At 38.4% G+C, this 114,416-nt stretch overlaps 3 protein-coding genes and 1 long non-coding RNA gene across 6 annotated transcripts; 2 read left to right on the top strand and 2 right to left on the bottom strand.

The window, feature by feature from the left end:
- Nucleotides 1-19,359: 19,359 nt before the first annotated feature.
- ABHD17B (abhydrolase domain containing 17B, depalmitoylase) lies at nucleotides 19,360-37,898 on the bottom strand. Its single transcript, XM_064403753.1, has 4 exons — nucleotides 37,717-37,898; nucleotides 31,629-32,103; nucleotides 21,318-21,497; nucleotides 19,360-20,867 (listed from the first exon to the last, which is right to left on the bottom strand). The coding sequence occupies exons 2-4, from the start codon at nucleotides 32,093-32,095 to the stop codon at nucleotides 20,648-20,650; spliced, it is 867 nt and encodes a 288-aa protein (XP_064259823.1). The 5' UTR covers nucleotides 32,096-32,103; nucleotides 37,717-37,898; the 3' UTR covers nucleotides 19,360-20,647.
- A 90-nt stretch (nucleotides 37,899-37,988) lies between these two features.
- Nucleotides 37,989-56,817, top strand: CZH9orf85 (chromosome Z C9orf85 homolog). The gene is made up of 4 exons (XM_064403382.1): nucleotides 37,989-38,127; nucleotides 48,047-48,153; nucleotides 50,310-50,423; nucleotides 51,194-56,817. The coding sequence occupies exons 1-4, from the start codon at nucleotides 38,026-38,028 to the stop codon at nucleotides 51,369-51,371; spliced, it is 501 nt and encodes a 166-aa protein (XP_064259452.1). The 5' UTR covers nucleotides 37,989-38,025; the 3' UTR covers nucleotides 51,372-56,817.
- A 15,786-nt stretch (nucleotides 56,818-72,603) lies between these two features.
- LOC135290513 (uncharacterized) lies at nucleotides 72,604-77,374 on the bottom strand. Of its 3 annotated transcripts, XR_010353281.1 has the most exons (5): nucleotides 77,304-77,374; nucleotides 76,999-77,059; nucleotides 75,237-75,361; nucleotides 73,474-73,618; nucleotides 72,604-73,329 (listed from the first exon to the last, which is right to left on the bottom strand). It is a non-coding gene; the product is annotated as an uncharacterized LOC135290513 (long non-coding RNA). The 3 variants fall into 3 exon arrangements; XR_010353282.1 differs by lacking the exon at nucleotides 75,237-75,361 and having other exon boundaries at nucleotides 77,304-77,322; XR_010353280.1 differs by lacking the exons at nucleotides 75,237-75,361; nucleotides 77,304-77,374 and having other exon boundaries at nucleotides 76,999-77,213.
- An 11,455-nt stretch (nucleotides 77,375-88,829) lies between these two features.
- On the top strand, nucleotides 88,830-112,193 carry GDA (guanine deaminase). The gene is made up of 14 exons (XM_064405708.1): nucleotides 88,830-89,070; nucleotides 93,964-94,052; nucleotides 95,743-95,914; nucleotides 98,350-98,437; nucleotides 99,665-99,770; nucleotides 102,549-102,576; nucleotides 103,971-104,078; nucleotides 104,540-104,647; nucleotides 106,765-106,862; nucleotides 107,393-107,460; nucleotides 107,921-108,067; nucleotides 110,271-110,389; nucleotides 111,225-111,252; nucleotides 111,975-112,193. Exons 1-14 carry the CDS (start codon nucleotides 88,855-88,857, stop codon nucleotides 112,043-112,045), a joined length of 1,446 nt encoding a protein of 481 aa, XP_064261778.1. The 5' UTR covers nucleotides 88,830-88,854; the 3' UTR covers nucleotides 112,046-112,193.
- Nucleotides 112,194-114,416: the final 2,223 nt, after the last annotated feature.

Raw genomic sequence — 114,416 nt, 5'->3', positions numbered from 1 at the left:
CTTTGTATGTTCTCAAAATTTTTACAGTGGAGAAACTTGTCGGAATTTTAAGGTTCTGATGAAAAACTGTTGAAAACCAACAATAAAACCTGATATATTTTTAGTGGTTTTTAGATTTCCTTCTCAGTATCCAATGTTGATAGCGAATCAGCAAAATGCTTTAAAAAATTGTGTTAATGGAGTATTACAGGCTGCACTGAAGGGTGAAAGGAGAATTAATATATCAGGGTTTTAAAAGAATAGTTGAAAATAAATATAAGGAACAAATAAGAATGGGAGGGGGAAGCAGATATACATAGACCAAATACATGAAGAGGAGCACATAATTGAGACAAAAAGAAAAGAGAAGAAAACAAAATCACAAAGCCGATATGAGTACCAGAAAGCTGTATTTTGCCTTCTACGCTTCTAAAGTGCAGTTTGATGAAAGAAAAAATGCAACAAAACCATATTGCATCAATTTTAAATATAATGAGAAAGAATTAATTCATTCATATTAAGAAACACACATACTGCCAAATGAATTAATTCATTCATATTAAGAAACACACATACTACTTTCTTGTTGTGTTTAACATTATTAAAAACATTTGATTGTGATTGTCTTCCATATTTAAATTTTTTTCCTTGGGAAAGATTCTCACAGCAGGTGTCCAGCTTCCAAGTCACTTCAATATTTATTTTTATGTGAATTGGGTTGACATTTACAAGCTAAGTGCAACAGTAAATTTGCCTTGCATTTAAGGTAAATATAGATGGAAACTGATTGGCAAATGAGTGACCAGAAACGTAGCCATAAGGACTACTGGTTCTAGATTGCTTGTTTGGTCAATAAACATAAGCAATATGTAAGCAGATACACTCTTAGGGTAGTCAGATCCATAAGCATTGAATTTGGAGTGCTGTACTCATGAGAAGAGCCATAGTCTACAGACCTTTTAAGATCTATCAGAAATTTTTGATTATGAAGCATTCTGTAATCGATAAGGCAGACTAAAAATTGTTGAGTGCATAATTTCCTACAAATTGCCTGCTAGACTTTGGTTGAGCCTATTTGAAATATCTATGAGCATTTGGTTTTTATCTCACATGCCTGGCATAATTGCTTTTAAATTGTGCACATAAAATTTCTAGGTGATAAATTTAAGTCCTGAATTTTTTGTTTTGTTTTTATCTTAACAGAGAATTATTTTGGTAAAAACTCTGTGAATTTTACAAGAAGAGTAGAGCTTAAAGCACAGATTTCTGATTTGCATTCACATACTAGTAAGCCAGAAACAAGACAAAATTGAGTTCTTTTAAATTTTGAGAAGAGACAGAGTCTGGCTTCTACTGTAGAGAAATGCATTTAAGTGGTCTGTTACTTATTATGTATCTGATTTAAGAGAAATATAAATATTTTCACAAGGTGAAATGCTCAGGAATATTACTTATTTGAAAAGTATTTAAACATTTGGAAAATAATAAAGTTGTAATGCTTCTAAATTAGTGCCTAAACCAGATATGGAAAGCTGGTACCTAATTTTGTCCCAGAAGAAACATATGTAGGTAGGAACAATGTGTATTTGAAAACATTAAAGGCAAAGTGCAACATCAGGACCTTAAGATAGCATTATTTTCCATGGCATTAAAACCAACTTTAAAACAGAACTCTCCATCAAACACAGCAAGATACATTTTTTGCACATGATGATTTGCTAATGTAAATCTTCTTACAAAGCTTTGGGCATGTCTATTCACATTTACACCATAGTCCTCAAAATGTCATTCTTTTATAAAAACTTCTGTGAAATTCAGCAGAATTTGACACATGTTTAAGTAATATTGTAGAATAAGGCATTTATGCTTACCTTGTTTTGTAAAAAAGTAACAACATGGATATGTAAAATCACATGGGATTGTTTCCAGTAAATTTTCAGTTTTCTGCCAACAGAGTGTGTCACCAAATGACGGACAGAACCTTTTTCCTTTTTGGAAGAACAAATACAAATGTGAATCACAGTTACAGGAAAAGTTATCTATTGGATTCCCCGCACAGGAAATCATCCTGACCTTTTGGAGTTTTTTTACGAAAAAGCTCCAGGAACTGAAATGTCTAATATGAATGACAGCCAAATGTAAAAACAATAAGTATTTCTTTGCCCAAGAGAAATGAATACTTTGATTCTCTGAGATGCATTTGCAATGCTGCAGAACATGGTCCTTAAACATTTGGTTAGGTTGAGGTATTCAATATTCAATATCAATAGTATTCAATAATCCTAAAAATCATGCTACTTTTAAAAATCAATTCTTTAAACAAGAGATTGAAGTGAAAGCACCATGATCATGAACATTACTGGTTTTGCAGATCTGTTTCATTACAAAAACATAAATTAACATTAAAATAGGACTCTACACTAAAGCAGAGATTCATCTAGCAAAGTAGCTTCTTTCCAACAGCTGTTGACAAGACATTACAAGAATATATTTTTTAAAGATAAGTAAACATACATCAAAACTTGATAGACTACTTCCCCTTCTTCAAGTCATTTGCAGCTCTGTGTCACCATTGATATGCTGCTTCTTACCAGCTTCTATTAAAGAATCTGTTGCTTTCAGACCTATGTAAGTTCCTAACATCCATGATATCCTGTGACAAGGAGCTCCGTAGGAACTACACCACTTATCTTGTAACAAGAAATATCTCTTCCAGAGGTTCCACTTATCTCATACGATACCCCATAGTTCTTACATTGAAAGAAAGTTAGTCCCTATTCACCTTTTCCATCCTTTTCACACTCCATCAAGTTCTCTCATGCCCATTTCTTTTGATACACTAATAAATGTATTAACATTTATTGAAAAGTGTTTCATATTTCAGCATCTTTTTCTTTTGCCAATTTTGCTGCCCATTTATTTAAAGAAGACAGAAAGAGAATTGCAGTGTCCTCCAGAATATGGGTACCTTAGGTTAAAAAAAGTGCTTTCTTTTAATTGTATTTTCTCCCTTAATCATATCTAAAATCTTTTTGCTTTGTTGGTCATCATTGAATACTGGATTGATGTTTCCTTAGTAGTATTTCTGAACAGTAATCCCTTAGAGCCTGTAACTGTGTATATAAACTTCACTTTGGATTTCCCGACAACCTGTAAGTACCATATACTATCACACTCCTATCAGCAAGCTTTTAAGAAGGAGCTGCATTTCAGATTGTTCATGTTCTGTTCTGTGTCAATTGAAAAATAGGAGCCACTCAAAAATTATAACCTTTGCCATAAACCAGCCCTTTGAAAAAAAATAGGCCATCAGTTCCCTATTTTCTCCTCAAATACTGTCATTTGATTTTAGGTAAGCAATGAGGGGAAAAAAAGACAGGAAAAAATACCTATCAAAGTCGATAATGTGCTGAAGGCAAGACAACGTTCTCAGTACAAGCTTGCCATTCTTTTCACACATAAGGCTATGCAGTCAGGGAAGTTCTTTTCTGCTGACTCTAATTTTCCTTCAAGTTCTCTCACTACCAATCTTATGTTTCTCTCTTGCTTTTTGGTTCCACTCCCTTAGCCTATTCTATTTCCTTTTTTTTTTTTTTTTTTTTTTCCTGTAGGAGCATATTTACTAAGCCAGGCAGTTGTACATGTTGGACTGACATCAACATTTTATAGTTAAGCCTTTCCTCTGCAAAATTCTGTGGAGCAAGCTGCATGGAAAAGAGAGCACAGGAAAAAAAAAAAGAAAGAAAAAGATTACAGATAGAAACCTTCTTCATGTTTGTACAACAAACTCTGATAGGAAAGAGAACTTACACAATGATTTTTCAACTGAAACTTCAAGCTAAGCACAGTGAAGGTATAACATCTGTCCAAGAAATTTTCTCCATTCTGAATTAGACAGAGCACAGACCTTATAGAGATTAAAGGCTTAACTGAAGTCATCTCCTGGGAAAAAACAATGCCAGAGTTGGGGGAGGTTGTCTACAAGAAAAAAAAAATAACAACCAATCCTCTAGAGACTCAGAGGTAATGACTGCACAGAAAAGGTCTTGCTGGCTTTGTGTATGGTAGAAGCTGTCAAAATGACTTTTTTGGACAATATTCTCCATAAAGCCTGGTGTTTTCCACCATATATTTATACTTTTTACAGGCATAAGGAATCACCAGTGGTGCTGAGTTACACAGTGATTAGACCTTTTCATGGGTTCAGACTAAAATTCATATGAGGCCGAAACAATGCAGCAACTTTCATCAGCCCCTGCTGCAGGGGTGAGATTCATGCAGGCTTTGGACTAAACCTCCACCTATACATGGACCACATTCATGCTGGACAGGCTGGCCGGAACAAAAAGCTGTTTGAGACTGGGAAAATTTCTGTCTGCTCCTTGAAGCACTCAGCAACTGAACATAATCTCTTAGACATTGACATTCTGGCTAACCAAAAACACAAAGAGCGGGATACAGTAATTTCCCAAATTTATGGATGTCTTAGGTCAAATTTCTTGCTATGCAGGAAGGACTATTATATGGCTATAGATTGTTATTTTACTTCATTTGTTATGCAATTAACACTTTTTACATTACTGTTTTAAATCATACCCCCTTTGGGAGATAAAAATCAAATCATAAATGTAAATTATTGCACTGAGAGAAAAAGACCTGCAGAGGGAGCAGGCAGGAGGTTCTCCAGGTGCCAGAGCAGAGATTCCTCTGCAGCCTCTGGTGCAGCCCATGGTGAGGCAGTGGTGCCCCTGCAGCCATGGAGATCCACAGGAGAGCAGAGATCCAGCTGTAGCTCTGCCTGTAGCTCCTGAAGCCCCAGCCTGGAGCAGGGTAATGCCTGAAGGATGCTGTGATCCCATGGGAAGCCTGCACTGGAACAGACTTCTCTCAGTCAAGGAGTGATAGAGTGGCTGGGTTGACATTGGACATCCAGCCAAGGTCAAGCCACCAGAATCAGATATTAACTAAATCTTTGTGGTGTGTCATTTTAATAGAAAGACTTTAAAAGAGGCTTCTGCCTGTTTCTTTTGCTTTTTTGATAACAGCTTTGGTCATAAGTCTCTCACACGAAACCAGGGAAAGAAGACACTTTTTTTGAATCAGAGAAATATGACAATAAATCATAAATTTTCTGAAAGCCAGACTGTACAGAAATCACATCAATTTTTAAAACTTATTCCACCATGCAAAGTACTGACTCCATGTACAGATAATTAATTAAAATCAGATACAAATGGACACAAATATCTTTGCATGCTGTTATTTAGGACCTCTTCTCATAGAATATTTTTGAATTTGAAGCCATACTACTTGATCCATCTATCTTGTGTAGCAAATACTCAGGAATATGTTGCTATATACATATCTAAAGGATTATTCAGTAGTAATGACTCTACGTTTTTTTAAGTCCATAGCTTTATTTGGTCCTCAGAGTTTAAACTTTGATTTACTATTCATCTCTCATCCCCCCAAAAAGGAATCCTATTTTATCTGATATATTTATGATCCAGTGTCTAAGTTTCTTGCAAGATACTATACAAATATATTTAAAGAACCTTAATATCTGTCTTGGAATGCCTGCAGCTCTGCAATTAAGTTTCAAAATATGCATATCAACTTAAGAGCAGAGATTGCTGACTGGTGTTACAAAAGGCATGAGATGTGAATGGCTCCTGTATGTCTCATGGGTGCTAATCCTGAAACAGAGTAACCACATTTTAAAGGGAAATATTAGTCAACACTTTATTACTAATTGAAAAAAAAAAGTTAGTGTGGCTAACAACTCCTCACAACTACTGGTTAGTGCTATATTCCAATTCAAACCTAGAGTGGAACACATACTTCCTTGCTAATTGGAATGCTTGCCAGTCAAATGGAATTTCTTCCTCCCTTTTAAGGAATTTAATTTTTATCCTGGCATACATGCTGTCCTTTTCATCAACCATATTTTCAAATGTTCCCTCAATGAGGACAGCAGACAATTACAACCTTTCTCTTCCTTTTTTTTTGCGAATAAAATGCTGACCATCTCATGTGCAGTTGACAATACCCAAAACTTGACAGGAGGCTTGTTCTTTTCTTTGGGCTAGTCTTGAGCTAGAACTCAAGTTAGAGAAGTATTTAAGATCTGAATAGAACTGTCAGGTGATGCAGCTTTCTTGGATAGGAAATGGCTATGGAATAAGATAGCAATGAAAAAGATAATTCCTAGACTTTCCACAGTAACTAGAAGAAACAGAGCTTTCAGCACAAAGTTTTCTGTGCCTTAAGGATCTTCTGAACATTTAGATAACACTAGCAATGAAAAGGTTGCATCTTACTATGGACTGGGTAAATCTAAAGCAGCAGACTGCTACATTTGATGTCTGGCTGACACAAACATATTTAATCTTTATTTTTATTCTCCTCTGAAATACAAACAGGTTAAACTCAGATAGGAGCCAAAGCTGTGATCTCCCATGTTATATCCACCAAGGTACCCACTGGTTACAACCACATGAACCTGTCCTTGACAGCCTCAAGACCCCGCTTGCAGAATCTCAAATTGGTCCTGCAAGGAGCAGTACCATAAATCAATGTGGAAACTCAAGCTTATTTGGTGTTGTCAGCTCTCATGACCCTTTCATTATCTTGAAGTTAGGTAACATCTGCCTTACAGTCTCTGTACGCTCTTATTCTCTTTAGAATGCTATGGTTACATCAGAATCTAAGCTTTCTTTTAAAAATTAAGTACTTTAGCTTCTGTTTTGAAGTTGGAGTTTGGAAATGTAACTTTTGTGTGCATTGACAGTTCAAAACACAGGAGTTAATTAAAAGGACCAGCTTAGGTTAGTTTGTATTAGGGGAGAGAGATAAACTTAAGACTTTTTGTAGTCCAACATATGTTTTCAATATATGGGATTGGTATATTAAAGAGTTTACTGTCCCTTCTTTTCTGAAAAGCCTCATAAACATTCTCTGTAAAACAGGTCTTGTACAAAACTTTATAGAATGCATTCTATTTACAACTTAATCTAAAAACCAGGTCTGTAAGCATCTTTATCTTTCTAAAGTTTATCTGATTGATAATTATCTAGGTCACAATGCAGTAGGGTCTTCCTACTACTCTGCCAGTATTGTCTCACAAACAGTATGGTCATTAAATACTAGTTAAAGGATACCAGAGGCCCAACATGATACAGATTCTTTCATGTTTGAGTAAGCTTCAACCAGCACTCCAGCAGATGAAAAGAATGATGGATTTGTGTTTACAAAGTGAGTTGAAAACAAAGTACAGAGGAATTGCCTGACGCCACCATGAGGAAGCATACTGAAGGCGAGCAATCTTGTCAGTCCAAGTCAACGCAAACTGGTGTCTGTTTTGTAACCATTCCTGTCTTTTCTAATATTCCCAGCAGAAAGGTCAGGCATAGGGACATTGAACACATGTTTTTGGGATCTTTCCATTCTGGTCCTTAAGCCATTGACACGACCAGTCGACAGCACTGATGGATTCTAACAAGGAATCATATAAAGTCAGAAACCTCCCGCTGCAACACTAGAATCCATTTACATATTTAAATATAAGTATAAATTAGACTAAAGGGGTTAATATAATTTTCCAGGTTTTGTACTGGCATAAGTTCCTACATTTCTAGAGCATTTAAACCCAGCCTTTCAACTGAACTGCAGACTGCATTAGATAATCTGCTGGTAACAAAGATTTATTAGGCTATAATGTTAAATGTAATAATGTTTGCTAATTCAAATATATGTCAGCAGAGGGCACAAAGAAGGTCAGAAAGCATTCAAATGTTAACTAGCCTGAAAATACCTTTAAATAATCCACAGTTTTATCATAGTTTTGTTTCACTATCAGTGTTTGCCTTTTGTTACTGCTTCATATTGGTGCTTCTAGACATAAGAAATTGAATTATACAATCATTAAGCATAAAGGTTGTTAAACAAATATAAATAAATATTCTTTAAATACAAGCTTATGGTTATATTCTTACAGCTCTTACCTTCCAAAAACCTTTGTTATATGAATTTCCACAGGAAAGCACATGGGAAAACAGCAAAACAAAGCCCTTTTTTGTGGGTTTACCCTTTGCAAGAAAGCCCAGTATAATTTATTATCGAAGTTTTGAATGTCACACTTTCAACTGTGTTACGTCAAACACATTTGAAAATCAAGAGTCAACATATATAAATCAAGTTATGCCTGAAGAAGTGGGTCTGATCTTAGCTGTGCAACTGAAAACATGATTGCAGGTCTAATTCAAAGGATGTGCACAACTCAATTTGCTGTCGTACTTTGAGAAGAAACTTAGGAAAATATAAAAGACTAAATTGAATTCTTAATGTCTTCATCAAATAGCTGTAGGTCTACTTTGGCTGTAACTGGACTAGAATCTTCTAAAGTCATGGCTATGGCTTTCAGTAAGTTGTGCTTTTTTTTTTGGAAACCATAATTTTTTCCTTGTAGCTGGTAAATGGAAGACAATAGAACGTAGAAAATTCAGGTGTAATCAGGATGAATGACTATTTTTGTCAATGATTTTGACTGGTCCTAACCAGCTATTTCTGAATCCATTTCTGTGCAATACTATAAAACACTTATGAAGAGGTGAGGCAGCTCTGCATCTTGTGATAAGGAGGCCACCTCCTCATCTTCCTCACCAAGGCCCTCATAAATGTAAGCAATAGCTTTGGAGAGAGCTCATCACAAAGCTTTAGACTTTGCACTAGGTCTAGTCCAGTGCTCTCCAATGTATGTGTGTGGCAAGGAAATGTACAACCCTGGATATGTACCAGACAATACACTGGAGTGAAGAAATATGGGTGCTAGCATTAACAAATAAAATAAAATAAAATAAATAAAATAAAATAAAATAAAATAAAATAAAATAAAATAAAATAAAATAAAATAAAATAAAATAAAATAAATAAAACAAATTTTCAAAATACTGTTTATTTTCTTAATCTTTATCTCATATCATCTTAGTTCCTATTCTGGTAAATGTTTTAAAATATACATAATACCTTAACAGAATAGTGCATGTATACAATTTATAAATAAATACATATGCCTCTATTATGGGGTCATGCTCAAAAAGGTCTTACTGATGGAGGTGCATGATCAAAAACTTTTGGAGGTCACTTGTCTAGCCCTAGCACAGTAATAGTATCAGCAAGTAAATGCAGAGGATATGCCATTGTTAGACATAAATTCTTTTATCACAATAAACTGATTTCCCAAGGACATATGACAAAACAAAGGAATTGGAAAAGAGAAGTAATGTAGGGTGTTCCCCCTCCTCTTTTCCACTTCCTTTCATTTTTATATTTTCCTTCTTCCTCTTTATTTTTCATTATTTGGCACTTCTCCATCTACTAACTGCTTCACTCCCATTTGGATTAATTACATTTTTCTTTCAAAAAATGTTTTACTTTGAAAAGACAAAAGCTTTTTGTATTTTTCTTTTCATTTTTCCTTTTCCTGATTTTGCCTAGTTCAGCCAAAATCTCTTCCTTCTTCCAGCATCTCCCAGCATCTCCCAGCATCTCCCTTTTTCTGTCTCATTCTGCTGGTTCTGCTTTCCACTACCAAACCACAAACTCCTTTAATCTGATCTGCAGATCCTTCTTTAGGCCTTCACCAGGCCAAACATTTACCTTAATCTTTTTTCTTTTTCCCCAGTGGAACGTCCTTTTTTCCCCATCCTCACTTTCCTGTTATTTTCTTTTCCCACAACAAGATGGAAGAGAAATACTTAGGAACAGATACATGGTTTTGTTTCCTCTGACCTCCCGGCTACTTGGCAACCAGCCTCTCCTTATGAAAGCAGGAATAGCCGAACATTTGCTGCAGCAAGTCCCTTCTTGTCTGTGCTCCTCTGTACCACGGAAATGCAGATGTGGCATGCAGTCCATGGAGCCTGATCCACTTCTGGCTGCTGCTTGGAAGATTTCTGAGACCGGCTTGGGAAACACTGAGACTAAAACAGGGGCAGCGAGACAAGAGTGCAAGGGACAACAAAGAGCCTGCATGAAGAAATGGGTGTCTGAAGCTAAGGAACAATCTAAACTCAAGGGAAGACTGGCCACATGAGCAGGTGGCAATTGCTGCGATTCGAGTCACAGCAGAAAACATCACAATAAATAGTCTGGGAACCTGTGACTTAATGATCAAGAGCCTTTGAAGCCTGACATTACCAATTTAGCTGCTTCTCTGCTGTTGCACTTTTCAAAAAATCATTAACCTAGGGGTTTCAAGACCCACAATATCATAAGAAATTATCAGTCACAGTAAAGGGTAATCCAAAAAAAGTACTGTAGATAGCTATGACACTTAATGGATTTTTTTCCTCCCTAGAAATTTACTAGGGTTAAAAAAAGGATCAGTATAGGAATTTTCAATGTATATGCACTGTTTTTTTGTCAAAATATCACATCAAAGTATTATAGTACATATCAGAAAACTTTATTAACAAGTTAGAGATGACCACTTAAATTAGTTCTCGAAGTATTTTCTAGTACCTAGTTTCACTGCTTTAACTATACTAAAAAAATCTAAGTTTGGAGACATGGTTTCTTCTAATCACATATTTTTTAAAATAGTCTATGACAAAACCAGTATCTGTACCCAGATCCTATAAATTCAATTTCCTATTCCACACTAATTGTCTCAAAAAGTCAGTAGAAGTATCTGTAGAAATACTGCTCCATAAAATACAGCAATGGCTAGATTATATATTTGTACACTATATGTTTCTATAGATAATATATATCATATCTCTTTTTATCAAATTATTTGAATGCATGAGCACACATTTTCAATAAAGCAGTTTCTTAGTGTATCCTAAGTGTGTATTATATTTCAAACAAGGACAACTAAATGACTAATGAGAGGGAGCACTTCCTTTACCAAGAAAAAATTGTGAAATCTACTAGAGAATACTTGGGCAAGATGGCAGCAGAACTGTTCACCAAACCCTGCAAAAAGAAAAAAGGGAGGACATTCATTTAGGAATTAAAATTTAACAAGATGGATTTAAAAACAGAGAAAAGGAAGTACTTCTTTTAGAGTGATAAAATTGTTGGATTTGTAGCCAAGAAATAATAGTATAAAGAAGTTCAAAAAGGCAAAAAATAAATCATACACTAAAGATTTTAAAGGGTATAGGTTTGGATGCAATCTTTAACATTTGTAGTTCTCTAATTTAGGATGTCAGCGGAGTACAAGAAGACCTGACAACAGAGAATACGCAGTCTAAAAGCTCTTTCTAAATCACACCTCTGACTAGCAATGTTGCAGACAGAGCAGTGGGATAGATGGACAACTTGACATATTACAGCACTTTTTAAGACAACCTGCTACAAGAAAAGCATTTTCTGTGCATTAGTTGCTAATCTGTTTGCAGGTTCTAAGACATGTGAAAATGTGATACAATTAAAGGAAAGCATAAGTAATCATGTATTTATAGTGGGTCACATCGTTATTGCACAAAAATTGACATATAAGAAATTCATAAGTTTACATAAATAAAAACTTTACTGCAGACCCTATCTGTGCTCCACATGCACTCTACACAGTGCAGAAAGCTGCAACAACGTAAACTTAGATGTGGAAACATGTCCCCATGTTTCCTAAGCTCAATGCAGTGGATCAGCTCCCACCAACATAACAAATTGGTTCTTTAATTAGACATTTGTAACAGGAAAAACTCCTATGAACCGTCAAAGGGAAGCATGGAAAAGCACTGCAGCCACCTGAATGATTCACTAATAAAATAATCCAATTTTTGCCTATCATAAATGATCACATGATTGACTACAATGAAACTATACAATTATTCAATAGCTGTATGTGTATCAATCATGATACATGGAAATATGAATATTTCAAAATATTAATTATTAAACAAACATACCTTAGTGATTCCTGGTTACTTATAAAATCCAAATGTCTACTGAAGTCATACAGTACTAATTACAATTCAGAACAACTAATAGAATAAATAAATAAAAAATACAAATTACCATTAAATACACACATTCTTATCACCACATCCTCACATGCCACAGAGGCAATTTGACTCAAACAGCTGTTGAACACTGACAAAGCAATAATCAGATGTAATAATGCTTTGTTCACATGTGAACACTATTGTTCATATATGATTGTTTTTTAAAATAGCTACTCCCCACAGAATTAATCAAATTGTTAAAGCTGCAAAAGACCTTTAAGGTCAACAAGTCCAATCACTAACACAGCGCTGCTAGGTTTCCCACTAACCCATGTCCCCAAGTGCTGTGTGTCTACTTGTCTTTTAAATACCCCCCGGAAGGAGACTCGACCACCTCCCTGAGCAGACTCTTCCAATCACTGACAGCCTCTTTGGTGACAATATTTTTGCTAATATCCAATCCATACCGAACCTGGTGCAGCATGAGGCCATTTCCTCTTTTCCTATTATTTGCTGCCTGGAAGGAGAGACTGAACCATGTTAAAAACACCTGTTGTGCCAAATTCTGTGGAAAGCAAGCCTAAATGTCACAGATCAGACACATATGGGAAAACACAATGTGATTTTGTAATGCATGAACAATGCCTTGCATAAAATCCATTTTCTTACATTAGAAGGTGAAAATATGACAGGACAATAGTGCATTGCACCAGCAGTCTGAAAAAATTAATGTTTACCTTATCTGCATTAAATTTAATGTTTACCGTATCTGCATTATTCTGGAGTTGGCTCCAGGACTGCATATTCAGATTTGCCAGTCCTTGTGGTTTTATCATGCCTTGTGATATCATATGTCTCTTAAGAACTCTAGTTACTGACAAATGAATCACAACTTTTCCTTGAAACAGAACCCTCAAGATTTTGTGACTACAAAGAAACACATAATACATCCTACATACCATCCTCACTTGTAGATTACTCCAATTGTCATTGGTAACCAAAATGTTGTTGTGGTCCAGATCTATTTGTGCCCAAAATTGTTCCTGTCTCTTTGTGACCGTGCAGCTGGGAAGCTGCGGTGCAGAGTGCTATCAGGCCCTTTTTACGTCGTCTGTCACAATCAGCTCATCCCCTCTTGCCGTGTGGGTTTTGGCTCGTTGATTTCCTGATCTTTGCTCAGGCAGAGCTGTTTCATTTTTGGATTCTCATTCGGCTTTTTTCTCTCACGTTGGATAGTCTGCAGTTGGCAGCTTTGAGCTCCATGGAAGAGAATTCCCAACGTGTCGCCTGTACTGCCGCATAGAGTGGGGCGGCCTCGCTCTGGTCCAGCAATCTGGTCCAGATCCATCGGTCCCCGCTGCAGGAGAGAAGACTACAGAGTCACCCCAGCCCTGACACCCTGCCTTTATTGCTCCTGCCAAGAGAAAGGGGCAGTCCTTCCGCAAGTTTCCAGCCCTTGTTCCGCGGAGCACCAGCCGGAGCTCCAGCTGGAGATAAGCAGAGCGCAGGGGGGTGGTGGGGGAAGATTGGCACCACCTTTCCCTTTGTCCCTCGAACCCCGCACTCGGCTGTGGAGTGTCACCTTGGGGGGCTGTCCCCGGCATTTTGGGTCTCTCTGTTCTGTGGAGTCTGCGAAGTTTAGCAGTTTTGTATCTGATGGCTATTTGCTGTTATTTCCTGACTATTGCTGTACCCGTTGTTGGTAAACTTACCTTTTCACTTCTATTTGTATTCATCACTTAATTGGTGGAAAGGGATTGGTTGAACCTATAAAGGGAGGCAGCCCATTCCAGAATGTGCTCCTTCAAGTTGTTTTAAACCAAGACACAAATTCTTTTTGTTTTGGAGCCTTAAGTAACATAATGACAGGATATCTGTTACGCACCTGCTATGATGGGCAAACTACAACAGTGCTGGGCTCTACAAATACAGCAGAACAGGAACTCATACATTTTCTCAGGTCTGCATTTTTTTTCTACCCTCCCGTTCTGGCTCCAAACATGTGGTTTGTGTTCCACCACTTCAGAGGCCACAAAATCTCTGACAGGAAGAAACTTACACTAAATCTTGTTGCCAGCTAGAAATGATACTACAAAAAGAATTCTGATACAACCCAGAATTCTGATAAGTAAGGCATACATTCCTTTGCTTTTCTGTAGTGCACAATGATACAAATTGGCCAAACACAAAAGAAAGAAGAAAACTATATATTTAACTAGTACCATCTTGAGAAGCAGTGGTCTGAAAACTGAAATGCCTCATTGTACGAGTGTGCCCCCTAATGACAAGAGTGGCAAAGCTAGCCTTTGTCCCCAAAAAAAGGAAAGAAGCCCAGAAGTTTCTCTCAACGATTAGGTGAAAAGCCACCTCAGAGACTTCACCAAAAACTGGAGGTCACCTAATTGGATAGAAGCCAAAAAGTCCCGCCTGGCCCATCAGGTAGAAAAAAACAAAAGAACTAAAGTGCTTTTGTGAGGTGTTTATACCAGGAGCAGACCTCTGCACCTGGCTCAAGTTTTTCTGTTTGTTATTTTGCCTTTTATTAAACCTTTTTTTGTTTTCTAACACCGCAGCAGAAGCCATCCTGCTTATTTTATGCCCCCAAAAGGTAATAGCTAAGCTATCCTTAGGTGTGTTAGGTTTCCTTTTGAGGGCTTAGGAGAACTGGCCCAAGAAAAAGAAACCAAACACCTCATCAGCTCTTAGATTTTACTACCCAAATAATTTGTGAACATTTTTCTAATGAATCAAAGTGTTGCCATGAATGTAACAAAAGAGCACCATCCTGGGAGGCTGTTTTAAACCAGAGACCAGATATTTCTGTTCCTGTTTTGAAGAGTGTGCAGCATCTACCAAATGGACCTAGCAAACTTTTTTTAGGAAATATTTGGGGCAAAATCAGAATGCATCAAAAGTGCATCCAAATCAGTAATGCTCTTGCAAAGCTGCTTCTTGATTCTTATGCACACACACCTTGCTCTCCTTAGAATGACTTACATGAATGCACAACATTTACATTTAAAGTACACTTAGACCTTTAAAAGCAGATGGCCAATCAAGTGCCTTTGCAATACTTCAGGCACTGAATAAAGAGTTGCAGTGCCATTATGTGCCCTTGAGCTACTAGATGAGTTACTGATTGAATGACTTAAAATGCTGTTCTAGCTTACGATTTATTTGGATCTCTAGCACAGTTCAGTTTTAGAATTTTAGTCAATCCACCATTTACCTTACTCCAGAAAAACACTTCTGGCAAAAACTTTTGTGGCTTTGGAAAATTAAAAATGTTGACAGCCTGATTACATTTACAGTACATCCACCCAAAGCTCTAGGAGAGAAGGCACAGTTACCTACTTGAGGTGCACACAGCTTCTAGCCTAATATGAAGCTATATTGACTGTCTCATTAATGTCTCTCCCATGTCTTCTCTGCAGTGCTCAATGAAAGTTAGAAAGCTATTTGCCGACTTTTATTTTTAAAAATTGAAAATTAAACATTAAAATGACAACTATTTGTATGATGCCTCCTTTACCAACCACAAAACCTCTTCTAAGCAACAAGACCATTTCAAGGTTTCCTCATTATTTTGAAAGACGTTGTTAGACTGAGACACCCGACTAATGCCCCTGGGAAAAAGTTAATGCTGAGATAATTTTTTCATGGATAGCCCTTCCTCACTCAAAGAGTAATTTGTTCTTAAGATAATTTTTTTTACATTGTTTTCTTTCTTGAAACATTTTCCCCGGCATTTTACCAGAAGTTTGCAAAGATTTTACTCCCTTTCACAGAAAGAAGACACCTTAACTGAGAAGTAAATAAAAAAGGGAATGAGTTACAGTACAGAAATTATTATTATCATACAAGAAAATTTATTAGGGAATCATTGTTTCTTTTTATAGCTATTTTACCATTAATATGAAGTTCAATATGTCAAGAGCTCTAAGGCTACGTCATTTCAGTCTGGCGGTACTCAAGCTGAATGAGTTTTCACACTAACTTTTAACAATCAGAGTTATGTGAACTGTACAAGTGATGGTGAGTAAGTCTGACACAGTTACAAGCTCATGACAAACTTCCCCACAAACAATTTTTCATTTCTGTTTTACAAACACTAATCAGGTGAAGTAAAACAAATTTTATTACCCAAATTTATTGAAACAACCTAAAATAACTGTATCTCATAACTTAATAGTAGCTGTGAATGCAACATTTCCATCTTTGACAATGTTTAAGATGTCTTTCAAACACTTTTGCTCTTTTCAGGATAGCACGATTATAGTTTGCTTCTAGCTTTTCAACCTTCCTTTTGTAGTACACTATAGCAACCTGTGATCTTTGATGACACTGTCTGTGGTATAAAAGTTGGAATTAGTCTGACTCAGCAGCAGTGCATCAAACAATGATGATCTCATGACTAAGAGAAAAAGGGCTCTTTTGCTGCTTTCTGTTGCTTTAAAATAAAGCATCAAAAGTAGGGAACACCAAATGAAGATAATTCTTTTAAATAAACAGTCTCTATTTCTGAGCTGTTTGAAGTGACAGTGACAGATGCTGAAAGGAGCCCCTTGAGATCATCTACTTGTGTGCTCAGAGCAGGGTCAGCTACAGCAAGTTACCTAGGTCATCTGAAGCTGTGTTCAGCTGAATTCTGACGGTGTGTAAAGATGAGCACTACACAGTCAGTACCAATGTTCGATCTGCCTCACAAAAAAAAAAAATTAAAAAAAAAAGAAGTTGCTTTCTAATTTCAGATTACAGAGATTATATTTTCTAGTTTTTAGTGTGTCATCATAGACGCTTGCCCTCTCAGAGAGCAGAATGGGGAAATGTGCAGCTCTCCACTCCCTCCCTCAGATATTCACACATAATAGTTAATATCCTGCCAAACTTTTTCTTCCCCAGGATGAACAGCCCCAGCTCTCTCAGCTTCTCTGCCCATACTGGATACTCCAGTCCTTCAGTCATAGCTATGGCCCTGCACTGGACTTCCTCCAGTACATCCATATCTTCCTCATGCAAAAGACTGGAGTTAGACCCAGCATTTCACACACATCTGCACTCACAGTGCAGAGAAGAGGGGTATGATCACCTCTCATGATCTGCTGGCAAATTTCTGCCTATCAGGCCTGGAATGGTCTTGCTTGCCTTTGGTGTAAGGGTGCGTTGCTGGTTCATTTGCAGCCTGTAGCAGCACAGTTCCCAAATCCTTTTCTGCAAAGTGTTCAACAAATCACTCCCCTACTAACATACTATCTTCCTTATTTCTGACTTTAAGATATTAACAATGCCTAGAGTAGTGAGAAAAATTAGGACCTGTAGGACCTGGCATATTCCATATGAGTGGTATCTTGTTGTCCAATGTCACCCAATTAAAGGAGACCAAAAATAAACATGAAATATTAAAAAAAAAAAAAACACAAAAAAAAAAAAAAAAAAAAACAAAAAAAAAAAACAAAAAAAACCAATCAATAAGAGTATCTAACAGAACATACACTAGAATTCTTTAGTGCCAGAAGTGGACAGTAAAGAGAGGAGAGTTTTATGGAGTTATAAACATAAAAGCAAAACATGTCCCAAATAGATCCCACCTTTAGAAGGTAATCACATATTTGACATATATGAAGTTGTTTTGAAAGCTGATTTGCAAGGTTTCCAGAACTGAAAAAGACAGTTTACTGTCAAATACGTCTCTTAAAGAAAAAAAACCAACAAACCAGGAATGACACCATAGGCTTACAAACTGCTCTTTTCTTTTTCCCTAAAACACAGGCATTGTCTGCCTTTTCAATGAATGCTGAATCAACTTTATTTATCAGAAGACAATTGCATCTGTAACATTAAACAACAGCCCATTGTCAATTTCACCAAAACGATGGTATAAGGATAAGACAATCAGGATGTCAAATGTTTTCCTCATCGCTGTAACATCTCAGATTTGCCTTCTGTCACTAACAAGTTTGCTGCCATAATATGATCTGCACTACAGGCTAAGCTATGCCTAAAACCCATTTAAATTCTTTCATGTATACAACTCACATGAAAAAGTACAAGTATAAAACATAAATCAAAAAATAAATTATTGCCATTTTGTTTTGTATAAAACAAAATGGCAATAATTAACCATGCATAAATAGTACAAGAGACCAGAGTATCTACTCACCAGTGCAATCCAGCACAGCTGCACATACTGAAGACAAAACACTGTTAGTCAGACTTTTTGTTCTGCTTCAAAAAATGCAGAAACAAAAGCAGCAAAACTACTACAACACCTTTTCTGTCTTTTTCAATTACAGGGTGCCATAATATCCCCTGGCACAATCAGATAGTTCTTGATGACAGTTGATCATTTGCCTGCAAGGGGCAGGCAACCAAACTACAACCATTATATATCACTTAACATTGCACTTCTACACTATTTATTTCTGAATTCCTGAAGGTGAATCTCAAAACAGGCTCCATTCATGACAAAGAAAGCACTTAAACATTTAATGGCAATGATTTTCATTGGAGGTAGCTGGTGGCTACCTCCTTACTAAGGTAGTAAGAAAAGGAAATCAAACTATGTATTAAATGTGATGTTAATAAAGCTTAGTTACACACCTATATGCAAAAGCCTTGAACTAGGATGAAAATCCTTACCTTTAATGTTGCTGTTTCTGAATATACTCTGAATTTCAGAACTCACTGAAACATCCTTGATCAAAAAATCACACAGGAACCTAGTTACTTGAGAACAAATTTCTTTCTACTCAATTAACTCAACATATAGTAATTGCAGGGCACCCCGCATGAAGGAAATGATTAGCATCTGACTAGGCTTTGGAACACTGAACACTCACTTTATTAAAACTATACTATATTGCATTCCTATATTAAAGAGAGATACTATACTATATTATACTTACTACTAACTAACTAGAGAACCTGTGACTCGCTGCTCAAGAGTTCTGACAAACACACACGTGGATCTAATTGGTCAATCCTTGGGTAAACAATTTTCAAAATGCATTTTACATGGGCACAAACACAGGAGTTGCAAATGAGATAAGAATTGTTTTGATCATTCTTCTCTCTGCTTCTCTCTGTTCAGAGGGCATGTGAATACCACACTCAACAAAGCACACAAGACAATTCATTTTAATTTCAAAGAAGGAAACAGTAGAATTCATTACAGAAAAAAGGTTTACAAGCAACTTTGCAGCAGAAAGCCTGTGTCCTGAATGGCAAATTGTAGCAAGGTGAGGCATGGGGATAGGTGGGTGATCAGAACAGCAGCTGCTGATAAAGAAATGTGCTGGCAATTCAGAACAATGAGTTATAGCTTTTGATGTCAGATTTCCTTGAATAAATGGGGAGTTGCTAAGTATTTTGATACTGCAAGCAACTGCTGCTATTATTTTGAATAAAAAGAAAAAAGAAGAACTGCAAGTTTGCAGAATATTGTTTACTGGGAATCAACACATCTTAATCCAAGTTTTCACAATACTCAAAGCTACATAAAGTATACAATAGTCTCAATCACAAAAAACAAGCAGAACAATTAAACTACGTAAGGCCTTAAAAGCACAGTGTGTATTCTTGGAATATTATTTTGTTCCCAATTAGGTTACATATAATTAAGTTTAATTTTCATAGTTTTATTCATGTAAAATGCATTCAAGGGAAAGGCAACTTAAGTTTATTTCAATATGAGTTAATAGAAAAAGTCAATATTCTCTTGTCACTTCTCCCACCCCACACAGGCCCAATTAGTAAAATTTCCATACAAGACTCAAAAAAAAAAAGCTTGTACACTAAACATCCAAAATTAAGCCTGACCAGACAACTGCTAAGTTGTAAACTCCTTATTACAATGTTGGAAAAACTTCAAGGTTCTTCTTAATGACACACTGTGGCTCTAAAAAATCAGTGTTTAAAACTACATGGCTCAAAAAGTCTTCTAGGTTTTAAGTGTGGTTTCAAAGAGGTATTTTGTGGCCTCAGTAGCAATCACGTGAATGATACTTGCATTACAACAATGATAATTTATGGAATAATTTTGGCAAGATTAAGGCTCCTGAGAACATGAGCGGATACATGTTATTATCCTGAAAGCTAAGAGACAATATGAGTACAAAATAACTAAAGGAAAACTAAGCATAAAAGAAATACAAAATATGGGAAAATATATCTATTTTGCCCCCCACTCCCTGTAACAGGCATGAGTAATTTCCAGTGACTGTTTATTCTCATTACATACATTAGTATTTGTTCAGATTTCATGGCTATTACATTTTTACATAACAACAGTTTAGAAGTCAATTTTTTAATTACACCTGTGCAATAGAGTAAGTCACAGTACACTCTGAGATGTTTAAAAAATATTTATAAACTTGGTTTTGATATGCTAAAGCACTTGGCAACACTTTTACAGCATTTGGTTTCATATAATTAAATTTTCTTACAGTACTCTTTGTGATTTTTTTCTTTACATCTAAGAGAAAAAAACTCACACAAAGAAATATGAACTGCCAAGTCTGACTGCAGGATCATGTAATTCCAGTTTATAATGCTGACATTAAAACCTTCATTAATTATGTTGACAAATCATTACCTGTAGATTTAATGAAGGCAACCAAGATGATTTGAAAACACAACATTCAGGTTTTAAGTTATATATTTATCAAAGTGTGCAGTTCTGCAGTGAAATGAAAAAACATGTAAATACACAATTAAAGTTACAAGTTCACCAGTTCCTGTGACACAAACTGTTTTAATCTTTCAAGGTACTGTCCATAGAGTTCCACATCATTATGGCCCGCTCCTTCTACCCACAGTGGTTCTACAGGTCTCTGGCAACGCTCAAATAATGCCAGACCATGTGAAAAGTCAATTACTTCATCTTCAGTTCCATGGATTATTAAGACAGGAGATGTTATTTTAGAAATTTTGTCAATGCTGTAAAGAAAAAGATTATATCTATGAAAACAACAGCATAGTTCTGAAATATGACAGGAGTTTTCTTCAGTTAAGATCTACTTGTTTTTTTTTTTACAGAAACATATTGCAAACGACTTTGTTCACAGTTATCCAGACTAACAATTCACTGGATAGAACTACTTCTTAAAATTAGGGATTTACATCTTATGTATAGGAAAATAAATTACTTCTTTACAGATATCCACTAAAATAATTAGTGGCCCAAAGTGCCCAGAATGTTTACAAAGTTTTGTAAGCTTCTTCAAATCAAATGCTCCTTTTTGATGTTTTTACTAATTTTTCTCCAATTATTTTATTAAACCTTTGAAAAAAATTTCAGAGAATATGTCAGACTACTTGCTTCTCTAGTTGAAAACTTCTGTTATAGAGAAAATGCATGCTGGATAAAAAAAATATCCTACAACTTACTTTGGGAATGCATCAAAGCAGTATGTCTTCTTTGTGTCAGGAAAAGCTACTCGCATTCCTGAGGTCAGTGGAGAATGAAGAATCACAGCAGCACTTTCATACCTAGCAGCAAGATCCACAGATGGTACTGTTCCTATACTCTGGCCATATATAATCACATTTTCAGGGCGAATTCCATACCTAGAAAATTAGAAATGTTTAAAAAGTGGCATATAAAGTGAAACAGACACAACCTAGAGAGCAAGGCAAAAAAAAGCATGTCTGAAGATGAAAATTTTCAGAAGGGTATCAACTATGAAACAGGAGGTGGTAGAAGAACAAGCAAGTCTGTTCTATGACATTCCTGACTGAAACACACAATTATTTATTTACTCTCTATTTTCACTAATTTTTTCCCTATGCCTGAATGATATTGAAATAATGATTTAAATTTTCAAACATGGATTTGTGAATGCAATGTGCCTTGTTAAAAGTCTTTATTATTAACTCCAGCGGACCTACAACAGAAAACTGATTAGAGTCTTAATAGCTCTTTGGTTATCATCACATGAAGCATAATCAAGCCTGCAAAAATTTGGTCAGCTTTACTCTTCTGCTACCTCATAAAACCTGCAAGCTGGTAACATTGTTTATAAATTTAGTCAGACTTAAAGCAGGCCCATCCTGACAGTGATCAGTATAATGATATTGATCATTCCATGTAATAGCCAAGAAGATTGTTTTTATCAACTTGTTCTTATCTAATCCACAAGCAAGACAGCCCAACACGGAATACGGAATTGAAGTCAAAGCCTTCCTCCTAGTAAGATGTAATTAACAGAGGCAAACAAAAGAAACATCTAGTTAACACTCATACAAGTAATTTTAATATATTTTTCAGCATTAGTGTGAATACAAAAAGCAATTGCTACCCAAGTTACACAGGAAAAGCCTGTGAAGAGAATGGTAACGAGTCCAAGAACAGTGCCTGCAAAAGATGTGAGCTGCTGATCCACTGCCCTGTACCCCTAACCAGGCACTCTTAGCACAGGTCAGACTGCAGCAGCGTACCTAAACTTGGGAAAGGAAGTACCTTAAATAGGGAGGGATACCACATTGCATTAATACCAAACCCAAGAAAACCCCATACACAAAAAAACCCCAAAACTAACAATAACCACCCTTCCCAAAACCCCACAAAACACACCAAACAAACCCCTCCCCATCACATCTTAAAATAAAGTCCAAAGCCCCCAAACTAAACCAAAAAACCCAAACCAAATGTTCTCATGCATTATTAAAAACTTGTTCAACTTTTTAAGTAAGAGCACGTCACTGTGGAACAGCATGAGGTAGGTTTGACTTTGCCAAATTAACTCTAAAAGGAATGAAAATCAAGCGCATGAAAGTGCACCTGTTACCTCATCTACAATAAAGGCATGCATATTTTCTGTCAACATTATATTAACACCTATAGCCAAAAAGAAGTTATCAAATCACTATATTTTGCATTTCTCCAGTAAAGTCAGGGGAGCAGAAGTACAAAAGAAATTCACAAGGATCTTACAAACATCAGTAAATAAATGTATGGGTAACCAAACACTAAAATCAGTAAAATCTAAGAGACTAAAAATCAGGAACATTAGGAAAAAAAGTGTTTCATGTGTACCAAAACACTCAAATTACCACCCAACAAAACTCCCCCAAATCCACAAGTACTTCTTAATGAGCCAGAAAAAAATGTCCTCTAAGTTGCATCCATATATAATATACAGTTAATAAAATAACACATATCTAGGAAGATTTCAAGACTGTAGTATTACCTACATGTTACGTACGGTAGCAGAACTCATTAGGCATGCCAATAACTTGTTAAATTTGGTATAAACCCCACTATTTACATCTAACATTGTCTATTTAATATTCATCTGTTTATTTAAATTGGGTTCTGATAAAGTGAAATGTAAAAGGTTTTAAAGTATTAGCCTAACACAGCAATCTTGCTGCATCATGACTACTTAATCACTGTTTCCTAGAAGAGTTTCTAGTCATAATCACATCATGATCAAATTAGGACTTCTAAAACTCTAAGTCTTCATCATCAGCCTGGAACTACTAGCAGGCCCTTCATACCACAACAGTTCTCAAAGAAAAAGCAATTTAAAGCATTAACAAGATTTTCTGAAAATTCCAACACAAAATAAATTAAAGCTTTGAAACAAAAGACCAATCTAAGGTCTCCATTATCTCTGCATCTCTTCTGAAACACCTGAGAACATAGCACCTATCCTTTTACAATTCATCTCCCAATTCACATCACATTTGTCCACTGCAAAAGTACAGTACAACCTTCTCTCCTTCCAACATAATCTGAACAAAACTTGCATTAATACATTGCATCACTAGTATGGCATGTCATTTGCACAGCACATTATGATAGAACTTTTTTCAAATAATAAACCTGGCCAATTACTACACTTGCATTTCCTTGGATGTTGAGTTTTACAAGATACGGGCCATTACACAGGAATTTAAAGCACAACTTAAAAACTATATTTTAGAACATATATTCTCCTCTTTCTCATTCTTTCCTCTATTTTTTGATCAAATTCCTTCAGCCTGAAGACAGATAAATGATAGCTACAAGAAAATAAGCCAAGAAAAGCATTTACAATATCTGGATTAAAATCCTTACTCCATCACAGTCAAATACATTGCCTCACAGTGCCCACCAGAAAATACATGTTTTGCAATCTGTACACTAAAGAAGTCAATAACTCAAAGTGGTGGTTCAAAGTACACTTCTGAATATTCTGGCTTGAATAAGATGAAAACCTAAATAATCAACCCCTGCCTCTCAAATAACAAACTCCAAGCAGCTTGGAAAACAGATTACATCTGCTCATTCCAGTCTTCTCTTTTTCTTTAGTGGGTGGATCCTGCCTGGGTGCCAGGCACCCACCAAAGCAGCTCTCTCCCACTCTGCTCCATGGCTAGACAGGGGAGAGAAAATTTAATGAACGGCTCATGCGCTGAGATAAGGACTGGGAGAGATTGCTCATCAAATGCCATCATGAGCAAAACCAGCTAGAAGTAGAGGTATTAACTGAATTTATTACTAACAAAATCAGAGCAGGATAATGAGAAGTAAAACACACCTTAAAAACACCTTCCCCCCACCCTCTCCTTCCCAGTTCTACTGCCTACCCCAGCAGTGCAGGGAGACAGGGAATGGGGTTATGCTCAGTTCATCACATGTTGTTTCTCTTGCTGCTCAGGGGGAGGAGTCCTTCCCCAGCTCACCATGGCATCCCCCTCACAGGAGGCCGTTCTCCATGAACTTCTCTGATGTGAGTCTGTCCCACAGGCAGCAGTCCCCCTCAAACTGCTGCAGGGTGGGTCACTCTTCCATGGGGTACAGTCCTTCAAGGGCAGGCTGCTCCAGCGTGCACTGCTCTCTCCACAGGTCTCCCATGGGGTCACAGCCTCCCTTCCCTACTCTGGTGTGGGGCTCCTCTGGTGCCTGGAGCACCTCCTGCCCCTGCTTCCAACTGACCCTGGTGCCTGCAGTGCTGTTTCCATCACATGCTCTCCTTTCACTCTTTTCTGGCTGAAATTACAACTGCGCAATTTTTGTTTTTCTCTCTTCTTAAATATGGTAATGCCTCTGGGATAATATAATTTCTAATTGGCCAAGCCTTGGCCAGTGGCACAACCATCTCTGGAGCTGACAGAGACTGGCTCTCCCAGAAATGGAGGAAGCCTCTGGCAGCTTCTCACAGAAAGCACCCCTGTAGCCCTGTGCTACCAAAGCCTGGCCATGCAATCCCAATATAATAGGCTTCTGAAATAGAAAAAAGAAAGAACCCAACTGTCCCTCTGTTGCTATCTCTCAAAAGTATCACTTTACAATCTACAACAGAAAAATTATTTAAAAGGTAACTGTTTTTAAGTTTCCTACTCATAAAATTTGTTTACTTCTTTTGCAGACTCATAGACTGTTAAACTTCATGAAGTTTTGTGCCGAATTATCAGATGACCATACCTGGTCTCCCAAAGGAGGAGTGTCAGATCAAGAGAAAAAGTCACAGTAACATTGTTCTCTTAATCAGTACCTTATAAGTACAGGCAATTCTGAGGAAGTGGAATATGAAACTTACAGAGCCATATGCTTCAAGTAGTGCCTCTGGTTACAAGAGGTCAAAGACATGCTGTAAAGACTGTTGCTATCTTTGAAAGCTCATTACATTGATAATAGGACTAATGTAAACACTGTTGTCCACTCAACTTATCTTAGATAACCTGTGTCAGCATAGACAGACCTTCAGCATGGGGGTGAAGGTAATGAAGGGTGGTTTTAGGTTTGGGGATTATTTTTTTTAAGCCATAATCACCAAAAAGAACCTTGGAAGAAAACCTCAAAAATAGCTATGCACAGGTGTACCAATGTGCTGGTTTTGCAGAGAAAGCACTATTCCTCATGGACCAGATATTCTGGGCAGAATCTGGTACAAAACTTGATAGATATTTTCTGCAGTTTAAAGGCTGACTGCAACATCTTTCTCTTTCCCAGAGCAGCTGAGCCTTCAATTCCTTTCAACACCCAATTCATCCTTTATGTTCACACACATAAAGGCTACCTGCCTGGAAAGAGATGGAATCTAAAGAGCAGTTTTGACACAGAAGCTGTGTTCACATAAGCTTCTGACATCCTTACAGAGTGTCTAAGCACTCATGAATTCCTGCCTCATCACCACACTAAAGGCACAGGTTGATGTCACTACAAAGCTAAGCTACTGCTGAGCAGAAAAGAACCACTTTCCTATTTGCAGCTTCAGCAATGCATTACCCCTCATTTGGCTTTAACAGTTAATGAAAGGAACTAAATAAATCTTGTCTGGGAGTAGTGGAGCAATTGCCTTAGTGCTCCTTTGTGCTGCCTGTGCTCAGGGACAGGCAGGAAACAGCATGTCACTGTTTGGTGAGGAAGGAGCAAGCCAATAAGGTGTTGTAACTGTCCAAAACTGTTCCAGTGCTCAGAACCAGGGCCCAAGATAACATTAATGAAGCCAGTATTCTTTTTTGTGTCCCTACATATGCTGACCAGATACAGATGGTCACCTTAAAAGAAGCAATCCTAAACACTCTTTTCAGCTTCTGGAAGGAGAAGAACTGCTAAACAGTAATGAAATATTCTTTTTCATGTGATTTAGCAGAAACTCTTTCACCATTTCCTTGATATTTCTGTCTTTGTAGCAAGACCTTTTCTGCACTTTACTAAACACTTATCTTACTGGTGGTCCACCTTTTCTCTGCCCCTCCCTTCTCTTTTTTCTCTTCATGAATCATAGAACAGTTTAGGTTGAAATGTAATATAGTCCAAACCCTTGCCATAGGGAGGTAATATTTCACTGAATCAAGTTGCTCAAAGTGCTGTCTGACCCTTCCTTAAACAGTTTAATTAGATGTACATCACTTACACTGGATATTAACCTTATTTTAATCACTGGATATTTATCACACTACCATGGTGTGCAATAAGCAAACTACAAAATGCATACCTGGCAGAGGCAAGGCAGGTAGAGTTTTTTTGTTCCTTTAGTTTTCCTTTGTTTTTGGTTTTTAACTTCATTTACCTTTAAGAAACAAAAACTAGAAGAAATTACCAAGCTACAGTGTCAGGTTCTTAAAAAATACCTGCCATTTTGATCTGGACATACATAAAGGGGGGCAAAGTAATTTATATTTACTTCTGAATTATTGCTCTTAGTCTAGAAGACTTGATAGTTTTGCAATAATGAAATAAAGTATCAATAAGATCAAGCCTGGAACAGTACATTTTCCATAGTACCTCTTTAGGCTTACACTAGATGCTCTAGAGAAGCTACAGTTTGCAAAGCTATTGCAATACATACATTTAGAAACCTGGGCTAAACAGGTTTCTAAACACAGCCTAAACACACCACTTGGAGCACATGAAACAAGGGGGAACATACTGAGGGAATTTTCAATGCACATTTGGAATCTTTTGTCATCACAGACATAACACATGAGATTACAGCTGCATGTTGCAGAACATGTAGGGCACGAACCTTATCCACACCTGTAACTCTCAATATTTTAGGCCATGAATAAAATTCAGGAGCATACAGCTCTTCCTCAACTGATGTGCACATCCCCCTTCTTGTGCATACAATATTTTACAATGGAAGAAAAAAAAGGAACTATTTTTTTTATGAGAGGCAAACCTATTGTCCACATTGTATCAACAAACTGCATATTCTGTGCCTCTCTCATAGTTTGGCCTTTTCTAAACTTTAAAATGCTATCAATACAGTTGTTCTATTGTCAAGATTTCTTTTCCATAATAATTTAGCTACCTTTCCCTTTCAATTTAAATAAAACTCCAAAATACACAAAGTTCTAGTACCTCAACTTCTAGCTGAACTCCCCCACTTTTATTTCTGAAAGAAAAAAAAAAAAAAAAAAGTAGTTTGTGAATTGTCAAATGAACACTTTTGGCCAGCATCTGAAGAGACTCAGTATTATTCCTATACCTGGCTGTTTAATTTATGGACATTCTGTCCGCTTTGACATCATCCGATGGTGAGATTTACCCTTCAATTTTCCAATTATTATGCAGTCCATGACAAGCAACAATGAAGGGGCTGTTTTGCTTCCTACAGGTAAATCTGGTCATGAGGCAACTCTGGCACATCTTCAGAGGTTTCTGAATGAGTGCCACTTGCCCTGCATTTGCCTGGGGCTGGATAAACCTTTCCACCCTTGCTAGGGTGTCATCAAAGGCCTTCAGAGACCAGAACAGCAGAAAATAGGCGTATCCCAAAATTACTCCTGGCATTTCAACACTTGGTAGTTATGACAGCTGGAAAAAGAATGTCCTTACTTGCAGCTTTTATATAGTCCCATGCACATGAATATGCAACAATGTACAACTTTTCCAAAATTGATGAAGGCAGTGAATCACACCACCTTCTTTCATGGCCATCATCCACATAGGTAGTTACTGCTTCCTATTAACATCTTCAAAGGAGATAAATAATAGGGACACAATTCAGCATCTACATCTGCTGTTTACCTGTTCTGATAGGCTCCCAAACTAGTTTTATGTATTCACTTTCATGAATATTAATATTCACAGCAAAATCTCATCACCACACCCAGTACAAGTTCCAGATTATTTCACCCCAGGTGTCCAGTCCCCACTGGACAGCTGTGCTGATTTGAAGGTAAGTGGATTGCCTTCCCAAGACATAAAACTTAAGATTCGTATCTTAAGTTTTATCACTAGTATCTTAACTAAAGACTAGCAAGTTTTTACCACAAGCGGTTTTGTTGACTATAGAATTAAGTCTGCATAAGCACTTCAATTACCCCAGAAACACCTTTTAGTGCTGGGTTCTGAGATTTAATTTTTCAGAACAGGGAGTGCAGCGAGCTACGGCTGCGATCAATCTCTGAAGGTAACGTCTCCCTCCTTTTCTTCATCATGTCACAAACTGCGAGGCAGAGTTTAAAACTCTCGGATCCCTTTCTTATCTCATCAACAAGAACTTCCAAGGAGTTACAGCTATACTCACATTTATCCTGCAAACAATCCATTCAACCACTTTGTTTTTGCAGAATTAGTTATAAATGTTAAAGATGGTACCAATGAGAAACAGACTGAACAATCTATGCTATGAAAGGGAATCAAAGCTGCAGCAAATGCTCAAAGGCTCCAATCTGGTCCAGATATACATTGAGTATTTTAATACAGCTGAGCATTGTCTCAGGGCTCAAAAGAATACCACAGCTGGATAACCAAACTGGTCCAGTATATCCAGAGTTAAGTGCAGAACTTCCCCCTGATACATCCAGCATTCAGATACAAGGTTGAGACCAGGTCAGTCAATTGGAAAGCTGTTCTAAATACAGCTTTCTGTACAGATGTAACTGGTAATGCCAGCCTCTTTTTCAGCAATAGACCAAATTCAGTTCATATGTGTAAAATTCACAAGTTGGACAGACCAATGTAAACTTTATACACAACTACCTAATTTCTGCAGGAGATGAAATAATAATTAAAAAAAGGCAGACAAAAAGGGATTGAGGTGAGGTCATTCTTGAATCTTATATAAATAAAATATATTTATATCTTGAAGATATAAATATATTTTATAAGATATATTTAGAGGTCTCCCCAACAATGTCTGCTGACGAATGAGAACACCTATATGGGACATTACAGTCACAGAATAGTTTGGGTAAGGGACCTTTAAAGACCCTGTAATTCCACCATCCCTGCCACGGGCAGGGATATTTTCCACTAGACTAATCTGCTGAAAGTTCCGTTCAACCTGGCCTTGAACACTTCTTGGGAAGGGGAAGTTGCCCACATTTTCTCTGGACAGCCAGTTCTTCTCATGGCAACTTCTCCGGGCAACCTGTTCCAGAGCTTTAGCACCCTCACAGAAAATAATTTATTTCTTATATCTAATCTCAATCTACCCTCATTCAGTTTAAAGCCATTAGCCTGTGTCCTATAAATTATGAACAATCTTATTTGTTTAGAGAAAGTACACTTCATTGCTTAAGAATAGTGGTGAGAATTCAAATTGCAATCACATTTCCTTGCAGATTTTATATTCAGACATTCATTATGAGGAAGAAGAAACAATAATTACAAATTAGTTTATAAAACAGAGCCTGTAAAAGGACATGAAGTATTATGTTTCACCATCTAGTTCTCTTCCATTTCCTGTTACATTTAAATAGTTCACACTGTCTTCCAAATTGTTCACAAACCACATCACGTTTTTGGTAAATGTTACTGGGTATTTCACTGAGTAGCTAATGTCCAGATCACCTACCAGCTACAAACCATAGTCAACAGTGCACCTAAAGCAGCTCTTGGCTTATGGAACAGCCATATCTCAACTTTCCACTGTAATAAAAATAAACACCAAAATCCAATCTAGCAACCTAATATGCATGTCTTTTGAATAGCTGATGCCAAAAACCTGTCCCCTGTGGCTGAATGAAGTTTATGATAATACGCTTTTCCCCTATTTAATACATGGATAACATATGCTTCTTTGAAAAGAAATATCATACTGTTGTTGTAATGTAAAAGGAGTGCAAGACTAAATGTGCATTTAAAGCACTGAAGAGGGGTAATCTGCCCATTAATACTACATTGATGAAGTTCTCAACTCACTGTGACAATTACGAGGATCCAGGATTTAAAGCCCACACGGCCTTACGCTAAGTCATATTCCTGATACTATAATTATTAAACAGGATGCTCAAGTTGAAATGACTGAGCCATAACAACACTTCAGATTTTTATACCTTTTTGGTGTAAAATATACAAGTGTTCTGAGATTTTTCTGATGAGCAGTTATGATTGAATACTATTTTTAAAATAGTTTTTATAGTCTGGGTATTTGTAACATAAGAAGACTATTGAGCTAAATGGAAAAAAATTACGGCGAAAATTGTTCTCAGAGAAGCTGCACTTATTTGGTGCAGGATTCTCCAGGATTCTCACCTATATTAGTGAATGCATTCACAGTCTTTCATCTTGCTATTTTATGTCCCACAAAACCAGAGGCTTAGAACACAGAAATTGCTGAAATAACATCTTTCCTTAGCATTTTTTCTTGTCCATTTTATTCCACTTGGGTTAACACCACTGCTCCAAATTCCTCTTTTTTTGTTCCCACCATAACGTATTTACACAGATCCATTACAAACTCTCCCACACATTATATTTTGTGGTGACAGCTTTCTATATAAAGCAACAAGATGTTTTCTCCCTTTGGAAATGCTGTAGCTGCTCCTCAGAATTCTGAAACAAAGGTGATCTCAACACCATACAGAAATAAGAGTCTCACCAAGTTCTCCTGCACCAGCTTTTACTCTGCCCCTTCATACAAAAAAAAGTAGGTGATGCAAATTATCTCAAGAAACATCCTGCATCTTCTCACATTTACATCACAACAGTGGTTAATTACTGGGGTATCAATTATTATAGATTCATCCCAACTTTTTAATTTTTGCAGCTGAGAAGATTCCAAACTATGACAATAAGGAAGATCCTGTAATCGTTATTAAATTTAATTCCATTTCAATTTTTCTAGTCCATAAGTAATAGGCACTGATCCTGCTTAATTCTGACAATGCCTTCAGCACCAGGCACCACCAGTCAGCCTGGATATGAATCCACTAATTCTAAATCACAGCATTGCTGTTTCAACTACTGATGCATGTGAAATAAAACCATTTGACAAGAATGCTGTAAAAGGAAAATAGCAACTAATATCTTACCTTGTTCTAAGAGCCACCCAAGCAGCATCAATGTCAGCATAGAGATTCTTCTCTGTAGGCTTCCCAGAACTTGCACCATATCCAGAATAATCATAGGAGAATATGTTGCAATTAATCCGTGAACCCAGTCCTATATAAAAGCTGCTCATCTGACCCAAGTCAACAGCATTTCCATGTGAGAAGAGCAAAGTGTACTTGGCATTAGGCGAGCAACGCACGAACATACATGCAATCCTGTTGCCTTTACACGTTCTAGTCATGAAGCACTCAATGGCATCTTTTTCTCTAGAAGAATATTGCCAGTCTGCTCGCTCTGAGAGATGCAAAGTCCAGCGACTGCCACTCTCATCACACATCAGTGTGTATGTGGGATCAGGAGGTAAGAATGCCAGCTTAGAGGCAATTTTCCCTGGGCATGGTGGACAACAGAATAGGCAACACAGTTCACTAAAGGAAAGATTATTCATCTTCTAGTCTGAAATGGGAAGAGAAAATAGAATCAGTTTCCAGGTACAATGTGACATTAAAAAAATGCAACTTACAAAAGAAAAAGTGAACATAACATCTCTAGAAAATAATGCATAACTTCTGAACATTTAACAAAACAAAGAGTTAAATACATATACATATATTTCCATGTAATATTTAATTTTGTATTATTAATTGCTTCACAATAAGTATATTATCAAAGAGGAGTGATAACTCTAAAGCCCTGCCAGATATCAAAAGTAAAACATGATTACCCAGGGAAAGAACAAGCATGAATTTTGGAGTTTCTTCAGAGGAAATTAAATTCCTCATCTCAAGACATTAAGAAAAGTTTTCTTCCCATTGACAAATACATATGTGATAAAGAACAATTAAAACATGTTGTAGAGTTGCAGCATACTAAGGTTTGCAGCTAAAAATCACTACAGCATCTCCTAAATACCAAGAATGTGTATTGCAATCACGAGGTATGGGCTCCTGCAAGCACTATCAGAAGTATGAAGGGTGCACGAAGGTCAAAGCTTGGAAGACAAAACAAGATGATGCTTCTGGATTAGCAAACATTCTAGAGCTTTGGTACATGAAAATGTAGCCATAAACTTTTCTTCACTCCTCATACTTGCTGACACAAGTGTTTTGAAAACCTTTAAAGAAGTTCTTAGCTGTAAGAACAATACAGCTCTTAGCTCTATTGCCCACAGGAATTGGGATTGTATAAATGACACAATTAGGGGGTTTTTTGTGCTTTAAGAGAGACATCCCAAACTAAACCACAGATATTTGTTAAAACAATATAATCTATAGCACCAATTCAAAGCATTGGTTTTCACAGTGGTGGGGGGGAGAAAAAAAATCAACACACCTACACCTAAAGCAAGATAGGTAAAGATACAGCTGCCCTTAAAATAGCTATTGTGTCCTCTTAATTGAGAGCAGTGAGAAGGGAGTGGGGGAAAATCCATTGTTGCAGCAGTATTTTTTCTCAGAGATAAGAAGAGCAATGAAATTTAACTGGAAACCAGGACACCAAAGATAAGCATTTACTCTACTTTCCTTGTGTTAAGGCATCTGACACTTCATTCTAACTTAACTTTTTCATACCAAATCTATCTACAGGTCTCAAGTTCACCTCCCGATGGCTCCCTGTGAACATAAACATTTACAGTTTCACATACTGACTTTGACTCAAGCTACAAAACAAGCAGATTTCATTTGTCTACAGTACCATGCTGTTCCAGAAGTATTTGGGTCATCCAACAATAAAATCTTACTGCTAACTATGACACCTAACAATATTTAGATATTTCAAATTTTGTCCTTAAATTTGTACAGAAACATAACTTTCATGTGTAAATTTATTTTTACAAAAGCTTCAAGGACAGTGCTGCAAAAACACTTTAACATGTATCACAGAACAACTCTCTGTATTTTTGGATGTGTGAATGGTCTCTTCCTGGTGGTACAGTATGAAAGCATACTGCAAACAGTGTTACATGGAGCATGCTTTTAGAGCAGCAAAAACAGGCACAGTGAGACAGTCTGCCAAACATACGAGCATTCGTGGAAAACCACAAAAAAAGAAGCTGCCACAGCTAAGGTTTTTCACCCCATGTCTCTAGTTTTCTTCAAAACAGAGGGTAACCACACAAGCTTAGACATGGGAGATCAACACTTCCAATTTAGAGGATATGGCAGGAAGTACTGATCAGCTCCCATAAGAAGGTAGATAGGCTCTTAAAGAAGATCCTGGATAAAAGACCATATTCCTACCAGCTGAAGTAACAATAATATTGTGTTTCAGCACAATTAGTCACTCAAATTTGGAATAACTCATCCTGTCAGATGAGTTTACATGAACATTAAATTTCAGTTATATCCACAAGTCAGGATAAGTGGAAGGAGTCTATGGAGAAAATTTAACTATTAGCAAAAGGTTTAGATTGTCTTATGCAAAGTAAAAATCCTATTGTTTTGGGGGTGGCGGTGTGTATTTGTTCCTTCTTCACTTCTCTTGTAATTATGAGCATCAAAGAAGCAACTTCTTTCACCTCTACTTAATGAGTTAATTTTCACAGTCCAGTCTCAACATGCTTTTTCCCAAGTACTTATGACAGAGTACTCAAAATCACTTCTATTTCTATCAGAAACTATTAAATGGATCTGCTCCGAGTGAGTTTTCCTATCTTTACAGAAATGCTGAAGGTGAAGTTAGATATTATACCTTATTCTAAGGGGGTGATTATTATTTTTTTGTGAAAAATTTAAAAGAACTTGTACCTCCAAAAGTAAGATCTAAATAGTTTGTTTTGCCCAGGAACAGCACATTGCACTCTATATCAGCATATAATGAGAACTACAGAATTTCTTATTTCTTCCAAATCCACTTGTCAGAAAGAATTAGAACAGGAGTTTACATTACTTGTAAGTATAAACAGCCCTGCAACACTACAAATATGATCTCACTCAGAAAATATTTGCTATTTACCAAAGTAATTTCAGAAGACTGGAAACTGGCCTGCATGATTCACATACAGGGCAGTACTGCAGTAAACCACAGGGAATTAGCTGATGTGGTGGTACTGTCCCCCAAGACAGCTTAAATGTGCTAAAAATGGGCTGCCAGATATAGCAAATGACATGCTGAAGACAGCAGATGAAGTATTATTCCTCCCTTGTGCTAGACTAATGCAGGCTTTATGTATTGATCTTTTAATCCAATGGAAAATTTGCCTACTGAAAAAAAATTCTGATTCTAGAGTTATTCTCTAACTAAATAATGGCTAATAATAACTCTTTTCTTTAAAACAAACACATGCTACTTTCTTCACTCAGAAGACCCAAGACAACCAGCAGGTCACTAACTGAACCAATTCAATACAAAACACCTATTGAACTTCTACAGGAGAATAGCTCCAACTAAATGCAAACAATGTTTCTATTATACTGGAACTGGTTTGTCTTTTACTGTGACGGATTGTGTTCACATGAGAGTGTGAATAAGCTGGATGTGTGTCTATCTGGATTCTTAGCGAAGCTGAGGCAAAACCACCTCTGACTAGATTACTTTAAGCACATGGTTCCACAAGTACACATGAGTAACTTTAATGGGACTCATTTGACTAAGATATGTTGTGAATACCTGAGGTACAGTCTAACACCTTCTGAGTATGTATGATGTAAATCTTTGCGCTCATTACAGCACCATCAGATTCTGAGATCAACACATCCCAACAATACAACCATCTCACCTTCTACTTGACATTTCAGTAGTAATAAAAATGCCGGTGCTGTTCCACAAACACAATTCCTACAGCTGGTAAAACACGCTAACAACAAAAAGAATACAATAAAGAAACATACATCCCCTTTAAAATTATACTGCATTTTTCATAGTAATTAAGTATAAAAATTCTGTGGAAGAAATAGCAGAAAACTCTTCTATTGCAGCAGTAGAGGCTAAGAAACAAAACAGATCCAAACCATACTACTTACCCCTTCTGGGATAGCTTTTATAAGGAAAGCAAGAACATTTTATCAATTTTATCTCTTTAACTCTCATGAATAAAGACCTAACATATAAAATTACAAATGTAAAACTGCCCACAGGCAGTGATTTAAATTCATTCTGTGGCAATTAGCCTTTTCATAAAGGCTGACAGAAGGCGGAAAACGTCTATTTAATCTTAAAGAACACCTCAAGGATTTATCTTGTGCTTCCTAGGATAACACAAATGTAATTTTTTCACATAAGTAATTATTCCGGTCCCCCTATCTCTGTACATAATAACAAGACAGTGGAACCTATTATTCACATCTTTGAATACTTCACTATGTATTACTCTCAAAACCAGCCCAACCTTGCAAATACTTATCTAGAAATCTCATATCCACATTAAATATAAATTATTCTAATTGTTTATTTAAATTAAATTGTCTATTTCATGGGAACTATTCACAAGAACAAAGCCAAACGCATAAATACAGTTGCTGGTTTAAGTGTTGTTCAAATCATAACGGGCAAGATATTAAAATTGTTGGGGTTTTTTTTTTGGTTGCTATTTGTGTGTATTTTGTTTGTGGGTTTGTTGTTTGATTAGAGGTTTTTTTCATCTTTACTTTTCATTATCTACTGCTGAAACAAGAAATTCTAAAGCATTTTTCCTCTCACTTTCATTGAGCACAATACAATGAGAACTTGAGTTCAACCCACTACTGAAGTGCCAATAATTATTTCAACACCTGTGTAATATTAAAAACGGAACAGAATGATATGAACATCCTTTAACTAGCCCAACAGTTAAAGCAACAAAATGTTCAGAGAAAAAGAAATCATTAGTGTCTGATTAAGTACCGCAGAAAAGGATTAAGAGAATATTAAGAAAGAATATGCAGTAAGTCCAGAAAACAACACAAAGGAAGTACATTCAATTATGAAAAAGCTATATTAAGAAATACTGTGAAGTAAATATTTAAGATAGTTTTCAAAGGACAAAGTAGGCTACATGAAAACAGAGACGCCTGATGAAATCCAAACTTTTACTTTGGTTAATTTGATTCTAAACAAATAAACACCCCTTCTAGTCTTACAAATTCTAGCTATTTTAACTCTTATATAGCGACATTAGTTATCCTCTGCTGGTCACTGAATCACCGTCAAAATCTAACGGCATAGCTGAAAAAAGAAAGGAAACATTAACAGGAAAATTTAACTGAAAACTCCACACATTCTTTATCAACCGAAGAACAAACGAAACCTCTAAAGGTTCCCGATAGACAAATGCGGGATTAAGCCGATTACATAATGCCTTACATGCTCCAAGCAAGACTCTGCCCCGGCGCTGCCCGGCGTCCCAGCGCAGGCCGGCCGGCCACCGACACGGAGCTCCGCCCTAGCACCGCTCGGCGTTCAGGTGCTTCTACCCTGATTTCCGCAGCCATGAACTTTCCTAGTTAATTACTGACCAAATACTTTAAATTTTTATATAATACCTGGGAGTAATGTTGAGGCCAGCGTCACTCCCACCCTCAACAGCAGAAGCTAAAGGAATAAATTTAACCAGGCTGGCGGGAACTAAATTGCCTCCGCCGGTGTCCGCATCTGAAAAGGGTTTCGCCGAAGCCCTCAGCAGCGTCTCAAAGGCACTGTTTGGAGCCGCGAAAAGCCAGACTTTAACACGCGTGTCACAAGTCAGTGCGCCCGTTTCCAACAAAGGAGCCCAGGGCAAAACCACGGAGACGGGAGCACCGGACAGCTCGCCCACATCACCCGGGCACCGCGGGGCAGGCGACACTCCCAGAGACCGCCGAGCCCAGCGACACAGGGACGCGGCCAGGGGGCTGGCGGGGCCGGCAGCTCCCCGCCCGGTTCGTGCCGCAGACCGAAGCCTCTCTGAGGAAACGCGGCGGCTGCCGCGGGCCTTCCCGCTCGCCCCGGGGGCCGCCACACGCCTGCGCCAGGCGGCGCGGACGGGCCGCGGGTCCGAGCGGGGCAAGAGACACGGACGGACCCGCGAGGAGGAAACAACTCGCCCACACACCGCGGCAGCGGATCACCCGCACACGGTCCATCCCCGCGACGCCGGGGGAGGACGGCCCCTACCTGCACCTGGCGCTCGGGTCGGCGGGGTCTGGGGGCGCCAGCTGTGCTGAGTAAGGGCGCGGCGGGAGGCGGCCGTCAGCGCCCGGCCCCGGCCGGAGAACGCGCGGCCCTGGCAGCGCCGATCCCGCCCCGCGCAGCCTCCGGAGCAGCGCCCGCCCGGCCTCGCCTCGCCCGCAGACTGCACCGGCGCGGGGGCGGCCGGGGCGGGGCCGTACGGGCCGCAGCGCCAATGGGGGCGCAGCCGCGGCGGCACCGCCCAGGGCGGGCGGGCCCGCGGAGCGGTTCCGGGGCACGCGGCGCCGGCCCGGGATGAGCTCGGAGCGGGGGAACGTGTCGCGCACGCGGCCCCAGCGCCACCAGAACGCGCGCGCCTTCGAGAACGACAAGTACGACACCAGCGCCCGGCGCAAGGTAGGCGGGGGCCGGCTCGGGCACGCGGGGTTGTGCCGGCGTCAGAAGCCACCCCTCTGCAGGCCATGCAGCGCTTGGGGCCGGAGCGGTGGGAAGGGTTTCTTGCCGAAAGCGTGGGCAGGTCCCCCTGCGGCCTCTGAAGCCGTGCCCTGTCCCTGTGAGGTCTGGTGCCAGGTCCTGACAGGCTTCGGGATCGCAAACGAAGTCACCCGGCAGTGGATGCCGAGGGCTGTTTTAGGGATGGAGATATCTCTGGCCCGGTCCGCCCACACCAGGCACAGTGCTGCTAAGAGAGAATCGTAACAAGACATTCCAGACAGCTGTCACTGTAAGCAGATGTGTAGTGTGAAACTTGAATCATGCTTATGAGATGAAAGGACCTAGTTAAGCCAAAGAATTCTAAGAGGAAGACTGAAATAAAGTGCTTACATTTGTGCAGTGACTGCAGCAATTGAATGTTCAATGGCGTGTTATCCATATGACTTCTTGAAAGGTGACTATCACTGTCACACTATGACTTCTTTTCTTTAAATCTTCTCGAGGTTTGTGACTATGTGGTCATAACTCAGAAGTCTTGGTGTTTGGAGAGCTTCATTTGAACAATTTTGTCCCATCACATATAAATACCCAGCTTCAATTGGCACACTTTTGAGATAACTTTCATGTGTAATTTAATTTCTTTTTTTTTAAAGGGGGCTCTTTTGATTAGTTAGATAGAAAGGTGTGTTCAGCTGGTCTATCAGCACTTTTGCTACAAAAGTTATCATCTTCACTCTGTTGTTCCAGAAGCCTGTTTTGTCTTTTTTGGTTCTGAGCAGGGAAGGGGAAATATTCTACAATATATTCTTGAAACATGCTCTGTGTTTTTACTTTTGGTAACATAACATGCGGAAGGGGCTGAAGAACACGGGTGTGTCTGAGCAGTAACACCACCGAAGTGGGATGTTTCATCTTGCCAGCTCAACCGAGAAGGTGACTAAGACAAAACAGAGGATGAATAATCTGGGAGAATTTATCTGGTGCTATAGCTGTTATATCAATATCCCTTTAAATGAACCTGCCTGGGTTGTCAAAAAGAGCTGGGAGTAGGGGAACAAAGTAGTAAGTTAAAGCCTTGATGCCAAAGAGGGAGGTTTGGGTTTTTTGTGAGTTTGTTTTTGTTGGTTTTTGAGATGGTTTTTTTAGGACTGGTTCTGCAAGTTGAACAGGCTGCTTTCCTGGAATTCTAAGCAGTGACAGTATTATTTGTTGTATGAGTCACTGCATGACCTCTGATAGGAGAGTATTTTCTGACTGGGTACAAACATACACACACAAAAAAGTCATAGAGAGCTGATCTATCCAAAAAGTTTTCAAAAAAACGCTGAATTGTGGTATCTGCTTTGTAAATGAAATAATCATTTTAATACCCACATGACTGTTTTTCTGGTTTTCTTCCCTTTGAAAATAATTAATATCCTATAGAACTGGCTACACAATATCATGCACTCAAGATTTTTTTTTTTTTTTAATGTGGCCAAGGTTTTCTGTGGACATCAGCTTGTCTTCTTTTTCTTTCTATTTCAAGCCAATTATTTCTTTTCTCTCTGCTTGCTGGTTCATGGCTGAGTGTGTGGAAGTAGCATCCTGAAGAATATGCTTCCTATTCCAGGGTTAGACAATGTTTGGTAAGGGGAAAGGATGTGTTCCTTTTTCTTAGGGTATCCTGTCATGTACAAATTCAAGTCCTAAGGTACTGCCATGTTTTAGGAATTATATTCTTAGTTTGGTGTTCCAACTGAAACACTCCAAACCGTGCACCACTCAGTCACTCACCCCTCTCCCTACCTCTCTCCCTGTATAGCCATGGCCAAAAGATTTGAGGCACAAAAGGCAAAGATCACAGGTTCAGATAAGGACAATTTACTGGAAACAGCAAATGGAGTAAGAAAACACTCACAGCAATAGTGAGATGATTCATACACAAGTGTTCACTGTGTGGGACCCCTGGCAGTACCAGACCACACCATGCTTTGTGACCTGAACGGGACCCCTCCCCCATTCCTGGAAAATGATGTGAGGTGATATAGAATAACCTTAGTGTCCTAGCCTGGAAAAATTAACCCTGGCTTGGCCAGAACCAGGGCAGGGATACACAGGGGTCATTATAATGATGCTAGCCCCATTTTGCTGTTTTAAAGAAGTTAGACTAGCAAAGATTAAGTGGCGATTGATGTCATAGTTTATATATAGACTATGCTAAATGATGACAGTTTTGCATCTCTGTCTTTTAAAGTCCTGGATGATCAGATATGTCATGGGTGTTCAAGATATGATGAGGAAAAGAAAGAAATGGTAGGAATTCTCTCATAGGGAGTGATAAAGGAGTGGGGCATATGCCTTTCTACCTCTCATTAGCTCAGTAGATCAAGACAATGCTAAAAGCTCCTCAAAGAGAATGGATCTCGGTAAATCACTGTTAAACATATGGGGACGGGGTTTGTATTTGGCTGGTCTACTGTTGTACGCTGTCCAATGCAATGCTGCCTTGAAAGGCTGCAAAATGCTTATCAGCTTAAGATTTGGATCCTGCTGCAATTGTACACTGCATTAGCTATGTTGAATATTTACTACAATAGCTTCAGGTTGTACAGTGGGTGGAGTTGAGGTAGTTAATTATGGTGTTGTTGCTATTTCTCTCAGTGAAGCAGTGTCTGCAGAGGAAATTGATCTAATAGGATTTTGACTTTTCTCTGCTGTCAATCACTATCCAGTTGGTTTTTTTTTTGTTTTTTGAAATGTTTTGTGCTCTTTGTCTGACACTGACTGTGTCACTCATTTTCTAATCCTAAAGGCCACAGATGTGATTACTTGAGAGCATGCTAGAAGATCCATCTGTCTTTCCTCTAATGATCAGTCTTTACTACAGAATTACTACAGCATTGCTCTTGAGGCTTGTTGAGGTGAAACGTCCTTGCAACAAAGTACACTGCCTCTCTACTGTATTTGGGAAACAGCTACAGCAGTGCTGGAAAAGTTTGCATCTTAGGATGACCTGAAGAAGGAATAGCCAGGACAGGGTAAGACACTGTCTTGTCAGTTATTGAATCTTGGAATTTGTTTATTGGTGTTTGCATTATCTGGTATATTCCAGAATAGCTCTTTGCAGCACCGAGCTGAGAAATATACATTATGTTATATGAATATACATTTTATGTAAAGTATATTACATAAGTCATCATGAAAGCTGCAGTAGTTCTAGAAATGAAAGCAAATATCATTTAATGAGAACATTTAGAATTCCATTGTAGTAAGATGGTAAACCATAAAGTGATTTGTATTTGCACTCAAAGGACTGATTTGTTTCTCAATTTCTTTCATTAAGATGATAATTCATATTTCCCTAAATTTCAGGGGTTATTACCTCTGAACCTCAGATTTACCACAGTGTTAATGTCAGTTACTTTTTCTGCCAGGTGTGTGGATAAATCACTTGTTTTAGTGGAAACACTGGTTTAGACTGTGTGAAAGCACTAGGAAGTGAACAACTGAATGTAGAGCTTAAATGCTGAGTCAGTAATCATATTTTGAAGGACAGAAGTGAGATAGAGATAAACCAGTGGCCAACTGGAATTGTTAGATAACCATATTGCAGTTTTTTTAGATAACGTTCTTGCTGCAGTGTAGAGTAGCTTGGTAGGCTGAAGTCTACTCTCTAGCCACTCCTGTTACTTTGGGTTCAGAAATACATTCAGTCTTGGCTTGTAGCCTCTCATGTAGGGAGAATAGGAGCAAATATAATATCTGCTCTGGACTCTAACCCAGCTCTGGAGGTGGGGCAGAGAGTGAGAGAAAGAATGTATGGGTAGGTACAGGAGGTGTGTCTGGTGTGTCTGTGTTTATGTGTCTTTGTGTATCTTCCATTCTTTCTGGGGGAGATGATGAGAGTCCTTCCAGTGCTCTTTTAAATGCTATAGGCATATGTTACTTAAATTTTGAAATACACTTGATGAGAAAATATCTGTAGAAAAAGGAACTTCAAGTAATGCTGATACAATATGGGAGCAAGTGAAGCTCTGTGGTGGACAGTTTCAGCCTGTGTAATGTGTATTGGAACCCTGAAATCTGGCATCTGGTAGCTCAGTTTCACATTTGTCATTCTGCAGTGACCTACTTTAACTGCTTAGTAGTCATGCACTGGAGGTCCTGTGGAGTTCTGTTTTTTTGAGAAATTGAGTTGTTCAGAAATCCTACATTCACTCTTGTGCTGCATTCAACCTTGCTGATTGAAGCAGTGCCACCTGTGTTTCTGACAAAGAGGTTTATGGGTGGCATTAACATTACACTCAGTTGTAGCAGAATAGACCACTGATATGTGCTCAGTAGAAGGAATTTGCTTTCAGTAGAGGAAATCAAAATATCCATAGGTTCACACGTAATTAGAAGCTTACAAACAGATGGGGAAGCTTCTTTGAAGTCTTGTCATTATATCCTACCTGTGAGCTCTTTAATGCTGGTTTTAGCTAGGGATTATTTTGTGAGCCAAGTTAGTAGGTGTAGCACATTTGTTTACTTTAATACATTCTGAACTGCTTTTGGCAGGTTGTTAGGTGATTTAATATTAGGTTATGTCAGCAGAGGATGTTGATTCGTTAATGTACAACTGAATGTGCTTATAGTGTGCACATGGAATATTTTGTGGCATCATACCTTTAGGCTGCTTAGGTATGTCTGTATTGCATAACTGTAATTTCCCTGGAGAATACATAGACATACTGCAAGCACTGGATGAGTTGCACTTGTCCTTGGAGCAAAGTATGCTAAAAAGAGAGCTATTGACTAAAACAGGGAAATGAGCATAAAGAAAACCCCAGAGAAAATGCTGCAACAGAAGCATAATCTAACATGTTGGAGTAGTTTTCACACCAAGAAATTAATTTACACCAAGAAATTAATTTCAAGCACTATCACCTATTTGTGTGTGAGGCCCTGACTACCTGCATAAAAGCTGGGTAGAAAAGTTGGAAAAGAATAATGAGGTTTACTAGCCTTTTTCAGGGCTTTGTGTGGGCTGTTGGGTTTTTTAATACCCTCAAGGAAGAGCAAGCTATTAAATGGGCAAAAAGAAGAAAATATGAGTTTATGAAAGTTTAAACAATATACAAAATATATTAAAAAGTAAATATTAGTAGGAAAAGTAAGCACTACTATTTGATTTTAGTAGTGACTTCCCCATCCTGACCAGGAACTGAGAAACAAGAAAATTTGTCTTGAGGTTTATTATGAGAACTGCTGTCATGTGCTTTTTTAGCATTTTCAAAAATCTGAAAAAACAGACTATTCAAATCTTTCATTAGGAGCAGCTTTCTTTACTTCTTCAAGTCTGCATTGCTTTTGAAAGTGGTGTGGTATGGATTATTTTGGTCAGAGGTGATGCTGAATTAAGTGTAAAAAACCACAATAAATTAGCAATTTGTTTCAGTAATGGTAGCATTTAAATATCATGCCTTTTTTTTCTGAGCAAAATAAATCTAAAAGACAATACACAAGTTAAACTCTCTAACTGCTTTCTTTACATCAATCCATCATTCACTATTGACTTTCTAAACCAACTGCCTGGTAGGGTTGTATAGTCTTAGTGGCTCTTGTACTCAGATGTGCTGAGCCAGTGATTTAATTATAATGCCCCATACTTGAGGCATCAAAATTGAGTAAAAAATACAGGAAATTGCTGAAGAGGGGGAAGATGCTCTATGTGTGCCCCTTAGAAGGAGGACATTAGAACTTAAAGCTGTTGTCTTTCTTCCAGTTTGTGACCTTCTGAGCAGATGCAATGTGATTCCTTTATGAGTAGCTGTGTCAGATTTGTGGTCTTACCCTGTTGAAAAGTCCAGGCATCTTTATGCCTGGATCAGGATACTTAAAGTGATTTATGATGCACATAAATGTGATGATAGAATCATGTAATGGTTTGGGTTGAAAGGGACCTTAAAGATCATCTGGTTTCAAACCCCCTGTCATGAGCAGAGACACCTCCCTCTAGACCAGGTTGCTTAGAGCCCCATCCAGCCTGGCCTTGGAACACTGCCAAGGGTGAGGCATCCACGGCTTCAGTGGGGAAGCTGTTCCAGTGCCTCACCACTCACACAGTAAAGAATTTTTTCCTAAGGTCTGGTCAAAACCTACAATCTTTCACTTTGAAGCCATTCCCCCTTGGCCTGTGACTACATCCTTTTGTAAAACTCCCTCTCCAGCTATCTCATAGCCTTCTTCTGGTACTGGGAGGTGCTCTAAGGTCTTCCCAGAGCCTTCTTCAGGCTGAACAACTCCAACTCTCAGCCTGCCTTCATAGGAGAGGTGCTCTAGTCCTGTGGTCTACTTAGTGGCCCTCCTTTGGACTTGTTCTGACAAGTCCATGTCTTTCTTGTGTTGTCTCATCATCCAGATCTGAATGCTTATATGGTGTCTCACAAAAGCAATGTGAAGGGGCAGCATCCCCCCCGTGCACTGCTGGCCAGAGGTATGGGCTGCAAGGTGCCAACTCATACTGAACTTGTCATCACCAACACCCCCAAAGTCCTTTTCCTCAGAGTACCCTCTGTCCATTCTCCACCCACCTTGCATTTGTGTTTGGGATTGCCACAATCCAAGTGCAGGACCTTGCACTTGGCCTTGTTGAACATCATGAGATTTCTACAGGTTCACCTCTCAGACCTGCGTAGGTCCCTCTGCACAGCATTCTTTCCCTCCAGTGTGTTGATCACATCATAACAGCTTGGTGTCATTGGCAAACTTGCTGAGGGTACGCTCAATTCCGCTGTATAAATGCCTTCTCCATGAGGACATGGTCACCAGGTTTTCTGCGTCCTGTATCTCTCCTGAGAGGACCGGCATTTTCCAAAGTCTATCTTTGATTGCTGACATACCTAAAGAACCTTGTTTTTTTCTTACCCTTGACTTCCTTTGCCAGATTTATTTCTGCCCATACTTTAGCTTTCCTAACGATCTCCTTGGCTCTTTGACCAATTTCTGTGTCTTCCTCCCAGACTACTTTTCCCTGCTTACACTCTCTGTAACCTAGCTGTTTAAGTTTCTCCAGGAGCTCTTTGTCCACCCATGCAGGCATCTCAGTTTTCTTTCTTGATTTCCTCTGTAGGGATGCATTGCAATTGAACCTGAAGGAGACAGCTCTTCAATATCATCCAGCTCTTTTGGGCTGCTCTTCCCTCCATGGTTCTATCCATGGCACTCTACTAAGAAGATGGCTCTCAACTAAGAAGATCCTTGAATATGCCAGAGTCTGCTGTCTTGTAGTCCAGGGTAGTGTTCTTCTTCCCATGCTTTTCACTCCCCCAAGGTCCTTAAAATCCACTGCTTCATGGTTGCTGCAGCCCAGGCTGCCCTTGAGCTTCACATTCACTAGCTCCTCCTTGTTGGAGAGAGCAAGGTCCAGCACAGCACCTCTGCTTCTTGGCTCTGCTGTTGCTTGGAGAAGGCTGCTGTCATTAGTGTATGCTAGGAACCTCTTGGATTGCCTATGCATGCTGTACTGCCCCTTCATCTTTGGCATCTTCAGCTTTTGTGATGGCCAGTGTTTCAGTTTGATTGGAAAAAGAAAAAGAAGGGGAAAAAAAGCATCACTGTGTGATTGTGTATTCTGGAGCCAGATGATGAGAGTATTTGGGGTGAGGAAGAGCTTTTTAAAGCTCCATGAACAATAACTATGCATATTTCCTTGTTCCATAGCAAATATTAAGTAGAATTTGTAATAGGCTGCCTGTTTGATGAACTTTGGATTTGCTTCAGATGAGAGGTTTCTGAAGTAGTTTCTGTGTCATTCAGGCCATGCAGTCCTGAGCACAGGCATGCATTCCAGGAGATTTAGACTTTGCTGAGCCTGCCCCTGGATCGCTCTGTGGCACGGCTCCCAACCACAGCCCCAGCTGTGTTAAGGGAAAATACATCGTTTTCATCCAGGAAGCTAACTGCTTTTCTGGCAGGACAACCATCTCCCTTCAGTTTACGCTTCTGCAGTCTTCTGACTTTCACTGGATTCTGCCTTAGCCAAACTAAAAAAAGCTGGTAGCAATAAATGTATCCCTACCTGGAAAAACAAATTACAGTGTATCTTACTGCCCTCCTGTGTTGCCAATCAATGCAGGTCAGGGGAGTGGCGGGGAGCGCTGAGAAGTTCAGGCTAATTTGCAGGTTATGGGGAGCTTGTGGGCTATAGTGCTTGTAGCCTTACTTCATGCTGGTCAGGTGCTGAAACATGGCTTATCTTTGAACTGCATGAATTTTGAAAGACTGAACACAGTAGTTTGACTTGCAAGATACTGAATTGTGAGATATTAAATTGCTTTTAACAGATATCTACTGGGAACTTACTGATGATTTTCTTCTCTCAGAAATTTTGCACATTAAGCAATTGTTGGTATTTTTTGGAAAATATATCCGTAATGCATCAGAACCACAGCTTTCTGTATTCAATATTCAAGCAGTGAGCAAAACCTTGTTTGGTTGGCTTCTTAATATGCTAAGTCTGTATTTGATCATTTAGAAAATAATTTTCTTTTAACTGAAGCAGCCAGAAAGCACCACTTGTTCAGTTAACCACACCATAGGAAAACTCTTATTGAATGTGCAAGTTTAACAAAAAAGGAGACAATGGAACACAAGTCCCAGAGTACAGTTTCACTTGAAAGTAGCATCTCCTCTGCCATATAAATTTTTTTGAATAGAATAAGATACTGTGTTTTTAAGCTTGGCTTGTTTTTTTGGTCTTATGTGTTGAAGTAGAGCTTTGTGAAGTAGTAAGAAACTCTTGTGAGTCATAAAAGCAGGAAGTTACTTCAGAAGACACTGTATTCGTAGAATAATTTTTTTCAGTTTATTTGTGAAATAATAACATCAGTTGTAATCCAGATTAATGCAGCATCACTCCTTCTCGGTATATTAAGAAGTAGATGTGGTTTAAACCATTCTAATAATGCAATGTTGATATGGTAGCGATTTTTAAACTATCTTAAAAATACCTTTTTCATTATATGTAGTTTTTAACCATGAAATTTCTAGTTTTAAATTTCTGAATTAATATGAATAACCATATGATAGACAACATTAGTGCTGGCATTCTTAAACAGAGAAGAAATAAAATTAAATTGAGTCTGCAAGGACATTGCTTGTTATTTAAGGTAAGAGCATGGTTTGGTACCATTTCCCATCTCAGAATAACTTCTCCTATGCAAATACTACTAGCCAGTTGATGTTTTGTATTTCTGAGAAAGCTTAAAGACAAAATGTTGTGGGAGATATTAAGGTAAATTTTTCATTGTCTCAAAAATATACCATAGTTTCAATTACCACTTAAAAAAATTATCTTAGATGCAGAAAGCAAAAATGTTTTTCATAAAGGAAGGCTAGGATTAGAGGGAGATTGAATAATTTGACTGCAAGTAGTGTGTGGATTCTACTTTGTTGTTATCTGAGGAAAAATCCTGGAGACTATTTAAACTATGTAGTATAGTGATAGCTTGAGCAATAGTAAGTTAAATGCTAAGTCTTGTAAGTTGTCTTCTTTGGACAAAAGCTGTGTATTTCAGGGCTTATTTCTTTTTTAATACATTTTAAAAAATGTCTAGAGATGAAAAGAATTAAATACCTACAGTAATCAATTCTCAGCAATATAATAACAGAAAGAAGTACCACTATTAAGATAATAATAATAATCATTGTCATCATCATATTCTTTAACTTCAAAGTACCCTTTCCATTGAAGAAAATCTCTAGACAAATGTATATGAAAGGCTTAATGGGAATACCAAGCGACCATGTTTATAGTACTGTATCAATTATAAGATGGGTAAAAATGCTTTCTAAGCAAGATTATACTCTTTACAGCAGGGAGTCATCAATGTGTTTTTTTTTTTTACTTATTCAGAAAATAAATGCTAAGCTTCATGATGGAGTGTGTCAGCATTGCAAAGGTATCTTGGAGTGGCGAGTAAAATTCAGAAAGTACAAGCTACTGACAAAACCTAAAAAATGGTGAGTAAAGATATTTTTTGTTAGTTGTTGATCATGTAGTTTTTGGAGCTTTTGGAAAATATTCTGGCTTTGGAAACTCAGAAGAAGAAGCTGCTATTATGCAACATTTCAAAAATGTGGGGTCTGCAATGACAACATATAGGCAATGTTAATTTTCTAATTCATAAGTCTTTTGTCGTAAACTTCTGAAAAGAAGACAAAGAGGAAGAGCAACTACTTCCCTCTTTGCTGTTAAAACTGGTTGAACTGTGGACCTGTAGGTTTCCAAGACTGCCAGTGTCATCCTGAACAAAAAGTCCTACCTGAACCTATTGTAAGACGATTTTCTAAGGTCTTTTTTCACATGAAAACATTGTTTCACGTGAAACATTCTTTAGAGGGATCTGCACATCTCTTGACTTCTGTACTTTGCTAATATTTGCAATACATGCATTTCATTACCTCTTCTTAGCATGTTTTCTCCTTTTCTGTAAGAAACTATAATCCTAAGTAGTAAATGTTGGCATTGTTTGCATAGAGTTGTTTTTGTACAACTGTATGAAAAAGATGATAAATACTTTACCCTATCACAAACATATAAATTATTCTAGTTTTCTGAAGGAGATGCTCTCTGCTTCCTTCTTATTTGCTGAGTTGCAGAGGTCCTTACCTCCTGTGGTAGTAGACACAGTCAGTGTTTCAGCAATGAAACACAGAACTCGGAGAACAATACAGCCAGGTTTGTCACAGTAGCTTGTATTTTGGTATTAGTAACCAGTTTCACCCTTTCATGTAAAGAATAAATGATTAGATAGAAGGCTTGCTGAATAAGAAATAAGAATTCTGTGTTCTGTGTACCACAGATGAAGTTGGGGTTTTCCCTTTTTCTCAAATAATTATGTTATTTGTGCATCCTGTTTGTTTTTAGTTTTTGGGTTTTTTTTCCCAAAGGGAAGAAAGCAGGCAAAACCCCCATGTAAATCAGGGAAGCATTGGATGTAGAAAAAGTGACATTTTAGAACAGCAGCTTGTAACAGAATACATGATGTTTTCCCTCATATTTTCGAATGAGGAAGTTGTGCCTCAGAGCATTTTAGCTTTACAGGTGATGATTTCTATGCCAGCAGTATGATGGCTGTGTGAGCCATTGTTCTGAAAGGACAAGACTATGAAAATTTTCAACAGATGAAGCTTCTGGGTGAAGTAAAAGTGTAATAGACATTAAAAATGTGACAATTAAAAAAAATTGAATTCTTTATATTGCAAAAGATGGGGATGGAGGACTTCTCTGTATCTCAACTTATTTTTAGTTTTGTAACATCTTTAAAATTATTAGTGTTAGTACAACCACAAGTATTCCCTAATTCACTACTGAGTATTTAATTTATTACAAGTGAAACTATTTAAAAAAAATATAAATCTGTCTTGCATTGGTAGTGCCTCTGTTTAGTATGACATGTCTGGGAAGAACTTTTGAGGGCATTACAAATTACTGTCAAGAGATCAACGTTACATGGGGTATATTGTTCTGGTTATGTTCTCCAGATATACAAAGCTTTTGAAATGTCAGCTGAATGTTAAGACACAGAATTTTGGAAATTAGAAAATCCACAGGATATTATCATATTTTGAAAAAGAATAGCCCAAGCCCTTTACCTTATTAGGTTGGGTTTGTTGAGAATCCTGTTCCTTGCAGGCTTGTGTTCATACAAGACAAGGTCTAGCACTGACTCAGTTTATACTCTGAGAAGTTCAAGAGGAAGTAATTTCAGTGTTTCAACTGAAAGCTTTTTATTTGTAAAGTCCATGTACTTTTTTATGCCATATGCTGCTTTTATCATTAAACCGGAAGTAATGCAATTTTAAAGTAAAAACTACCTACTGAAATGAATGGAAATGGTTATTCTGTCAACTTAAATTTAAAATTCTTTATTTAATATTTCTTTTTAATTACTTGTTTTAGTAATTCTTTCTGAGGAAGGTAAGGGAAGGGGGTGAACAGCAATGATTTTGATAATGCTGCTTGATAAAACACTGAGCGTTTAGTTTGAAACCAGCCTAAAATGTGTTGTTCCTCTTTTGTGAGTGTTTATTCCTCCTTTGTATATTGTATTTGAATACAGACTGTTTAGTAATTGTCCAAATATTTTTCAATCATATTTTCTTTCTCTTCACAGTGTGAAATGTCTCCAGAAGACTGTAAAAGATCCTTATCATATTATTTGTCGACCATGTGCTGGTAAACTAGAAATTTGTGCTAAGTGTGGGAAACAAGAAGAAATAGTGATTCCGTAAGTAGCTCATAGAGTACATAGTTTCAGTCCTGATAATTCCCTTTTCTAATAAGCCTTGTTTGGAAACTGCCAAGAAGCTGTTGTAATTTATGCCATATTCTCAATTATCCCAACATGAATCAGTAGGAGTCATTTTCCTCACTTTCTTCAGATGCAGCTGGGGGTAAAATGCTTATTGATGTTAGTGAGGCTGAGACAACTAAAGTCCTACTTGGATAAGACATTTTAACACCAGTGGGTAAATTGTGCACTTCAAAATGGGTTTTGATGTAGAGCATCATAAAATATGCATAAGCCACTTTACTGTTTGCATTTTGTCTGCCACTTGATGATGTTACTAGTGAACCGAACAACTAATCAAGGACTGATACCGAGTGTAGTTACCACAGTACATTTAGCAGGCTTTTGGTTATTTACTGTTGTTCTCTATTGAGCATGATACATAAAACATTAATTTACTAGTTTGTGACAACAGTCCAGCAGTTGCTTACTTGGTAAAGCTGTTCAAATATTTACTTTTCTTTCTTTACAGTCTCTTCTGTACTAAATACTACTTTATGCGTACTTTACTGTGTTTTATATGCTTCCTATTTAGTGTGAAGTAACTTTAGGGACTTCTATTGCCCCTCTCCTCCTTCTTCCCACCTCCTGCCATCTTCCGTCCTATATTGGGGTGGTGGAATGCTGGGAGGATATTCTATCCTTCATCCCATTCTTGTTTAAATTACAGAAGTGGGTGGTGATAATATCCCTCTTGCTTTCTACAGGATTGATAAAGGACAAGACAGAACTGACAGTGAGACTTCTAAAACTGGCCAAGAGAGAAGTAAATTGAAGGATGAGCTGGATTTTGATACAAATTTCAGTAGTGCAGACAGTGATGAAGATTCTGATGTGCTTGAAGAACAATTCAAAAGTATGAATTTTGAAAAAACAGAGATCTAAAAGGTTGTGTTTATGCATGAGATTATATGCAATCAAATATGGTAAATCAGTGCTTGCCCTTAAACTGCTCCAAACCCTGATTATACATCTAAAGTCCTTGTATGTTAATTTTGGCATTGTGTACGAGGATGCACGTGGGCATTTGTATTAATACACAGTTTTGTGTATTAGGAACAGAAATTCTTTGAAAAGAATCAGAAATTCTATCTGTAAGCATAGTTATTTATTTCATACATATAACAACTTCCTGTTTTTATGGAATAAAATCTTTTTGTGTAATTGTTCGAAATTCAGTATTATGTGACTGTCGGAAGTATTATTGCTACCTGGAAATCTACCTGAAAGTCTAGAATAAACACAAACAGGGAGAGCTAAAGCAGCTATAATCATTTTCTGAAGGAAGAACTTGCAGCATTCTGTCAGTGAGTTTCCAAATGGGGTCTTACCCTTATGCCTGAGGGTTTTTATTCAGGTTGTTTTTCCCCACAAGAAAGAAACAAGTGTGTAAATGCCATCACTGGTTCATGAACAGTTAAACCTTATTTACCACGTATAAGTGTGCATTACAGATTTGTGACCTTGTTGCTACCAATGTTTTGTAAAGAAGAAACCTGCACACTTCAGAATTTCTCATCACACTTTCTTTTAATTTTCAGAATTCAGAGATTCATCTGGATCTCATGTAGTTTTCTCTGATATGAAAAGATTTGCACAGCAGAATGATCATATAGAGTTACGCCCTTCCCAGTTTCTATTCCAGTGTTGGTTAAGCTGTACAAAGAACTGAAGTTGCAGTAACTGTCTTTACAGGATTTAGGATGGTTTGATTTCTTTTTGCTGTCTTCTTGCTCTTTATATTTAATTAACAGTATATATATGCATTAACCTATGACAATATGCTATGCCACATCTGCTTTGATGCTTTGCCTGATTTGCAATAGTGAGCATGGAAAAAATTGATTCTCAAACTATATTTTTCAAATACTCTGTGAGGAAATGCAGCTCTGAGGTTGTTGCCCATCCGTGCCTTGAAGGAAATACTGAAACTTGATCCTTTGGGTGCTGATAGGCACCCAATGTCTGTCCTGTCAAGCTGGAAAACACCAAGAAGTGTTCAGTGGCAGAAAAGGAGGTTGTCAGGTATGTTCAGAAGTGTTGGATCTGAAGGTTATCTGGAGGTTTCACTGACAGATAAGTCCTCCCAACAGGACAGCAATGACATCTGACTTAGTGTCACATCTGTTGTCCTGCCAGTTGATGTCAACAAGGGGAGAGTAAACAAGGAATATCCCATGTATACACTGCAGATGACCAGATAGGAGGGTGCATAGAAGAAAGTTAATAAGTAATCTGGATTTAGCTTCAGAAGGGGTCTCTCTGAAGGGGGAACCTAAAGTGAATTTGGCTGTTGAAAGTGCCATACGTATGGGAAATGTTCTTCCACTTGGAAAAATTAATAATGGCCTTGTTCTTTGTTGAAAGGTGAGAGGACATCCTTGAATGATAGGAAAATATGTGATGGAACTGGCAGAAGCTGTATAACGAGAAAATAAGGGGAAGAATTCTCTTCTCATAGTGGTGACACAACCTGTCAGTATCAGGAGTGAGCAGAGTGACAGAGATAAACAATGTGTTGCAACACAGTGCAAAAATGTTGGTACAAAGGGAAAGTCCTGTGAAGCCTTCATGTCGCACTCCTGATGCTCTGTTCAGAGCTAGTACTATAGCTGATGAAACTGTGCTGTGGTTGAGCTCAGCTGCAGTGGTGGCTGGCTGGTGTTAGTCCAGCCTATCTGCAGACAGTTTTGGTTCTGGCAAGCCTTCTGTCTGAGGTTCAGCTGTGGCTGAAGGATATACTGCTGGAAATAATTTCTGCAACACCGTTTAACGTGGTGGTTGTGAGTCAGCTTACAAAATGGCAGGTTTGCAAGGGAAAAGGAGTTTGCATTTTACTGAAGATTAGGATATATTTGGAACTGCATTAAGCTATTATAACTCAAACTATAAGAGTTCTGAGTATCAGGGGTTTGGTTTTCTTGTCTCTTTTTGAGGAACTTATTGAACAGAGGATAATGCAGGAGTAGGACCTCTTTGAATGCTGATCTTCAGTACAATCATACAGAAATGAGAATATTTTTAAAAATGGAGATCAAAAGTCATCAAAGATTTTTGAGATCTTCAAGGTAGTCATACAGATGGAATGATTTTTAGTTTTAATTGAGATTTTGAAACCTTTCTGCCTATTCTTTTACAAATAATAATGAACTTGTGTCTATAAACTTAGGAAATTAAAAATACCACAATGCCTGCAGGGTGCTGAAATGCGGTTTAAACAGTATGACTGATCAGAGGTTTCAGGATTTGTCTGGACCTTGCAGTGCCTCACCAAATGCATTACTGAAGAAAAAAATGATAGATGTTAATTAGTCATCTGAAGAATACTTGATGCATCACTAGTGATGCAGTGGTGTTGCTGACAGCTGAGTTCCTGTTACCAGGTTGCCCTTAGGAGTGTCATTTACTATGACTCAACACTGAAGTAATTAATTAGGTAGTGGACTGCCATTATGGGTGAGGCAGGCATCCCAGATGATTCTTACTCCACAAGGGGAAATGCTCATCATAGCTGGAGCTGCCAGAACTCGACATGCTTGACTTGTACACATTTCTGGGAATCAAATTCCTATGCATAGGGATTTCTTGAGATAACCTGGATCCATTACAGTATGATGAGAGCCTGATGTGGACAGAGTGCTACCTCCTAGACTAATTCCTTAACAATCTTCCCTGTCAAAGTTCACAGGCATCTCTGAGACATCCTATCATCAAATGTTTTGTAGAATCAGGTAATGCAAAAAACATTGCTCCATGATTTACTTCCAGTTTTTCATGGGCTGCACTCTTCTGTTCTTGTCTTGCCTACTGACTATTCTGTATTCATCCAAAATACTGTAATAATACCAGCTTCTGAAGGTTTATAAAACTATTGGTTAATTAAGAAAAGTACAGCTTGCTTTCTCCCTGTAATGGGCATGTACTTGGATGTTGAGATGGAAATCACAACATTAGCAAGGAAAATAGGAGAAAATATAGCAGGTCATCAAGTGTGAGCCACCTTGTAAACCTCTAGCTCTATAATTAAGTATGTTTTCTTTGTTTAGGTGTTCTCATAAGTAAATGTATGCTGGTAGAAAATGCAAAAGTAAGTGCTTATTGGAAGCATCAGCCTGACTGTCAGAGTTAATGAGGAAAGCTTTGTAAGTGACAGGGAGAGATGCTTTTCTTTATCAGATGTTTAGGGAGCTGTTCATGCAAACTGCCACTTAATTTTCCTGCCTACCTTTCATCTGAAACCTAATACAATTCAAAACTCTTGGTGAAAAAGAAGGTATGAACTCTGCATACATTCTCATCACATATAGTGAGTTTGTTTCAAAGTTTAGGAATCCTACTTTACAATTGAAGTGTGATCTTTCTGTGGCTTGATAACACATTCGCAGACAAGTTACCTGTAACAGACTAGAAATAAAACATTTGGTTTATTTCAAGTAGCAGACTTTTCTTCTGGAGCCCCTAAAAATAGTTAAGATGAAATCACATTAAAATTATCTTTTTTTTTTTTTCTGAAGTCAATAAGAAAACATCTATTTGTAATAATAGGGGTAATACTCATAATGCAGTCATCAATAATAAATTTGAGGATATAAAAACAGGAGCCAAAGGCATTAAGATTTTACCTGAAAAATCTCTCCTTGCATTTGCCCCTGACATAACTTCAGAAACCCACACTGAAGGGATCAGCTGTATTCTTATAAATGCTTTGAAAATGGCACCAAATAGTTTAATAATTTCCTTTTAAACTGCAACAGAGAATACCATGTTTTTATACAAAAACAAAACAAAAAAGGTTTATGCCTGTTACCAAATGGCAGCACTCACCTGAAATCTCTCTTTTAAGGATATCTTGCATTTTTGGGCCTCAGGATTGTAATATCTCTTCTTTTTGCACTTGACTCGCAGTTTCCTTAATTTTATGTGAGCAAGTATGACACCATGTGTCAAAACTATGAGAAGTATCCACAGTTTAATTATTATGAAACGTATCAGCAGTGAAACTATTATTGAATAATATGTAGTGGCAAAGCTACATGTGTAACAGCTAGATTTTTTTTTCCCTATAGACTCTCCTGACATGTTTCTTTTAGGGTTATTTCTTTTCCTTTTTCCCACAGCTGCTGCACTGTGGAAGTTTCTGGCTGCGTGAGAGCTCTGCAGCTTCTGACTGTTGGCAACAATGTATTACTCTGGTTATTCCCAGTAGAAGGAATGGAATTGATGCTAGAACTGTAAAACAAGCTGCTCTGCTTTGTGGATCCACCTTGGAGATGGGCTTTGTGGTCTTTATCAGACACAGGGGAAGATGGTAGATCACCTTCTCAGAAAGAGCAACTCTGTACCACCCACATTCCCAAACCTTGCTGTGCAAACCCAATACAAAATGCACTTGTGAGGTGAACGTGAAGTGAAATAAAGCCATGGGTCTTGAGGGCGGGGAGGGGGGGAAGATGAAAAGGTACAATATTTTTTATAGTATTGGAGAAACTCAGAATAATCCCAAACCTTCCATATCCAAGGAAAAATAAGCCCTGTAAAACCAGACAACTTCTATTCTTTTAAGCAACAGTAGATTTACTATTACCTACATGACAAAGATTTTAAAAATCCCTCTGGAAATGGCTAATATGTCATTCTCCAAAGAAAATAACTTTTCAGTAGCAGCTTAGTCTTACTGACAGTAAGTTAGTGATGAAACCTCCAGAATGGAGCAAAGTTGTACCTGCATTATTTAGAGAAAAGTCATAATACAATCTTTATGTTATAAAACTAATCTTATCCTTTAAAAAGATCACAAGGAATTTGTCTAGAAAATACCTAGAAAGACTCAAGCTGTATTGGTATAATCTTCATATTTTAGAAAATTGTTGCCTTAAGGTTAAGTCATCCCAAAACTATGCAGTGACCAGAATCTCAGAGCTATGGTTTTCACTGTGTTTCAGCAGGAAGTTTTCCTTTATTTCCGGGTTTTGTACTATCTTGAGCTGCATGTGGGTATTAGTAATTCTGACTTTATGAACTCTCCCTTCAAGAAAGAATTGCATTTTGGATCACCACATCTAACTAGTTGCTTCTTTCTCATCCTCACCTCATGACTGCACCTAAGGTCTACGGAGACCAAGTACAGGTACTGGCTGTCTATGTTACTTCAAAAAAATCACATTAGCAGCTGACTGGTTGTGATCACACACACACCCCCCCCCCAAAATAACCAAAACAAAACAAAAAAAACTCACCAAAAACACTCCCCCCAAATGAAATGAAACCCAAACACAAAACAAACAAACAAAAAAACCCCACAAAAATATTACAAACAAAACAATAACAACAATCCCCCCCTCCCGTAGCATTTTACCAGGATGCTCAGAATGAGTCCTGTTGGGCATTCTTTTCCCTTGCCACTAACATGTGCCATTAATGAGAACAGTGTGTGGTTCTAAAGGAAGAGTAATGCATATGGTTTAGTCTCTAAATGGAGAGAAGGGCCTCTCTCAAATATCTGACACTGTCAAAGAGGGTTGTCCAGCCAAGTTTGTCCAAAATGCCGTTTAGAGGCAGAGGGTTGTGGGGGAAGGTTGGAAGAAGGGGAAGAGGGTCTGGCAGGAAACAACTTGTATGGAAGTACAGAAATTCACACAGCTGTACCTGCCTCTCTTCATCTCTGCAGCCTTCAGCTGTCACTGTGTGCATGGAAGTCAGTCCAAATAATAAACCTAGAGCTTTATCGTAATTAGCCTGACAACAAGTTGGTGTTTATTGTCTCCCAGCATGTCAGCTGAGGTTCCAAGGAATTAAATACCTTGTTGCTGTTTGAGATAGCTTTACTTTTGTTGAAATAAAGCAATTTAAAGGAGATATTACAACGGACAGTAATTACTGTTCAATATTTCTTCTGGGGTGTAAATGGAAATGATTTGACAAAGACTGATTCAGATAAGAATCCCACTCATAGAACTGAAGTTAGGCCTTCACAGTGAAAAAACACAGTTATCACTACTTTATTTTTGTAATTTTATAAACATTTTAGTAGGACTTTGGGTTTTTTATTTGGGGATTTTTGAGGGGTTTGGGGGTGGTTCTGGTTTTCTTAACATTAAAGCATTTTACCATTAGTGACTCTGTTGAGTAGATCTTTTCTTCACAGAGCTACTGCTTAAGTAGCTCTGAGTTTTGTTAGTCTGCTACTGGGGAATGTGTTGTGGCTCAAACTGAGCCAGCAGCCAAGCCCCAGGTAGCTGCTTACTCACTGCTCCACCCACAGGACCAGGGAGAGAATCAGAAGGGCAAACGCTAGAGAGCTCTCTCATGGGTTGAGATACAAGCAATTTGATAGGAAAACAAAACTCACGCACACAAACAAAGCCAAGTAAAGAATTAATTGACTGCTCCCCACATGCAGGTAGGTGTGCAGCCATCTCCAGGAGAGCAGGGCCTCATGACACAAGATGGTGACTTGGGAGGACAAACATCAGCACTCAAAATGTCCCCCCTTCTTCCCCCCACTTGCTTCTTCCCCCCTCCACATACTGAGGATGATGATCTGGAATATCCCTTTTGTCAGTTTGGGGTCACCTGTTCTGGCTCTGTTTCTTCCCAGTCTCCCATTTACCCCTACCCTACCTGGCAGCATGAAGAGTAGAAAAGGCCTTGGAACTGTATAGCCTGTGCTCAGAAATAACAACCTTCTCTGTATAATGAACCCTCTGTTCAGCACAAGCCCAAAACACAGCCCCATGACAGCCAGTGTAAAGAAAGTTAACTCTACCCCAGCTGAAACCAGGACAGAATGTTGTGCTCCTTCTTGAAGGTAAATGATGTTAGAAGGGAGCTTGATTTACTGACCTTGAATAAATTATACTGGTAGTTAAATATGTCTTCTCTAATTAATTTGACATCAAGATAGCCTCGTGGGCTTCATGTTTGACACACTTTAATGAAGAATTGGGTTCGAGTTTTTTTCCTTTATATTTAGAGGACTGCTTTGCTGTCTCATTGTTGAAAAGGTTCCCAAATCTGTGTGACAGTTATTGCTCCAGAGTATAATGCATACATAAATCATCAACAGTAGACGCACAAAGTCACTGAGACTCCTTTTAACGTTTTTTTTTGCCCCTTAGTAAGTGGGGAAGGAAGAAAGGGGACCTGACAAAACCTTGTGTTTGCAAATTGGAACATTTGTTTGTCAGTGCCAAAGTACAAGCCTTCGTGTTGCTGCTTTTACCGACGTCCTCATGTTTCGCTCTCGAAAAAGCTATCTTTCAACACCAGGTGTCACTGTAACAAAGTGAAAAAGTTTGCTTGCAAGTTAGCTTCAAGCTGCTCGGTGATACACCGGGCTGGGTACCTCTGGGGGCTTTGTTTTCATTGCTCAGACCTGGCTGGCCAGCTTTTATCTCACAGGGAAGCGGCTCCCCTTGGTCTGTGCACTGAGCTGCGACCCAGACCATCTACTCTTCCAGCAAGCTTCTGAGGGAAGAGGTCAGGATCAAGGACAGACACCTGAGCTGGAAATTCTGCTTTTAATGTGAAGTTTGTTTGTAGGGAAAGCTTAAAAGGCTGTACTTCCCAGCCTGGCTAACCCACCTGCAGCTGCAGTAGCACAAGTAGGCAAGTGCTGAGTTCCCAAAAGTCAGAGCTACCGACCGCATACTGTAAGTTGGCCTCTTGTAATGTGAATATTTAATTAATTAGAACATATACATGCAAATAAAAATAAAACCCACACCAACCAAACAAACAAATGAACACTGCACAAACACAATAAATTACACAAATCAAAGGATTACACATAGTTAGATTAAGCTCAGCTCATTAATTTCCCCAGAAATCTTGGAGAACCTGGTGTACAGTTGTTGAGAAAGAAACCTGAAAATGAAAACATACTGCCAGCACATCACATTTAACCAAGAACTCTCATTTTCCACAACAGCTTCAGAGGAGCAACCCTGAGTTGCTAGTTGAGAGGACATGGAGGTGTGAGTCAGGACCAACACATTTTTTAGTTTTCTCTTTAGTTTTGGGGGGGAAAAAAAAGAAGAAAAAAAAAAAAGAAGTATACATAGAAAAGAGTTAGTCTTTTGTGTCTTTTGTTAATTCCTGTTGTGAATTCTTTTTCAAAAATCACCTGTTCATTTACTATGGTGGGCCAGCCACAACTGAGGCCCAAATACTCACACAGCTGTTTCCTACAGCTTAACAGAGATAGCAAATTGAGACCCAACCCTAACCCCAATCCTATCCCTGAAGGTAAAATATAAAGTAAACAATTGGTGTTTGGGCAGTGCAAATCAAAAAGAGAAATTCACTTTTCACTTCCAGGAACTGTTTAGTTGCTACCAGAAGAGCAGGGCTTTGCCAGGAGTAACATTTGTGGGCTGCTGTGGTGAAAGTCAGCTCCATGTCAGCCAGACCCAATACATTCATGAACTGAATGTTCTTTCAGAATTGTTTCAGTGTTAAAGCAAACTCAGCTCTGAGCACCAAAAATATAAATTATTGCAAAACTTTCAGTGCAGACTTTTGCTGACACACACTGAACAAATTTATAAGAAACTATATCAGCATATACCTGAGGATCCATATGTACCAATCTAATTGTTTGCCTCTCACTAAAAGGAAGTCACAGTGTTCACTATGGGGTATAATGCATGATAAGCAGTTCCTTCCTTGAAATAAAGATTTAAACCTGTATTTTAAAAATAATTAATGTATTCTTCATTAGTCAGCAACTGGAAGACTCAATAAAACATAAAAAAATAGTAAGGTGATAAATATTTAGGATACAGTTATTTAGAATCATTTGAGTTTGAGAACAGCAGCAGCTTTTGAGTTTGTGGTTGGTCTTTTTCTCTTTTGGAAGTTCCTCAGTCCTTCACTTCATGACTCTGTGTGTGTGTGTGTTCTGGAGAACATTGAGTTTGAGTGGTCATGAGAGGGACATAGTACAATCATAAGTGCTTAGGAATAGAGACCTGAAAACTATTTATGGGCCACTCCTCCTTAGAGGTTTTCAGAGCTCCTTCTTGTTTCTTCCACAATTAATTTCAGACTTTGATTTGTGGTCTCTAGCAGATAATTATATGCATGAGAGCCTTCAAATCCATGCCAGCATGTTGTTTTATTTAGTATTAAAGGTCTGTATTACTATAGAGCAGCTTTACAGAACAGCGCTGCACCAGTTTTCTTTCTGAGGTACTAAAGGACTTTCTGAGACATATCAAATTGTTCATTTATGTCAGGTGTCCTGTTTTTTTGGCTGGATTAATGTTTGTTTTCTTCCTAGCAGTTGGTACAGTGCAGTGGTTTGGATTTATGTTTTTGAAAGAAAGAAGAGTTTAAAGGGTTTAACACCAGCAACTAAGCTCCAAACAGCCACTGGCTGATTCTGCTCTTCACACTTTTCCTCTTTCCTCCTCACTTTCTTGTGGGATAAGGGAGAAAATCAGAGTAAAAAAGAAAAAGTGTGGGTAGAGATAAAGACAGTGCAATATGTACAGCAAAAGGTAGAGAAAGGTAAAGCAAGACGCACACACACAAGCAAAGAAAACCAAGGAATTTACTGCTTCCCATGGGCAGACAGGTGTTTATCCCTCTCCAGCAGACCAAGACCCCCTCACAAGTGATGGTGGGTTGGAAGACAAGTACCATTACTCCAAATGTCCCTTACTTCCTCTTTCTGCCTCTGCTTCATACACTTAGCATCACGTCCTATGGTGTGGAATATCTCTTTGGTCAGCTGGGCTCAGCTCTCTTGGCAGTGTCCTTTCCCCGGCCTCCTCTCTGGTTGTGTGGGGTGAGAAACAGAAAAGACCCTAGTCCTGTGTAAGCATTGCGTCAAATCTAGACTGTATAAAAATCAGTATGAATCTCAGTACTAAATCTAATGATGTCTGGATCAGACATTTTCAAATCTCTACTGTGCTAAAGGTGACTTTGAACATGAAGCCTTCTGCATTGCAGGCACGCAGATCAAATCTTGCTCCTGCTGAGAAGACCTTGTGGTTCACATGGAATCTCACTATAATGAGATGATTCACAAGCACATCCACAAGTGATTGTTTATCCAAATTGGTCACACAGAAGCTGTTTTGAAAAGCTGTTATAGCAGTGTTTATTTCTGATGTGAATTTCTCTTGCTGGAAAGGCCATGGTACCTAAGGAGGTCTTAAGTCTCAAATAAGGTAGATTTTGGGGTAAAACTTTTTTCAGCCCAACAAATAGGTGTAATTCCTGTTCATCCCAAAAGTGAATTTTCTGACCCAAATCTTGGGAACTAAAGGACTCATCTTCCAATGGCCTAAAACAGGTGGACACAGAGGAGTTGGATAAGACAGCTACCAGCAATTCTCCTGTTCTTCTAGACTTTTCTCAGGTAGAGCTAAAAATTTCAAACATCTCTTCTCTGCTAACTTGACTGGTTTTTTACCCCCAGGGTATTTTGTGCATTGAAAACAAAATAGATGAAATTTAACAGCATCTGTTGAATCTTCCTAAATTCCCCCATAATTTTTGTTGCAAACTTAAATGATTTCTATGGTAACAGCAGAAGAGTGTTTCTAAATTTGTAACATCACATTGTGGGTGGGCATCAGTGCTTTTCTCTGCTGAAAGATATTTGCAATTGAACCATTATAGGTAAAGTCTAAGATTTGCTTAAAACAAATGATGCATTTTTATTGTTTTACTTTTTAGGGCTGATACAATAGGTAAGAAGTTCACTTTTGTTCACAATTCAGCTAATGAATCACTTACCTTGGCTACAGTAAATGTAGTGGCTGGATTAGCTGCACCAGCACTGTTCAGGTGCCAAGAACTCTTCCTTTACATAATGTTAATCATAAAAGTGTCAAAATCAAATGTCTGGTCACAGTCATAACTGATGGATTCACCATGGTTTACAATGTGAACATTTATAATTAAAGACCAAATCAACAGCATGAAATGGAAACAAAAATTGAAAGCTACAGCTTTCACAATACTGTTCTCATTTAGTAACAGTACTAATATTGAATTAAATTAGGTAAAATTAATATTTGTTATCACAGAAAAAATCTAGGAGTTCTTGACACCTAATATATGTAGGCATATCCCTCGTGCTTTTTAAAGTGGATAAGGTAGTGACTAGGTCTCTACTAAAAGTTGAAAGTAGTTTTTTTTCTGAGGAATATTTGAATTTGATCCATAGTGTTTCCTGAATTGCAAATGGCTCTGCAGTAAAAGGTACAGGCCATCATGTAAGTAAATTGTACGTGGAAGTAAAGTGCATGGATATGGAACAAGATATGTTTGGTAAAGAGATGTAATATAATGTTTTAAGAGTTGGAGGTTACATTGGAAAATATCCTTTTGAAAGCTCTTTCTGGTGTACATAAAGTAACATCAAAACATAGAATAATTTGGATTGGAAGGATCTTAAAAATCATGTAGTTACAACCCCTCTAGCATGGGCAGGGACAACTTCCTCTCCCAGAACTACCAGCTCTTTTCACTGCTAATTAGTAATGAGTGGATGAGAGTTTGAGCAAATGGACAAGAAGAGAGAAATCTTGTCCTTTCTTTAGATAGTAGATAGAAACTAATAAGCAGAAATACTGTTTTCAATAACATTTTCCTAATCATATTTTTCAGACACTGCCTTCCTTACTAGCAATTTATTTCCTGATGCAAAAACAGCTACAGGGTCAAACATATCAATGCAGAAGACCTAGAAAATATTCCATGTACCACAAAACACTTGCTTTAAGAGCTGAAAAAGTTCTCGTGGTCTTTTGCTGGCAAAAAACTGGAGTCTTAATTCACCTTCTGAAAATATCAAATCTGGTTTTGTGCCATCAAATAAAACCCAACAAACCCACTTTGACTCTGACTTGGTCACTTCATTTTTTACAATTGCTGTTTGCAGAGTGCAGGAATTAATCACTCTGATTAATATCTATGGTATTTCACATCAAATGCAGGCCTGTTTCTTTGAACAGTTTTTACTGAAGTGGGTCCAACTCAGAACACAATGTAGTTTCAGTAAGGCAGGTCAGTTTAAAGATATAAATTATACATTCCCTCCCTGTTTCTAGCTTAGAAACAAGTAACCATGGTGACTGGAAAAACTTAACTTCTGCACATATTCTGAGATTGTCACCATTCACAGCTTTATTCCCTCCTTAACCCCCCAAAAAGAATTACCTTGCCAAAATAACTCCATTACTTCATAAAGTGATGCCAACAGAAAAGCTTCTTGCCATTCAGCCTAAATCCAAACTGCTGTTATTGTATCACACAGCAGGTTATCTCTAATCTCATATGTGCAAGGCATTTCTGATGACAAACTAGGAAAAAAAAAAGCTGACCAAACAAGTCCAAAGGACATTCTCCATGAGAGATAAGACTTTCAAAAACACCCCTGTGCCTGGCAAGCCTGGTCTGTGCTGACTCCTTGACACAGGAAATGTACGCTGTGCCCTGTGCAGCTCATGCAGCTGGCACAGGGTCAGCCAACGCTTGGCAGGTTTGTACCCAACCTGAGAAGCATCTCCAGGATCACCACTGTGATGGGAAGTCCAGCTTGGAAAAGCCAGGAGGGAGTCAATGCCCAGAGGGAGACAGAATGGGGGCTGCTGGTGGTGAAAGGAGTCCCTTGCCCCCAGCTGTACCACTGCCACCACCAACCACCCTGAGCAGGCCCTGCCCAGCAAGGGTCACCCTCTCCCTTCATTTGGGACTGCACAGTGGGGTTTCTTGACCAGTGAGCTATCTTCCTGGCACTAACAACTAATCCCCCAAAAGTTGTTCTTCTGTAGGCCTGATATTTACAGCATGTACATCAATGTGGATTGTGCATGGTCATGCCACAAAAAATCATCCGCATCTTTCACCCCATTATAAATACATAAAGACAAGTATATCTCATCAGTATTACCTTAAAATGCATATGCCCATAAATTATCCTTACCATAAAGGGATGTCTGCTAGTGAGGTGCTCTGCTTGCACTCAGATATATTGCTTCATGGGGCTCTGTCTGACAAAACTGGAGCAGCAACAGTTCCACCTGATTAACTCTAGGATCATTATGGTGGCTGAGACCAGCTTTCGAGAAAGTATTTTCCTTTATTTTTCCCTGCTTCTATATACTGTGTACTTTTTGGAAGTGTAAGGAAGGCACTTTGGCATGTGTTTATACTCAACATCATACATTCTTAGTTCTTCAGTTTCAGTTGGTTAATCTGAAAATATGTCTTATCTTATAAAGCCTTCTCAAAAAGAAGAAGCTCGAGTATCAAGACAGACAGGGCACCATTTTCCAAAATCACTTTGCAAAGAAGCCTCCAGATCTTTAACTACTTTTGCTATATAACCAGTCTGAAAAAATGAGAAAAAAACTTGAAGCAAGGTTGTAACTGTTTCATTACAGCTCTTTTTAGAAAGAACAAAAGTTCACTCAACTATACTTCATGGAGCAAAGTCTCAGCTGAGGAGAAAACTTGCCTTTAAGTGTCTGCTGAACCATGACTGCAAAATGGAAATTGAGGGTGCTTATTCCTGTAATCCAGATCAAGTTTTAAAACTGAGAGTGTTCACCTCTGCAGGACCGTGACTGTATTAACACCAGAGCTGGACATAGTACCAGATTAGTATGTTTTGATGGAAAGTAAGAAACAGAAGAATGCTGCTGCTAGCTATAAGGTCTTTTCCTGAAGACACAGTAAATCACACCCACAGTATTACAGGGATTCTCTGGACTGTTGATAAAAATTGTATTTTGTTCTAGTAATAGGAACATATTAAATTTTCCTTCCTTCATTGCTGGCAAATATAAACTGAATTTTGTAGCAGAAAGAAGTAGGAGTGAGAAAAGATGGAGGGGAGCTCAGTGTAATTTTGAGGGATCCGAGGAGGCTGTTGGGGTCCAGTCAGGATAAAGAAGATTTCTTTCTTCCCATTATGTGTTGTGGTAGAGCTGGTTTGGGGGGATAGGCTGATGACCATCTCTCCTTGTCTACACCCAAAACTGGTGTAGAGTAAAACTGGAGATGCATGATCATCCCCTTGTAAAGATAAGGAATATAAACTGAAGTTTCATTCTTTTTGGAGTCAAACCCTACCAGCCCCAGGCTAGGATTATCTCTGGAGATACTTGCCGATGCCTGGTGGTTCAGTTCTTGACTTTGGCTAAGCTGTTCCCTGACACGGTCATCACTGATCTTTCCCAGAAGCTGAATTACCAGGTGAGACAGCCATGCATCTTAAAATCCAATTATTTTTTGGTTTATAGTACAAGCTTCTTTGGAGATTATGTTGTTTTAATCCTTGCAGTTCACAAATGCAATGCAGTACATGACATACATACCCTTTAGCATTTCTGTAGTATGATATTCAACTCAAACAATATTTGGAATTAAAAAAAGCCAACTAAAAGTACTCATAATTTTAAACCCTCTAGCCGATAAGTTCCAGTTATTTTGTGTGGAAACTAAAGACTGATATCTTCCTCTTTCATTTAAACAAAGATGAAATAATTTTTGAGATGTATGATAAGACCTTTTTCTAAGAAGTAGAAACCTTTTTTTTTTCGGCCATACTCCCTGATCTACAATCAAAAGAAGTGCACTCCAAAATTTTAAATAATTATGTTGGTCTTTGAATTAATGATGTTATGGTTTTCTCTACCAAAAGTGCATGGATGAATTTGATTAATGAAAAGAGATTTAAAGAGATGAGTCAGGGAACAAAGTAGATGAACTCAGAAAACCTGTGCTATATTCTGAGGTCATGTTTCACATTTCTGTTTCTGCCCAAAGGTTTCACCAAACTCTTCTGAAATGGGGGTGTGGGGGATTCTTTGGGGAAGTATTTGCTGAAAGAGATGATTTCTGTTCTTTCTCTTTCTGTGGAATCTCTTGACCATCAAATCAGACAGCTGTATCTTTTCTGAGGTTTGATCTGGGTTAGCTTGAAATTCTTTTAAGCTACAGTGTTACTGAGCCAAACCTGTGCATTGCTTAATATGCTTTATTAAATGAAATTTAAATTATTGCCTCTCTTACCTCTTACCTTCTCTTACCTACCTCAGGCATCACACCTGTTAGAGACTTTGTTCTGTGAGTGTGGCAGCCACACATATCTGACTGATGTCAGAAGCTACAGATTTTGTAAGGTTTGTTTGGTACGGTTGCATAAAAATAGTACGACTAGGACAGTGATATCCAGTGTGCAACTGTTAGAAGGAATCAGACAGCAGTCACCTAACAGGTAACACCCCTCTACAAAATCAGTAACACGTGTCTGGAATGACCATATTAAGCTGGTTTTGACCTACAAAAGGAGGAAATAATAGTTTGGGCCAAGCATGCCAAATTTGTTTCTCATTTATCTCAGTGGTCCTGAGCCTAGCCATCCTGACCTCAGAGAACTAAAGCCAGTCAACCCTGTGAAATCAAGAGCCAGCAAGGTGTATCATACATGTGGTATGATATACATAAGGCCTGACTAATGATTAATTTTTAGTTCCTAGGGGAAAAAAAAAAAAAAAAAAAAAAAAAAAAAAAAAAAAAAAAAAAAAAAAAAAAGCATTTGCCAAGTCTTTGAGTATAAGTAAAAACAGCCTGGAAGTTTTGAGGTTAGCTGCTCCCATCACAGCAATCCCCAGATGCCAAACAAAAACAGCTGCAACACCACCAAAAGACACCACTGTTTATGTCTTCACAATGGTCTTTATGCTTTAATAGATTGGAGCACTAGAGCCACAAGACAGACATTACTGCAGGGAACACCTGAGGAGCAGACTTTTCTCACAGATAATGTCTTTTACAAGCACACATTACCTGCCCTGATAAATCTGTTTTACGGAGTTATACATGCTAATATTCAAATCCTTCACACCCCTGAGAGAATGTACATACTATTGTGAGAAGAGTAGTTACATTATTATCACAATTTAACCTTACAGATGGTTTTCAAAAACAGTAGTTTCAAAAACTAGTTTCAAAACTGGTTTTAGCAGAACAGGTAAGCTATTAATGAAGTCTAATTGTACTGTTTTCTGATTAATTACACTGTATCTATATCTCAGCCTTATAAGGTAAACTACCTGATTTGGTAGGACAAGCTTTTTCTGACTGTGCTTCAAAAACTAGAAAATATTAAAATCTACTTTATGACTGACAGAAGGCTGCTGATGTCTGGTGATTTTTCCCTCTCACCACTGTTGATCACCTTGGCCTGGACCACACCACTGTCATCATAGCACAGCCTTCAGCAAAGACTCCAGGCCCTGCTGCACCCCTGCTGCAGACAGCACCCTGTCCCTCTGAGATGGCTTCATTCCCTACAGCCTGGCAGCTGTTGCAGCATTATACTCAAAATCCTGCTTATGCAATAGAGGAATCATAATTTACATACAAGTAAATAGAAATATATTGATAGGATGATGTTGGATATGAGGGAGGGTAACCTGGCTGTGAGATCTGATATGCCACTGATTGCGTGGGTTGATCTGACTGATCTGGTTAGCTTAGGCAGGTGTTCCCTTTCTTCCTTGACATTTCATGTGTGTTTCTCTTAATGATGTGTGCTTGGTTAATGAGTAGAGCCTCCCCAACAGACATGGTATTGCTCATTGGTCAGAGGTAGCTGTGCTCCCCTGCTAGAAGGCACAAGTAAGCTCAAGGTCCATTTGTAGATAAATGTAGGGTAATCATGCATCCAGTAATGAAAACACATTCACATGAGAAGCTGCATGTGCCAGTCTGCCAGTGGCTTTTAAGAAAAATTTTAAATTTCTTAGGGCAATGAAGCATGGGAAGGATCTAGAGAGTAAGTCATATAAGGAGTGGCTGAGGAAGCTGAGGTTATTTAGTCTGGAGAAAAGGATGTTCAGAGGGACCTTATCACTCTACAGCTACATAAAATGAGGTTGTAGCCTGTGGGGTTGGTCTCTTCTCCCAGGCACTGAACAACAGAGCAAGAGGAAATAGCCTCAGGCTGAGCCAGGGGAGGCTCAGGCTGAACAACAGGAAGAATTTTTCTTACTAAAAGGGTTGTCAAGCTCTGAACAGGCTGCTCAGTGAAAGTGTTCAAGAAATGACTGGACATGACACTTATTGCTATGGTCTAGTTGACATGGTGGTGCTCAGTCAAAGGATGGGCTCAGTGATCTTGGAGGTCTTTTCTAATCTTAATGATTCTATGACTCTCTGATCTAGATTTAATTATTACAGAACATGAACTAATAGAATTTCAGTCAAATCCCTTCTATATGGAAAAGTCTTGGTAATAATAAAATTAAAAGGGAAACACACCCATTCTGTAGTTTTTGTTCCCCTTTTCCTAGAGCTCATCTTCCCACTTCTCCCCTGCATCTTGAAGTCAACAGATTTGGGCCCCTAGAGAGGGAAGTGTCCGAAGCTGTCAGCCTCATGAATCATTCAGGAGGAAAAAGATACAGATTTCACTGGTTTCTTCTTTCTCTCTCCAGGAGCCACTTGAGGCCACTTGTGCACATTTTTTTTACATCTTCCTTTTTCTTCAGTGGTATATAGCATAATACTACATCCAAATTTACTATGTATGGTGCTCTATACATATGGCATATTTATTTGTTCTCTTTGTTATCTTTAAAATCAGTTCTGGCCAGCTCTGGGTCTGCATTTCTTTAACTGATCACAGAAGAGTGGTTTATAGATGCAAAGCCTCTCTCCAGTGCCAGCCTTGTTCCCCACTTTCTATCATCCCATGCCTGTACTCCTCTGCATCATATTGTGCATCGCTCTGCTTTTCAAACCTTTGCTATTGTACCAGACCTGTGTTTCTCTGCCTTATGCCTTTGTGTCAGAGGTATAACTATCCCATTCTGCATAGAATGGCTGCTCATTACTGTTACTTGTAAAAAAAAAAAAAAAGTGGTTTGTGCTATACACAATTAAAACAGATTCATCACCAGCTCTTTCTCAATTAAAGGAGTTGCTTTCACATCTGAGACAATGAAAAGAAAGCTACTGGTCAACAAAAATTCAGCCAGAACAAGACTACTGATCTTCCTACCCAAGGTCTTGCAAATTCAATAAAAAGAGTAAATGTGACAGATCTGAGCCCCTGTTAGCTGCTCTGAGCCACTGTGAAAATGGGGAAAGATAACATTACTGCCACTTCTACCCTAAAAAGCCAACTGCCAAGTGCTTTAGGAGCATGCTTATTCCTGAAATTTTTGACAGTAAGGAGAGAGGGAGTTGTCACTCCTCAAAGGTATTTCATTGAGAAAGGTTTTATAAAGAGATATGAAGCTGTTAGAGAGTGTCCAAAGGAAGACCACGAAGATCGAAGGGCCTTGGGCCGAAGCCTTGTGAGGAGTGGCCTTGAGAGGAGGAGACTGAGGGGAGACTTCATCACAGTCTTCAACACCTTCACGAGGGGAAGCAGAGGGGCAAACACTGATCTCTTCTCTGCAGTGACCAGTGACAGGACTCAAGAGAATGGGCTGAAGTTGTGTCAGCAGCAGTTTAGGCTGGATGTTAGGAAAATTTTCTTCACACAGAGGATGGCTGGACACTGGAACAGGCTCTCTGGGGAAGTGGTCACAGCTCCAAGCCTGACACAGTTGAAGGAGCATTTGGCCAGTACTCTGAGACACCTGGTGTGGCTCTTCGGAATTGTGCTGTACAGATCCAAGAACTGGACTCAGTGATCCTTGTGTGTCCTTTCCAACGCAGCATAGTTTGTGATTCTGTCACCTAGATGAAGTCATCTGTCACCTAATGCACCCTCAGCAAGTTTGCTGATGATACCAAACTGGGGAGAGTGGCTGATCCATCTGAGGGCTGACCTTCAGCAGGACCTTCGTAGGCTGAAGATTTGGGCACAGGGAATCCCAATGAGGTTAAAAAAGGGCAAGTGTAGGGTGCTGCACCTGGTGAGGAATAATCCCAAGTAGCAGCACAGGTCAGAGGGTGACTGGCTGGAGAGCAGCTCTGCAGAGAAGACCACAGAGCCTTTGTGGATGACAAACCTGTTGAACATTTCTTCCATATATGGGAAGGTGATCACAGAAAGTGATCAACACTTTGGTTCTCATGTGCCTTTGCAAAGTTTCCACAATTTCCTTAATGGTCTTGTCTGGCACTAAACTGAGACTGACTGGTCTTTAATTCCCCGGGTATTTTTTACTCTTTTAAAAAATGTATATTATATTTCCTTTTTTCCAGTCATCAGGGACTTCACCTGGCTGCAATCATTTTTCAAAAATTATGGATAGCAGCTTAGCAATTTCATCTGCCAGCTCCCTCAGGACCTATGGAGGAATCTCATTGGGTTCCATGGACTTGTATACACTCAGGTTCCTTAGGTGGTCTTGAAACTGATCCTCTCCTATGGTGGACACTGCAATTTTATTCTCCCGATTTTTAAATTTTCTTCTTCTGGACTTGGGAGGTGTGGCTGGAGAACATAATCAGAGAACAGACTTGGACTTCAAGCACAAAAACGCTGTCCTTTTCAGAGAATTTGTATGTGGGATCTCATAGGAGGTATCTCTGAAGTGGAAAGAATTCCAGCAAAGCTTGTTGGCCGTCAGAGACAACATTCTCCAAGTAAAAAAAATGGTCCATCCTCATGGAAAAAAGGAGACATATCAGGAGGCCAGCTTGATGAAGCAAGGAAGTTGTGACATATCTTCAACAAAAAAAATGCAAATATAGGTGGGGGACAGGGGCAGGATGTAGAGAAGGAATAAATAAGAATGGCCAAGGCATGTAGAGGCAGAATGAGGGAAGCCCAAATTCCAATGGCTTGCAAGAAGTGTCAGGGGCAATGGATGTTTTTACTACTACATTAGGCACAGGAGGCTGACCATTGTCATATGGGGTAGGTGATTCAGTGACAGCAGGCATGGATAAGGCAGGTCTTTATCACCCTGCTTGCTGTCACCAGCAAAGTCTGCCAGGCCTCTGCACTCAGTGAGGGAGAAGAAGAGCTACCAGCCTAGTTTAATGGTCAAGTCAGGGATCATGCAGGAGCACTTAACACCCACAAATGTCCTGAGACCTGTCCTGCTGCACCCCAGGGTGCTGAGGGACGTAGCTGATGTCCTTGGACAACCAGTTTCCATCAGCTTTCCAAAGCTGTAGATATGAGGGAGAGCCCCAACAACTGGAGAAAACAAAGTGCCAGAGCTACCTTCAAAAATGGGCAGAAGCCACTTTGATATGCCTGTTGGCTGGCCATCACTTTGGGGTAAAATCAAGGAGGGAGACATCCTGGAGCCCACATCTGGGCATCTGAGAGAGAAGACAGTGATGGGGAGTAGTCAACAAGAATTTATTAAGGGTATTTGTTGCTGCTGGAGAAAGATTCTCTGCAGTAAGACTCTTAATCCAAAGAATTTACATTTGCAGAAATAAATGAGCATGAATAAACATTCATCTGAAGTAAACACAAATTGAGCTATGTGATGTTTACTTCAGTTGTGAAATGCTTACTTTTTTAGAGGTTGGTTGTTTGGAAAGTGGGAGCCAGTGCCAAATTCTTGTAACTCCCAAGACTTGATGGAAGATTACCCGACATTGTATTTATTCAACAGAAAAATGATTATATTTTTGCTGCATTTTTATCCTTTTATGTGGTAGCTCTATTATGTGGGATGTTGAAATATGTACATAATGAACAAATTCTTAGTGATATAATCTGCAGAACGTTTCTTCTGCTGCTGTCTATCCATCACTATGTTTTCCTGAATACAATGAATGATCATTCTATGGAATAGTCAATATATACCATCCTAGTAGCAGCACTAGCCTCTCTCATTTCTAAATAGTTTCAGAAAATAAAATGAAAACTGCTTTCTCTTATTTCTCCTATTGCACAAGAGCTGAAAATACATGATTCAATAAAACACATTTTTTTGTTAAGAGAAAGATCCAAAAGGAATGACCTGCGATAATATTTTAGATTCCTGAATATGCGTTCCTCCTTTAGTGTTCACTGAGTCTTCAGGATGACTGAATGGAAATATGAAGCTTGTTTTCCAACTAGTGGGAGTCAGCTCAGCTCCATTAAGGATCAATCTATGAGGCAAGGTGGCTTCAGAGTGTCAGGCTCAGTATAAATGCAACACTTAGAATCTTGAAGGGGAAATTCAGTTTAGCCATGAAATTTATATATGTTATGAGCTGATATGAGACATGAGAGAAGGACTTCCCCATTATTAAGAACAGAAATAAAATTTAATCACACTTCCCAAATAGTTAGCTCATAAATAAAAAAAACCCCACACTGAAAATTATGCTAATCTGAAGCAGAATAGTATGGAAACCTACATGATACATTCAGTAATTCTACAGAGCTTCCCTAATGCAGAAAGCAGCAATTAATCTTTCAAGCCCTGTCTTTCAAATATAAAAATAAACAATTTCTCAAGTATCTGCCTGTAGAAGTAATGTTAGAAATAATGAAGAAACAGTTTTATTCAGGGTCCCAAGACAGAAAGAAGGGAATTATACAAAAGAAAAATTCCCTTCATTTTCATTAAGAACAATGGACTAACTTCTTTCCAGAATAAAGTCATCACCTTGTTTATTGGGTCCTTCTTTAATATGCTGTTCACAGTACTTGTCACAAATCGTACAAATGCAGTCTTAGTCTTCTCTTACTACTGCAGCTGCAGTGATGTATAATTTGAGTTCATAGCAGATGCAAGTCTTATTGCAGCCTCCTCTTATGGAACTTCCAGTGGAAAATAAGGAAATTAGTTTGATGTGCTGTTGTTTAGGAATGGCATTCTCCAGTACTGCGCTCCCACTAAAACCAGGCGCTGCTCGTTCCCTCCTCCCCCTCTCCGGTGCTGTGTGCTGGAGAGGGGAGCTGGGGGCACAAAAGGCAAAGACCATGGGTTGGGATAAGAACAATTTACTGGAAATAGCAATGAGATAAGAAAATGAATACAAACAGCCACAATATTAATGACAGAATGTACAAAGGACAGTGATTCACATGTAAAATGCTCACCTACAACCATGACCAGGAGGGAGCCCTTCTCCCTGAAAGAGATTCCCTTCCCCCACTCCTGGCAATGAATTGAGGTAGTATAGAATAACTTCTGGGTTCTGGCCATACCCCTCCTGGCTACTGCAAAAAATGAACCCTGTCCTGGCTGGAACAAGAATAGACATGAAATAAGTTAATTAATTTTTATTTTCTCCCTTCCTTTCTTGTCCTTCTGTTACTGAATTCCCAGATTCTTCATCCAAAGTATTCCAGCCACAGTCTGTGGTAACTGGGGCCTTTGAAATGGCTTAGAGAACAGGAATACAACCTGAAGCTAGATCTTGACATCGTAGAAATAGCTGCGGCCATTATAATTATGAAAGAACAACTTACTATCTGAAAGAACAACCTGAGAGAACAACTACTTGTAGAGGCTACTTCATATTAAGAGACAGGCTGACCTCAGTTTTGTCTCCTCATACTGCCCTTGAGATCTCTTCTTGAGATAAAATTAAGCTTCCAATTTTTCAAATATAAATCTCACAAGCCCTTTAAGAAAATACTTTAGGGGTAGGAGCTTCAGGGCTAGTATAATAAGCTGTTTCACATCCTCCACATTGAAACCGCCTCTCTGAAATTTTTTATACCTCAGTTAGAGATCTGTTCAGCAGAAAGCTATGAAAAAGCTCTTTTTTGGCAAGTACTGTGGTACTGTGCAAGCAAGTACTTGATGGAGATTGGACAGTCACAACAAAAAGAGCTGCTGCTAAGTGGAACATATAAATTCAGAAGCTTAAGTCAGAAAAAAGGGAGAAAAGCAGGCCCAGAAGCACTGATTAGCTTGCACATACAAGCCTATCTGTACCCCTTGTGAAATAGATATTGTATTAACAGGCACACTTTCACTGCAAAGGCATATAATATGTAACCAGTCTTAAAAAAATCCTCAAGACTATCTTTAATCAGGTGCATCTGAGCATGATTTAAGAGAATGAGTTATGAACATAGTGGGTGGTTGCATGTGGGAAGTGAATGAAGTTATTTGGCAGTGAGGAGTTAACAAATTCTGGTGGGTATTGCTATTTTTGTTTAAGGCACACTGAGTTGCTGTTAGTATTAATACAATCTTCAACTTTTCAGTTGCTTAGTCTTTAACCATTATAGGGTAATAGAAAAGGTATCTTCTCAGTCCCAAAGCTAGTTCAATTAAGTTGCCTGGAAAATGAGCTACAGTCTGATTTTTCTGATCAACTCCTTCACTGTACAAATTTGTCCCACAATATAAACATTCCTTCTCCCTAGAGGAAGAAATGGGTCCCTATCACTAATAAAATAAAATTTTAATGTACACAAAATCTTGTATTTCTGCTGTACTATACCGCCAAAAATATAGAGAAGTACAAACTCCAGTTTAGTTTTGTGGTGTAAAATGCAATTGCTCACTTTTCTTTTTGCAGTTTGGTTGTGTCAAAATAACCTGACCTTTTCAGTTCAAACTAACTGCTCACCTGAGGAGTGAAAGATGCAAATGCTTTCTCTGCAGATCAGCCTTCCTTATATTATAGATACATATTATAATATTGGCTTTTTGCAAGTGTTAAAATGGATTTTATATGTGTAGTGTTAAAATAACTTTGTTATAAAGGTATAATTTTTATTTCTGTTGTTAATTAAGCTTAGACATAGTAGTGGAATAGTTATGCTTGTGTTAAAATGTCTGCTTGGATGAGATAAGATCCAATGAACATAGGATGAGGACACCTGCTACAGATATTCCAACTCACCATCTGAAGTCAGTGTGGACCAAGGCCTGAACTGGAAAGGATAAGGAGAAGGAGCCAAAACCACAGCCAAGAAACATGCGTGCTCTTAAAAGGTGGGCCCAAGGAGGGGCCATGTAAAATAGTTCCTGGAAAATGTGAACTAGTTTATGGAAATGCATGAGGGTCTATGAATATGAAAAGAGCTGATGTAAGGAAAAAGGTATTTAAAGGTATCCACAAAGATAACAGTGTGGTCTTGGCTGAGTACCAAGAGGCACCTGGCCTTTTTAACCTTTGCTCTATGGTTCTTGTCTCCTATTGTCCTTTATTAAACTTCTAAATTTTCACATGAGAGTGAACCTGTTTTTCACACTTATAATTTGATATCATTTTTTTATATATAAATTTTGTGATTTCATAGATGAGGTGAAATCAGGAAGTCTAACAGCAACAATTTCAAAATCATTGTCCATTATTTCAGTTCAGCCAGTTCAAAATTCCTAAAAATACATGGGATTTAAGTTTTGCAACAGCAGAACATACTTTGAGGTCAGTGCTTGAGGGGCCACTCATAGCAAGAAATCAGCTGGGGTAACTGAGAGGCCCAAGACATTTTGCAGTCAGAAGCTTGCTCGGATACTTTACATTTCTGCTTGATTCCCCTGATGTGACACAACAGACCTGGCATCACTGGAACATTGCTTAAAATCATCTAGGTTTTGCTACCACACAGCTCTGGAATAGCCCAGGCACATCCAGTTTTGTTAGTTTCCCAGTGTCCCCTGGCCACCTGCTGTGCTGTGCAAATGCCTCTGGAGTAATCATGTGTTTCCTAGAAACCAGGAGTTGTCACACATCTCTTGTACCCAGACCACCATCTAACTGATCATGATCCTGGTTGAGGTTGTGCCTGGGCTTGGCAATCCCCTCTGCACAGGGGATGGCCTTCCCTCTTGGTTGTCATTACTGCAGTAGTGGATACCAATTACATGACAGTTTCAAAATCTGTCTGGGTTTGTCATGGAATTTATCTACCCAGAACCTTCACTGAAGAACGGCACACATACATGATCTCTAATATTGCAGGCCTGGGAGGTCTGTAGTTTCTGCAAATACAGCTCATTAACTAACACTTACACTTTTCAGGAGGTAATGTTTTACCTAAATCTCTTGGGGAAAAATAGCATTTTAAAAGAAAAAAAATAGAGTGAAGAATTTTCTATAACATCCATTTTTGAGAATAGAATTAGAAATCAGTGTTGATACTATGGGAATTACAGAACTTATCCTGGGTATGTAAGCCCTTCCCTTCCCTTCCCTTCCCTTCCCTTCCCTTCCCTTCCCTTCCCTTCCCTTCCCTTCCCTTCCCTTCCCTTCCCTTCCCTTCCCTTCCCTTCCCTTCCCTTCCCTTCCCTTCCCTTCCCTTCCCTTCCCTTCCCTTCCCTTCCCTTCCCTTCCCTTCCCTTCCCTTCCCTTCCCTTCCCTTCCCTTCCCTTCCCTTCCCTTCCCTTCCCTTCCCTTCCCTTCCCTTCCCTTCCCTTCCCTTCCCTTCCCTTCCCTTCCCTTCCCTTCCCTTCCCTTCCCTTCCCTTCCCTTCCCTTCCCTTCCCTTCCCTTCCCTTCCCTTCCCTTCCCTTTCTCTCAGCCCAGCAGCTGTTTCTGCCTGTATTTGCCTTGGAAGCTATAGGGTTGGCACACAGCAAAACTCGTGTAGAATCACAGAGTAGAAGTTCTCTTCCTCAAATGACACTTCCAGAGCAGAGTATTTTTCGGCTGTTACTTACCTGGTTGTCCAGACATCCATTTCTTTCTTACTTGACAGAGCAATGGAATAAAACTCTTCCCCTAGACAGTGAAGGACGCACTGAGAAACTGGGTAGTAGGTGGTAGGCCCCAGCTGTTTTTCTGTAGCTCTGTGTGGAGGACTGAGAAAAAGGAGCCTATTCGATTTGCATAAATTAACTGCCTTTTACAAAGACTTAGTCGTGGTTTTTTTGGTTTTTTTCCTCTCCCTGTTGTATCTAATAGAAAAAAAACCCCCAAATTACAGTGTTTTAACACTGATAGTGTGTGAATGAGTGTGACTTACCAGGGACCAAGATTCTCAAAGCAGACAATCCACTTTGCCTGCTCTGTCTTCCTGTCATGGTGTACTATTTAAAGCATCATACTTGCATATCAAAAGAGCCTGTGAGTCACGACAGAACTTCTGAATCACAAAAATCCGTGCTTGTGCCACGGATGAAAAAAATAGCTTCACTGTGAATGCTACCAGGCAGCAGATAGTTGAATACCTGTGTGTATGTGAGTAGATGTTTGAAGCAGAACTTCTGCATTCCCAGGAAGCAGCCTTGATTGTTGCAAGGGTCGCAGGATGGACCCGTAAATACCAATAGTACCTGGTTTAAATACAGATGGCATGTCCTGCATTCTCCAGTTCTGGAAGGGTTGTAAGAAACCACTTAAGAGGCTAGTGACATATTCTGCTTCTGCACACAGACTATTTGGGTTAGGAAAGGTGGAGCCTGGAAAAGAGTACGTAAAAAAAAAGACAACTCCCTGGAAGTGAAGAGAGACTCTGGAGATCAGAGGGCTGAGTGAAGATGGGTACCAGGAGATGCCCAGAATTCCTAGCCAGTAACACACAAAAGAGGTGCCTGCCAGAGGTGACACAGCCAGAGCCTGTGTGACATTCTGCCTGACAACACAGGGTCAGCAGTGACCTCCCTGCTGCAGACTGAAGTTGACAATTGGGAACCTAATGCTGAGAGAAGTGAGGGTGTAAGTGCATAGCACAGTCCCCAGATCCTTGATGAGCTGTCATTCAATATGCCTTATCTGGGAAACCTTGATTACTTGCTTCATATTTTTAATTTAATGATTTTTAAAGAATTTCAGAGCCAACATTTACTAATGTGTGCCAACTGATGCACACAGATGCTTTGGATTAGAGATACCACAGCTCTTTCCCACAAGCATTAAAAGAAATGATGAAAGAAAAAAAGCACAGGAAGTATTTACCAGATGATTTTGAGTGCTTTTATCTCTTAGATAAGATTTTTCTGCTATAGTAGAGTAATAAAATTCTAAAAAACTTAAAATTTAAAAAAAAACTTCACACTGAGTATTTAGCTAATCTGTTTTATCAGAAATAACACAAGATGGAGTACCATACACAAGCTGTTTGTGACCATCCCACTAACTCATATGAGAATGACAGACCTCTAGCCACACTATTCATGTGGAAGTATATTACGGTATCTCCACTAGAACTGTGGAGATACTGATGCTGTGCTCCACATTCTTCTTACTACCTATTAAAAAAAATTACAAATTCTCACTGTTGCACTCTGCAAAATACACAGATAGGAAGAGTAGCAAATAATAGAATCCACTTCTGTCATTTGGACATCTTGACTGCTTTGTCTCAAGCAAATTGTGCATACATAGAAAGAAACAAATATAAGGTGTATACTCATGAGTGACTAATGTACATTGTACTTATTCTGCATCTAACTGAGACATAAGATTTATTTGTGGTCTATAAGGCAATATGGCCTGTCAGTGCAACAGTACAAGGAAAATGGCAAACATGCTGGTTTTAGCTGCATAAATAGGGACATTACATAACCTCTGCATTTGGCTTTACCGTGGCTTTACTTGTTTCTAGCATATGGCATTCAATTCTCAACGTCCATGACAGACACTGAAATCAGACAGAATCAGAAAAAGACATAAAGACTGTTTAAGCTGGGAAAATAGGCTGTATCAAAAACACAAACCATTTAGCTTGTCAAACACAGAGTGAAGGGATCTGCTTGATACTAGTGAAAAAACAACTTTCATAAAGAGTTTTCCTACTCAATATAAAAATATTTTTTGTTTCGGAATACAATGTGAACAAATTTAAATTATAAATAAAGTGTCTTTTTTTTTTTTTTTGGCTAGGAGAGTAGTTATCAGTGAAAATAATTTGGCACATCTTATTGAAGACCATAATGAACTCTCTAATAGTGGCAAATTATTAATCAAGGTATTCCTAGACATATCTAAATAAACATACTAAACCTCAGGTGTTGCTAGTGGCACACATTACATAAATCACCAGACTAGAGGATCACAGTTTTCTCTTATTTATACAAAATTTAGCTACATATATGAATGAAGGGAACAGCGCAGTTTAAGTCCCTTGCATTTAGTGTCTCAGCTTAAAACTTGAATGGAAAAGGACATCTCTTCATGCCACAAAGATGAAAAACTGAAAAGCACACTTAATCGGAAAATTAACTGGAAGTTTTAAGAAAGTCTGCAGAAAACTTGTGTAAACCATAACAATCCTTGAATACTGCAAGTCAGCAAAACATGTTTGAGAACAAATTCGAATGTGATGGTGTTCATCCATTCACTTGGGCTGAGGCCAACTACATGAGGTTCAACAAGGTCAAGTGCTGGGTCCCGCCCCATGTCAGAACAGTCCCCCGCAGTGCTATAGGCTGGGACAGAGTGGCTGGAAAGCTGGTGGTTTTGGGGATGCTGTTTGACAGCAGATGAATATAAGCCAGCTGTGCCCGGGGCCAGAAAGACAGTGGCATCCTGGTGTGAATCAGCAACTGCGTGGCCAGCAGGCCCAGGGCAGTGACTGTCCCCCAGTATTCAGCACTGGTGAGGCCACACCTGAAGTTCACTGTCCAGCTCTGGTCTCCTTACTACAAGAAAGACTTTGAGGTGCTGGACCGTGTCCAGAGAAGGGCAATGGAGCTGGGAAAGGGTCTGGAGCACAGGTTTGATGAGGGGTGCCTGAGGGAGCTGGGAATGTGTCGTCTGGGGAGGCTCAAGGAAAGACCTTTTCACCCCCTACAACTGCCTGAAAGGAGAGTGCAGCAACATGGGGCTGGGTTCATCTCCCAGGCTTACAGCAACAGCACAAGAGGACAGAGCCTCAAGCTGCACCATGGAAATTTCATGTTGGACATCAGGAAGAATTTCTTCATGGAAAGGATTGTTAAACATTGGAACAGACTGCCCAGGGAGATGGTGGAATCATCATCCCCAGAGGTGCTCAAGAAACAACTGGATGTGGCACTCAGTGCTGCGGTCTAGTGGTGAGCAGTCAAAGGTTGGGCTCAATGATCTTAGATGCATTTTCCAGCCTAAAAGATTCAGTGTGTGATATGCAGGAGAAAGACCACAGCATAAAGAGGAGTCACATAAAAACAGAACTGAAAAAGTGCTGTTAGTTACAATCTAGTCAATAAATTGAAGTGAGGAAGTAAAGAACGCCAAGCATGATCAAACAACTCTTGGCTAAAAAGGACAAGTGGTCCAATGCTTGTTAACATTAATTCATGACCTCTGCAACATTTCTTTGTGTCTTGGTGTTCTGCTTAGTTGTGGTGTGTTGTCTATCTATATGTTCATAATGCTCCAGTCAGTAAAGTTTGTCCAGAGCTTTTGCAAATGCATTTCCAGCAGAACAATTTTGCCTTGGCATTACCTTTGGGAGTAGCTCTGTGATTATTTTGTGAATTATGTCAGAATTCTCTTCTGGAAGTGTCAACAAGAGCATGGGTATGTGACTCAGTATGTCTTGAGATTCAAGAAGAGCACTCCATAAAATTGTGAACACTGTTATTACCTTTGGAAAACAAAAATGCATGTCTTCACAAGGAAGATACTTAGAATCACAAAATGATTTAGGGTTTCTTGACATTTAAAGTCTACTAGACCAAACAATCTACCACAGGCAGGGACACCTTCCACTAGTTCAGGTTACTCAAAACTCCGTCCAACCTGGTCTTGAACGCCTCCAGAGATGGAGCATACACAGCTTGTCTGAGAATCTGTTCCCAGTGTCTCATCACCATTACAGTACAAAATTTATTTCTTATGGCCAATGTCAATTGACAATCTTTCAGTTTTAAATTGCTACCCCTTGTGCTATCACTAAGGGCTCAGGTAAAAGTGTTTCCTATAAGTTTCGTATATAAGATCAATGTAAGAAAAATATATGTTGAAAAAACACAATAAAATCTTTACTGGAGTATTTTCTTCTCCAGGCTAAACAATTTCAACTCTCTCTTCACAGAAGGGGTGCTTTAGGCCACGTATCATTTTCATCCCTTCCTTTAACAAGTCCTTGTCTTTTCTGTGCTGGGAACCCAAAAGCTGGATGCAGTACTGCAGGTGGAGTCTCACAAGAGCAGAGCAAAGGGACAGAATCTTCCCCCTTACCCTGCTGGCCACACTACTTTTTGTTCAGCTCAGCATGCAACTGACTTTTAGGGCTGAAATGGCATGCAGCAGATTCATGTCTAACTTTTCATATACCAATATGCCCAAGTCATGCAGGGCTGCTCTCAATTCACAGGCTCTGCTGATGCTGGTGACTGCTCCAATCAACTGAGTACTGTTGAGCTTCATGAAGTTCACATTCAGCTTCATGAAGTCCTCAAGCCTGTCAAGGTCCCTCTCAATAGCATCCTGTCCTTTCAGCACATCAGCTCACATCACTCACCTTAGTGTCATCTGCAAGCTTGCTGAGAATGCACTCAATCCACTGTTTTGGTCATTAATAAAGACACAACTTTACTAGTGCCAATACAGATCCCTGAGGGACACCCCTTGTTAGGGATCTCCTTTGGATACTGAGGCATTAATAGCAAATCCTTGGATACAGTCATCCAGCCAGTTTCTTATCCATCTAGTAGTCCATGAATGAAGCACACCTCTAATTTATCAACAAGGGTGTTGTGTGAGACAGTGGCCTCAATGGATTAAGGCTCTCACCTTACCTACTGCCATGATTCAGTGTTGATCTGCTGGAGGGTAGGAAGGCCCCTCAGAAAGATCTGGATAGGCTGAGACCAATAGCATGAGGTGCGACAAGGCCAGGTACCGGATCTCACACTTCAATCACAACAATCCTATGCAGCCTACAGGCTGGGGACAGGCTGGCTGGGAAGTTGCCCAGGGAAAAATCCCTGGGGGTAATGGTCAACAGCCAGCTGAGTGTGCGGTGTGAACAGGACTAGGGAAGTGATTTCCTCCTGTGCTTGATACAGATGAAGCTGTGTCTCAAATCCTGTGTTCAGTTCTGAGCCACTCAATGAAGGAAGGATATGAGGCATTGGAGCAAGTCCAGAGAAGGACAATGTAGTGGGTGAAGGTTATGGAGCATAAGTCCTATGAGAGGCAGCTGAGAGAGCTGGGGGTATTTAGTCTGGATGAAAGGAGGCTGAGGGGAGACCTTATCATTCTCCACAACTACCTGGAAGGAGGCTGCAGCAGGATGGGGGTCGGCCTCTTCTCCCAGGCAAACAGCAACAGGACCAGAAGACACAGTCTTGAGCTGCACCAGGGAAAGTTTAGATTGGACATTAGGAAGAATTTCTTCACAGAAAGAGTGATTGGGCATTGGAATGAACTGTCCAGGGAGGTGGTGGAGTCACCATTCCTAGAGGTACTTAAGGAAGGGGTGGGCGTGGCACTCAGCGCTATGGTCTGTTCGACACAGTAGTGTTTGGTCACAGGTTGGACTCTGATATTTTCCAACATAACTGATTCTGTGATTCTGTGATAGAAACTTGATTTGATGCTGTCTGTTGTGGCTCTAGAATTGCATATCCAAGTTGTGCTTACCAGCAAATGATTTGACACTAGCTGATAATCATCAAAGGCACCACGTGTCCGTACCTAATGTGTCCATATCTAATACCACATATCTTACGTGTCCATGTGTCTACACCTAATACATGATTCCTACATCAATAAATGTACAGATTGCACGTGAAACTGGATTTCTGTAGCAACATCTCAGATTTCCTAGTATTTACTAAGAGAAAATTGTGCAAGTATAAAAGGAAAACCACTGGAAGATCTTGCAAACAGATTTCAGATGGAAAATTTTTTTGTGGTTTCATGTATGCAGTCATCATCAGCTCACTTCAACCAAGATGAAAATCACGGCAAGCACACAACTGGTGCTCTCAAGCAGACACTTCATTACTTGAATGTAGATACAAAACAAAACTACAAGCAAAAAAACAAACACAACTCGGAAAAGGAATTTAAATTTGCAGCTCAATCTGCTCAAACTGCCAGCATAAACACATCTATTGGATGTCCAGATGACACTTACTTGTACTACGTTCAGCTTATATGATTGAGTGCTGAAGAGTCAGCAACATAGAAAAAACAGTGGTTTTATGAAAAAGACACTATCAAAAATCCTCTGAAATACTAAGCAAAATATAGACAAAAACAAGGACTGAGGAAATGAATACAGAGAAAATTCAAGTATATCCAAATCTGCAATTTTCCAGCTGTAGGCAATCATGTTTTTTCATGTTCATGTGGTCTTTACAGACCACTGACCAGTAGCCATAATGCTTCAGACTAGGTAAACAGCATCCCATGAAGCCCTGTTAGGAAAGGGTGATGTTGGGAAGTGTTAGTGAGAGAGTGAGCGTTATGATCAGCCTTTAAGTGATGAAAACTCCACTTTTTCCCACTTGCCACATTTATTTGCCTTTTGGAGAAGTGGGCTTTTATCAACTTTTCAGATTGACCTTGCATGAATATGTGCCTCTACAAAATGTTGCTTCTTTTCTCTCATTTTTCCTGCTTCCTTCTGTTCTCTGTCCTTCTTTAAGAAGAACTATTGGGAAGTTCAAAATATTGTATACCTCAAATTAGAGACCACCACTTTCAGATGGCTTCAAAATCCTGTTTTGGATGCAAAGCAGGAAGTTTCTGTCAAAAAAGTCATTGAAATAAATTCCTTTTCAATTTCAGAACTGGTAATCCATAAAATTATGTAACTGCGAATAAGTAAGTTGGTTAGTTCAGTGTAAATGCATCACTATTACAAATGGAATTCAAAAAGTGTTTGGTTATTTTTTAGATTCTTATAGTTTATATATTTATGTTTTACTAGCTTCTGTAATGAAGTGATGGACTAATAATACTGTGATGTTATTTCTATATTTCCAATAGACTTCCTTCAACCTGATCACAAAACTTTTCATTATGATTTTGCTACTTTACTGAACACTGGCACACTTGAAGAGATCCTTCAAACAGCTTAGGAGTGCAACTGCTGGTCAATACATTGCAAACATTAAGTGATTTTACAGGAGTAGGTTTAGATACACAGACTATTAATCATATGTGTGAATTAGATTATTCATCATGGTTCAGAGTTCACAAATCACTCAAAAAGAAAATTAATTCCAGCATCAGTGAAATTTGGTCTTTGGTAAAGTAGGAAAAGTGATCATGTATGGACAGCAATATAGCAGAAATAAATTGTAACATCTCACTTTAATTCCTTATGACAATTTATTTGTGACTATATGTCTAAAATATTTTATCTTTTGTTAGCAATGCAAAGTTAGATAAATCACCACTGATAGTATGTTGGAGATTATTATTTGGTTTTATTGGTTTTAAGCATGAAAATGAGACTAACAACAAAGTCTTTGAGCAGTTACCTACAGTGGTCTATGACATTGCCATGACCAGAGAGAAGTCGATCCCATTTATAATGTGTGTTGGCTCCACCATACAATGTAATTCCATGGATAAAATTTCTCAGAGAAAGTTCTCAGGCAGTAACAGCAAGTCATGTCCATATTTTTTCCCATAAACTTCTGCTAAGAGCAGCAGACGCACAAATTCAATTGTATTCTCTTTTAACATGATCAGAGATAAAGTCCACCAAGCACATTGATTTTTTTTTCTTTTTTTCTTGTGGAAAATACAATTAATTTGTCAACAAAATCTTTTGACATATCTCACCTATTCATGTCTGTACTTCTTATGAGAAATGAATTTTACTGATATTTGTGTAGCATTTGCTGTCTCTCCTTAAGAATTTTTCTGGCTTAGTTAATACAATTCCTGTTATGAAAAAGCCTTGGCAGTAAAACAGAAAAAAAATCATGAGCGTAAGAATTAACATCAGCCAATCTGTGCTTCATTTAATTATGTATCTGTGAGCAAGCAGAATGTGCCATTTCAAAGTTCTAATGATGAGATATTTTATGACAGTACTACGCCAGTACTGGCCTCTTTAGGAGATAGGGAGCATCAGAAAGTAGCTCCAGCATCCCCTGGCAGTGTCTGAGCCTTGCCTTCCCAAAGCTTTGTAGACTTGTGTATCAAAGGCTGAAAACTACAGCTGGGACCTGCAGAGTGAATACTCATGGAAGCAAATGACAGAGGTTGTTTTTATTGTAATTTCTTCATATTCTTTTGGAGTGTGGTAATTTTCACTTTTACATGGAGTTGGAAAAGTTAACTAATGTAACATATTCTGATTATATAAATTTTTGTGAGAAAATAAGGTGTATGTAGTAGCCTGTGCTGGATTAAAACCTAGCTCCCAACCTAATTTCTCACTTGAGAGTAGGCATTTATCATGCTCCACTCCTTTGGGTTTTTTGGTTTGGTTGATTTTTTTGTTTGTTTGTTTGGTGTTTTTTTTTGTTTTTGTTTTTTTTGTTTGTTTGTTTGTTTGTTTTTTTGTTTGTTTGTTTTTGTTTTTTTTTTTTTAATAATCCCAAGGATTGAGTAGCTGCATAATCAGCTCTTCCTTATCCAGAAAAAAAAAATATTGGCAAAGAAATCAAGTGTATTTTTTTTTCTCTCCTCTTACCTAGTTGCTATGTTACAAATTATGGACAAGGTCCATTTTGATCATAAATGCTATAATAACATTCATTGCCAGATCAGAGTAGTAATTCTCGCATCCTGGCACTCTGGCTGCACAGGCACTGACCTCAACAGGCTCATGGTGGAGGAGTTTCTTGTTGGTGGCAAGTACCCCATCAACTACTTTTTGAAAGCAGTGAGAAGAAGCAGGTTTCTTTTTCTTATATATCTCAGAAGTTACAGGATCAGCTTAGGTGCTCTGAGACTTTGAATCGACTAATTGAATTCTTCCTTGGCAGTGTGACAAGTGAAGAAAAGATCAGAAAGTGGAAGTGTTAAGGAGAATGAAGGCGCTCTTATTCTGTTAAAATCTGTCCTTGTGGTCTTAGAAATACATTGATGATTATTCTTCTAATCCTGAATATGTTTGGCTTCAGTACTCACCTAAAGATTAATTTAAATAATTGTCTAGAAGCCAATAATTTAGAAGACATAGAAAGTCTGATAAGCCACTGAATAATGAGACAGACTTATTTTTTTAAACAGTATTAGATCAAAGTACACACTTTTAATTATTAATTGCATTAACATATATATGACAATATTAAGTTTTACTAAAAGAACACTCATTGCATGATTTATAAGAAGCTAAATGTCTCTCTCCAGACCATCAACTATTTCAGGGAAGGAAAAAAAAAAGAAAAGCTACTCCTTAAATTAATTATAATGTAACAGTCACAACAGAGCATTATACTTCTATTCCAGATGGTGAACTGCCTAGCCCAGTTTATCCCAGAAAAAAACTAAACATACTTCAGTCTCACAACAGTTTGGAACAATGGCTCAGTTTTTCATAGTTGGCCATGGTCTCACCTTGACTCATGTAAGCATCTAGGGCATGCATATGTAACTGGCTGCAAATTAAAATTAAAAAAAAATCTGGGAGGAGGGAAGGGTGTTAACCATTCTTCCACCAGCAGTTTTCCACAGCTCCCATGCTTCCATGTGACAGCTGGGAAAAGCAGAGACGCCTCTTTTTGGAAGGTCTTTTGACAAGGAAATTGTACAGCTTCAGAGTGTTTGGAACACACTAACACACTAAAGCCAAAAAAAAAAAAAAAACCAAAACCAACTCCCAAAAAATAAGTAGTGCTTGTTATTGACATTTCTCCGTAAAAGTGCTAATGAAACAGACAGTCCATATTTTTGGTTTCTTCTCTTGCATAAATACTACCTGGATTGCATCTCACTCAAATCACTGCACTTCTTTTTTTTAAGGATATTGGAGGCAATCCCTGAGATTTTTAATGGAAAACTAGTGTCAAAGCAGACAGAGATTCTCAGGAGCAGCCTCCTTCCCCACCACACAACCAAAAGGTTCCTCAGAAACACTGAGCTCTGCTGAATGTTACTTTGAACAACAGAGTAAATGAGTTTGGTAGAAGCAGCTCCCCTGGTTTACTTCTCCAGTATGCTGTCCTATGACAGCTGTGGGCTTCACTTAATGCAAATCAGGCTAATACAGCTTTTGGTACAAAATCTTGAGCTCTCGTACTGCCTGCTGCCGCCAGGGCAAAGGCAGGTTGTGTGGAGCAGCAGCTGTTGCTGGGAAAACTGTTTTCACTCCTCTCTTCACAGGAGGAGCAAGTGAATTTACTGCTGCTTGGTCCCTTCACCATATTTCTTATTTCCATTCACCTGATTAGTCAATAGCAAAACCAGCCTTTCTCCCACTCTTTATCCTTTCTGCTGCAAAAGACAATTTTCCTTGCCTGGAGTAATAGCTTGGAAAACAGCTCATTTCAGCTGCAGCATTGACGATCACAACTGTAACACCCTGAGAAAACACTTTGTAAGAGGGGTTTTTTGCAAGTCCTAATTGAGAACTCTTTATTGCCTGACTTAGCTGATCACAAAATCCACATATGAACATCCCAACATTTTTTTAACTTTATTCTCAGTAACACAACATATTCTTATGCAAAAAAGGCAAGACAGAGGCTGATGACTTGCCCATAGCCGACTAAAATTAAATTTATTCTGCACTTTCCTGCTGTGTTTCTCTTTCCTCCCACCATTAGTCTGGAGAGTCTGTAGGAAACATAATCTGCCAAGCATTTGTATAGTGTCAGCACAATGGGGATTGCAAAGGTCTTTAATGATAAACCATGTAATGACAAACTGCAATCCAGCCTTGAGAACGGTAGTGTCAGTGCCCTTGGTGCCAATCTCATTTCTCACTTGATAAGTTGATGAATAAAGGTCACTTCAAACATTAATTCAGAGGACATTCATGGTTTTATCCTTGATGCACATAATTCTGCCTTTGTGAAGCCATAGTCCAGTACTCTCAGAAGTGATCCTCTTAGGATGTGTTCATTATGTACTTTGACTTAGGTTGTTGGAGCAGAATGTTGTTCCGGGGACACATTTCTCTGAGTCAACAAAATTAATTTTTCTCTGCCTTTCATCCTTCTGAGGTTGTTTTCTCTTTTTCTATAGTGAATGAGGCTGCCTACTTCTGGAAATTCTAGTACCTCAGCTGGCATCTATTCTCTACTGTTACATTCTTCTAATGTCTGATACAGAGGCTGAGGACTGACGAGACAGTCCGACATTTGAGGGTCTAAAAGGTTTTTTCCAACCTACAAATCCTATTGCAAATTAAACTTATGCAAATGCTTACAATCCGCAGGTTGGTTGCAAAACTGAGTTGTCAGACACTACCAGCCACATTGTCGAATCTCTCACCGCTCCCCAGCGAGAAACTGGGACCCCAAAACCCACCGGGCACGTCTCCTTTCGTTCGCGGCTCTTGCACGGGGAGAACACATCGCTGGGATGGGGCACCAGCGGCGGAAGGCCGGGGCTGGGGGCACGCCGCGCTCCGCCGGACACCCGCGGGAAGGCGAAGGGTGCGGAGCGGCCTCCCGCCCTCCTTGCGCCGCAACCACTCCCCGTAAAGAAAGTCACCAGGGGGTGGGGAAATGGTAACAGCTCCAGGAAGCCGCCGGCGGCACCGAGAGACACCGAGGGAAGGCAGCCCGCGGGGTGGCAGCTGCCAGCCCGCACCCGCCGCCATGAGCTCCCCGCAGCGGCCGCCGCTCGCTCACGTCTTCAAGGGGACCTTCGTGCACTCCAGCGCCTCCGCCCCCATGGAGATCCTGCACGGACACCTTCTGGGGGTGGACGATAACGGGACAGTGAGTGGGGGGCTCGGGCGGGGTGTGGCGGGCGCCGGCGCGGTGCGGGCGGCGGGAGATGCCCGGAGTGACCCTTGCGGCCCCGAGTCCGGGTGGCCAGGGGCAGGGCCGGCTCCGCCGCTCTGTGCAGGGAAAGCGGAGCATTTTCGCGCTCCTGTCTGTCGGGGCAGGCGCCGCGGAGAAGGAATTTCGCACTTGCGGGAGCTGGAGTTAACCGGGATGGAGCGTCCCTTCGGCACGAGCCTGCAGCTGGCATAAATCTGCTTTTGGGCTGTGCCGGGTGTTCCCGGAACAGCAGCGTTCCTAGACCTGGCTTTCTTTCAGATTCTCTGTTTTCTTTCAGTTTCACAAGCTGGATTTTGATTCTCAGGATGTCTAAACAGTGATGGTGAAATTAGCTGTCTACCCACTGCACAGCCATCTAAACGAGGCTTTTTTTGTCTTCTTGTCGCAAAAATCCTCCCCATGGCGTATACCCATAAAGAGTTAGAAAGATCATTATGTGGGGCATTTCAGTAGTATGAACCAAGCTTAAAACAAGCGTTGCACTTGCTGATAATGTAGGAGAGAGTCTGGCAGGGAGGCAGTGTCATTTCCTTAGCCCTTATCACACTTGAAAATCAGTTTCATAGTGCAGGTTGTGCAAGTAAACTGGTGATTTCTTGTAAACTCAATAACATATGGTCACCCTGTATTAAATCTAAAAAAGTAGCTTTCTTTCTTGTGGCTAAATAACAGGCTTCAGTGTGTCAGGCTTCAGTAACATTTGAAATATGTGCAAAACACAGTTTGAGCCCTAACAGTGCATTTTCTCTATTCACATTTGACCATGAGGGCCTGTTTCAAGACAGCCCTTTTGTAGCTGTTGAGGAGTCTGGTGCAAGGTGTCTAGAAGTCTGTGAGGAACTGTATTTTGACGAACAAGAGGGGAGTAAAAACTTGCATAGTTATGTATTGGCTGGTCTTAAACAATAGATCTAAATGAAAAAGGTTTGGCTGGTTAACTCGGGTGCACAAGGCAGAAATCTATACTCTATCGCACTCTCTTTAATGTCAGTTCTGGAAAAGTGTCTCTACACAGCATCCATATGAAATCAAGATTTTTTAGTGATTTTCTTGAAAAAGAAATATCTTAGTAAGCAACACCTAGGGATCTGTGCTCTCAGTTACTCTCTCCTTTTCCTAGGGAACAAGGATTAATAGTATACTATTTTTCTTGCATAAATTGGCAGAATTTTTTTTTAAATCCATTGCAACACTATCTTCCTAAAACAAAATTCCCACCAGAATACAGTGACAAGCACTTTTATTTTATTCTCTTTTTATTACAAATTCTTGACATTTTAATATATGCTCTCTTTTCTCTCTATTACTCATAATGTAGCCTCATGCAGAACAACCACTGGAATCACAGAAGAGGTGGCTTTTCAAGAAAGACATAGTGGTTATAAAATTACTTACCTTTATTTTTCAAATTTACACCAAAACTGCTTCTGTTTTCCTCCCAAATATGTAGATTTAACTAAACAGGTGTCCTTCTTTTGCCTCATGTTGCTGACTCCACCATGGAAAAATTTTGCATGGTCTCTGACACTGTGTGTCAGAGCTTGTATGAACAACTGGGTTCTGTTTTACAGTGAGTCCCTGCATTTTACATCCAAGGGATATAAAATGTCATCTCTCTGCTTTGCCCAAGATGAAAACAAAGTTTTATGAAGAAAAACATTGCTTTTGGATATAAACCCTGAATTTATCATCAAGTTAGCAAAGTAAGGACCATGTTTAACTGAGTGGTTTGCAGAGCAGTGTAGTGTCTTCCTTGAGGAACGGCAAAGAGAAAGACCAGTATTCCTCAGGGTAAACAAAACAGACATAGGTGCAAAATATTAATTGTTATTGAAATGTTGGTGTGATTGTCCTAGGTGAGTAGAATATTAAGGAAATAGAAAAAAATATTAAGCTAAAAGCCCTTGTGGAAGTCATGAAAAGAACAAGAGTTGTGGAATAAGGATTTTGAGCATCAGGTTTGATTTAAGCCAGTTGTGACAGCAAGTGGACATCTGTCAGCTGTACAAGGAGGAAGGTGCCATCTATCTGGAGTTCATTGCTCCCCTTTTTCAGCAGGTGGGCAGTTCCTTTAGCCGCTGGGTGTTGCAAATGTTCTTGTCTCTCATTTAGCCTTGCATTCCAGTTTTGGGAACTAGGCAAACAACAGGCATCATTTAACTGTGGGAACAGGGAGGGAGGAGAGCATGTGGGAGGGGAAAGGAATAGACCCCTTCTCATGTTCCCCTCTGAATGTCATGGATCCAAGCAAACCATGTTCCTTCCGCCAGTATAATTACCTTTCCATTTTCTTGTTAGTAAAATACTTGCTCTGTGGTGCATGAAGGCACTCAGGATTTGCTACATCAGGGTTGATGCGTGGTTTAGTTGACCAGCTATGCTTTAATGTAAGAGCTTTGGCCATCACTTGGTATACAAAAGGCCTGAGTTAGTCACAAGTGTTGGGAGAACTTTACCCCTGATCTTTGGATTCTTTAGCCCCATTACGTGAGTAACACGTGAGAACTTACAGAAGTGTTTGGACAATGGGGTTAGCTGCCACTAATTTTGTGTTTTGTGATACACCTTTCCCAGAGTGCCAGTTATTTTCCTTGGCTTTCTTCTTTAAAGCTGAAGTTCTTAGTCTTGTGCACTTCTCTTGACTCTGTAGTGACTCTGGTGTAGAATTTCTTCTTGCTTCTACAGTGTTGAGGTGCAGAACTAATTAAAAGAACTGTGCATCCAGTTGGTTACCTTGAATGCACAAGCAAATACTAGAGCAAATATCCAGGCATAGGATCTCAAAGAGTTTAAAGCATTCAGCATTAGAAATGCATCCTAAAGCAATGGGGAACAACTCTTGGCTGACAAAGGAATTCCATTGGGAAGTCTGTTTGAAAAAAGTATAGATGTCTTGTTGATTTACCCATAGTCTAATTCAACCATAATAAACCAGGTGTCAGGTTTAGAATTGATTTAATGTATCCAGCTTCCTTGAAACATATTTTCTTCATTTTTCCATGATTTAGGTATTTTATTTTTCTGCACCCTAAGAGTACATTACAGCCACTGCTTTTCCATGGCAACGCCTGTTTTCAGAATTTGTCATCTGGTGTTTCATGTTTTTCTCTCTCTCTTTTTTTCCCCTCCCTCTTCACCCTTCTCCTCACCAGAAGCTCTTACATTGCTCATTCTGTATCCATTTTGACTTCAATATCTGAATGACATTTTCTTTATTGCACATCAGATATTTCTGGTCTGTATTCCAAACCTTCTGCAGTTAAATTAAGTTGGATGTATTCCTCTTTGCATGGAGGACAATACTGCTTCTTGTTAACTATTAATGGAACACTACAAACTTACAATTTTTGCTAGTGTGGTATTTATTTATATGGCATTATTTTAATATTTTTTTCTGACTTAAAAGGTAAAATATCTGCTCTTTAAACAATATAAATCATGCCATCCATGACTAATTTAAAAGACAAGACAGCCAATAACTTATTGTGTACATTTTAGGAGTGTTTACAGTTTAGCAGCTTTGCTTATTTTTATCTATGGAAAAAACAGAAAATAGTGTATTTCTATGCAAAAGAAGCACACAGATAAAGAATGGCCTTCAAATAAGTGGGAACAATGCTTTTTTCAGTCCTCTTGCTCTTCCTCCTAAGTTTCTTCCTATTGCCGTTTTACAAGTACTAAGTTTTGCCTTCTTCAATGTAGTTTTGTTTTTCTTTTTAACTGTTGCCCTAGAAGCTGCTGTCATGAGGGTGATACAGACCCTCAGTGTGGATATCATCCCAGGAGCAGAAGGATACTGATAACAGGAAGACTATTCCCTTGAGCTTAAGGGAATGAGCTCTTATAACCAAAGGATTAGAAGACTGTGAATTGGTTTCTGGCAGATGCTGTGGTTAGGGGCAGGAATTTCTGTAAGTTCAGATAGGCAGTCTTTGGCCAGGGAAGACTTCCAAGTCCTCTAAATTGTCAAGTATTGAGGATACTTGGATCCCGTATGGAGCCTGTAGTGGGCATTACAGTTCCTAGGCTCCACAGTCTCTGTTTCCTGAGGAGCTGTCATGCCTATTAGTGATAGACCAGAGAATCAAAGAGTTGAGAATTCAGCACCTAAGAGTCATCTCATAGATTAAAATACCACAGAAGTTAAAAATAAATAGGAAATGTGTTAAAATTCTGACTAGGCAACAGCAACTCATCATCAGTAGAGTATATGTTCTCTAGGAGTCAAATGGGGTTGAGTTTGGCTCAGATCAACAGATTGTAGGGGTTTTTTTTTAAATAAACAAAGAACTCAGCATCCTTTTAGCCCATTCTGTAAAAAGAAAATATTATCCACATTTTCCCCTTCAATTTATTTTCTCATCTTAGGCACTGAAAAAATTAAAAAAGACCAACACAAGCAGAAAATTAGAAAATACTTAGCTTGATGTCAGTCAGTCATAGGCACAGCAGGTAATTTGAGCCCGCTGGTTGTGAATACTGTACCTGCATTCCTGTAAGACTGTTGTACAACTCTTCACAAGTGGCCATAGCATGATATTACCTTGTGGGACACTCAGGTCTGTGCTGTTCTGCCTGTGTATTACCTGAGAAGAAATTAATTGTTTTATTACAAGTTACAAGGTGGATGCAGTTATTCACTGGATTATGAGAAGGTATTTCAAAATCATGCTTGATAGTCAGAAAGAACATGTGTCTCAATGCAAACCTAACACCTCTGTAGTAAGTGTGTAAAATTGGTTTTAAGATATAACTTGTTTTGCCTTCACATAAAGCCGATGTGGGATGCACATTTAAGGTACTTAACTATGTTTTCTTTTTTTTTAGATTGTGTTTGTGGAACAAGCTGATCAGCTAGAGCAACTGGCTAAGACGTGGGGGTTCAAAACATCTGACATAAGACAACTGAGTAAACAGTATGTGTTTTGTTAAGATTAGCTACAGGAAATGCAGTTTGTTCTTTGAGTGAGGTAAAGCGAGTCTTTGGAATACCTTTTGACAGCGACACATTAAACCCGTATGATGCCCATATATTTAATGGCCAAAATTCCATTTTAGTGCACTAAGAGCTTTTTACCCAAAGGTGCCTGGATGCAACTCGGAGGATGGACAGTCCGTATTCTTTTAGCATTCCTTGGTTTGGGATTGCAGACATGGCTGAATTGTGCTGGCTGATGTATGCTGCACAGAACAAAATGCCATATTTAATTTTCAAGCATAATCTCTTCCGTGCTCGCAGAAGTGAGTGCCATTCTATCTTGAGCTTACATTTTATATCCATTTTGTTTAGCAGTGGGCTGTGCCTAACATGAAAGTCTAGATGTAGTAAATGTAGGTAACTCTGACACTGCAGACATGAAACTCATTTGCTTGGACTTTGACACATTGCATAATAAAAATTAATACAAGATGAAGATTTAAACCCTTTAAATGCAGAGCTTTTGATTTCTCACTATACTGCAGCTGGAGCATTTATTTTTTCTTCATCCAGTGAAATCCTCCAACTTTTATGGTGAAGTGAAAAAGTTTTGGACTGTGTGAAAAGTTTTGGATTATGCTTTGCATGTAGTAGCACTGTAAATGAATTGTGGCTTATAATTGAGAGCTACAACTACCCTCTAGTAATCAAATGTTGAAAAACTTCTATGCTTTGCTGAAAGGCTAATCATTCAGTATATATGAATAATCAGATTTTTTCTTCAATTGAAATAGCCTGAGTAAAATGGAAGGTGCTGAGAATGTGAATCAGATTGAGGAAGACTTTTCAGCATTTTTGCCTGTAAGAAAACAGAAAAAAAGAGGAGCTAAAAAGAGAAAAAATTCAGTTCATTCATAGTCAGGGAGTAGAAAAGAGGAGTGAGAGAAATGTTATGCAGTAAGGAGTTTCAGCACAAAACAAAATAGCCATAGCAACTTCCTAGTAATATTGATATATTAATTCCTCTTATTGCATGAACATTGCATGACAACATATAGTTTTACAGTTACATTGTAAATTGTCTTTCCCATCAAGATATTGAGCAGTGCTTTTTTAACCAGTGTCTGTGTCTGCATTTTTAGACAGAGAGTCTGCTCTTCCATTAAGCCTTGAAATTCATTGACTTTATATATCTCTATAGGCATATAAATAACATAGAAAGAAAACTGGCATATAGAAAGTCACATTTTGTAAATTTAATGGTCAGGAAGCTAGAGGCATTCCATATATATTCAAACTGGGAAACAAGACTGCGTACAAATCTCTTTTTCAGGTGGATTCTATAGTGGAGTAATTTTAGTTATTGTGAGTTCAGTTCCCCTTTGTTTGCTGGCATTTAGGGTGGGTCAATATTAGAGACCATTAGATTAATCATACTCTTAAGCTGTTTTTCTCACAGTTAGTATTTTGCTGTGGAAATGATATTACTCAACTGCTTCATACCAAAATATGGGTATGGGTAGAGGTACAGCAGGAGTTAATAGGCTGATGCTGGAAGAGACAGATTAATCTGTACTTGCCACTTATTCTGGTGAATTTTAATCAAGTACACTGTTTAAAACAAAGCTAATTACTATGGAGAATTTTAAGGCATTTTGTATTATTACAATTTTATTTTCTTTCCTTAGTGAATTCTTCATGCCGGGATTGGTTGATACACATATTCATGCTCCTCAGTATTCATTTACTGGTACAAGAGTAGACCTGCCTCTTTTGCAGTGGTTGACTGCATACACATTCCCAACAGAAGCCAAATACCAGGACAGTGGTTTTGCAGAAGAAGTGTACACCAGAGTTGTTGTAAGTCCTGCAAATGATGTTTACCTACTTGGTGACATTCATTTTTGTGTAATATTGGCATGTTCTCAGAAGGTCAGCAGAAAGAGTAGAGAATGTTTTACTGTCATGGAAACCAGATAAAGCCAAGATAGCCACTGTTCCAATTGCTAGTCAAGACTGTCTGTTCCTAGTTACAGCCTTGTTCTCGTGTTGCTGGCAGTAGAGTTCATTTAATCACAAGGTTAAAAATGAACTGTTTATCACTTTTTCTGAATATAATGACAATTACTAATCTACAAAACTAACCTGCTCTCAGAATTTGTACAGCCAGCAGGTGTAGACCACCTCAATGTAGCAATAACCAAGCATAGTAAAAAAAAATAAAATCAGGGGATGTTTCATTTCTTGCACAAACATCCTCTGTTATGACATCTGCAAAAACCACATGAAAGAGAAGATACTTCTGATAGATGACAAATCTGGGGTGTTCTGGAGGAGTAAAGGAAGACATTGCTGCTGCAGAGGTCTTTATAGTGAGAATGTCTTTCACTGCAGGGGCTTTAGAAGGAGTCTCTCCATGGTACTGTGGGCCAAACAAAGACTGTGTTGGAGCTAGACTGGTTCTGAGTGTCATAAAGTTTTTAAGATCCACTGAATGAACAACAGGCACCTAGGTCATATTGCAGAGTAATAGTTCTGGCCTGTAACTGAAATTTATCCTTTAATATGTGGACTGAAATATCTTCAACAGATAAAATTATTTGGCCAGCATAACTTGTCTATTACCCTGGCAGCATCTGTTGTCGATATAATAACATAACAAATCTAAAATAAATAGTTATGCAGTTTCCTGCCACACAAATTTTAAAAGAAATTACTTTCTGCCATCTGCCATGATAAAAGCATGCAGGAGTAGCCTGGTCATAAGCTCCAGTGACAAGCACACATGCCTTCAAGTGCTTAAAACGTAGAGGTGACATCACCTCTGAGCTGTGTGCCCAACACACTGTTGCAGTGCAGGCTGAGTGACCCCAGCACATCTAGAGAGCTCACCCTGCAAGGTGAGTGTGCAGTATCATCTGCAAAAGAGCTGCCAGAGAGAGGTGGAAGTTAGGCTCTCCCCATGTGAATCAAATAGAACAGGGTCAGGAAAATGTCTTCACCCGCAGAAGATACAGAATACCAGTCACTCTGCAGTGTTTGATGGGGCCAATTATAACCTTCATCTGTTAGAAACAGAGCTAAACTTTCATGGAGCAGATGTTTTTTTCATAAGTATCATTGTGCTTATGAAGTTGTAATGAAAAAGCAGTGGATTTTTTCAAATCAAAGTTCTGTTTCCAACAAACACCTTCTATACTCAGCAAAAGAAACAATTTAGGTGAAATTTTCCTGCTTTTAGCTGGAACCTTCTCTTTGTGTTGAAGTTTTGGAAACAGAATGTCTTTAGATTTACTTTAACAAAGCTGTTAGAATACCAGAAGTAAAGAATTCTGAATTTTAAAAGCTAGAAAAGAAAAAGGCAACTTGTCTTAGTAATGGCATTACTATTTTGAGACTTTTTTTGGAACTTCTAAAGATTCTCATTTGAGTGTTGTAAGGAATAGACAGAGCTTGGCTTCATGTTTGTCAAATAATTAACTCTAGACTTCCTCCAAACATTGTGTGGGACATCCCACTTTTATCTAATTAAAAAAAAATTAAGAAAATTCTCAAATTACTTGGCAGCCAGAATCCAAAATATAGTTTAGGCCTGTATGTTGGATAAGTGGTCAACATAGTTTACATCACTCCCAAGGACAAGAGAAGATACAAATTTCATCATGAATTAATGTAACTAAAATACCTGGTAATTTACTATTATGTTCCCCAAAAGTAATATGGAGATTTCCTTTCAAATGGTATATTAGATAAATAATTAGCTCATAGTCTGAGTGGTTTTGCTCAGTTTGCTTTTACAGTTAAGTTTGATACTTGGTATTTGGGAACAACAAAGGTTTTTGATACATGAAAACCTGACATGTTTTTCCAGCTAGATCGGGTTGCTAAAAGAAAACCACCATGTTCCCCAAAATCCTTGCTTTGCTAACACTAGTAAACAGTGCTTCACCATGAAAATTGGAGACCCTTTCATAACTAGGAAACGGCAAAAAGTACTAGTTGTTTGTACTTCTAAATATAAGTTGGAGTATTTCCTGTTTGGGGAAAGGAATAGAGACTGGTTTCTATGGGTTTAGCCACTGAAAAATTTTGTGAGGAGTTCTTTGTATTTATTAACCCTCAGACTTAAAAAAAGCTTTATGAAATTAAAAATCTATATTTTTACCTTCCCACTTCACTGCAAAATTTCACAATAACTAAATGTTCTTGCAGTTTGAAATGAGACTTCCTGTTCTGAATTTTGACAGCTTTACTGGTTTTTTTCTCAGACAGTTGAAACTGATTTCTTTTTTTAGAGACGAACTCTAAAGAATGGCACGACTACAGCTTGCTACTTTGCAACAATTCACACAGACAGTTCCCTTCTTCTTGCTGAAATTATAGGTAAGTCTAACAGTGAGTTTTGAAGGATTGTGTGGATTGCATTAGTTGAAGGAAACAATGTTTAGGAGTTTAGATTAGCTACGGATCTGTCTCCTAATTAGTTTTTTATTCATTGAACCTGTCACACTGCGTCCCCAAACCCCACCTGTTACCCATTTTCACTTAAATACCTCTATCCAATGATTGTTATTCCTTCTCATTCCCAAATCAGCTGCTGGCTGAGCTTGAATTAGGTCTGTTGGACTTGTTCTTCAGCTGCAGCTCTCTGCTTTTTCTAACTTTTTGTTATTTGAGGTTTTAAAGAACTGAATGTCAGGAGGCCCAGTCAGTGCATTAATTTCCTGATACACTGAGGTCTCAATCAATATCAAAAATCTTCACACACCCTCTGAAATCAGCGAAGTGGAAGCTGCATCAGAATTTTATTCTTTCCTTCTGTTCATAGTTGCAAATGCTTGCTGTTTGAAAATGTTGTTGTTCTTGCAGGATTTCTCAAGGCTCAGACAGCTCAAAAAGCAGAGAAATTTAATAAGAATTTCAAATTTCATCGAAAATTAGCTATTCTGATTTATTAGGAAAATTTTAAAGCCATTACATTAAACAACTTAAATAGTAAATGTGGACTAAGAGATCTGATTTTAAAACACATTTGACAGCCTAGAATTGGATATTATATATGTGTTTTACACAAGTTCTGATTTATTCATCTAGCATGGGTAAATCTCAAGAAAGAGTCTAGAATAGATCTGGAAATTTCTCCCTCTAACTGCATGTGGGAGGCCTGTTAGCAATCTTTGCCTGGTAGCATAAAGAGAGATGGTTTGCTAAGATCTTTATGCCTTCTCTCATCTTCAGGTAGTCTTCTACTACAGCTACTGTACTTTGATGCTTGTGTTTCTCATCCTTTGTGTCATAGCTGTCTTCATAGACTACCATTAAGAATTCTGGTTGTGGTTCAATTATAGTAATCTAGTTATTATTTATAAAATTGAGTATTAATGTGGAAGACAGCTCCTATTTGATATTGTTTGTTTCCTTATTTCGTCTTTTCTTTTTATCCTTAAAAGTCACATGAATGATCCTAACTTGAGACAAGACAGGAGCATAAATTCTGGTCATCCTAAATGGAAGTGGGTGGGGTGGACTTTGTTTATTTCCCTACAAGCTTTGGTAATGGTTTCTGAAAATCAGTGATTCTGAGATTTATATTCTGATGCATCTCAACAGATAAATTTGGTCAACGAGCATTTGTTGGAAAAGTCTGCATGGATGTGAATGACAGTGTTCCAGAATACAAAGAGATTACTGCTGACTCTATCCAAGAGACAGAAAGGTAAAATGATAAAATTTGTGGCATAACCTTTTAAAATAAGATTTTTCATACATCTGAGAAGTGAATGTGAATCTGTCCAAGAGCTACAGGTGTGAATTTATTAGCATCAGGGTTTTTCTTCCAATAGTACTGTCCCCTACTGTCCTGGCAATAACCCTGCACTGCCCAAGTAGCATCTCTTTGGCTTTTCTAAAGAGAGGGAGAAACTACATATCTAGGATTTGAGAAGATATGTCTGTTTTCTACTGCCTCTTTTCCCTTTCACAGCTGTGTATGTCAGGCCATGGGACCTGACATACAGTGGTGAGGTGGCAGCCAGTTCCTTCATCCCTGTTAACTTCTAAGCTATTTCCTTCCACCATTTAGGTTAAGGCTTTATTCAAGTTGTAGAACTCAGCTTTCATGTACCCCATTTTAAACATCTCTTCTCCATCACAGCACCAGCCAAACTACTCCAACATGCAGCTGAGAGAATGAAGGAGAATCAAATGAAGGCAACGTTTGTAGCGGAGCAGAGCCAACACTGGATTATAGGAGTTTACTATGATGTTTCTCATGTCTTTCACACCCATGCTCAGAAAACAGTTAAGAACACATACAGCTCTTCTCATGGGACTATCTATTTACTTATATAAAAGTGTCAGATGTCATGCTGAAAGAGAAAACCCCTAAGAGTAATATAAATATATTTTGACACTTATATGCGGTTGCTCTCTTGTTTTTACAAATGATGCTAAAGGCGTGACAGCAAAAGTTAGAAATGGTCATGTATTTCTAATAGTGTTTATATTTAAAGAAATTTTCAAAACATTCACTCTTTTAACATTTGTTTCCCTCTATGTAAATCCCCAGCTTCCATAATACAGTGCAAGTCCTGCCAAATAGGTCTGAAAGAAGCAGAACTTCTTTAAAAGAAGTTTCAAAAGCTTCAGAAGGATTTAAAGAGCTTTCTTTTAAATGTCTATCTTGTGCCTCCAACTTATTCCCTTTTGATTGTGTAATAAGAAACATTTCTCAACTTTGGGTGACAGGTTGCCACAAGTACTCCATAGCTGTGTAGGGAATAGGGCTGTGTGCTTCTTGTCATGGATCTGGAGTACTTATCCGAATCACAGCAGTTCAATTGCAGAAGAATGAAAGAGCTGTTTCATTAAGAGAGCAACATGTTAGTTGGGTTTTTGTTGCTTGTTTTTTTAAGAATCTAAGAAATGTTATCTGTCACACTGTCAGATAATGGACTACACTCATTTCAGTTACTTAGAGTTAACATTCAGAAATATTTATATTTTGTGCATGGAAATAAGATACAATTCCAACTACTTCATATATTAAATTTAAATTAATCAAGAATTTGAACCTATGATTCTTTGTCAAAGAGGATTTAATAAAAAGTTAGGGAATGGAACTCTAGATTAGATATGCTACTATTAGTTATAGTCAGCTGCAAAGATGAGAACCTATGTTGAAGTCTGTTCTGCTACAGAAGACAGTGATTTGAAGCTGAGCTTCTTTCCTTATGGAGAAGTACATAACCCAACAAATTACAGTCTATATTTGCAAAACATATTTAATCACATTTCATCAGTTTTGAAACAGCTCACACTGTTCAAGGAATGTGAGAAAGAATAAAAACAGTCACATTGAAATTTTGACTTGTCAACTGGGCATTAGATTTCTGTTAAAGCTTCTGCTCAAGTGCGTATTTTATTGATCAAGTTCTGATCATAAAGCTTCTGATCAAGTGTGATCAGGTTAATTGGTAAGAGGAGAAACAGGCAGGTGATAGCTAATTTGCTTGGCATTTTCGCTCTCAAGTTAGACGGGGTGGGCTCAAACTCCTTTGGTCATTGCAAAAGTCAAACTCAAATTTCTCATTTCCATCTGGTGATCTAGCGCAAGGTTCATTTTCTTTTTCCTCTGGACACATTTGAAAAACTTGATACAACATGTGTTGTGATTAAAATTACACAATTTTCGTACTACAAATTGTGACATAAAAATTCACAGAGATCCTGTCCAGAAAGCATCTCAAACTGTCTTTCACATGTCATTTACATACACTGAACAAATGGGCTTTCGAAGATTTTCCTGCTTCCAAAGTAGGAGGAAGTTTAGTAGGAGGGAGTTTAGTTATCATCTGCATTATCTGTAGTGACTGCTTGGGGTTTTTTGTAGAGGTCTGAGGTAGCATTTTAGTTAACAGAGTAAGTAAATCTTTATTTTCCGGAAGGTAGATAGTCTATACACTAACACTAATATAAGCATTTCCAAAAATCAGGGGTTCTTTAAGTGAACAAGGACATATGAATCTACTGTAGATATAAAGTTTTGCTGCATCTTTTAAAATTTGGATTTGAAAAGGTTTAAACACTGCAATTTGAATTCACGGGCAAACAAATTTAAGTTTGGTATGTTTTTTCTTTCTTCAATATTGCAGCTCTAGATTATAATTATGTTTTCAATTCATTTAATGTAGGATGTGTTTGGTTTTCAGAGAGAGATCGGAATAATTGCTGCTTGTCTAATGCTGAGTATTGCTATGAAACAATAGTCATCATGTTTGGAGTCAAATTTAAAACTAGCATAATTTGGTGTCACTGTGCTGACTTCATTGTGTTCCTTTTTTTATTTCTTCTGAAGGTCTGGCTCAACATTTTGTATAAAAATTGATCTGTCTGAAATGTTTAACAGGGTATCCAAGTATATATTTTTTATATTTTTCATGATTTATTACATAGAGGGCAGATTTATAGCAACTTTATTTCTACCCTTTTTCAGGTTTGTTAGAGAACTACTGGAAAAGAAAGTAAGTAGTGTTCTTTATTGAATTCACTTCTGTATTCAGAAGATGCTGTGTGAACACATGAAATAATTAATCCTGCTATCCGAATCTGTTGTCTTAGTGACAAATCAATAAATATACATATTTCTGTGTAATTTACAGATATCGTCACTCTGAAAAATGTTCTAGTCATGTTGGGAAATGTACTTATAACAGTATAAAATCAGTTTTCTCTTCTCAGAGCAGAGCAATGTTATCTGTGTTTCTCTACTGAGTTTGAAAAACCTGACTTCCTAGAAAGGATGATTTTCTTGTTAAGAAAGGTGGAATTCAATTTATCACTCTGTAGTATAGAAGTAGACAGACTAATTGAAGGAATTGTCACCAGCAGAAATCATCATTTTTTTCAGTAAAGTTACTAATTCACTATAAAATTAGTGTTTTGGGTCAGTGCATGTCTTAAAGTGTGTTTCTAAAGACATTCATGCTTACACTCCTATGGTAAAGATAGAAGTTTACACTCCAACATTATATACAATAGTACTTATCAGCCTTTGCTTTTCAGTGGCTTCTTTTCATATCCCATCTCAAATTATTCAAGAGCAGTTGCCTGGAGTTTAGTGCCTAAACTGATTATATCACTAGAGTAATGCCTAAACTATGTATCACTAGGGTAAATTGGCTAATTTGCAAAGACCTATGCTCCTTTTTTCTGGGAGATAATACAAGGAACTGCAGTCCAAGTTATCACTTACTGGCTTGTGCTAAACTCTTGCCTCTGACTGGTGACAAAATTGTAATCCTGCTAACTATTTCTTTAGGAAAATTTTAATCTAGAGATGCAAGGTGTAAACCTCTGTAGTTCTTAGTGTCTTCTCCACTATTTCCTACTGTATGGCATGTCTGATTATACCACCATTCTTCTTATCTAAGGAGTTTAGGGGTATGTTGCTGTTATGCGTAAAGATTGGACACGAAAATGGCTTTGGTTTTGTAGAAGCTTGCAATTTTGCATCATTATATCTTCAATAGTCACAGAAGCGTGACTGAAAAAAATCTGGTCATTCAACTGACTTATATCTCATCATGCATTTAGACTGTCAGCAAATATGAAAAAATATCCAGTGCTGCTGAAGACTGGTGAAATTTCAGCAGCTTGATGAAAGTTCTAATAAAAACAAATTCTTTAATAAAGTTTATTAAAATTGTTGTAAGAAACCCCCACTTTCATTCTCTGTTTCTGTAATGAGATGTCTAATGAAAGCAAGGAAATGACTATACAGCTTAATTTGAGTTGGCAAGAATGCAGTAAGCAGTAAGCAATGTAGAAGACAAAATGTAATTGCCAAGTAAATGCTAGTCTTATGGTTACTGAAATGTATAGGTAGAATACAAACCTCATCTCCTATTATTTTCAGTATCCCAGAGTACAGCCTATCATAACCCCCCGCTTTGGCCCCTCTTGCACAGAGGACTTGCTGAATGCCCTTGGGGATTTAGCACAAACCCACGATCTCCACGTGCAGGTAAGCTCTGAGAGCTCTGTGTGCCGTTTAAGTGGTGTGGACAGACAGCATGCTGACCACCTGAAGAACCTTTGGGAGGAGATACTTATCTGCTGCCCTGAGCTCAGCATCCACTCTGTTGTATGCTTGTTCTCTCTTTCACCTCGCAACAACACTGTGTATTATTTTAACATCTTCCTGAAACAAAGTGGGGACATTGTGTCATCACATTGCTGGGATGGACATGTGTACTGTCTCATATCACTTTATTCCTTTAAGGAACAAATGGGGCTACTTCTTTAGGTCCTATGAAAACTTCTTGAGGTCTGATGAAAAAAGAGATGCAAGGATTAGATTGAACTGTAGGCTTTACAAGCACTTTTTTATGAATGTATGTTTAGCACCAGTAGATTGCTCAGAAGATTGCAATGTCAGGTTCAATGCTGTTTAAAGGACTCGCTCTATGCATTTTTTTGTTGCAGAGTCACATAAGTGAGACTGAGGAAGAAATCAAACTTGTGGAGGACATGTTTCCTGCCTACCAGAATTACACTGAACTGTATGATAAAAACAAGCTGCTAACCAGCAAGGTAGCCTCATAGAAACTTCCCAAATATGACTTACATTAGTCCATGTAGAATTCATTAGAATATGATGGTTTACTGTATTTACCCGAAAAATTTGTATTGTTCTGTCAAGGTCAGTGACATCTGGGGAAAAGGAAATTTGTTTTATGTTCTATGTTGAGGTGTTGGATCTTTAAACAAGCCTACAGTGTTCCTAAGTATTTTAGAGGAGGTGAAAAGAAAAATATTTTATGCTCCCTGATGCATTTTCTAAAGGCTCCAAAGAGAATCAGGGCAGTGGGATTAGAAGGAAGCTAGTTAAAGCTGGTATTGTAGGAACTGGCAATTCTTGTACATTACCTATTTATCTTTGTATTCCAAGGATGTAATCCTATTTTTGCAGTTTGCCTGAAGATTTCTTCTGTAGTGTTACGTTGGACCAGCTTCACTTTCTTCCTATGGAGAAGTGGCCCTCCGTGTTGAATTCTAAACATCAACTGTGCTTGCAGACAGATGCACTTTACTGCTCTGACTATCCAAAAGCACTCTCACCTCATTTTACCAGCTTATTTTACCGAGCTTTGAGAGGCACACTAGCCCAAAGAATTGAAATTCATTACAGCTTTATGCTGTTGAGATAAATGTGATATACCTGCCCACAGTAATTACAGGCTGGAGACCCAGGGCACACCTAATTAGATAGTGGACTGCCCATGCAAAATTGAAAATGAACAGCCTAACTATGGTCAGAGTACCTAAAAATCAGTCAAGTTCATTAAAAAAATTGTGAGAGACTTTTCAGACACACAAGCGTAACAGCTGGAAACTCCCTAAGAATTAGCTGTTGAGCTCCCAATTCTCTGTTTGAAATTTTACCCTAGTAAATTACTTATTTACTGTCCTTTTGGCTGAGAAATCAATATGGACAACAGAAGTGTGTACACAGAATTATTCTTTATTTTCTTACATGGTCCTTTGCATGCTGATTTGGTGTGCAAGTGTTCTAAAGAGCATATTTTTGCTGCAAAAGCACAGGTCTCTGTGACTTGTATGCACACAAGTGAAAATGGTCATGAAAAATCATGATTACTGGTACTTTCTGGAGTCAGAGTCCTGTATATTTGGAAAAGGATTCTATTAAACACAAGCATGGCAGCAGAGCCTCAGATATTTTCTCCCCATCCACTCAAACCAAGACACCAAATCAATTTTTTGGAAGTGTTTTAAAAGCAGGGATTTTTTTTTTAACTGTTGCTAAAATGTTTCTTTCCTTTTAGAAACAGTACAGATTGGCAGGGATATGCTTCAGTAGCTACCATATGTAGGTCCTTATCTGAAGACGTGGCTATTCTCCTTGTGTTTTCAGCTACAGTGAGCTTGATGAATAGAGATGTGAGGGGTACAGTGCCATTAGGAGATGCTCAGTGGAAGCAGCCTCTGTGCCATGCTCAATTTTATATGCAGATTGTAACAGAACTCTTGCTCCTCTCTTTCAGTGGTCATTTGGCATATGAGGTAACGCAAATTAGATTTGTATGGGAATAATTGGTTTATCCACTATTAAATTATCCTATCCTATACTTCAATGTTTTTCTTGTGAACTTATTTTTAAAGTCAGTTATGTCAGCCTAAAAGTAAAAGCAATATATCGGTTGCATAAAAAATTAGATTATATTTTACATAAAGAATAGTTAATCTCTCTCTCTTTCCCTGGTGCAAACCTTTAGAGAGTTAATAGAAAACATGCTAAGAGTACATACACCTTCCATTTTATCTGATGTATTCCTAGCCCCAGTACTTAATCTCCGTGTTAGCTACAAAATATAAATTGTAAGCTTGTAACAGCACCAGGAGAGCTGGGAAGTTTTCGCTTTTGTCTTTGGTCACAGCAGTCACTGCAAGAGCAAGAACCCTGCATTCTTATATTTAAAAAATGCAAAAAAGCTGAAGGAATGATATGTCAGGCACACTGAAGTTAATCAGCTTTTCCCTTGTGGGTTTTAAGAGCTTAATTCAAGAAATGCATTAATTTCACTAAATGGTAACATGTCCTTTTTGGCTATTTAAAGCAGTGCAGCAAACCTCACAGCCACAGAAGTAAATTAAATATTGAGTAAATTTGTGATTCTCTTTTTCTTTAGACTGTGATGGCACATGCCTGTCATCTTTCTGAAGAAGAGCTGAAACTTTTTAGTCTTCGTGGAGCTGCAATTTCACATTGTCCCAATTCTAACTTTTCGTAAGTTAAAAAAAGAAAATAGGAATGGTGTATAGTTAAATAAAGCTATTATTTGTGTAGTACCCTGAGTTGATGCTACCATTGCAAAGCTATGATATAGAAGCTATATGATACCTCGTGACACCAGAAATGAAATACTGGACATGACCATTCATTATCCACTTCTGCATAGCATGCTCTGGGCCAATTTGTGGTCTTTCAGTTTAGTTATTGCATCTATATCCATATCTATATAAATATTTCTTTTCTAAAAATTTGTTTCTTTTGACTGTTCTGTCAGTGGTAGATGTCAGTGGCATTTCCCTTCCCCCTGAAGTCTGCTAATGTTTTGGGGAAATGGACTATTCTTTCTATTCTTTCTTTCTATTGAGCAGACATGAGATACTGCATGGTATCCAGACAGAATAGTAATAAACCAAATCTTGTACACATTAAGGGAGAGTCTTTGTCATAAAATGGCTCTGCAGTCCTGCTTTTCCTGAACTTTTTCTGCATGTAACACACAGAACATGTTTCTTTTTCCAATCCAGGATGTGCAGTGGTGTCTTAAATGTGCAAAAGGTTCTCGAACACAATGTGAAGCTTGGTCTTGGGACAGGTTAGTAGTTTGCTCTGAAAGTGTTTTTTCTGGAAACCATTGGGAGATACATTCACCTGTTCATATTTAAAAGTCAGCATGTCTCCAGTTTTTGGTCCTCCTTTGTTTTTTTCCACTTGTAAGTAAGAAAGTCTAGACTATTGAAATCTAGGGTTGGTCCAAAACTGTTTCAAAACAAATTTTAAAAATTAGTGAAGACTTTTGTTTGTTGCTGTTTGTGAGCTTAAACAGGACCTGAACATCAACTTTTCAGGTTTCTGTTTTTGTGTTGTGTTCTGTTCACCTGACTATGTGTGAGAGCACCTTTATTGGGAATTAAGCCTTCAGAGACAATGCTTAGCTGTAGAACTTGTTGGGTTTGCCACATATGTCGCTTTAGAACTTTGAATTAAAACTTACAGAAATTTAACGTAGAGACTTCATACCCAAAGCTTTTTTCTAAGACTCTGATCCCTTCTAGATGTTGCAGGTGGATATTCGGCTTCTATGCTTGATGCTATAAGGAAAACAATGGTGGCATCTAATAGCCTTCAGATCAATAAAGTGAATGAAACAGGACTAACTCTTAAAGAAGCTTTTCAGCTAGCCACTCTGGGAGGAAGCCAAGGTAAGAAGAAAATTCTTTAGTGTGCATATGGAGAGCTACAACTCTCTTTGATTATATGTCTCCCTGCCTTCATGGGAGATTCACAGATTTTCTGGTGCCAGAGTGAAATCTAACAGGTAGGCAGAGATAATCCTTCAGTTTCTCATACTCGTCCTAGGCTTTTCAGAGAAGAGTACTCTATTAATGCAGAGAGTTTAATAACGAAATCTTAATGGCTTTTCAGGTTTGTACATTTGCTTTGCAAAGATCCTCAGACTTCTTAGTCATAAGGCTGTTAAGTGCTTGTCTATTTATTGTACCAGCTGGAAATTTGTTTTCTCAGCAACCATCATCTAGAAGAAAAACTGCAATTACTGTAAAATCATGCATTCTATTTGTCATCAGTTTCTAATTTTACTGTGCTTTTTGAGCTGTCAGTGAGGAAGTTTGTTGCAAATCAAAACACCATGCAAATCACTCCTCACTCAAGGAAAAGCAGAAAAACAGGCTTTCCACCATGGTTGTTCAAAACACAGTTGCATTTGCAGAATGCAATCATATAGTATATGGGTTATCCAGTTTTGGAGAACCAGTTTTGCTGTAATCAGTGTGCACATAAAAATAGATAAAATTTAAAAAGTTTTAGTGTAACTGATATGATTTAGCAGAGAGGAAATCCATATGTAAGTGAAAACCTATTATTGTTTCAGTTACCAGAAATGAGCTCACTACCTTTCAAAGCACTGGTCCCAAATCTTCTCAGTGTAACCTGTCTGTAGCTGCCAAAAAGCTCCATTGGGAATTATTAATGGAAGCTTAAAAGATGCAGTGAAAATGTTGTCAATCAGGTCTTCTCAGAACTGTGTTTGAATTCCTGGAGAGTGTAATGGGGGAAGTAGAGAAGACAGAAGATGAGTAGGAAACAAATAGTGTTCTTTTTCCTACAATATATGCTCTTACACAAAGTGTGAGAATAAACTAGCTGAGACACAGAAAGGAAGATCAATAAAATCTGAAACTCTTATGTGGTTTCCGTTCCCAGCTACTCTTGTGCTTTTTCTGTATTAGGTTTCCTTAGTAAAGTGTTAATTTTTAATATAGATTTTAGGCTGTTTTATCCTTACTGAATCACTTTTAAGGGTAGAATATAAATTACTTCTACAAGCTTCCAGTAGCCTGGATACTGAAAATTTCAGTAGCAGAAATTTAAATGAGTGATTATTGTTTTTATAGTTTGCTTTGTTAAGACTTCTAAACATTTATCACCCTCTTGTGTTTAATCTAAAAATTACATTCTGCTCAAAAACCTGAAGGAACATGAGATCATTTTAGTTGAAACTAGTAGGTAATCAAAATATTTCAGAATTTGTAGGAGTTTAAATGTCTTTAAGATATTTTCATATTCCTGCCACTCACAAACTTCAATGACTTCTTAAAGTAACTTCAAGACTGAATTTCCTTTATCAGTGCAATCTGAAAACAAATAAATTATTTGCAGGTATTATGCTCTTTGAGGACTTAATTTCAGGGTATTGGAAAAATAGATTTAATTTACAGATTATTTCTAGAACTTAAAATGGTCCTAATTTATTTCTAAAGAGGCACAAAGGCTTCTCTTTGGGTAGTCTAAGCACTTGCAATTACTCAGTCCCTGAAGATTAATTTTTAGGTTTTCAGGCATGTGGGCCTGAGATCTTGTGCTTGTAATGAAACATTTTAAAAATAAAGCTAAATAATAGACCACAAGGCAAGCCGTACAGGTAGGTATGAGACCTTGAGACTTTCTATGATTATTTTTCCACACCATATTATTCTTTGTTCCTGCTAATTGCAATACTCACTGGATACTTCTTTTATTATCATATTCCTATATGTTACTATTGCAATATGTCTAACAACCTTTCAAAATTGCTTAAACATTTTTAAAAAATGTAGTTGAATACTGCCTTAGCAAGTGAGTGTTATTATATGCTTTACTATTTTTCTGACTTAATTTCATTGCCCCATTTGGAGTTTAAATGTTTTTGGAATATAACCTATTGTTTCTTAAGTCTCTTAAGAGCTCAGGTGCTAACATACTATTCAATTTGGTTTTGGGTTTTTCCTTGTAATCATCTAAATTTTTGTTTGTCTTATGAATATTCAAATAAGTTGCCAGGTACTTCTACATGGTGGAAGGAGGATGGTCCTGATGATGTGTTTATGAGCTTATTTTCTTCCTCAGCTCTAGGACTGGGTGATGTGATTGGAAACTTTGAGGTGGGAAAAGAATTTGATGCACTGTTAATCAACACGAAGGCTTCAGATAGCCCTTTTGACTTGTTCTCTGCTGATGATTTTGAGGTAATCAGAACCGGATTGATGATCCAAACATTAGTGGAAGTGATGTGGTGAAGGTCCATGATACAGAGAGAAAAGGTCTCTTGAGAGTGATTCTGGTGACAGGAATTGGGTGTACTACACCCCTGCTGTCTGTGCTTCAGCCTAGATGTTCCATGGGTTTTTTTCTTCAGAATCTTGCTGACCCCAGTGACAGTTCCAAAACACCATGAGCAAAAATGCATGTAATATTTTAATGCATGTTTTATTAGCCCAAGATGACAATTACAGTTATGTATTTGCAGTGACAAATGGCAGCCAAGAATAAGCAATTTATTTTTAGTCAATACTTAGAGTTCAGACTGAAAAATGGTAGCCTGTTCCCAGAAAAAGGTTAGGTTGCCTTTTCTACATTGCTGTTACAAAATGAAGCAAGCACTCAAGATGGCTAATTTGAGTTAAAAGCACAGTTTTTATGTTAACATTAAAGCAGTGCTGGTTTTATGGTATGGAAACCTCTTCTCATTCAAAATCCTTCTCTGACTAAATAAGATAGTGAAGAGCAGTTGCTAGAGCTTATAGATGTGGTCAGACTGCCTGGAAACAATTCCAGTTCTGTAAAAAGAATTATTTAAGTTTAAATCTATACCTTTTAAGCTGTTATTGTTATTAGCATTTTACAAAAGTTTAAAATTTGCCTTGTTTTCAAAAAGTAAATTATGTATATTAGGTTTTGATTTCACTGTTACTAGGAATATTTAGGAGAAGTGTTATTATCAGTTCTTTCAAGCTTCAAATTATTATGATCGGGGACAGCACATATTGCTTTCTGAATTTGTTTTCTCCCATTTTTTTAAAGGACACTCTCCAGAAGTTCCTGTATCTAGGTATGTTTTGATTTTCAGCTCAAGTTGAATTCTCATTTCCTATATCAAATGTCTAAATTAAAAGTTGGGGTTAATAATAAATTTATTTTTACATTACTAAGTATACATTTGTTTGCAGTAATTAAATATATTTATTCAACTGTTCTATGAACATTAACATGTCCCAAATAATTAGCATTAATATTTGACATTAATAAATAAAATCTGGTTTATAATTGCTTGTAAACATGTCCGGGCAGTGTCCGGACCAGGGGTGCACTGCTGCTGTGTTGTGATGTTGAGGTGCCTGGTGCCAGCTGTGGCCACAGCTGTGTCGTGCTGTAATGAGACTTTTGCCTTTCTGATGAGCTGTCTGGGTCACACCAGCTTTCTTGATGGCTGGCTCCCAAGCCAGTTCAAATACTGTGCAAAAAATAATTTTCTGTACAGATATATAATATTTTTGGGGTTTGGATCTACTGAATATACAGAAAATCCATGACATTATTGCAGCAGCTGAATGCTATGTTTATTTTTTTTTTAAAGCACATGGGTTGCTAAAATATTTATTAATTTTTGTGGTAGCCCTGACTATTTCTCTCCAAATGGACTTTCTTAGTTCTAGGAAATGGTTGCTGCAAATAATGTGTTCCAAAACTGTTTTTGTAGACTGCATAATTGTCATTAATTAAATCAGTGTTTGTATTTATGAACAAATCTCAGTTTTGACCATGTTATTTCAGGTGATGATCGGAATATTTCTGAAGTGTATGTGGCTGGAAAGCAAGTGGTTCCTTTTTCAAGCTCTGTATAAATCAGTTTTCTCTTTGCAAAATACTCTGCTGATCATTCTGCATCTGATTTGGAAAAGATTGATTAAGCACAGTGCCTGATCATCAAGAATGACACCTCACTTTTGGATAATGTTAAAAACTTGCATACATTGAAAATTTCATTAGACCTTTCAAGAATTACTATACCAAAATTTTCATGGTTCTAGAGGGAATGGATATTTAAATTTCTTTGTAAAAATAGCATTTGTGCATTGATTGGGGATTTGATAAATAACTTATTTATAGAGGGCACCTGCGGCTCTGTTTAATAATAGTATAGGAAGCATTATGTGGTACAATGAGATGCTCATTTTCTATAGGAATTTAAAAAAAAAACAAAAACCCTTTGCTTGTAAATTGATTTTGCAGGTAATGAATATCGTGGAAGAATGCAATTTCCATAATATTATTATCAAGTACGGAAAAATCAGTGTCCTTTTAGAGAATGTAATTTTCAGTTTTTCCTATGAGTTTAAAAAATCTTAATTTAAAACATTATTTTTTATGAAGAGTTAAGTCAGAAGTCTGTGTTTATAAATAAATAAGGGTCATTACTTAATAGTTTAGGATTGTCATTTGTAGTCAGACACTCCATTGAATTACCTTGGTCTGAGTGATGGCTGAATTAAACTTCTTTTAAATTAGTAGCAGGCACTAAGATATTTCTACAAGCTACATGAAGGCAAACAAATTAAGAGGTATTTCTGGACTGGAGGGAGTGCTTCATTAAGTTGAGAATCCTGCAGAATCTTCCCAAACTCATTTGCTCCCAACCATTCAGACAGGACGATATGATGATGTCCCTTCTCCTTTCTGTAAGGGAAGTGAGTGCATTTAAAAATTTCCAAGAGAAATGGTCTCTTTCTGGCCATTACCACCTTTGACTTGAGGTGAAAATCATCACTGAAAAAAGCAGCTCAGCTTATTGTGCTCTTTATGTATTTCAATGTGGCAGCCATAATTCCAGCCCTGTAGAATTCCAGGATTCCAGGTAAAAAAATATGCCTTTTTGTTGTGGAAATCTGTGTGACTTTCTTTCCTAAAATGGCATATTTCCCTGCTTTTGATTTCTTCTTGTTTCTCTATTATGTTTGTGCAACATAAACAATGTCCGCTTTAATTTCAGGGTCACTAGAGACCGATATTGTATTTAGATACTGTAAACAGGTATTGAATATAGGTTTAAGGCTTAATTCAAGCTTCTTTGATTTTACTAAGCCTTGTTTCGCACTTTTATCTCACTGCCTGGGGATATAGGACTTACCTCTGTTTACAAAGCAAGGGAGGTCACTGCACCAAAGTTTCACTACACGTCTACTTCAGAGAGAGTGCTTGTCCAACGCCACTCATAATGTTCTGATTTTAAAAGAATTATCAGAGCTTATGTATTGTTATGATTCTGCCTACATGAGACAGCATAGCGTCAAGGGGGAGTGTAACAGCTAATTTGGGCACTATAGCAGTACAGTCTGTTCGATGTGGTTTCCTTGCCGAAGCTGAGGGGCTGTACCAAACAGCAGGGAATAAGCAGGAGGTGTCTCGCAGGCATCACCTGGGTGCAGCCACTCAGCCAGAGCTGGCTCAGGCGTCCTCCTGGCTGCTGCACCGTGCCGCTGCGTGCTGAGGTACAGCCTTCCTGCCCGTTATGTTCCAAGACTTCTCAGGCTTTAGGAGTCAAGATCTAAGGATTAAGATTTACACATTCCATCAGGGTGTTTTCTCAACCATTATGTTTTGCATGTGTCCCAGTCACCTAGCCAGTAGCACAATTGTTCAGCAAATAACAACCTTCATCTCTTTAACTTGCTTTCCTGATTCAGGGACATCTATTCTCATGAATTTTGACATGAATTTAATTGACCAAATTTCACATTTCAAAACCAAAGAACTGTGAGACACATGTTTTAATCCTCCCAGTTACTGTTTGAAACTATTTTTAGGGAATTACATGGTTTTCAGCTTTGGCTTTCCTGTGATGAAGAAAGATCACATAGGCTTGTGTACAATGTATGCTAGTGCCCTACTTCTTTGTCTCCAGAGCTATGAATTAAATCAATGCTTTTATTTTAGTGGTAGCCTTAACTGTCTCTGACTTAATTGTTTTCCCATTATTTTGTGGTGTTTTTAAGAAAGGGATTCAGCATTTTTAAAATACTTTTAGGGGGTGGACAGGTTGCTTATTTGCAATATGAGAACACACTAAAAGTTTAACAAGTTCAGGACTGCACTGCTGGGCCAATTACGAAGGGACTCAAGAATAACTGCTGCCAGTGAGCTTTGTATCTGAATTTGTACTGGGTCATGAATAGTTTGACTCTTGTTAAATTCAGGGACAAGGTAGGAACTCCTCTT

Source organism: Passer domesticus, chromosome Z (assembly GCF_036417665.1).
Source record: "Passer domesticus isolate bPasDom1 chromosome Z, bPasDom1.hap1, whole genome shotgun sequence".
Classification (NCBI taxonomy): domain Eukaryota; kingdom Metazoa; phylum Chordata; class Aves; order Passeriformes; family Passeridae; genus Passer; species Passer domesticus.
Note: the sequence above shows the minus strand (reverse complement) of the source record. Positions and strands in the feature narration are given on the sequence as shown.

Coding starts and splice junctions, on each gene's coding strand:
- GDA (XM_064405708.1), top strand. CDS start 88,855: ATGGTAACAGCTCCAGGAAGCCGCCGGCGGCACCGAGAGACACCGAGG. Junction 98,438..99,664: donor TCTTCTTGCTGAAATTATAG/GTAAGTCTAACA, acceptor GCATCTCAACAG/ATAAATTTGGTCAACGAGCA. Junction 106,863..107,392: donor TGTCCCAATTCTAACTTTTC/GTAAGTTAAAAA, acceptor TTTCCAATCCAG/GATGTGCAGTGGTGTCTTAA.
- ABHD17B (XM_064403753.1), bottom strand. CDS start 32,095: ATGAATAATCTTTCCTTTAGTGAACTGTGTTGCCTATTCTGTTGTCCA. Junction 21,498..31,628: donor TGGGTGGCTCTTAGAACAAG/GTAAGATATTAG, acceptor CTAATTTTCTAG/GTATGGAATTCGCCCTGAAA. Junction 20,868..21,317: donor TGCTTTGATGCATTCCCAAA/GTAAGTTGTAGG, acceptor TTTTCTTTACAG/CATTGACAAAATTTCTAAAA.
- CZH9orf85 (XM_064403382.1), top strand. CDS start 38,026: ATGAGCTCGGAGCGGGGGAACGTGTCGCGCACGCGGCCCCAGCGCCAC. Junction 48,154..50,309: donor CTGACAAAACCTAAAAAATG/GTGAGTAAAGAT, acceptor TTCTCTTCACAG/TGTGAAATGTCTCCAGAAGA. Junction 50,424..51,193: donor CAAGAAGAAATAGTGATTCC/GTAAGTAGCTCA, acceptor TGCTTTCTACAG/GATTGATAAAGGACAAGACA.